At 36.7% G+C, this 142218-nt stretch overlaps 3 protein-coding genes across 7 annotated transcripts; 2 read left to right on the forward strand and 1 right to left on the reverse strand.

Moving 5' to 3' along the window:
* The first annotated feature begins 10411 nt into the window (after window positions 1–10411).
* Window positions 10412–15036, forward strand: RANBP6 (RAN binding protein 6). Of its 3 annotated transcripts, none has more exons than XM_033858113.2 (2): window positions 10412–10578; window positions 11694–11902. In XM_033858113.2, the coding sequence occupies exons 1-2, from the start codon at window positions 10443–10445 to the stop codon at window positions 11762–11764; spliced, it is 207 nt and encodes a 68-aa protein (XP_033714004.1). In that variant the 5' UTR covers window positions 10412–10442; the 3' UTR covers window positions 11765–11902. The 3 variants fall into 3 exon arrangements, with proteins under 3 accessions (XP_033714004.1, XP_004324637.1, XP_004324638.1); XM_004324590.4 differs by having other exon boundaries at window positions 10423–10637; window positions 11694–15036; XM_004324589.4 differs by having other exon boundaries at window positions 10422–15036.
* Window positions 15037–17161: 2125 nt separating this feature from the next.
* Window positions 17162–121382, forward strand: BRD10 (bromodomain containing 10). 3 transcript variants are annotated; one of them, XM_019934818.3, is made up of 8 exons: window positions 17163–18674; window positions 47102–47302; window positions 70728–72145; window positions 81926–82005; window positions 95741–95830; window positions 111430–111545; window positions 115774–115964; window positions 117093–121382. In XM_019934818.3, the coding sequence occupies exons 1-8, from the start codon at window positions 18082–18084 to the stop codon at window positions 120734–120736; spliced, it is 6333 nt and encodes a 2110-aa protein (XP_019790377.1). In that variant the 5' UTR covers window positions 17163–18081; the 3' UTR covers window positions 120737–121382. The 3 variants fall into 3 exon arrangements, with proteins under 3 accessions (XP_033714001.1, XP_019790378.1, XP_019790377.1); XM_033858110.2 differs by lacking the exon at window positions 95741–95830 and having other exon boundaries at window positions 17162–18674; XM_019934819.3 differs by lacking the exon at window positions 47102–47302 and having other exon boundaries at window positions 17162–18674.
* Window positions 121383–129336: 7954 nt separating this feature from the next.
* MLANA (melan-A) lies at window positions 129337–140406 on the reverse strand. Its single transcript, XM_004317893.4, has 5 exons — window positions 140274–140406; window positions 138938–139038; window positions 136083–136179; window positions 131004–131117; window positions 129337–129694 (listed from the first exon to the last, which is right to left on the reverse strand). Exons 2-5 carry the CDS (start codon window positions 139012–139014, stop codon window positions 129626–129628), a joined length of 357 nt encoding a protein of 118 aa, XP_004317941.1. The 5' UTR covers window positions 139015–139038; window positions 140274–140406; the 3' UTR covers window positions 129337–129625.
* Between the last annotated feature and the right edge of the window lie 1812 nt (window positions 140407–142218).

Consider the following 142218-nt stretch of genomic DNA (forward strand, 5'->3'; position numbering starts at 1 on the left):
TTATCATGGTAGGAAGAAAACTCCACATGCAATTCTGTCTAGATGATTCTGTTCTTAAAATAGGATTTAAATTCACTGAGGAAAGCTGTTGTCTTGGGTGCTCCTTTTTCAAAGGAAGATACTTTTTCTTGAGAAGTCTCTGGGAAAATGAACTTTTTTTTTAAACCCTTCTCTTATATTTAGGCTTGTGTTGGCTAATCTCGAGGAGATTGTGTGGTAGGTTTCTGCTATCTGTGAGTTGTGGTAGCTTCATCAGCACTCTTAAGAATTCTCATCCAAGGTGCTGGTATCATTGATAGTAGAGTCCACTGTTTAATGAATGAGTTATCCAGAGATTCACCTGCCATGGGATCTCATGCAAAACTTGCCACCTGCTTTTGTGCATAGCATTCCTTTCACCATGCTGTTTCACCACTTTTCTGACAACCGATGTTATCGCTATTTGCCTTTAGGTTCAAGGTGCTTTCTTTCATGCCACATCTCTCCATAGATTCGGGTAGGAAGTTGTGATGCATGAGTCTGGATGTCCTGGAACCACACCTTAACTAATGTAGAGTAAAATCTGGGAGCAGTTCCCTCACCCCTGTCCAGGGTGTGTGCTGCTGCCATCATGTCCCAGCTGTGTGACCTTGGCCAAGACACAAACCCGTCAAGCTTCAGATGCCATATTTTCATAGCTGCAGCCTGAGGGGCAGGCCTGTAGTTAAACACACATCTACACATCTAAGGGCTGACTGTAATCCTCTCCAGAGACCCCAGAGGGCAGGTGCTATCTTCCTGCTCTCCCTCTGCCATGCTCCAGAGTACAGGACCCCAGATTTTGCAACTCAAGGTACATCTACTGTGAAAAACATGCACCTCATTTGTGTCTTCTTTTGGATAATGGAGGGGAAACTGCACACATGTCTGGCATAAGATTTTTGTGGCTGCCACCCAGGGGACACCTCGAGATTGCTTGGCTCATGGCCAGCAGAGCCTGTACTTTTGGGTCTCCTGGGACTGCAACAAACGGAGAGACAGTTCTTGGCTGGCCACCACCCCGAGGGCACAGAACAGAAAGAGTGGACAGATACACCACTGTCCCTCTGTGACAGAGGCCTACCTGCTTGTCCTGGAGCCTGGCATGAGGGGAAGAACCTCTGGCACACGTCTGGAGGCCCACTGAGATGCCCTCTGGGAAGGAAGTCTCTCCCAGAGTCTCCCTCACTCCAGGCACATAGAGCCATATTTTAATACACAGTATATGTAGTGTGTACATATAATATATCCTCTTTTTCTCACTGAAACATTTCAACACATCTTAAAATATCATGGCTTATTTAACAATTATTCTACCCATTGTTGGGTTATTTTCATTTTTTTAATACTCTTAACATACATCTATTGTGAAAAATATGCACCTCATTTTTGTCTTCTTTTGTATCATCCACTTAGGATCTATTGTTCAAAGTGGAATTTCTGCATCAAAGACTTTTTAACCACCATTCTAGATTCTCAGCTAATAATCAGGGGCCACCAGCAATAGATTTATTTTCCAACAATCCACCAGTGCTGTGTTGTTCCTGTAATTTATCTTAGTTATGTGGAGATGTGGTTGTGCCTTTAGTTTGCTTTGTTTTAATTACTACCCAAATTGAATATTTTTTCTCGTCAAGATTTATAGTCTATATTTCTTTGTTGATAAATCATCTGCTCTGGCCATTTATCAAGTAGGATATAAATCTTTTGTTTTTTGTTTTGCAGTACGTGGGCCTCTCACTGTTGTGGCCTCTCCCGTTGCGGAGCACAGGCTCCGGACGCGCAGGCTCAGCGGCCATGGCTCACGGGCCCAGCCGCTCCGCGGCATGTGGGATCTTCCCGGACCGGGGCACGAACCCGTGTCCCCTGCAGCGGCAGGCGGACTCTCAACCACTGCGCCACCAGGGAAGCCCATCTTTTGTATTTTTTATTCTTTTATTTTTCAAATAATTTCACATTCTATAAATTATTCTAAAAGGATTTTATTGGTTTTGATCTTATATTTTTGTATAAATATATTTGCATGAATTAGCATGTTGAGGATAATAATATTTTCATGTTTTAAAATCTCTTTTTGGGAATTCCCTGGCAGTCCAGTGGTTAGGACGCCACACTTTCACTACCAAGGCCCAGGTTCAATCCCTGATCGGGCAACTAAGATCCCACAAGCTGCATGGCACAGCCAAAATAAAATAAAATTAAATTAAATTTAAAAGTCTCTTTTTTTGTTAAACTACCTTTCTAATCTTTGGTTTTATTAATTTTAGTTTTTTTCTCTTTTAAAATTAATTGAATCTATGAGTTCTTATCAAGATCTTGGCAGGAAACAGAAAACATATTTAGAAAGTGTTACTGAAGAGAGTGTGCTGAAAGGATTGTTTACAAAAATGTGGGCAAGGTTAAGAGAACATAACAAAACACAGGGTCTAGGAACGTTTATACACTTTTACCATATTTAGGCCTAAAGTGGATATGGGAGAGAATGAACCTACAGAGAGTTTGCAGCCTGGAAAAAAGGGCCTCCTTATAAGAATTGTATCAGTAGAATGCAGCCTGTACCAGGACTGCCTCAAGGTGGGGCGAGAACAGGGCAGAGAGATGGGGACTAAATACCCGATGCCACCTCTTCCCAGTCTCTTGCTAATGCCTCTCATCAGCCAATTCAACCAGAAGACAGAGAGCAAGGGAGCCTGAGTGATGCAGTCTGTAGATGTCAGCCTCCTGGGCTACAGAAAAGGGCAGAGAATGTAAGGAGGGAGGGGAGCAATGGAGAACAACCAGCACATAACTATACCCATGGTATCTCATATTTCTGCACATCTTGTGAGCAAAGACATTCTGGACTATATTATTAAGTATGCTTGTGTAGTGAATAGCCTTGGAAGACAGATATAATGTCTCCCTCTGGAGCAAAGGGCAAGCATGATTACTATCCAGAATAAAAAGATAATGTCCCCCCCTGGAAAAAAAGCAGTCAGCTTTACTGTCCGTTATAAAAGATTTGTAATCTAAGCTCAGCGTTTCCCTCCTGTAACACAGTCCTTGATGTGTATAGCTGGCATCTATCCCTCTTTGCATCATGCTGTAGGAATTGCGAGTTGGGAACCAGTGAAAAATGCTGATACTCTGACTGCTGCTGTTGCCATGAGTAACAAATTATTTTTTGTCTCTGATGCAGAGTCTCATATTTTTTACTATCATCCATGAAACTATGGCAGGCTAACTTGTTAGCTTTGAAGTAGCGTAAAATCTCAGATTCTTCACAGCTCTTGACAATTCAAAAAAGAGAAGCCAAACAAAACATAACAAACCAACTGTATTTGTCATGATTGGAGGTGGCTATTACTCACCTCCCTACTCTGAAAATTGATAATTAATGAGAAAGAATTAAGCACTCCTTCACAGTTGCCAAATAGCCTCAGGTCATGAGGGAGAGCTCTTTATTACAGAAAAATGCCAGCTTACAAACATAGAAGAAATGATGGAATTAGAATAGTTTACCTTTTCCCCACTCCTGATGAAATATCTGATTTAGGCAAGGAGAGTTTGAAGGTTGTCAAAGTATTACCCCAAAGATAACTTATTTGTCTCAACGGGAAAAACAAAATGGAGAGATCAGGCAGTCACTACTTAAAGCTTAGTAACAATAACTGTAGGACAACCAAACATTATGTATACTTAATGAAATGCATATGAAGTACATAGCATCACTTATAAAGGATTATTGTCAAAAGTGCTTAACTTGAATCTAATTTAACCTTTATAGTTAATGACTTTTTACAAATGATATTTTTCCAATACTTAAAAAGTGATTGAAAGTTAGGCAAACTGTTCCACTTTGCCTGGGACTGTCCTGGAACTGAAACTCCTCATTCCAAGAAACCCCAGTCTTAGGCAGACCAGGATGATTGGTCACCCTAGCACAAGTTTAACCAATTAGACTCTTCATAATTCTAATATATCAGATTTTCATAAATCTTTTAAAAGTAGACACACAGTGATAAATTAGGCAAAATGTTATAATGGCTACAAAACAGATCAGTACACTAATAACAGTTTTACACTAACAAGAATTCTAATTCAATGGAAAAATAATTTATTCTTTATTATTTCATTATTATTATTACTTCTTCCTGACTGTACAACTCCTGAAACTTACTTAAAAAGTCAGGATTACCTCTCACACCAACTGAAAATGCAGATAATAATGTTTTGTCATCTTTCAAGATGATCTTCCCAAGTATACTACCCAGTGGGACAGGTCCTTTTTATAATTTATATTTTGCCTATTATACAAGAAACTGTACAAAATATTGTCTCTAATTAATCAGATATATTTTCATTCTTATAACCGTAATAGTAGTAGTAGTAGCAGTATAAAAGAGACACTCTTCTGAGTGTTTTATCTTTGTAAGATAATATGTTTAGTTTAATATGTCTGCTTTGTCTTTTTTATTAAAATTACAGCTAATATAGTTTATAATTAATTGTTTGGAGTAGTGGGGCCCAGGCTGATTCCTACTTTGGTTCTTTTCTCATTCTTCACCACTTCTGCCCTGGGCATTGTTTCTGCTGGGTTCTGTCTAACCCTGGGAGTTGGAGCCAAACATTCTAATTTTAGGAGAACAAAATGACATGAAATGTCTGGATGGTTGATATCCTCCATCATTATTATAACTTTCCTCTCAGTTATTTAATCTGTATTTAAAAAAATTTTTTAATCTATCTGTATCCTCATTTATTTGTTATGAAATTAAATCAGTTAATACCTGCAAGTACTAATGTACATATTTTCAACCATCTGGTAAAGAAGCGAGTTCAGTACTCACATAGTGAGTTTTCTGTTCTCTCCAATTCATGATGTTTTTATTCAACTTTTAATATTCTGAATTATTGCCATGCAATTCTTAAAGACAATAACAGTGTTTTACTACTGTGCTTCTCATATACTTGGATGTAAGGGGTAATATGCTGAGAAATCCATAAAACCACAGGTTAAACATGGCTGGTCCTCCTGGCATAAGCTAAGGAGTTCCAAAGTAGATTGTAAACTTCACGAAGGTAGGCATTCTGTTTTATTCACTATTGTATCCCCAGTGTCCCAGCACAGTGCCTGGAACATAGTAGGTACTCATTAAATATTTGTTGAATAAATGAAGGAAATGGAAAGCTTATAGAGAAAACAATTTCATATGAAAAAGCTTGAAAATATTAGCAACTGGAACATCATATTTACATTCAAATTTTAAGTTAAAACATAAGCTGCTTCAGATTACAGCCCAAAGTGTCAGAAATTCCTTTCTCCTCAGCTATTTTTTGGAGGGGAGGGAGATGATCTGTGTGAAAAAGTTGAGGTATTATTCTAAATCAATAAGTTTACATTGAAAACAAATAAAGAAGAAATTTGTTTCTCATTTTTTCTGGTCCATTATTTAATTTTTAAATGCACAATGTGTATAGATTGCAAAAAGTTCCCAATTATACTCAAATTCACAAATATGTATGGACTTTAATTAGGTTAAAAATATCTTAAACTTACTAAAGTCTAGAGAGTACTTTCTAAAAATTACAGTGTTCAGTGATCTTTAGAATCACTGACTATAACTACTTGGGTTCAAGATTTATTGTAAAGCTATAGTAATCAATACAGTCAGTGCGGCATTGGAATAAGGATACACATATAGATTAATAGAACAGAATAGAAGGTTCAGAAATAAGACTACATGTATATGGTCAATTAATATTCAACAAAGATGGCAAATCAGTGGGATAAAAGTGGAACAACTATAAACTCATATGCAAAAAGAAATGAACTTCTGCCCATGCCTCATACCATATACAAAAATCAACTTGAAATAGATCCTAGATCTAAATGTAAAATCTTTAAGCTTAAAACTATAAAACTTATAGAAGAAAACATTAGAGGAAATCTCTGTGAACCTGAGTTGGGTAAAGATTTCTTAAATAGGACATAAAAAGCAGAAACCTTAAAAATTTTTAAATGATAAATTGAACTTCAACAAAATTAATAACTTTTGATTTTTAAAAAGCATGGTTAAGAAAAAGAAAAGGAGAAAATATTTGAAAGCATACATCTGATAAGGGACTAGTATCCAGAATATTTAAAGAACTTTTGAAACTCAATAGCAAGAGGACAAAAAAATTAGATTTTTTGAAAAATGGGCAAAAGATTTGAACAAAGACCTCACCAAAGAAGATACACAAATGGCAAATAAACACATGAAAAGATAATCCACACTGTTAGTATTTAGAGAAATGCAAACTAAAATCACAATCAGATACCAAGACATGCTCACTGGAATGACTAAAACTTAAAAGACAGATAATCCCACATGCTGACAAGGATGTGGAGCTAATGGCACTTTCATATATTTCAGTCAGAATGCAAAATAGTACATCCACTTTGGAAAGCATTTGACAGTTTCTTATAAACGTACACTTACTATTTGACCAAGTCATTTCACTCCTAGTATTTGTCGAGAGACATGAAAACATATTTTCCCACAAAAACTTGTACTCATATATTCATAAGAGCTTTATTCATAATAGCCTAAAACTGGGAACAACCCAAATGTCTGTCGATTGGTGAATGCATAAGCAAATTGTGGTGTATTCATATGATGGAATAAAAAGGAACAAACATGCAACAGAGTGGACAAATGTCAGAAGCATTGTACAAAGTAAAAGCAGCCAGACACAAAAAGCTTCATACTGAATAATTCCATTTATATGAAATTCTAGAAGAGACAAAGCTATAGCAACAGAAATCGGATTAGTAGTTGCTTAGAGCCAGGGGTGCGGAAAGGAGATTGTCTACTGAGGGACCCGAAGGAACTTTTTGGGGTAATGAAAATATTCTATATATGATTGTGGTCATGGTTACTTGACTGTCAAAACTTACCTAATTAAACACTTATAATTGGTGAATTTTATTGCACATGAGTTATACCTTAATAAACCTGATTTAAGATAAAAATACTTTGCAGTTTTTGCATCACATAATGCCTGGTATATGAATGAGTCAAGTTCCAGGTGGGAAAATAGAAACCACACTAAGTACTTCAAGAGGAGATTTAAGAGATTGGTCACACAGGTGTGAGAGACCTGAAGGAGTGAATAAATAGCACTGAGGTAATCAAAAGATGGTAACTGAAGGAACTGCTACCATCCCTAAAGCTGAAGGAACAAAACAGAACTGGTATCTTTGAGTTCAGAGCTATGGCTGAAACCTCTGAGGAAGGAGTGCCCCCAGGCTACTGTGGGTATATCTGCAGAGAGAAGAGATTGGGCTGCAAGAGGGAGGAAATTGATGTCACCAGGAGGAAGGGCCACTGCTAGGGCAATCCAGACAAGAAAAGGAAAAACAAGAAGGATCAATCTCTTTTCTGTCCCTTTTCTATCCTCCAATATCTAGCAGCTCCTATTGGTGGAAATTATCAGGGACCCAGCTGAAAAAGGAGAAATTTTGTTTCCAGAGCCTAACCTCAGAATCAGAGAACAAATTAGAGAAAGTATGAATGTGAAGCCGAAAGACAACATGTAAATGACACTTCTGGTTTATCCCACTTTTAAGAATATTAAGATTAATCAGGAACTTTAGGTGGTTTCATCCTTATCCCTCTATTAGTAAGTTCCCAATCAATGTTTCATTTAATGGTTTTAGCATCCATTGGTTACTGTTACCTACATTCATTATTTCATTTGGGGTTACAACACAGCAATTTTCTGATTTTAGCATTTTTGTGCTCCTTTTATCTGGAATTCTATCAAGAAGAAGTGGATAACTATTTGGTTATCCTGAAATACAGTTTGTACAGAAAAGGCAGGAAAAATCTTGATTATTCCTCTTTATCAATTTTCAGTTGGTGACTTAGCATCCTCCAAAGATGATCAATGCATTGGTGGCTTTTGTTAGTATTAGAAACTCAGAACTTTTGTTGATATATTTAAAGTTTTTTTAATCCATCGAAGGCGTTATTCTTTTTGATATTCATATTGTTCCATATTAGATCGGTAGGAGCCTTCATAGTAGTATTTTTTGTTTTCTGTATTTTTACTTATTCTGGATTATTCTTGAAAAAATGTCAAGTATGTCCAATTTAATTCTACCCCCTATGTCCAATTTAATTCTACCCCCCTCATTTGACTCTAAATCTCTCAGATCTTGGAAGAAATTTGCAACTTATTTTGCACTTTCTTCACTTAGTAAGCTGCTAATAAACACTCGAATTGTCTGCTGTTGAGTCACCTTATGGAAACATTCTTAAATGGCCTCTCAACAGTGCAAAGTATTTTAAAAGCCAATTTTAATTACAAATTTTCATAAAGTTGTTCAACTCTAACCAAGTCTTCAAGTCTAGTCTTGAAATCTTGGTTATTATGTGTGCTTCTTGGTGGGGGGTGGGGGGGAAGGGAAATAACAATGCAAAAGTTAAATGCAAGCTAGAGAGGAAGTACCTTAAGATTTTAAATCTGTGTATGTTTTTCTAAAATAAAAGAACATAAATATTTTTCCTAAAATGGATTCAGTTTAACTCTTACTGTTGTAACAATGACCATCACCATAGAGTGGGAGCAACTAGAGAACAAAAAGGATTTGGGGACTCACCTTCTTAGGGAAGCCTCTTTTTCCTCCAGAAAGAGTTAGCAGTCTTTTGGTCTGCATTAATTCTGTTCTTTATACATGTGTAGGTAAAGAAATAGGTAAATTGCAGCACCTCCAACAAGATGCCCAGGCCATTGGGGAGATTTCCTAGGCTTCTCCTTCCCCTCTATGTTGCTATTGATATGACTTCTTAAGACCTGCAATCCTTCCCCTCTTTTCTTTCCCTCCACCACTGCTGTGATTTAGACTTTCAGTGTAATTGAACTAGGTTATTGTCCTCCTAAATGCCTCCAGTCTTCACACTTCAGTTTTTGCATTGCCATCAAAGTAATCTTTCTTAAAATGGATTATTTCACAGCCTTGAGTAAAATCCTTAAAAGGCTCCTCTTTACCTTTGGGGGAAAAAAAAAGCCAAATCTCTTAACATGGAATATAAGACTCTTCATGATCTGGCCTCTATATAACTCTTGTCTTCTTCTTTACTGCCTCCTATGTCATCCCCAAGACCCTTAAGTCCCATACCCAATGCTCCAGCAAAAAGTACTGACAGAACTCATCACACTAGGCTCTCAGACCTTTCTGCATTTGAACACAGCTCTTCCCTTTACTTAGAAACTTCTTCTATTTCTTCAAATAGTTAATAAAAATCCATCCATCAAAAGTCAGCCCTGAGTTTCCATTTCTCATCTAAAATTAGTATTATACCTATCTTACCAACCTTGCAAACCTGTATAATGGTCAAAATGACAGAATGGCAAGGTGCCAATACAAAAGTAAGATCTAATCATTGTTAGAGGAATGATCATTGTTTTTGATTGACACACTTGCTTGAATTAAAGAAACAATATTTAGCCTCAGGGGCATTTATTTCTTAGAATAATCTCAGCAGCTTCCTACTAAAAGAAAAACTGTAAAGGCATTTTACAGTTTGCAAAGAAAATCTTGAGTGACGTGACCAGGGATACAAAATCAGTTTAGAGACAAGACTAGAATTCTAGTCTCCTGATTACTAGCCCAGGTCACTTTTCATCATACTTTACTCAGTTGTCTTTCTCATTCTTTATTATAATCCACAGGCCAAGTGATTCCGACACACACCTGAGTCTGCACACCTCATAGTGGGGTAGTAATCATTGTCTTTATCTTTTATTGTACTTATTTGATGAACAGCTTTATTGAGGTATTATTCACATGCCATAGAATTCACCAATCTAAATTGTACAATTCAATAGTTTTGAGTATAATCACAGAGTTGTGCAACTATCACCACAATCAATTCTACAATATTTTCATCACCCAGAAAGAACCCCCCTGACAGCCGTCATTCTCTATCTCCCTTCCCCTTAGCCATTGCCAAACACTAATCTATTTTCTGTATGGATTTTCCTATTTAAGCCCTTTCATATAAAGGGAATCATACATGTGGCCTTTTGTGATCGTCTTCTTTCACTTAGCGGCTTTTCAAGGAGTACTCTCTGTTTTAAAATTATCAGTGTAACAATAGAGATAGTTTAGAAATAAAGAAAAGGCGAAAAAAAATCATCCATAATCCCATTCTAATACAATCAATATCATACTTTTCTTTCATTTTCTTTCTCCTCGGTAGGTACATTTTCATCTGATTGGAAAACTGTTGGAGAGCGACCCTCGCTCCCACCTTCCCAGAGCCCAGACCGAGGGCCAGGCAGGGGAGGAAGGAGCGCTCCCGCCCATCCCCGCCGGCGCCTCGTTGACGTCACTGCTTCGAGCCGCAGACCCCCGCCCTCCTGCTCCGTCGCGGTCGCTTTGACAGAACGCGATGGCGGCGTGCGGGTCTGCCGGAGTACCGGCGACCGTGTCGGGAAAGCAAGAGTTTTACCAGCTTCTGAAGAACCTCATCAATCCAAGCTGTATGGTGCGGAGACAAGCAGAGGAAATCTATGAAAATATCCCAGGTCTGTGTAAGACTACATTCCTCTTAGATGCCGTCAGAAATAGAAGAGCAGGTTATGAGGTGAGACAAATGGCTGCCGCCCTGCTACGACGGCTTTTGTCCTCTGGGTTTGAGGAAGTCTATCCAAATCTGCCTTCTGATGTTCAGAGGGACGTCAAGATTGAACTGATACTGGCTGTTAAGTTAGAAACCCATGCTAGTATGAGGAAAAAACTTTGTGATATTTTTGCAGTGCTGGCCAGGAATTTGATAGATGAGGATGGCACTAACCACTGGCCCGAAGGTCTGAAGTTCCTTGTTGATTCAATCTACTCTAAAAATGTGGTTCTGTGGGAAGTTGCACTTCACGTTTTCTGGCACTTTCCTGGGATTTTTGGGACCCAAGATCGGCACGATTTGGATATCATCAAACGGTTGTTGGACCAGTGTATTCAAGATCAAGAACATCCAGCAATCAGGACATTATCTGCTAGAGCTGCAGCTGCATTTGTACTTGCTAATGAGAATAATATTGCTCTTTTCAAAGACTTTGCAGACTTGCTTCCTGGAATCTTACAGGCTGTGAATGATTCATGCTACCAGGATGATGATTCAGTGCTAGAATCCCTTGTTGAGATTGCAGATACTGTACCTAAATATTTGGGTCCTTATTTAGAAGATACTCTGCAATTGAGTCTAAAGTTATGTGGAGACTCTAGACTTAGTAATCTGCAACGCCAGCTGGCTCTTGAAGTAATAGTGACCTTGTCTGAAACTGCAACCCCAATGTTGAAAAAACATACAAATATTATTGCACAGGCAGTTCCTCATATATTGGCAATGATGGTCGATCTACAAGATGATGAGGACTGGGTAAATGCTGATGAAATGGAAGAAGATGATTTTGACAGCAATGCAGTTGCTGCTGAGAGTGCACTAGACAGACTGGCTTGTGGGCTCGGTGGAAAACTTGTTTTACCAATGACTAAGGAGCATATCATGCAGATGCTTCAGAGCCCTGACTGGAAATATCGACATGCTGGATTAATGGCCTTATCTGCTATTGGAGAAGGATGCCATCAGCAAATGGAATCAATTCTAGACGAAACAGTTAACTCTGTTTTGCTTTTTCTTCAGGATCCTCATCCAAGGGTGAGGGCTGCAGCCTGTACTACACTTGGACAGATGGCTACAGATTTTGCACCTAACTTCCAAAAGAAATTCCATGAAACGGTGATTGCAGCTCTGTTGCGTACCATGGAAAATCAAGGTAATCAGCGTGTGCAGTCACATGCAGCTTCTGCGCTTATTATTTTTATTGAAGACTGCCCCAAATCATTGCTAGTTCTATATTTGGATAGTATGGTGAGAAATCTACATTCCATCTTGGTGATTAAACTTCAAGAGTTGATTCGCAATGGAACTAAGTTGGCCTTGGAACAGCTTGTGACAGCCATTGCCTCAGTTGCAGATACAATAGAAGAAAAATTTGTTCCATACTATGATATATTTATGCCCTCACTAAAGCAGATTGTTGAGCTTGCTGTTCAAAAGGAACTCAAACTTCTGAAAGGAAAAACTATTGAATGCATTAGCCATGTTGGTCTTGCTGTTGGGAAGGAAAAATTTATGCAAGATGCATCAAATGTGATGCAACTGTTGTTAAAAACACAATCAGACTTAAATAATATGGAAGATGATGACCCTCAGACCTCTTACATCATTTCAGCGTGGGCCAGAATGTGTAAAATTCTTGGAAATGATTTTCAACAGTACCTTCCACTGGTTATTGAGCCTCTTATTAAGACTGCTTCAGCTAAACCTGACGTTGCTCTCTTAGACACACAAGATGTGGAGAATATGAGTGATGATGATGGATGGCAATTTGTAAATCTTGGAGACCAGCAGAGTTTTGGAATTAAGACTTCAGGGCTTGAAGCAAAAGCAACTGCTTGCCAGATGTTGGTTTATTATGCTAAGGAGTTAAGGGAAGGATTCGTGGAATACACAGAACAAGTTGTAAAACTGATGGTTCCTTTACTGAAATTTTATTTCCATGACAATGTTCGAGTGGCAGCAGCAGAGTCCATGCCTTTTCTCCTGGAATGTGCAAGAATTCATGGCCCAGAGTATCTTGCACAGATGTGGCATTTCATATGTGATCCTTTAATCAAGGCTATTGGGACCGAACCTGATACAGATGTACTCTCAGAAATAATGAATTCTTTTGCAAAGTCCATTGAAGTAATGGGAGATGGGTGCCTCAATGATGAACAGTTGGAAGAACTGGGAGAAATACTGAAAGCAAAACTTGAAGGGCACTTTAAAAACCAAGAACTGAGACAGGTTAAAAGACAGGAAGAAAACTATGACCAACAGGTTGAAATGTCTCTGCAAGATGAGGATGAATGTGATGTTTATATTCTGACCAAAGTATCAGATATTTTGCACTCATTATTTAGTACTTACAAGGAAAAGATTTTACCGTGGTTTGAACAGCTGCTTCCATTAATTGTAAATCTAATTTGTTCTAATAGGCCATGGCCAGACAGACAGTGGGGATTGTGCATATTTGATGATATCATAGAACACTGTAGTCCAACCTCATTTAAATATGTAGAATATTTTCGGTGGCCAATGCTACTAAATATGCGAGACAACAACCCTGAAGTCAGGCAAGCGGCTGCTTATGGCCTGGGTGTTATGGCACAGTTTGGTGGAGATGATTATCGTTCTTTATGTTCAGAAGCTGTTCCGCTGCTGGTAAAAGTTATTAAGTGTGCAAATTCCAAAACCAAAAAAAATGTCATTGCTACAGAGAACTGTATCTCAGCAGTAGGCAAGATTTTGAGGTTTAAGCCTAACTGTGTAAATGTAGATGAAGTTCTTCCACACTGGTTGTCATGGCTTCCATTGCATGAGGATAAAGAGGAAGCTATTCAGACTTTGAATTTTCTCTGTGACTTAATTGAAAGTAACCACCCAGTTGTACTTGGTCCAAATAATTCCAATCTTCCAAAAATAATCAGTGTAATTGCAGAAGGAAAAATGAATGAGACTATTAACTATGAAGATCCTTGTGCCAAACGCCTAGCTAATGTCGTGCGTCAGGTACAGACTTCTGAAGAATTATGGTTGGAATGCATTTCCCAGCTTGATGATGAGCAGCAGGAAGCCTTACAGGAGTTGCTAAATTTTGCCTGAAGCACCTTAATATTACTTGAATATCATCCACCATAAAAGTAACTCTGAACAAGTTTTGTGCGTGGATTCCATTATGATTGAGAGAACTGTTCTCTTCCTGCTAAGCAGTTTATATGCCTTCCCCATGTTTCTCCAGGATTAGTCAGTGTTATAGCCTCTGTTTACCTTGCATGTTTTATCTCTTAAACACAGACCTTGGTGATAACCTGTGCTTCTGTTGTCTTAAAATGTTTGTCACCTTTCCTGTAGTTGATGTGAAGTATATAAATTGTTGCTATTTGTCTGAATTATTGATGCTGGGCAAGCAGTATACTTGGTGTCAAGATGTCATGCTGCCTACCACAAGATGCTAAGAGCTCACAAAGATGGGATAGGAGAACTTCCAGGACAAACATCTTTGGAATTGTGGGTGAAGAATATAGTGGCAGGCTTATTCCTCCTTGATAATACTCCTAGTTATCATAGTAATGGGAGGATGCTGAAATTGGAACAGAGATTTGAGATATTACAATGGATGTGGGAAGCTTTCTCCATAATACATATGAACGTTTTAATAATGTCCTCCTGAGACTGAGATATATCCATATTCTAGTTCCCAAAGTGTCCAGCTGAGAGTTAAAACTTTGAAGTCTTAGACCAGTCTCTTTTTTTTCAAGTTATCCAGGACTCTAAGGACCATGGTTACTGAAAAGCGCATCCTGGTACATCTAACATTGGTAGCATGTAACATACTGTAACACAGTGTTTGACAAATAGTAAATAATATTTGTGGGAGTCAATCAGTGTTATGTATTTGAGCAGAATATTGCATTGTGTATGTATGCCATTTTTTCCTGCAAAGCAGTTCAACAAGAAGAGAAGCCCTGATTCAAAGTGGGGCTTAAATAGATTTCTATTTTGGAGAAGTTCTTAATAGATTATATAGTAGCATTAAAGAGAATTCTATTGTGATCATGAAAGGGAAGCAAAATTAATTTAATCTTTAAACGAGAAAAAGAAAACAGCTTTGAGAAGTTATTTAGCAGTAGGTATACATTGTAAGAAAACAGTTCTGTAAATCTAGGGTTAATTATATTAATTGCAATGTTGGTCTTTAATGTCAGGCTTTTTGTAGGGTAGAAAAAAACCTTTCTACTCAGCAAGATATTAATCCAAAATTTAAGAACAAATACATCTGTCAGGATTTCCTGGGGCTATTATGAGTACTGTCTATGTAACATATTTAGTAAATATTTAAGACTTAGTAAGTGCTTAATAAATGGTAGCTGTTATTGCTGTTGGTGTTTTTACTTCTGCTGTGTTCTTTTTTATGGTTTGGAATTCCTTTTACATTAGAATCTCTGTTTCACCTCCTACAAGTTCATGAGCAGGCCATCTAGGCCATTGTGGACAGATATGAAGTTGAGATTTTAGACATGCAATTCTTGTACATTCCCTACAATTATTTATTGTTAATGAGAGAAAAAAGAAAAGGACATTAGGTACAGTATAGTCACAATTTTAAGTTTATTTAAGATAAAATTTTAAAGTATAGATGAATAAATAGAAAAACCCCACTACAAAGTATTGATATTACTGTAATAGAGGTTTTCTCTGGATGGTGGGATGGAAAGGCAGTTTTTCTTCTTACTTATCTATATTCTAAAAGTTCAAGCACCTGATTCTATTTTCATACTAGCTAAGATCTCAGTCAATTTGGCCTCTCCATGACCTATAGCTGAGGTTTCTTCTACTCACCTGCACCTCTTTATCTTAATTAGTATCCCTTAATTAAGAAGCCCTTGGTAAACATTTCTAGCAATTCCCTACACTCTGGTACATGAGGAACTGGAAAATCTACCATATGACTTGGAATTAGGCACCTGGAGAATTTTGAAGTATGACAGACCTAGATTTGAATTTTGGCAAACTACTTTTTTAACCTAAACAATTCTCCATCTGTGAAATGGCCATAATACGTAGCTCATAGGATTGTGAGAATTAAAGGAGGTAACGAATATAGAGTGCTTAGTGGCACAGTGTTTGATAAATGCAAGCTAATATTATCCGAGAGTCGTGAAATAGGGTTGGTGGCTAAAGAGAAAGAGGTGATATTTGCTGGGGTGAGATGGGTGCAGATTCTTGGGCTTTGTCAAAGGAAATGAGGGACGTTCAGTCAGACAGTTTTGGCTGTCAGTCCCTGAAGTCAGGCTGGTCTCTGCCTTTGTTCCTGAGCTGAGGTACATCTGTGGGCTCTATGGAGAGAGAATGCTGTAAATGCCTAATACACCACAAATGTCTGATGAGGTGAGAGGAGACCGTGAAAACTAGATGATGGGTGTGCTTGTTGGCGGTGGTAGTGTCAATACCCTAAAACCTCAAAAGTGTTCCCACTTAACTTTTACCTAAGGCTGCTGTCTAACTTAACTGGACCAAAAAAAGCTTTTAAGTTTGAATTTTATCAGTGCTTTAAAAGTCCATATTAATGGGAAGTAAACAATCATAATAGTCAGTATATCCCAATCATTTCATTATACAGCTTTCCCTTTTTTTTTGGCCTTCGCCGGGTGGCATGTGGGAATCTCAGTTTCTCGACCGGGGATGAACCCACGCCACCACCCACCCCCACTGCAGCGGAAGTGCGGAGTCTTAACCACTGGACCGCCAGGGAAGTCCCCACTTGCTTTCTAAAATTTTGATTTTTGTATTCAAGTAATTCCAGGTTTAAAGCAAGAGAGTTCTGTGTAAGGAGAAAAAGTAATATGTGCACCTTTAAAATAGAACGTGAGAAGATAGTAATAACTGCTTTAAGGACCCATTAGTTCCTTTCTCCTCACTTTAAGCAATATGACAACTAATGGAATGATAAGTTCACTTTTTAGACATTCCCTAAACAGTAATTTTAAAATGTGTAGTGAGATTGTAAGGTCATGCTGCACAGCTTAGATTTGAAATATCTGAAGACTGTTTTCAGTCCCAAGGATTTTTAAAAATGAGGTCCCATTCCCTTCCTTTACTCTTAGCAGATGTCAAAAATCGAGAGGGTGGAAATGTTTTTCACTAACGGAAAACATGGGATTAATTTCCAAAACAGGAATTGATGTTAAGACCTGGGAACAGGAGTTTGAGAAATTCAAGTTCCACAAATCATCTCCTTTCCTTTTCCATGTGAACATGTTTCAGTTGGTCGAGTCCTTCAACCTCCTTTCTAGACTTCTCAAAATTCTAGTTTTATATTGAAAAACCGGCAGTCACAGGGGGAGGGAGTGTGCAAAGAGAAGTTTTTTACAAAAGGATAGGATTTACATTTTATGCCTTCTTACAATTCACTTTCCATCGACGAAGGTTATCTAGCAAGCTCCTTCAGGATTAATTTTAGCTTTTAGCGCTAATAGGGGTCTCACAAAAGCAATATCCTCTTGCAGCACCTGATTTAAAAACCCTTTCGGCCTCCCTCTCAGGAGGTGGCAAGCAAAGCTGCGCAGGCGCCTTGCTTCCCTCTTCACTCCGCCCCTTACAGTCGTCTACAAGCTGATGACATCATTGGTCTGTGCAACCTACCAGGCCTCAGGGCCTGAAGCTGAGACTAAGTCCTTGCTATCGCTTAGCGGGGCGGGACGTGAAGTCGGGCTGGTGGTGTTGTACTACGCATGCTCACCGTGGACGGCGACGGTGCCTCTTTCTTTGCGTCTTTCCACAGCTCGCCCCAACCTGGAGGGGGGGGGCCTGAGTGCCCTCCCCCTTCTCTTCCCCCCGCCCAGCAGGGCTTCTAACTGACAGTTGTCGCCGGGCCCCGTCCGCGCGCCACCTCCTCCTGCCCGGGTCCCCCGCAGGTAGAGAGGGGCGGGAGGGGGTGTGAGGGAGAGGAGGAGGAGCCCGAGCCGCGGCTGCCCTGTGCTTCGGCCCCCTCCGGGGAGGCTAGAGGAAACCCCCCCTTCCCCCTCGCCCCCTCCCAGCCCTCAAGCCGGCCCGGGAGGGGGTGGGGCGCCGAGGCCGCGGAGGCCAAGCCGGGCCTGGCGGGTGAAGAGTAGCCGGGCGGGGCGCGGAGGGGTGAGGCAGGCAAGGGCCGCGCGCGCGCCGCCGCCGGGGGGAGGGGAGAGGAGGGCACCTAGGCTCTCCTCTTCTCTCCCCCCTCCTCCGCGCGCCATGTAACCCCGCCCCGCTGGCGGCGAGCTCGAGACCCCCGCGCGCACCGAGCCGAGCCGGCGGCAGAGGAGAGCGAGGCCCGATGCGGCTGGGGCTGCGCGGCGCAGCCGAGCCCTGAGGAAGCGGCCCGCGCTCACGCTTGCCCCGGCGCCTCGAGCGTCCGCTCCACACCGCCCAAGCTGGGCCTGCCGGGGGCATGAGCGTGCCCGGGACGCCGGGGGAGATGGAGCCGGCCGGGGAGGAGGAGCGGCCGCCACCGGCGGCCGAGGAAGAGGACGACGACGACGAGTTGGTGGCAGCGGCGGCCCCGGCCTCAGGGCCGGCCCGAGGAAGGAGTGCCTCTTCGAGGGAGGACGCGGACGACCAGGAGGAGGAGGAGGCGATGGTGGTCGGGGGCGGTGTCTGCAAGGAGCAGGAGCTGACCTACGAGCTGCAGCAGGGTTACCGCATCCTGGGCGAGTTTCTGCAGGAGAAGCACCGAGGCCTCACCTCCCCCTTCCTGCAGCCCTTGGGGGGCGTTGCCACTGGGGAGGAGGAGGCGGCCGAGGGGCCGCGCAGCGGGGGCCGGGGCAGTCGCGCCCTCCGGCAGCAGCCCGGGAAGGGCATGTGTCTGCTGAAGATGGAGGAGAAGTTCGCCAGCGGCCGATACGGGGGCATCACCGAGTTCGTGGCGGACTTCAGGTTGATGCTGGAGACGTGCTACCGCCTGCATGGAGTGGACCACTGGATCTCCAAACAGGGCCAGAAGCTGGAGATGATGCTGGAGCAGAAGTTGGCGCTTCTGTCTCGGTGAGTGAGCCCCGTCCCTGGCGGGACTGACGGGCTGACACAAACACACCCTCGCACGTGTCCGAGGATGGGTTGGGCCAGGGGCCGGGGGGCGTCGCTGATAGGTGCTGAGTCGGTGCTGGAGAACCCCGGGAGGAGGAGCAGCGCTGGGCGGGGGCCCGCAGGGGTGTGGTGGGTGTGGGCTGAGAGAACCCTACGCCCAGACGTGAAGAATCTGAGACGGAAGCCGAGTCCCGAGTGCCGAAGAGCAGGTAAAGTTTTTAGAAGTAAAGTGAAATGGTGCCCGTAGGAAGAATTACAGGAGTAGGGAGAGGAAAAGTTTAAGTGGGATGGAAGTTGGACCTGCAACTTTTAGACAGTTTTGGCAAGAAAAATTTAAACGTTTTTGGAATGAAATACCGTTAGAAAATTAATTCTGGCTCGTGTAAAAGGGTGATTTCAGACTGTTAAAATAATAACTTTACTGCTCAAGTCGGCCATCGGAGATTTTATAGCGTGTAATTAAATGGTTAACAATTACTGTGGCGTACTCCTGGTCTTTTTTCTCAGCTTCATCTGAGCAGACTGAATTTTTGCATCAACACAAAATTTTTAATACATTTCGGTATTGGTATCTATTCTACCAGAAGTCACAGGCAGTTCAGATGGCACGATGCTCTTGGTATACTCCACCCATATATCCAGAGTCAATTATTTTTCTTTCTTAAGAGGAAATAATATAGCACAGGAGGCTACTAAAATACACGTATTAATTTATAATTCTGTAATTGATAATGAGCCAAATTAATTTCTCTATCGGAAATTCTTCAGGAATAGAAAAATAATTGAATGTTGTTGGAAATCGTGGTTGAAGTGAACCAGTTGTTTGACTCTTTACTAGTGGAAGTGAACTTGAACAAGTCACTTTACCTTTTTGGCCTCAGTTTCTTCATCTGTAAAATGGGCATAATGACAGTACCTAATTAATAGGTTGCTGTAGGATTAAATGCATTAATAAATGTAAAGTCGAAAGTGCCAGTCCCATATAGTTAGCCCAAGATAAGTTTTAATCATTATAATACTAGTAGTGGTAGCTGAATAAGATGAATATTTTCATATCTGAAACTGAGAAGTGTACTAGTGCTTTTATCTAATAGCTCCTGAAAAGTTGTGTTAATTTTTTGGTCCTTGATTATAACTGTAATTTTAAAATAATCTAATCTGTCACTGGCTTCCCATATGCTGTTTTCGAGACTATCAGTGACTTCTTTCACTGAAAACAATGGTTAACATAGCGCTTGACTCATTAGGGCAGCTGTATTTAAACTAAGGAGCCTCTTCTTGAATCCATTCATAATGTAGGATTATTTGGTAATAGAATAATTCCCAAGTTTGTCTTGTATATTACTTTTAATATTTTATTTAGCGACATTATATTTATGTAGTGTGTTCGTTACCCTTGTCTCCACAGTGTTTTATAGTTATGACTCACATAAGAAACAGTCCTTTCACACGTCATTATTTTTAAGTAGTAAAATATCTTCCAAATTGATGTCACAAGATTTTAGACCTGGAAGAAACCATAGAGTTCTAGTCCAAGCATCTAGTTTTACAGACTGGAAAGGGGTGTTTAGAATGAGGCTGGAGAATGGCTGCATCAAAGTGCTAAGAAGTTACTTATAGGTTTGAATAAATTACAGGTGTTTTCAGAAACATTTTGTATATAGTGTTTCTTAAGCCCTGCAAAAGAGCAGGGAGACTGTTTCTCTTCACATAAAGGTAAATTTCTGAATGCTTTGAATCATTCCTAGTGACTAATGTTCAGAATACTGTATTCCCATATGATCTAATAGAATCCATACTTAGAACTTAAAACATTCTTTTGTTTATAAACATAATAATGTATTTCTGATGTTCTTAGTCCAAGAGAGAGAAAATTCTTGCAGTTTAGTAGCAAAAAGTAATGTGATGGTCTCAAAGAGATAATTAAAAATTTGACTTCCTCAATTTTTTGGTATTTGATGTATACAAACATTTTGTAAATAATAGATTTGACAAACCACACTTGTAGATGCTAGAAAATCATTTCTTTTTCTGTACTAGCCTACAGTCTGAGTCATTACTAAATAAATGCTTTGAGTGGGCACAACTTTCAGAAACCCATAGGTTATAACTGTTTTGTATGCAATTAGTAAATATAGATGCTCCAGAACAATATTCTATAGACTGGGCACATGAGTATGATTTTCAGCAAATAGGTGACTCAGATACCTTATTTATAAATAAGTGGTATATGGTATTTTAGTAATGAAAAACAGTCACTTAGATATTATCATTTGTTCTCTTTTGTCTTCTAGTATATGTTTGTAAGATATTGAATTAACCCTTATTTTGAAATTTACTGTAAGAATTTTACAGCTGCTCCATACACTACTGAGCCTTTTAGTGAGCAAGAAATCACATACATTAGATATAGAGGGTGCCACGTTATCATTACAGAGCAACCCAATGACATTAGTACCTTGAGCACCTTGTATAACTTAAATCTCAGTTTCTTCATCTGTGCTATGAGAGTGTTGATTGTACAAATATGTATCTGCCAGAGCTAGACATTCAGAGCCCTGATATCAAAAGAGAAGTTCCCTACTCTTCAGTGGTGTATAGTTGAGTAGGGAAACAGATGCTTTTCAAAAGATGATGATTCTATAATGGAGTTAAAAGGTATAGAGACGTTTATACTTGAACTGACTCTTAAAGAAGTTGAAGATTGCTTCTGGATTTTTTTTGGAGGGTTTGAGAGGGGCATTCCAGAATGCTGAACTACAGTGAATGCAAGGCATGGAACAGCATAGTGTTTCTGGGTACTACAGGTACTTCGTCTGGCTACAGTATGGTCTCTCCAGGGTAGTGTCTGCTCTGTAGGAGATATGCAGGATGACCAGCTGGGGAGAGGGAAGAAAATATCACAGCTTTAGTATATTCTATTTTTGTTTTATCCTGTTAAAATTCCTAAATTTTTTGGTCTGCTTTTTGTGGTGTTATAATAGGACTACATGTGTATGATCTATAAAAGATTTATAATTTTATCATATTTAATATAAGTAATAGATAGCAATATGTTTTATATATAATATTTGTGATAGAACTAGGACTAAGACTTAGCATACTTCGTCTCAGAGTTGTATTTTAGAAGGGATCTCATTCATGTATTTGGGGCAACTGAGAGAAATAACAATTAGCATTAGAAATAGGGAGAAAATCAGCTACTAAGTGGAAATGAATAGAAAATACTTAATGGTTGGGAAGTTATGTCTAATAAGAATTTTTGCCTCTTCTGAATTTTAAATTATATTTTTGAAAGCTTTTAAATTTTAAAATATTTTTGAAAGCTTTAAGAATATTGCTATGTAGTTTTAAAAGCTTGTAGTTATAGAAGAGGCATCAATGTGCCAGTGACGCCAGCAGTGCTGAACTTGAAATTTTAATTTTGGCCATTTAAAATAATATTTTGGTGAAAATAAGCTTGAATATTATATATCCTTGTTAAAATTATAGTTGATTTCTGAATTAAGTTGTTAAAAAGTGGTACATGTAATGGGCTGTTAAAAAAAAAGGCTTTCTTAAAATACAGCTAAAGATTATTTAGTTTTGTAAGTGCTTTTTAGTTGGGCATGAGCGTACAAAAGCATCATCATGAAGCCTCAAAAATTTAAAAATAGAGGTTTCCAAGTACAAGCAGTAATTGAAATATAAATGGATTTTGTACACTGATTTTAATCTCCTTTTCAGTTAAATTTGAAATTTGTTGACGTGTTTATTCTCAATTAAGATCAAAATCCAGAAAGTAATTGGGAATTTTAACAAGGTGCTTCTTACTCCCTAGTAGTCCAACTCCCCCATCCCCACTGGATTCTGTAATTCTGTCTTTTTAATGTAAATCTAAAAATTGGGGCCCTTTGGTAATAGAATCTGGATTTGCTTCTTGTGCAGAACTATAGAATGTTAGAGCTTGATACTCCACGTAGTTCTATTTATTATAGTTGCCATTCTTCAAAAAGCAAAAAGTGCTATTTAAGAAGGTTCAGAAAATGTTTAAGTGCAGTGATGAAAGGATGAAGGATTTCAACTAACAAGACATTTATTGAGCACCTGCTTTGTTCTATGACTTAAGGGACAATTCCTGGCCCAAGAAGTTTAAAAAAGGGTACATACACAGTTATGGTAAAATGTAAAATGTGTTAAAACTGATTTTCAAACTTGTTCCATTGTCAGAACACCTGGAAGTCATGGGACTGCTTGCAGAATATCCTGAAATATTGATATATTTAGTTGTATGATTTTTTGCTAGGGGATACAAAAGGCTTAAAACAAATTATGGAAGGAAACCCTTAATTGACGAGATTCTATCTAGTACCTAAGGTTTTTCTCCCTACGAACAGGGAGAACATAATCACTTTTGGATTTTTGATGGTATATCTTGGTTTCGATGCAGTCAAAAATCTGTGTCTAACTTGGCCCTCCGTAGGCTGTCTGTATACTTGGTTCCTCCCTATCTGGGGTTCTGCATCCGCGGATTCAACCAGCTGAGGATCCTGTAGTGCTATAGTATTTACTATTGAAAAAGATCCGCGTATAAGTGGACTCACGCAGTTAAAACTCCTGTTGTTCAAGGATCAGCTGTATATTCTAAGTGTGCATAGTCTGAGGACTACTGTGATAAGCTTTATTATAGAGTGTTAGGAGAGTGCAGAGGAAGGATCAACTACTCTGGGGAGGTGGGGAAGTTGGCATTGAAAAATATTTTATTAGATTTTATTCTAGAGGTCATAATTTTGGAAGGTGAGTAGACTATTGATAGGTGACGTTGAGGAGTTCATTAAACAATTATTTGACCTATGCTATGATAAGTAGTATGTAAAGCCCTGTAGTTACAATGATAGACATGACTTTATCCCTTACTTAAAGGCGGTAGGTAAACAATTACATGTATGGAAGCAGGAGAGTACAGTGTATTCCAGAGGAATAGTTTATACCCAGTGGTTGGTTAGAGTGTAGGATGATGAGGTACTGTCATGGCAGATAAGTCTGGAAAGGTAAGCTGGGACTAATTATGGAGGACCTTGTTTGCTTGCTAAGGAATTTAGAATGTAGACAGTGTAGATTCATCACGGGTTTTAGCTAAGGGAGTGACATGATTTTACTAGTATTTTGAGGTTTGAAGGCTGAAATGGAAGGAGAGAGAATGGAGAAAGGAAACCAATTAAAAGGCTCTGGAGTTAATACCATCAAGAGATAATAAGCAGTAGAAACAAATAATAAATAAGGATACAAGAGAAGTAAATTCAGCAAGTAGAAGTGGTATAATGGCAAGCTATTGGATGTGGGTGTGATGGAGAGGATGAGGGCCAAAATTTGAGCCCAGGTGATGGTGATGCCGAGGGAATGTGAGAGGAGCATGCATTTGAAGATGTGCAGCTCAGAATTATTAGAAGGCGGAATATGGAGCTCAGCAGAGTGACTAGAGCTAGATTAGAGGTGTTTAATGAGGAATTAACCTGCAGAAGGATGATGGTTGAAGAAATGGGAGGGAATGAGATTGCCCAGGACAGAGACTAGTAAAAAAAAACAAGGGGACCGGGCTTCCCTGGTGGCGCAGTGGTTGAGAGTCTGCCTGCCGATGCAGGGGACGCGGGTTCGTGCTCCGGTCCGGGAAGATCCCACATGCCGCGGAGCGGCGGGGCCCGTGAGCCATGGCCGCTGGTTCTGCGCGTCCGGAGCCTGTGCTCCGCAACGGGAGAGGCCACGACAGTGAGACGCCTGAGTACCGCCAAAAAAAAAAAAACAAGGGGACCAAAGGCAGAACTTTGTGTAAGGATTGACTTATCTTAAATTTGGAAAGATTAGAAAAATATGATTGAAGTGTGTATAATGTGTATTAAAAACTGAAATACTTAATTGAGAAGAGGCAGTTAAAGAAGCTGAAAAGAGTTTATTCTGGAATAAATAAAAGGTGTTAGTTGGAATATAGTAAACTTACAGACTTAGTATTTTAGGAGATTTTGTTCCATTTGAAAATAATAATTTGGAAATGATTTAGATCTAATACAGTAAAAATGCCCTAATAGATTGTAGTGTGTTTTGCCTTAAAGTTCGTTTCTCATTGTATTTGTGCCCTTGTATTTATTTTTATTTCTAAGAAAAAAATTAGAGCAGGGAAAAGAAATCATGTTTTTGGAGAGAAGATTAGGTCCTTTTCATATTTGTGTTTTAGTTTTTAAATCCTCTCTAGGCTCTCTCCACAGGATTAGAGAACAAATAATAGCTGTTTTCATTTCCAAGGAACTTCCATAATAATATGAATCTTTAAAATATATATTAAATTACTTGAAGTTGTTGTTCTTTTTTTTTTTTTTTTAATGGGAAACACTAATAAACCCCAGTGGTAGTATTATATATAACCAAGCCCTTTGTTATATCATCTTCCACCCGGGACCCGTGAGTGTTCCAAAATTAATCGTGCTTAAAAGTCAGGATACGGGCTTCCCTGGTGGCGCAGTGGTTGAGAGTCCGCCTGCCGATGCAGGGGACATGGGTTCGTGCCCCGGTCCGGGAAGATCCCACATGCCGCGGAGCGGCTGGGCCCGTGAGCCATGGCCGCTGAGCCTGCGCGTTCGGAGCCTGCGCTCCGCAACGGGAGAGGCCACAACAGTGAGACGCCCGAGTACCGCAAAAAAAAAGTCAGGATATTAAGCATATACACTTTGCAAAAAGACTTAGGAAGACCAATGAAGTATTAATAGTGGTTATTGCTAAGTAGAAAGATCCTGGGTATTTTTCATTTTCTTCTTTTAATTTTCTGTATGTCCTAGATTTTCTATAATAAGCATATTACTTTTATAGTTAATAAAAGATTTTATTTAAAGGCAATTAGTATTTATAACTTTGAATAAGAATTGGGTTAAAAATATGTATCATCAAAGTTTTAAGGCAGTACAGTCATGTTAAATGTTGTAACTGGGTGGTACAGCTGTGGATGATTAATTTTCCCTTCCACTTTCTACTTTTTTTCTACAATGACCATGTGTTACTGTTGTTATTTTTTATAATACCATTCAAAACTTAAAATCTACAGATTCTGTAAGTGCAGTTTTAAAGGGTTGGAATAGCTAGTGCTAAGAACTCACCCCAAACTTTCATATTTAAAGCTTTTGAGTAGAGCCATCTGAATGTACCTTCAGACAAAAATAACTCTCTGATAGTTTCTTTTATATCTCTTCAAATGTTAGTACATCTGGGGATTTAGACCTTTTCATTTCTGTCTAGGCATCCCTCTAAAAGATAAAAAAAAAAGATGAGAATACAGATTGAGATAAACCAGTTTAAGGTAAAACTATTTACCTCTTGCTATAATTTGTAAGTACTACTTTACTAATATTGCTCTTTTGTGGGAGTTTAAGCCTTCTAAATTAGAATCAGTGAAAAAACATTGCCAAGATATAATGCAGAAAGTGTTTGAGTTGCTATTTAGCAGACGAAGTGTTCTGTGGATCTTCTATTTCCAAAAGATAGCCCCATTTCTCTTTCAGACACATCTCATCTGCTAGATACCATTTCTTCAAATGGTAACATCCCAGTTTATAATAACTACAGTTTGGGTTTGCAAAAGCTTTAAAGGTAAACAGTTTTGTTCCAGTTTTACAATCTATACTAGCCTAGTACATTGACTTTTATGATAATGGTGTGCATTCTCAGCTTTTTGAAGTTGAGATCAGAAAGAAATTCTCTCTTACAAAATGTGCATGCAGGTAGAATACTGGATTTTCCCCGTGGCATTTCATGCTTTATGTTTTTAAACTGCTTTTCAATTTCGATAGTAGATTGCCTAACAAATACAGTAAAGGATACAGTAAAGGATATAATTGCTAAATATACAATTCCTGGTGAATTCAGGGTCTATTCTCATGTTTGTTCTAAAAATAAGAACAAATCCATTTCATTTTGTGCTGAGAAGAAAAATCATCTCAAAAACTTATTACATAGAAACATTTTCCCTTAGAAATAGTTATAGATTGTTTCCATGTTAGCCCACAAGCCCAATTTTTAACGTACGAATTACTAAAATTGGAAGATAAAAATATTAGAATATAAACAGTAAACAAAATTGAAAACATTTTTTTCTTTTTAATTTTTTTTTTTTTTTGGCTGCGTTGGGTCTTCGTTGCTGTGCGCAGGCTTTCTCTGGTAGGGGCGAGTGGGGGCTACCCTTTGTTGTGGGGCATGCGGGCTTCAGTAGTTGTGGCACACGGGCTCAGTAGTTGTGGCTTGCGGGCTCTAGAGCGCAGGCTCAGTAGTTGTGGTGCACGGGCTTAGTTTCTCTGCGGCATGTGGGATCTTCCTGGGCCAGGGCTTGAACCCGTGTCCCCTGCATTGGCAGGCAGATTCTTAACCACTGTGCCACCGGGAAGCCCCTGAAAACATTTTATATCTCTCTTGAATACTTGTGCTTGAGGAAAAGCAGGTTTAAATTTGGCTCTCTTCTCACAGATAAACTAGTTTCCTGGTTCCCTCCTTTCTTCTGTTGTTGCTGCCTTATCTGCAAGGCTTTCCCTCTGTCTTAACCTTCTTTGTTTTCTTTCATAGCATTTATTTCAACCTCACATACAATATGATTTAATTATATATCTTTTTCTTCTCTTTCACTAGAATATAAAATCTATGAGGGCAGGGACTTTTTCTGCTTGGTTTGTTGCTGTTTGACTTCTATAAATGTTGATTTAGAATTAAGTGGTTATAAGGTCTACAGGTCATTTTCAAAAGCGTTTGGGGCTTGTCTCTCAAAAGGTGTTTCCCAGATCACCAGCGTAAGAATTGTGTTAAAGGCAGATTCCTTGGTCCCAGAATAGCATATTTAAATCTGTTAACTCAGAATCTCAGAGTGGGGATTAGGAAGCTACACTTTTAATAAACTCCATAGATGATTTTTATGTACAATAAAGTTCTAGGAGTGATACTTCAGGATATAGTAACACTGTTTCATGATTGATTTCCCATCAGAATTAAAATTTTTTCTCTCATTGGAGTATTTTTTTTAATCACTGCTTTTATACTTGTCAACCTTTATTAGCATTGTATTTTGGGTTATAGAATGAAGGGAAGGTAGGAGAGAATTAAGAAGCAGATTCATATATTCATGTCTTCGTGTGGAATACAGCTTGAAGAAGTAAGTGGTAACAAGTGAGGGATAGTGTTGGGGGAGGGGTGAGGAGGCATGCTACTAAAGAATGGAAAGACCTTGGAAGTCATGTGTTTGTCATAGACTATTACACGGAGCAATCTCTATTTTGATTTAGAATTATGTTAAAGTATTCTATGAGTAATCCCTGTTACATAGGGCTAATGTGTTAAATAGTACCAAAATTTTAAAAAGCCTTAAGTTAAAGACCTAAGACTCTATTCCCGTCGCTTTTATTCATTTAAACCTATTTGTATGATCTTACATCATATATCAGCTGTGGATAATAATGCTATTCTTTGTGTTTCTCATTTGGGGAGCAATGAAAGGAGATCCAAGGTTAGCTCTCATAGCATTGCTCTGCACTATATCAGGCAGAGTAATGTACTAATTGACCTCATAGTCTTTTGGTTGATTTTTAAATTTTGTGTTTCTCTTTTATAGTTCAGTATGAGTTCAAGCCTTTATAAAGTTTAAAGTTTTTAATTAGAGTTCTAAAACATCCCCTACTCCATACAGTATGCCAAAGTGTGTGTGGGAGTATGCGCAGGTGCCTACATTTTAGTTCTTCTAGGGAGAGGGTGCAGAAGTTTATTAGGTCAGCAGAGGAGCACAGAGCCAAAAAAGCTTAAGAACCATAGTTTTAAACCACAGAATTAACAAACATCCAATAAATTATGATGATGTTTGGTTAGAGAAAATTCCAGTTAATTGAAGGAAAAATTAGGCCTTTAACAGAAATAACAGAATTTGAATAGTACCTGAAGATAAATATTCTTATGTTATGCCTGTGTTTATTCTATTAGGTGTTCAAAGAGACTTTATTAAGTAATAGTTTTGCTCTGCATTAAATTAAGAGGAAAATGTCCTGGAAATAGCCCCCTTGGTATTCTAGAACTCTGAAAGAATTAATATATGGCTTACTGTACTGAAGATGTCTTAACTTTGTGAGTAAAGTGAGTTTAATTCTGGTTTTGCCAGTGACACTTGTGTTGAACTAGACATTGGCTTTCTCTAGAATTTCATTTACAGTCATTGGCTGTTAACTTCATCAAATTCAGAGCAATTTCAAAACATCTGGAGTGCCTTCTTGTCTACTTGTCTGTTTCTTTTTTCTATGTCTAGTGAAATCCTAATTATTTTCTGAGGCTCAGCTTAGATTTTACTTCCTCTATGAAGCCTGATACAGAATTAATTGCTTTTTTCACTGTATTCCATGATTCTTTGTTTTGCATTTGGTTATAGCACTTAAAAAATTTATGGTAGTGATGTGTCTGTCTATATTATGATGGTAGTTGTTTGGTAATTCTTGAACTAATGAAATAAATGAGCTAATAAAAATCAAATAAATATTCAGTTATATCAAGTCAGAATTGCTGCTTGTTTTTAAAAGACTCGGCAGTCATCTCCTCAGGAAAACTTTGCACATTTCTTCCCCCCTCTTCTTTTCAGCTTGGTTATATTCTTCTGTTCTTAACCCACTTTTTGTATTCGTATGATTTGTATTGAAGTTTTTGAATACCATGATATTGAAGTTATCTGTTTGCCTCACCAAAGTTTAAGATTTTCTTACGCATTTCTGTGTTTCTAGAAATAAGCTCTTCAAGTGCAGAGAAACTCAGTATGTATTAATTGGGTTGAATTCAGATACCATATCCTCTCTTAAGGGATGGGTACAGTATTTAAAAGCATAATAGTAGATAGTGTATGGTTAATGTAGTAAGACAGGTACTGTTCCTTATATTAAACATATTTACAGTGCTTATTACTTGATAGGCAGTGTAGAGGTATTCGAGATGAAAACGGAAAGACAGGAGTTGATAAACTAAGTTGATGTAGAGGTCATTCCAGGCAACAAGAATAGCATATTCAAAAGTGCAAAGGCAAAAAAGTCACTGTATATAGCTAGGGAATGGTCAGTAGTTTAGTTTGGCTAGAGTGCTAGTTATATATAGAAAAGTAATGACAGCTGTGACTGGAAGGACCAGCTTATGGAGCCAGGTCATAGAGGGCCTAATATGCTGTGCTAATAAAGAATATGATATTCCATTTTAGTGACTTATTAAATTTCAAGCTTTCAAGCTAGAGAGTTACAAGGGACACATAGATGAGATGAATTAGAAGAGAAAACTAACGTCAGTTTGATTTTTCCCATCCCTTAATTTTCACCTTTCTTAATTTTAATTTTTTATTTTGCTTCTCTTAGCAGATTATATAGAAATGTATCTGAAAAGATATGTTTTTTTTAAATTTGTCATCCATTTTATACACATCAGTGTATACCTGTCAATCCCAATCTCCCAATTCAACACACCCCCACCCCCCGCCACTTTCCCCCCTTGGTGTCAATACGTTTGTTCTCTACTTCTGTGTCTCAATTTCTGCCCTGCAAACCGGTTCATCTGTATCATTTTTCTAGGTTCCACATATATGCGTTAATATATGATATTTAGTTTTCGCTTTCTGACTTACTTCACTCTGTATGACAGTCTCTGGGTCCATCCACATCCCTACAAATGACCCAACTGCGTTCCTTTTTATGGCTGAGTAATATTCCATTGTATATATGTACCACATCTTCTTTATCCATTCGTCTGTCGAAGGGCATTTAGGTTGCTTCTGTGACCTGGCTATTGTAAATAGTGCTGCAATGAACACTGGGGTGCATGTGTCTTTTTGAATTGTGGTTTTCTCTGGGTATATGCCCAGTAGTGGGATTGCTGGGGCATATGGTAATTCTATTTCTGGTTTTTTAAGAAACCTCCATACTGTTTTCCATAGTGGCTGTATCAACTTACATTCCCACCAACAGTGCAGGAGGGTTCCCTTTTCTCCACACCCTCTCCATTATTTGTTGTTTGTAGATTTTCTGATGATGCCCATTCTAACTGGTGTGAGGTGATACCTCACTGTAGTTTTGATTTGCATTTCTCTAATAATTAGTGATGTTGAGCAGCTTTTCATGTGCTTCTTGGCCATCTGTATGTCTTCTTTGGAGAACTGTCTATTTAGATCTTCTGCCCATTTTTGGATCGGTTTGTTTATTTTTTTAATATTGAGCTGCATGAGCTGTTTATATATTTTGGAGATTAATCCTTTGTCCGTTGATTCGTTTGCAAATATTTTCTCCCATTCTGACGGGTGTCTTTTTGTCTTGTTTATGGTTTCCTTTGCTGTGCAAAAGCTTTTAAGTTTCATTAGGTCCCGTTTATTTTTGTTTTTATTTCCGTTGCTCTAGGAGGTGGATTAAAAAAGATCTTGCTGTGGTTTATGTCAAAGAGTGCTCTTCCTATGTTTTCCTCTAAGAGTTTTATAGTGTCCGGTCTTACATTTAGGTCTCTAATCCATTTTGAGTTTATTTTTGTGTATGGTGTTAGGGAGTGTTCTAATTTCATTCTTTTACATGTAGCGGTCCAGTTTTCCCATCACCACTTATTGAAGAGACTGTCTTTTCTCCATTGTATATCCTTGCCTCCTTTGTCATAGATTAGTTGACCATTGGCGCGTGGGTTTATCTCTGGGCTTTCTATCCTGTTCCATTGATCTATATTTCTGTTTTTGTGCCAGTACCATATTGTCTTGATTACTATAGCTTTGTAGTATAGTCTGAAGTCAGGGAGTCTGATTCCTCCAGCTCCGCTTTTTTCCCTCAAGACTGCTTTGGCTATTCGGGGTCTTTTGTGTCTCCATACAAATTTTAAGATTTTTTGTTCTAGTTCTGTGAAAAATGCCATTGGTAATTTGGTAGGGATTACCATGAATCTGTAGATTGCTTTGGGTAGTGTAGTCATTTTCACAATATTGATTCTTCCAATCCAAGAACATGGTATATCTCTCCATCTGTTGGTATCATCTTTAATTTCTTTCATCTGTGTCTTATAGTGTTCTGCATACAGGTCATTTGTCTCCCTAGGTAAGTTTATTCCTAGGTATTTTATTCTTTTTGTTGCAATGGTAAATGGCAGTGTTTCCTTAATTTCTCTTTTATATTTTTCATCATTAGTATATAGGAATGCAAGAGATTTCTGTGCATTAATTTTGTATCCTGCAGCTTTACCACATTCATTGATTAGCCCTAATAGTTTTCTGGTGGCATCTTTAGGATTCTCTGTGTATAGTATCATGTCATCTGCAAACAGTGACAGTTCTACTTCTTCTTTTCCAATTTGTATTCCTTTTATTTCTTTTTCTTCTCTGATTGCCGTGGCTAGGACTTCCAAAGCTATGTTGAATAATAGTGGCGAGAGTGGACATCCTTGTCTTCTTCCTGATCTTAGAGGAAATGCTTTCAGTTTTTCAGCACTGAGAATGATGTTTGCTGTGGGTTTGTCGTAGATGACCTTTATTATGTTGAGGTTGCTTCCCTCTATGCCCACTTTCTGTAGAGTTTTTATCATAAATCGGTGTTGAATTTTGCCAAAAGCTTTGTCTGCATCTATTGAGATGATCATATGTTTTTTTTCTTCAATTTGTTAATATGGTTTATCACATTAATTGTTTTCCATATATTGAAGAATCCTTGCATTCCTGGCATAAATCCCACTTGATCATGGTGTATGATCCTTTTAATGTGTTGCTGGATTCTGTTTGCTAGTATTTTGTTGAGGACTTTTGCATCTATATTCATCAGTGATATTGGTCTGTAATTTTCTTTTTTTGTAGTATCTTTGTCTGGTTTTGGTATCAGGGTGATGGTAGCCTCATAGAATGAGTTTGCGAGTGTTCCTTCCTCTGCAATTTTTGGAAGAGTTTGAGAAAGATGGTTGTTAGCTCTTCTCTAAATGTTTGATAGAATTCACCTGTGAAGCCATCTGGTCCTGGACGCCTGTTTTTTGGAAGATTTTTTAATCACAGTTTCAATTTCATTACTTGTGATTGGTCTGTTCATATTTTCTATTTCTTCCTGGTTCAGTCTTGGAAGGTTATACCTTTCTAAGAATTTGTCCATTTCTTCAAGTTTGTCCATTTTATTGGCATAGAGTTGCTTGTAGTAGTCTCTTAGGATGCTTTGTATTTGCAGTGTCTTTGTAACTTCTCCTTTTTCATTTCTAATTTTATTGATTTGAGTCCTCTCCCTCTTTTTCTTGATGAGTCTGGCTAATGGTTTATCAATTTTGTTTATCTTCTCAAAGAACCAGCTTTTAGTTTTATTGATCTTGAAAAGCTAGAAAGAAGAGACAGACAGTATTTTCTTTTGCCAAATAATTTAGATAATACACTAGATTTAAATATGTAAATAAATAATTTAAGTTGGACTTCGTTTTGTTTCTTTAATTGGATAATTTCAGTCTTCTCACAGTTCTCAGAGGAAAAAAATTACGTTAAATACAGAATTTTACCAATTTAAGTTACTATATCTTCCAAGTTATTTTCTACAACTTTGTTTACCAGTAACCAAAAAAATGAATAGGACAAATATAATTAATAAATTGCAAATACATATTGATAATATCAGCTGGTTGTGTTTAATTTGACAGCTTGGTTTTTATAGACCCAAACCTGTATTTTTAACAGATAGATACTTATAAGAATATCATCTTAAAATAAACATCATAACATGCTAAATAAAAGATGGTAGAAACATTTTAATATATTAAATATGACATTATTTCATGGTGATCCACAGAACCATTTATATTCTCCAGTTTATCTGAATCCCTGATTATGATACAATTGCCAGTACATTAGTAAGTTCCTCTACTTACTAAAACCATGGTAGAGAATTTGGTTGGTAGTGAAATTGAAATCAAGTCTTTTTTTTAAGTTTTATGGCAAGTGTGTAAATGATAAGATAACTGAGATCTATTTTAATTTTTTATTAGCAGTTTAAGTCCTTTTTCACTAAGAGTTAACATTTATTCATTTCTTTCTATATGCTAAATACTCTGCTAAGCATTCTATTCAATACATGCTCTTTGAAGAAGATTTGGAAAAAATAGAAATATGTCAAAAAATAAAAATCACCTTTCCCATCAGATATCACTTGTTAGCCTTCTTTATCTCATCTGTATACATATGTATCATTTACTCTCATATACACACACAAATTCAATACAAAATTCGGATTTTCCACTTATAGTTTATATATTTTGCCATATATTCTGCTTATCACTTACTAGATTTGATTTTACTTGTTACTTGATTGTTGTGTGTGAATATTGTTACATGTAAAACTATACACGAACGGGAAAGCAACGGTAGGACCCTGTAGTGATGGCTTTGTTTTTTTTTGTTTGACCCTGTAGTTTTTTCTTGTAAGAAATTTATTTTTTGCCATGTGGATTAGCTATCTAGTGCTTTGTTTGGCTACCAACAACAACAACAAAAAATGACAAGACTTTTTACAAAAAATTTGCCTAACTCATTAAGAAATAGGTTGAAGCCATCAGTCATGGCATGATGAGTTTGTGAGATTTATAGTAAGAATATACCTTAAAACTATTTTAAAATGTTTCCAGTCACACACGTTAGTTCCTAATGTTTTCGTTACTTTATAACTATCCTTTTCAACAATACTTATGATTAAGTTGCCAATTTAGAGCAGGGAGTAGAGATAGCCTGTTTTGGCTGCCTTATTAAATGCTATTGTATGTTACTCTGTTTGAAAGGCTTTATTTGTATTAACTTATTTAATCCCCACAACTCTTGAAGTAATTAATGATTTACATAACCTGTTTTACAAATGAAGAAATGAGACACAGAAAAATTAATTTGCCCAAACTAATTAGTGGCAGAAGCTGGATTTGAATCCAGACTGTTTGGCTCCAGAGCCCAGGTACTTAATCACAGTGTTTGTTGCTTATGAGCAAGGATTGAGAGAAAGGAGCCTTCTACCTGAAAGAGAGGCTGGGGAGAATAGGATCATTAAAGATTTCAAGGTGGAGGGAGCATTTAGATACTTGTGGTGGTGGGATTGACAGTATGTATTTGCAGTATAAATTATTGAAAATAAGTATGCATATAAAGTATAACAACTGTGAAAATCTGAAGGAAATAGTGTAACTAATGTACATGGACTTTGCTTAGCAATCCAGTGATTAGTATTTGTCTTATTGGTAGTTTATTAATTTACAAAATAATGTGTACACATCTTAGTGGCAAAAAATTAAACAATACAAGAAGTATTACAATAAAATTGTCTGCTCTACATTTTTCTGGTCCCCTAGTAAAATAGGCTACGACTGTCACTAGTTTCTTGTATTCAACTGGGTGTCTCAATTTTTTGTTTCTGGGGTTTTTTTTCTGTTTGTGTGAAGCTTTATTTTTTAATTGAGGTGTAAGTTGGTTTACAATACTAGTTTCAGGTGTACAACATACTGATAAAAAATTTTTATAGATTATATTTCATTTAAAGCTATTATAAAATATTGGCTATATTTCCTGTGTTGTACAATATATCCTTGTAGCTTATTTATTGTATACATAGTAGTTTGTACCTGTTAATCCCCTGTCCCCACTGGTAAACATTAGTTTGTTTTCTATGTCTGTGAGTCTGTTTTTGTTTTGTTATATTCATTCATTTGTTTTATTTTTTAGAGTTCACATATAAGTGATATCATACAGTAATTGTCTTTCTCTGTGTGACTTATTTCACTAAGCATAATACTCTCCAGGTCCCATCTTTGTTGTTGCAGATGATAAAATTTCATTCTTTTTTATGGCTGAGTAAGTATTCTGTTGTGTATATATGTACACCATATCTTTTTTATCCACTCATCTGTTGATGGACACTTAGGTTGCTTCCATATCTTGGTGATTATAAATAATGCTGCTATGAACATTGGGATGCATGTATCTTTCCAAATTAGTGTTTTCAGTTTCTTTGTATATATACCTAGGAGTGAAATTGCTGGATCATATGGTAGTTCTATTTTTAGTTTTTTGAGGAGCCTCCATACTGTATTCCATACTTGCACCAATTTACATTCCCACCAATGATGTACAAGGGTTCCCTTTGCTCCACATCCTCACCAGCATTTGTTATTTGTGGCCTTTTTGATAATAGCCATTCTGACAGGTGTAAGATGATATCTCACTGTGATTTTGATTTCCATTTCTCTGATGATTAGCAATGTTGAGCATCTTTTCATGTGCCTGTTGGCCATCTGTATGTATTATTTAGAAAAAAAGTGTATTCAGGTCTTCTGCCCATTTTTTAATTGGGTTGTTTGTTTTTTTGATATTGAGTTGTATGAGCAATTTACATATTTTGGATATTAACCCCTTATCAGTCATAATATTTATAAATATTTCCTCCCATTTAGTAGGTTGTCTTTTCACTTTATTGGTGGTTTCCTTTGCTGTGCAAAAGCTGTTAAGTTTAGTTAGGTCCCTTTTTTTATGTTTTGCATTTGTTTCCTTTGCTTTAGGAAAGGAAATATTGGAAAGGAACTATTGCTATAGGAAAGGAAATATTAAAAAAATATTGCTATGAATTATGTCAAAGAGTGTTCTGCCCCTGTTTTCTTCTGGTAGTTTTATGGTTTTCCACCTTACATTTAGTTCTTTTATTTATTTATTTATTATTTGGCTGCATTGGGTCTTAGTTGCAGCATGTGGAATCTTTGTTGCCATGTGCAGGATCTTTGTTGTGCCACGTGGGATCTTTAGTTGCAGCATACGGGATCTTTTTTTTTTTTAGTTGCGGCATGTGGGATCTTTAGTTGCAGCAAGTGAACCCTTAGTTGCGGCATGTGGGATTTAGTTCCCTGACCAGGGATCGAACCCAGGCCCCCTGCTTTGGGAGAGCAGAGTCTTAGCCACTGGACCACTAGGGAGGTCCTACATTTAGTTCTTTAATACATTTTGAGTTTATTTTTGTATATGGTATAAGAAAATATTCTAATTTCATTATTTTACATGTAAGCTGTCCATTTTCTTCCAGGACCACTTATTGAAGAGACTGTCTTTTCCCCATTACATATTCTTACCTCCTTTGTCGTAGATTAATTAACCATAAGTGTGTGGGTTTATTTCTGGGCTCTCTGTTCTGTTCCATTGATCTATGTGTCTGTTTTTGTGCTAGTACCATACTGTTTTGATTACTGTAGCTTTGTAATATAGTCTGAAGTCAGGGAGCCTGATACCTCCAGCTCTGTTCTTCTCTCTCAAGATTGCTTTGGCTTTCCAGTGTCTTTGCGTTTCCATACAATTTGTCAAATTATTTGTTCTAGTTCTGTGAAAAATGCCATTGGTATTTTGATAGGGATTGCATTGAATCTGTAGATTGCTTTGGGTAGTATGGTCATTTTAACAATATTAATTCTTCCAGTCCCTGAACATGAAATATCTTTCCATCTTTTTGTGTCATTTTCAGTTTTTTTCATTAGTGTCTTAAAGTTTTCCAAGTACAGGTCTTTTACCTCCTTAGATTTATTCCTAGGTGTTTTATTCTTTTTGATGTGATGCAAAATGGGATTGTTTATTTCTCTTTCCAATAGCTCATTGTTAGTGTATAGAAACTGAACAGATTTCTGTATATTAATTTTGTATTCTGCATCTTTACTTAATTCATTGATGAACTTTAGTAGTTTTTGTTGGTGTCTTTGGGATTTTCTGTGTATAGTAGTATCATGTCATCTGCCACCAGTGACAGTTTTACTTATTTTTTTCCAATTTGGATTCCTTTTATTTCTTTTTATTTTTTGGTTACTGTGACAAGGATTTCCAATACTATGTTGAATAAAAGTTAGCCAATTCAAATTTTAACATGTTCAAAACTGAACTTTAGGTTTGTTGTTTTGTTTTCCTTTTCTAAGCCTGTTCTTACCTTCTGAGCAAATGACTCCACTGTCTGGGAAGTTGCTGTGGCCAAAAAAACATGATTTTTTAATTGATTCTTCCTTTTCACTCATTTCTCTTGTTAAGCATATCAACCATTTCTGAGCTTTCTTCCTCTAAAGTATATTTTAAATTTTGCCCATTTCTTTTCACTGTCACCACTTAAGTACAAACTATTATCATCTCTTGCCTGAAATACTGCTATAGTTTCCTGACTTGTTTTTCCTGCTTCTGCTTTTTCCTCCTTGAGTCCATTTTCTACCTGGCAGCCATGGTGAACTTTAAAAAAAATGTACATTGAGAAGTCAGAACCCTGCATCAAGCACTTCATTGGCACTTAGGCTATAGTAAGGAGTTTGGCTTACTGTTCTTTATATACCTACCAAGCCATTTCTCACCTCAGGACCTTTATACTTCCTTTTTGTTTTATCTAGAACTCTCTTATTCCCAGAGTTTTCTTTGGGTTTCTGTTTGCTTATTTTTGTTTGTTTGTTTTGGTCATGGCTGGCTCCTCCTCTCATTTTCCTCAGAGAAATTATTCTTGACTGTCCTTCACAGAACTTACAGTATATTATAGTTAAGACTTATGTGTATGTATTTCTTTACTCTTTTTTTGTGTGTCTTCTTACTAGCGTGTAAGCTCAGCAAGGAGGAATCTTGCCTGTAAGTGTTGATGCCAACACCTGTCTCAGTATCTATGTGTATTTAATATTGAATAAAGGAATAAATGAATGAATTAACAAATAAATGGATCTGTCTGGAATTTGTATTGGTCAAGGAGTGAGGTTGAAATCCAACTTTATTTTTCTCTCACATCTAGCTGCTTGTCACAGCATCACTTTTTTCCATTGCTTTGGTATACCATTTTTGTAATATATTAAAGTCCTGGTGTATTTGGGTCTACTTTTGAACTGTCTCCACTACTGTTAGTATGTCTAACTATTCAACTTCTGGTATTAAATTTATTACTGTGACTTTAAAATCCACTTTAATATCTGGTAGGATGAGTTCTCTGTCAAATGATTTTTTCTGAATTTTCCAGAAATGAAATTTTCATGTTTTTATTTTTACATAAGGTACTTTTAATACTTTTTAATAGTATAAAATAGTATTGTGGACTCAACATTTGCACCATCCATGTTTTGGTCACTTGGCCATAAGAAATATTTGGGAGATGGAAGAGATCAGCCAAGATGGCAGAGTAGAAAGACCCTAAGCTCACCTCCTCTCATGAGCACACCAAAATCGTAACTATTCGCAGAACAACCATCAGTGAAAAAGACTGGAACCTACCAGAAAAGATCTTCTACTGCTAAAGACATAAAGAAGGAACCACAATGAGATGGAGTTGAATGATTATTGTCAAAGATAGAGATGTCTTCACAGAGGGAGAGATCTGACTTGGATTTTGAAGAAAGGAAGGGAGCTCACCAGATGATAAGGGGAAGAAAGAACAGAGAGACCGATGCAGAGGTGCAATACCAAGCAGCACATGTGGATAAGGAAATCATCTCCATCATTCCAGCATGGCTGGAAAATGCAAGAGAGCAGCAAGTACCTGGAAGACAAAGACCACTGTCTTCTGAATCCCCAGTACCCAAAGCAGAGCCTGGCACCCAGAGGTGCTCAGTAAATGTTTGTGGAGTGAGTGAGTGATGGAATGACAGCAACGGGGCCAGATAGAGAGTCCTGTAACCCATGCTGGACCTTGCAAAACCCAGAGGGCAAGGTGATAATTTAATCAGAAGAAAGATATAATTCAGAAATGACTTCTTAAAATATTTGTTTTTAGTTATGTGACCCAGTGGAGGTGTTAGCTAACCCTGTGGTGGTAATAATGTTGCAAAATATATGTGTATCAAATCAACACATTGTACACATTAAACTTACACAATGGTTTATGTCAATTATATCTCAATAAAGGAGGGGAAAATAAAATATTCATTTTTAAATTAAAAACGTGAGAGAACAGCAGGAATTACTAGTTTGTGTGGAATAAGAATGACATTCTTCCCATTCTTGAAATGCACAATAAAGAAAGAGGTTGGTAGCATTGCTTATTTTCTGTGAACACCATAATGTCCACTTGTCACATCCTCCTCATTTCATTTAAGTCTTCAGCTCTTGTTAGGTGCCTACATCTCTTTTTTATGACCTCTTATTTCAAGTAGGTAGAGGCAAGACTTGCCCCAGCTTTCCCATCTTTCCTCTTTGTGTCTGTGTCACATCTGAAAGTATCTTGAATTTACAGTGTCCTACTTTAAATCCTCATCAGTACTTGGCAGATATTTAGAGGAGTTAGCCAAGAAAAGGAAGCCAAGCTATCTACCTGCCCACTTTGCAGACTTGTCACAGCTTTAGTATCTTCTAGGGAACATGAACATAACCAGACTATATGAAAGATAAGGACCTAGGGAGCCCTCTGTTCTGCCTGTACTGAAAACTCATGACTGCTTCTATATGGTAAGGATTAGCTGTAGTGGTAGTAAAATGTTCAACAGAACAGCACTAACTTACTAAAAATGCTTATCAGAGTTGTTGAGGTTGGTAAGGCACTTCTCAAGTATCCTTCCTATGTAAATAAAAACTTTACATTTACCTTTGTCCCTTCCTTAAATTAGAAAGGCAAAATCAAGAAATGGAAATTTATTCTAAGCAGAATGTTTGGTTTTCAAAAAATTAGTTATGGTGGTCTTTGGTTGTTATTTAGGGGAATTATGTCACTTATTTGGTGCCACTTCAGGTATGAACAAAGACTTTGAAAGATTTTTTAACTGAAAGATTTTTTTAACTTATAATTCTTTGTAATTATTCCCTTATTGTAATTATTCCCTTATTAGTTTTCCATATTAATGAATGCCTTCTTGCTTAATCCTTGGTTTTTACTTAGTACTTTTTCTATCTATCTGGAGAACTAAATAGTTTAGATCACTTGGTACTTAAAACTTTTCTCCTTTGGTTGTTATTGTGATGTTTCTTCTTTTTTTTTTTTTTTTTTTTTGGCCACGCCACGTGGCTTGTGGGATCTTAGTTCCCTGACCAGGGATCGAACCTGGGCCCCTGCAGTGAAAGCGCTGAGTCCTAACCACTGGACCATCAGGGAATTCCCTTATAGTGCTGTTTCTTAACTTAAACTATTGTCTTTTGAGTGTTCCTCTTCTTTTGCTATGTTTTTCTGTATAATTATGGATAATCCCTAAAGTTATGCCTTTAGGTCATATCTCCCTATATTTATTCCTCTGTGGAGAGACTCTGTTTTATGATTTTCTAAGACTCTCAAATCGATATCTTGAGCCTTTCCTTTTGTTTTAGCTTCATATTTCTGTCCATAGAACTTTCCCAGCTGGTTGTGCAAGTGTTATATCAAAATGTTAAAAACTAAGTGTATTTCTAACCCAGGTCTCCTTCCCAATTTTCATATTTTTCTTTTCAACTTTAACATTTTTTTCAGTGGTGTCACCGTTGTTTCAACCCGAATATATGCAAACTGTCAGCATGTTCACTGCTGAATCCCTGTTGCTCAGTAAATATTTTGAATGAATGAATTTGAATAATATGAATGAATTTTCTTCTTAATTAGTATTTCTTTTCCACTCTTTCCTACCTATCTAAAACTGCTCTTTCTGCAAAGTCCAGTTTAAGGTCTTGATAAAAGAGTAATCAGATGGTATACAGAGGTTGAGTGAATAAGAAATGAAAAATATCACTTGAATTTCATAACTAGGAGGTCATTTGGGAAGAGGGATTTCAATAGAGTAGGTACAGGCAAATGACAGTTTGAGGTGTGAATGAAAGGTGAAATGGACCAAGATTTAGATGTGGCTCTTCTCAAGGGGAATGGTTTGTTTTTAATAAAAACTTGGACATGTTTATATGCTAAAGGCAACTAGCAGGTAGAGGCTGAAGATCCAGGAGATAGTTAATGAAGTAAAAATTCTGAAAACCTACTGCAGGATTAGTTTTTGATAAGAGACACTTTTTTCACTGCAATTTAAAGTGCAGATACATTTTGTTTAGCTTCAGATAATTTTGTTTTTTGAGAATCAGGAAGTTAATCGAGCTCTTTCTTTAAAACTACCATTTTCTCTGTGAAATAAGTAATAAGCAAAGTCAACTGCTATATGATGATGGATAGTGAGGTGAAGTTTTTGAATAATGATGGCATTTGAAGTTGCTGTTATGGAGAACCGAAGAGGGAGTTGACTTCCTTCAAAGAAATAATCTTAGGCGAGCCCAGTTTAGGTTACAGTTAGACCATAAACTACAAGGTGGTGATTTTTTTCTCCTACAGTGCTTAGTAGTGGAGGTATAGGTGTGAAGGACCTTTTAGCTGAGATGCAAGAGAGAGATAGGGTGCCTGAGACAGAAAGATAAACTGGTCAAGGGAGATGAGATAGAAGAGGTTAGTCGTATATGATGGTTCCCAACTTAGTTATCTATATGAATAGCTGAAAGAGGCTGAATTATGTGAGAGCAAATAAAGAAACCAAACAAGGGACTGGAGGTCTGGATGAAGATGAGTTTAAAATGCAAGGGGAATAAGAGTAACAATTGGGAGAATAGAAAGTAAAGGAGATCAAGTAGGAAATAAGTTTAACAATCTGTGATAAATGCTTTTTTTTTTTTTTCCTTTGGTGTGGATGAAGACTTCTTTGTTCCAGAACTGTTAAAGGTATCATATATAAGCTGGAGATGAGAGGAGTGGTCTCCAAACTTTTATGATCCGGCTTCTCAAGCAGAAAAGGTTTTGAATATGTACCCCTATTGTATGCATATTTATTTATAAATCATATATAGGTTCTTCTGTACTATTATGCTTTATATATTATAAAACATTATATCACAGTACATTAAACTAGATTCTGGAAATGAGAGATTAAGCATATTTTAAATTTTAAAAAATAATACTAATGTTATTTTTGGTGAGGGCATTTTGTTACTTCATTAGTTTTGAAAATCTTGGTTTAATAATTGGCTGTAGCGTTATCTAAAAGGCTTGTTTTAAGTTGAGTTTATTTTGGTACTTGGTTTTAAAGACTGTTGTAGTTCAGAGCTCATAAAGATACACAAATCCAGATGGAAAAAGTGCATGACAGGCTGGGCTGACTACATAATGATGCTTATCTATCAAACATGCAAAAGTTTTTGTTGAAATCCACCAAAAAAAGTTCTGCCTTTCCTAATTTCAGTTAGTTGCTCTTGAAAACTAGTACTAAGTTCCTGTTGTGCTGGATAATCTTCATTTGCACCTTCAAATCTATTCTCCACCCTTGTGCACTATGCTCTGTGCCCCAGGAAGCTGATCTCTAAGGACTGTTATCAACTGGTCTGCCTTGTTTTCTGGCTTCTGATTGGGTTCAGTCAGTTGGAGGCACTGACAGAGAGGTAGGGATATTTATTCTAACAGCTTCTTCTTTGCTGGGCTTCAGTAACTGCATCATCATAGTGTGGCCCTCTTCTACAATGACAGCTTCTTGGTTCTAGTAACTATTCCCTCCCCTTTCCCTTTTGAGCCTAGAGTGATAATAATGCTCTCTAGCTAGTCCACGAGTGCTTCACCATCCCTTCCTAGTTTCCCTTAACCTTACCTGCACATTTGTAAATGGTGTCTTCGTTAAACATCACCTCCTTTTGAATATTATCTCTTTCTTGTCAGGACCCTGAGGGCTATATTGCATTTTAATATTTTTTTTAAGTAAATGGGTTTAAAAAGTGACTGAAACTCTTCATTTGGAACATTTTAAAGCACATTAGATGATTCTGTTTCCAACTTTTAAGTGGACAGATAAACTTTTTATAGGTGACACTTCTACATTGTTTTGGTAATGTAAAATCATGTAATAGCGGAAACCTTTCCAATCATCTTTTTATAGTAGAGGATCAGTCCAAATATTAACCTTAAGTAAAACTTAATATCAGTTTACTTCCACCTTAATACTTATTTTAATAATTTTAAACAAAATTGCACCTCTGAATTCTGAAACTTGGAATGCATCAACACCACAGAAAAGACCTTTTCATGCTTTCTTTGTGAGGGAAAAAAAAAAGAAAAAGGGTAACTATAAAACTCAATGAATCAACCATAATTATTGCTTAGCTTTTGCTTACAGTTAGCAATCTGTTATTTTCAAACTACTGTCAGACTGATTTCATGGAATAATTTTCCTAATAGGAAGGAAAACTTGAATTTTGGGAAGGGGGAGTTATTTTAGTGTATTATTTGATTGCTGATTATCTGACAATTCTTATCTGGAGGTGAGACTTATTTTCATCTTATTTTATTGCCTTTTATTCTCTGATGTATGAAAACTCAAGTACTAGTTAGTAACAAATGTTTAATCAGTGTTCTTTTACTGTGGACAAAATAGATGAGTAGAATTTTCCAACTTTATGTGTGTAAATTTAAAATGAAAAATAAATGGTTTGGCTTGTATCCTTCCAAATACTATATCTATATACCACAGTTTGAGGCTCTGAAGGAACAAAACAAAGTGCTTATCCTCCTGGAGCTTTCATTCTGGTGAGGATATGGATAATTACCAAATAAATAGATAATTAATGTATGATAAGTAACATGAAGAAAAAGAAACAAGAGTAAAACAATAGAGAATGACAGGGAATCCTTTACAGGTTATGGTGATCAGGGAAGTCCTCTCAAATATGGTGATACTTGAATACAGATTTGAATGAAGTGATAGTGCCTAGCCATACAAATATCTGGGGGGAAAGTGCCTTACAGGAGAGAGATCAAGTGCAAAGCAGATGTTGGTGTGACTGAGAATAACAAGGAGACTTTTGTGGCCAGAACACAAAAAGCTAAGGTCAGAGTAATAGAAAATAGGGTCTGAAGAGGTAGATGAGGGCCATATCATACTAACTCTTGTAAGCCATCAGAACTTTGCATGGTATTTTAAGTATAACTGGAAGGCTTTGGAAGAGACAGAGCAGGGCAATGACATAATCTGATTGGCTTTTTAAAAGGATTACCTGGGTTGCAGCTTGAAGGATAGACTGGAGGGAGATCAGAGTAGAAGTCAGGAGACGTGTCACAAAGAGATTGAAGTAAGCTAGGTGAGAGTTTGAACATGTACACAAGCACACACTACTGGATGCCATATGTATGTTTACATATACTTGTATATAATTCCTTTTGGGGTAAAAAATATATTTTACCCCAAAACAACTTCTTTACATTCAGCAGTGTAATGTGGACATCTTTTATAGTGAGTACATACAGATTTACCTGTTGCTTTTAATGGATGATGATATTGCATGTTGTGATGTACATGACTTTATTTAACCTGTCTCCTATTGAAGGACATTTGTTTCCAGGTTGTTCTTTTTGAATGACAAACAATACTTTGTGTGTGTGTGTGTGTGTGTGTGTGTGTTATTGCTCACAGTTGTGGATATATGTCTATAGGGTAAATTCCTAGAAGCATGATGGGTCAAAGGATATGTGCACATTAAATCTTAATGATTATTACCAAATTGACTTCCAAGAAGGCTGTGCCAATTTTACATACCCGCTAATGTTGCATGAGAATTTTTTTTCCTTAGACCCTTTCATCTTTACGTATTGATACAAGAGAAGCATCATCGTTTTCTTTGTATTTGGATTATGAATGATAAATATCAAAGCTTATAAATTCTTATTTCTGATGAGTAATAAAGGATATTAATTCCTCTTTGTTATGAGAAAATACTGTTTAAAAAAGTAGTTTATAACTTCACCATCTCTACTTATAAGACTGAAGTTAAAGGGTAAAATTTAGTTTCTGACTTGTTTACATGACAGTTTATAAGCCATATGACTTAATATTTCCCTCAACTCTCCTTATCCCCAGTGCTCTACATACCGTGTAACCTCTGACATGTCATCACATTTCAGTGTAATATTGTCCATTAATGTTCTTTTCCATTAGTATCGATGAGGAAATAATTAAAATTACAGAACTAGTTAGTTCGCCAGTGTGAACACTATGCTAAAATGAACCCAGGTATACCCATTCAGTATCTGTTATTGCCAGTTTATTTTCCTTGGGCCCACGTTCCTTACTCCCAGCCAGTTAGCCACTATATAGATGTATGCTGTTGTGCTTAAAAGATCACAGCCTGAAACAGTATGGATAGATTAGCTCAAGTTCTTTAGCATTACTAGAAAACCAGTTTAAAAGTTTATGCCCTGCCTAAAGCTGAATTAGTTAAAATGTTATCTCATAATAAAGAAAACACATAATAGTGCCACAGTTCAGTAGAACCTTGCAGTCATACTATTCACGGGACCTAGATGGCCTGAGAGTAAGAATGTTATAAAGTTACTCTAACTTAGAGTAATAAACCACTGTAAATATAGTCCAAGATGGACAGGAGTTTGATTATATTTCATGTCATAAAGGTTTATGTTTCGGTGAACCTTTAGCTTATTTTATATTACAGAAAACCTGTGCCTATAGGAAAGCAGGAAAATATGACTACAGGGTCAAATTTTAATTTACATAGATTCTTATCCAGCATATTGAATGCTTACTTTAAGATTGACTTGATTTTACCATTGTAGAAACAACATGTACAAAGCCTTCAGAGGCTCTGGGATGTTTTGCAGAGGTAGAACAGCAGATATTTTCCCTGGTGCTTTTCACGATTAACTCATATAGATTTACAATTAACTCATAAATTCAGGATTCAGTTTTTATTCTAGACTTAAAATTTTATAAGATTAATGTTTCTTTCTTCAGTGTAAATAGTTTTAATCCAAATTCGTTAAGACAATTTATGGATAATTAAGCAAACTGCTAAGAAAATTTTTCATCCTTATCTTTAAGCATTAGACTAGTATCTTAGTGTAATAATAAATATCATAGGGTAGGGAGACATTTATGGTGAGGTTGAAGAGGAAATCTAGATTCCTAGGTTCTTTTTATAGTTTAGTCAGAAGGTTTCTAAATTTACAATTATATATTGTAATGCTTACAACTTAAAATTATATATTGTAGTGCTTCATTTGTTTATAATTACTGCAAAGTGTTTATATATCATAAATTTTCTCTCCCAAAATGTTTTTGTGTGATTGTATATTTTTCCATAGTAATGATATAGTAGTATGAAATATATGAAGAGATGTAAAGATAAGCTACATTTAATTTTGCAAACAATAAAATTTTTTCATTGAAGAGATCTTTAATTCTTAATTTTAGTGCTTCAATTTTATATTTTTTTAATGTAGGGAAGAGACTATCACTCAGACTGACTTTATGACATGAGTAAGGAAAATTAGAAATTATGTAGGGAGGATAAAAATCTGAAACATAGCTAAGCAAGGTTTAACTAAATTTTTATGTAGTTAGCAAAAAGGATTCATCTTAAGATGCTGGTTAAGGGGGTTTATTGCTTACCCAGAAGATTTGACCTGTGAATTGACTTATTCTTCTCCAAGGCACTTGAGAGAAAAGACAACGATAGCAGTTACATCTAGAGGCTATTATGGATTGGAGGATGAGAAGGGAACTGCATGTACTTCAACAAGGCGCCGGTCAACACCACGAAGTTTGGCAGGCTTGACAAGTGGAGTTTTTGAATCTGTAATGGTTCAAGTTTTGAGACAGGAAGAACAGCTGAGAGCAAAAGAAGAAAAAAGGTAAATGCTAAAAAAAAAAAAAAGTTGAGTTTCATGTTGTTCAAATTTTCAGGAACTACATTTCAAAGAGTAGTTGTATAACTTTTGTGTGCCCATATCAAATTTCTGGGCCCATTTTAATAGTGTTCCAAAATGCATTCTCACCTACGTATGAGTTAGTACTGAAATATCACAATGATATTTGTTTCAAAATAGAGTTTTAAAATTTAAACCAAATTACTTTGAAGCTATACAAAAATAATTTGTATGAAAGATTTCAGGGTGCTTTCTAGATTTCTGGAAGTAGTCTTAAATGAATTATAAATTTTAAATGAGAGGAATTTTATGTAGATTCATAGAGCTTTAGAATAGAATCACAGACCTTTAAAGTTTAAAATTAGGAGAAACTCCAGAGACTGTGTAGTTCAAAATGACATATAGGTTCACTTCTGCCAGTCCTCCATTGGTATTAATTTCCTGGATAACTATGCTTACTCTGGATTCATCAGGAAAGAATGTTGTGCTCAATTAGTGTTACCTTCTAGGGTCTGGGAGCATAGAGATGGATGACACATCTGTAATTTTTTTTTAATAGCAAGAGACTAGGGCCCAGAGAGGTAAGTGATTACTGAAAAAAGACTGGTGATTTTTTTTTTTTTTTTTTTTTTTTTGCTGTACGCGGGCCTCTCACTGTTGTGGCCTCTCCCGTTGCGGAGCACAGGCTCCGGACGCGCAGGCTCAGTGGCCATGGCTCACGGGCCTAGCCGCTCCGTGGCATGTGGGATCTTCCCAGACCGGGACACGAACCCGTGTCCCCTGCATCGGCAGGCGGACTCTCAACCACTGCGCCACCAGGGAAGCCCCAGACTGGTGATTTTTATACTAAATCATATCTCAAACTATGTTAGGAGTGATTGCTGACCTAATAGGGAACTACTAATGCTACTCAAAGGCAATTTATAATATATTGTTGCTCCTCTTATAGTAATAAATTTAGCTTGCTTTGATATTTGTAGGATTAAAATTCAACCTTGAGACTTTCTACCACCATACTTTTTAATAGTAGTGGTTAATTGGGAACTCACTGTGAAATACTTTTTTTTTTCTATAGAGCCTCATAGAACTACTTATGCTATAGGAAAGAGGGTTTTATGGAAGGGGATAAGGATTAATCTGACAGTAGTATGTAATACATTGGAATAGAGAGGAATTGAAGAAAAGCAAAGCTTGTAGGAAGAAGGCTGTAGTAGTCTAGACCTCCACTACTGGTAACCAGAAATAGGGAGAAGGTCAGATTGTTCTGGGAACAATCAACAGTACTTAGTACCTTCCTTGACATAGGGGGAACAAAGGAAGAGACAAAGAGGAGTCAGGAGGTAGTTGTAATAATAGCAATAAGAAGAAAATTAAAAAGAATGGTTAACATTTATTGAGCAGGACTATTTGCCAGGTTTAGCTCTGAGCACCTTCTATGTATGTATTCAGCATTTGTCCGGAGGCACAGAGACATTAAGTAACTTGCCCAAAGCCAGGCAATTTTTGAGTGGTAAATTTAAGATTGGAACCCAGGCAGTTTGGTTATAAAGCTTGTGCTCCTAAGCAGCATGCTGTCCCTGTGACTTAAATATGATGGAATCAGCAAAGAAAATAAAAAAGCTTTGAGTCCATGGTGTGGAGAAAGATCAGTGAACTGCAGTTTTTAATAAGTTGTTTGAAGTGATGAGGGAAGCATTTAAGCAATTAAGTAGAAATGGCTAGTAAGAAACTAGAGATATGACTGAATCTTTTTCTTTTCTCCAATTTTACATATATTTATCTGTGTCCTGTGCTTAACATCAAATAAACATAGGTGAATAAGACATAGGAAAAAATCCTTCATTAAATGTCTAGTGGCTATGATAATTTACTATGAATTAAACTTTCTCTTTGAGTACAGTGTTAACCTTTTCTTTTTTAATTAGAAATATTTTAAGCACGGAGCAACGAATAAATACAATTGTAATAAAGGCCTAGATGCCCACTACCCAGCAATTTTTAAACAAAATAAGCATAGTTTTAATCAAGATTTTCTGTATTTTTCTTCTGTCCTCAGGAGAAACCACTTTCCAGACTTTATCATTCCCATGTATTTTATTATTAAATTTAAAGAATTCTCTTATATATTCTGGATACAAGTCCTTTGCTAGCTATGTATATGCGTTGTGGATATTTTCTCCCAGTCTGTGGCCTGCCTTTTCATTTTCAGTGTTTTTTGAAGAAGAGAAAATTTCATGCTTTTGATGCAATTGTAAATCATTTTAAAATTCAGTTATATTTTGTTGCTAACATACAGAAATACATTTGATTTTTTTAAATGGATTTACAATGTTGTGATAGTTTCAGGTGTATACAGGTCTGTTTCTTAACATTCTTTTTTTTTAACATCTTTATTGGAGTATAATTGGTAACAATGGTGTGTTAGTTTCTGCTTTATAACAAAGTGAATCAGCCATACATATACATATATCCCCATATCTCTTGCATCTCCCTCCCTCCCACCCTCCCTATCCCACCTCTCTAAGTGGTCACAAGCACTGAGCTGATCTCCCTGTGCTATGCGGCTGCTTCCCACTAGCTAGCTGTTTTACATTTGGTAGTGTATATATGTCCATGCCACTCTTTCACTTTGTCTCAGCTTACCCTTCCCCCTCCCCATGTCCTCAAGTCCATTCTCTAGTAGGTCTGCGTCTTTATTCCCGTCCTGCCCCTAGGTTCTTCAGGACCATTTTTGTTTTTTAGATTCCATATATATGTGTTAGCATATGGTATTTGTTTTTCTCGTTCTGACTTACTTCACTCTGTATGACAGACTCTAAGTCCATCCACCTCACTACAAATAACTCAATTTCGTTTCTTTTTTATGGCTGAGTAACATTCCATTGTATATATGTGCCACATTTTATTTATCTGTTCATTTGTCGATGGACACTTAGGTTGCTTCCATGTCCTGGCTATTGTAAATACTGCTGCAATGAACATTGTGGTACATGACTCTTTTTGAATTATGGTTTTCTCAGGGTATATGCCCAGTAGTGGGATTGCTGGGTCGTATGGTAGTTCTAGTTTTAGTTTTTTAAGGAACCTCCATACTGTTTTCCATAGTGGCTGTATCAGTTTCCATTCCCACCAACAGTGCAAGAGGGTTCCCTTTTCTCCACACCCTCTCCAGCATTTATTGTTTGTAGAATTTTTGATGATGGCCATTCTGACTGGTGTGAGGTGATACCTCATTGTAGTTTTGATTTGCATTTCTCTAATGATTAATGATGTTGAGCATTCTTTCATGTGTTTGTTGGCAATCTGTATATCTTCTTTGGAGAAATGTCTATTTAGGTCTTCTGCCCATTTTTGGATTGGGTTCTTTGTTTTTTTGATACTGAGCTGCATGAGCTGCTTGTAAGTTTTGGAGATTAATACTTTGTCAGTTGCTTCATTTGCAAATATTTTCTCCCATTCTGAGGGTTCTCTTTTGGTCTTGTTTATGGTTTCCTTTGCTGTGCAAAAGCTTTTAAGTTTCATTAGGTCCCATTTGTTTCTTGTTTTTATTTCCATTTCTCTAGGAGGTGGGTCAGAAAGGATCTTGCTGTGATTGATGTCATAGAGTGTTCTGCCTATGTTTTCCTCTAAGACTTTGATAGTGTCTGGCCTTACATTTAGGTCTTTAATCCATTTTGAGTTTATTTTTGTGTAGGGTGTTAGCAAGTGTTCTAATTTTATTCTTTTACATGTAGTTGCCCAGTTTTCCCAGCACCACTTATTGAAGAGGCTATTCTCCATTGTATATTCTTGCCTCCTTTATCAAAAATAAGGTGACTGTATGTGTGTGGGTTTATCTCTGGGCTTTCTATCCTGTTCCTTTGATCTATATTTCTGTTTTTGTGCCAGTACCATACTGTCTTGATTACTGTAGCTTTGTCGAATAGTCAGAAGTCAGGGAGCCTGATTCCTCCAGCTCTGTTTTTCTTTCTCAAGATTGCTTTGGCTATTCGGTATCTTTTGTGTTTCCATACAAATTGTGCAATTTTTTGTTCTAGTTCTGTGAAAAATGCCATTGGTAGTTTGATAGGGATTGCATTTAATCTGTAGATTGCTTTGGGTAATATAGTCATTTTCACAATGTTGATTCTTCCAGTCCAAGAACATGGTATATCTCTCCATTTATTTGTATCATCTTTACTTTCTTTCATCAGTGTCTTATAGTTTTCTGCATACAGGTCTTTTGCCTCCTTAGGTAGGTTTTTTCCTAGGTATTTTATTCTTTTTGTTGCAGTGGTAAATGAGAGTGTGCCCTTAATTTCACTTTTGGATTTTTCATCATTAGTGTATAGGAATGCCAGAGATTTCTGTGCATTAATTTTGTATCCTGGTACTTTACCAAATTCTTTGATTAGCTCTAGTAGTTTTCTGGTAGCATCTTTAGGATTCTCTATGTATAGTATCATGTCATCTGCAGACAGTGACAGCTTTACTTCTTCTTTTCCGATTTGGATTCCTTTTATTTCTTTTTCTTCTCTGATTGCTGTAGCTAAAGCTTCCAAAACAATGTTGAATAATAGTGGTGAGAGTGGGCAGCCTTGTCTTGTTCCTGATCCTAGTAGAAATGGTTTCAGTTTTTCACCATTGAGGACTATGTTGGCTGTGGGTTTGTCATATATGACCTTTATTATGTTGAGGTAAGTTCCTTCTGTGCCTACTTTCTGGAGGGTTTTTATCATAAATGGGTGTTGAATTTTGTCAAAAGCTTTTTCTGCATCTATTGAGATGATCATATGTTTTTCTTCTTCAGTTTGTTAATATGGTGTATCACATTGATTGATTTTTGCATGTTGAAGAATCCTTTATATAAATGTCAACTTTCTGTTTTCACTCAACATTATGTATCTGAGATTTAACTGTGTTGAATTATTTCATTCTAGTTTATTTCACGTGCTAGTATATAATATTACATTATCTGACTGTGTTACAGTTTATCCATTTACCTGATAAGATGCACATTTTGGATTATTTCTAGTGTTTTGTTATTATGGAATGCTGCAGTAAACATTGATGTATGTGTCTTCTTTAAGGATGGAGATACAGATAGATGTGTGTGTATGTGTTCATTCTACTTTGTTTTTAATTTTATTTTTCTTCTTTATGTTTTGACTCACTCAACCCATTTTTCCCACTTCCCACCCTCCTCCTCTGGCAACCACCCATCTGTTCTTTTTTTTAAGATTCCACATATAAGAGAGATCATACAGTTTTATCATTCTGTGTCTGACTTTTTTCACGTCGTGTAATGGCCTCAAGGTCCATCCACATTGTCACAAATGGCAATATTTCCTTCTATTTTGTGGCTGACTAATACTCCATTGTGTATATATACCTCATTTTCTTTATCCATTCATCCATTAGATTGTTTTTATATCTTGGCTGTTGTATATAAGGTTGCAGTAAACATGGGGGTACATATTTTCAAGTTAGTATTTTTATTTTCTTCAGATAAATGCCCGGAAGTGGAATTGCTGGATTATATTGTAGTTCTATTTTTAATTTTTTGAGGAGCTGTCATACGGTTTTCCATAGTGGCTGCACCAGTTTACATTCCCAACAGTGCTCAAGGGTTCCCTTTTCTCCACATCCTCACCAGTACTTCTTATTTTTTGTCTTTCTGATAATGATCATTCTGAAGGTGTGAGGTGGTATCTCATTGTGGTTCTAATTTGCATTTCCCTGATGATTAGTGATGTTGAGCATCTTTTCATATACCTGTAGGCCATCTGTGTGTCTTTGGAAAAATGTATATTCAGATCTGTCCATTTTTTAATCAAATTGTTGGTTTTTTGCTATTGGATTGTATCAGTTTTTTTATATATTTTGGATTTTAGCCTCTTACCAGATACATGATTTGCAAATATTTTCTCCCATTCAGTAGGTTGCCTTTTCATTTTGTTGATGGCTTCCTTTGCTGTACAGAGCTTTTAAGTATGATGCAGTCACACGAAGTTATTTTAGCTTTTGTTGCTTTTGCTTTTGTTGTCAGATTCCAAAAATCTTTACCAAGACCTATGTCAAGGAGTTTACTGCTTATCTTTTTCTTCTAGGAGCTTTATGGTATAAGGTCTTATGTTCAAGTCTTTGATCCATTTAAGTTAATTAATTGTTGTATATATTGTAGGAGAGCCATCAAATTTCATTCTTTTGCATGTAGCTGTCCAGTTTTCCCAACACCATTTATTGAAGAGATTGTCCTTTCCCCATTGTATATTCTTGGCTCCTTTGTCATAAATTAATTGACTGTATATGCATGGGTTTAGTTGTGGGCTCTCTGTTCCTTTCCATCGATCTGTGTGTCTGTTTTTATGCCAGTACGCTACTGTTTTGATTACTGTGGATTTGTAGCATCATTTGAAGTCAGGGAGCAGGGTCCTTCCAGCTTTCTTTGGTCTTTCACCTCCTGGGTACTTCATTCTTTTTGATTCAATTGTATATTCGTTCTGCTTTTAATCTTATGGTCATGGCAGATTCTTCAACGTTTTTTGGAGTGTTGCTACACTAATATATTCTTCTTAAAGTTGTTGTGAGGAGGTTATATTGATAAAGTAGTTACCATCATTACTGATAAAGTAGTTACCATCATCATCGGTTTTGTTTTTAAAAATTAATTATTTTTTAGGTGTGTTGGGTCTTTGTTGCTGTGCACGGGCTTTCTCTAGTTGCAGCGAGTGGGGGCTGCTCTTCATTGCCATGCGGGCTTCTCATTGCGGTGGCTTCTCTTGTTGCAGAGCACAGGCTCTAGGTGCGCGGGCTTCAGTAGTTGTAGCATGTGGGCTCAGTAGTTGTGGCTCGTGGGCTTTAGAGCACAGGCTCAGTTGCTCTGTGGCACGTGGGATCTTCCCGGACTAGGGCTTGAGCCCATGTCCCCTGCGTTGGCAGGCAGATTCTTAACCACTGTACCATCAGGGAAGCCCTCCCTCAGTCTTAAGTGCCATCATTGTCCAATATTTTAGTTCTTTCTGTTTCTTAACTGTCCAGCTGTTGCCACAGTTCAAGTTTTTATCCAAGAGTCTATCCTTTTCTCATGTTATACTTTCTTCATAAGTCATCTCATCCATTCCCATACCACCTATATACAGAAGACTCAGATATATGTCTCTTGCCCAAACTTCTCTAAGTTTGAGACCTAATTGCATATTTAACATGTCTCTGGATGTAGTATCTATCACTGACAGTATCGTTGTCTCTCATCTATCAGGAAACAGGTGGCACATTCAAAATGAGAAAATTCAAGGAGGGTTTATTTCAAAAGAGATTGGATTATAGCTGAACATTAAGACATGAGGCTGTTAACCAGGGTGAGCAAGAGGGTGTAGTTACTGGTACCCATGAGAGGATTACAAACAAGAGGCTATTGAGATGATACCTTGTGTTGAAGGACACAACTCCCCCCCTTTTATTTAAGTCCATTTATAAAACTTTTATTCCACTTATATGAACTTAATACATGTGTTCTTAACAATTATGCTTGTATTGTTCATGAAAATTTAGCAAGACATTAAACAAGACAGCCATCAGCTCAGGTTATTTCCCTATTAACTATTTTTACAGCACATGCATGTTAGGTAAATACCAAAAACCTCACAGAGAGGAAGCCAAGGGAATAAAGTACTTTACCCTACTTTTCCCTACTTTCCTGTCTTTATCTGGTCCTTGCCAGGGCTCCCTCAACTAAACCTAAGGAAAGCTAGTTTATGACGTTGCCTGCTGATACAGTTAAACTACACAGTGAAGGGTAGAGAATAGATCTGCAGGCAAACAAAAGATATTTGCTATAGATATCTTCTTCAAATTGATTACATCAAAAATTAATTATGAAAGCATAATGCTTACACCTAAAATTTGATCTCACTGTAGTGCTCCCTATCTTTATGAATGGCACCAGTATCTATTAGATTATTTAAATTAGAAACCTAGGATTCATCCAGGACATCTTCCTTTCCCTTATACACAAATCAAATTCATCCCCAAATGTTGACAGTTTTATTTCCTAATCTCTCTTGAATTTGCTACCCTCTATCTTCTCTGCCTTCATCCAGTTCCTTAAGCTCTCACTTAGGCTACTATAATCTTTTCTTAATTGGTGAAACAGTTGTCCTCCTTCCATTCTGTTTTTCACATTAAAGCTAGAATGAACTTTTCCAAATGCAAATTTGATCATGCCACTTACCTTTTCCCATTACTTACACCTCCCCAAAACAAAGCAAGTCAAGTACACACACGAACTTTAATGGCTTAATATAGTTTATAAGACCCTGCTTTTACCTTTTGGCCTCACCCTATCTCTCTAATCTCATCATATGCCTTTTTTCCCCACATTTCTTGCTATCCTTGCCACACCTACCTTCTTTTTCTGTCTTCAGTACCAAGAGAGCGTTAACTTTATGTGCATCCGAATTTAGAGTTTACATAAAAACACATGTAAAATGTATCAGGAATAGTGAGACTTTTTCTTTTAACCTTCGTTTTCTAAATTTTCTAAAATAAGCATGCTTTTCTTTTATAATTGAAAATATGACAAGTATTAAAATTTATAAAGTGCCCCATAACTAGTGAGATAGGCTGAGTCTTTTAAATGTCTTTTGAGCCTCTCACAAGATTTGTTTTAAGTCCTTAGAAGGAAAATGTGACATTTAGTCATCAACATGTGGTATGATACATGGGAGTGCTAAACAAAGCCTCCCTCTCTATGTACAATTAATTTATCATAATCTATCATGATAATTTTATCAATCTATCAATTCTATCGATCTAATATCCTCTCGAGAGCTAGTCAGAGACTAGCTGAGAATATAGCTACTGTAAAATTTGGTCTGGAAGGGGCTTTGAAAACATCATAAAGAAAGGTCAGATTGGAAGACAGGGAAGATTGCAAGGATCATATGATTACAGTAGTTGTGCTTAAGACCTGGGCGTAAGCTTCTCTCTTTTTTTGTTTTGTTTTTTGATTAAAACTTTTGGCATAAGAAGTGAGAAAGTAAAGTTTTCCTCCTGCTAATTAGCTTTAAACAACTTTTTATATCAGAAATTCAAGTTGGCAGCAAGCTGAATAATTCTAGTCCATAGTATAATATGGTAATACTTCAGTTAACTGGTGGGCATCTGATAATTTTTAGGTGACCATCTGGACAGACATAAACCTAAGAGTAAACTATTTTAAAAAATCTTTTAAGTCCAACAGTTAGGTCTCTGATTTGTGATCTATTCCAATTAAAGGAAGGGAATCCCTACTCTATATTTTAATTTTTATACAGTAGGTAGTCTCCCTTTTTTGTACAGTATATGCCGTACAAACCATGGTTTCTTAAATCAGATTGCAAAAATCCAAAATCCTGGCATTCCTATACTACTATCTTTATTTACCTGGATGCATTGGAAACCAGTGCAAAGGAGATGGCAGATGATATGTGTTGAACAGAAAGGAATAAACATTGAGTAAGGCTTGGTAGTCTGGCTGTCTTCAGGTAAATGCTGTTAGGGCAGCAGCCTATCTTGGGGCCGATTAGTGTACAGAGGCACTGTTGATTTAGAAGACAGCAACAGTACAAGTCAAAGTTCTGGGAAAATTGAGTGAAAGGGCTGGTTAATGTGTAGCTGCTGGAGGGAACTCCCTGGCGGTCCGGTGGTTAGGACTCCACACTTCCACTGCAGGGGTTCCGGGTTCAATCCCTGATCAGGGAACTAAGATCATGCAATCTGCGTGGTGCAGCCAAAAAAAAAAAAAAAAAAAAAGTGTAGTTGCTGGAATAGTCTTTAAGCTACTCATGACCACTGCATTTTGTTTATAATGGTGACATTGAGCCATTAAGGAAAGATTAAATTATATTTTATATACTTTATTTATTAAGCAGGAACATATATAATACATTTTAGATAATATTTTAAAAATAAAATTGTTAAAATTGGAAGTTAGCTCTCCTTAAGTAAATTTCAGTTAATCTGGAATATGACATCATTAGGTAGCAGTTTCGATCATTAATGTCTACTCTAGCCATATTAAAAATATTGGACCTCTTCACCATTCTTTTTTTGCAAAACTATTTGGATTACTAGAAATAGTGTGCATGCTTTTGTACTCATTTCACATGTTTGTCTAAACTTACTGGTATTTTATTGATTTGGAAATCATTGGAGTTAAAGTAAAAATGTTTTCTACATTTTTGTGAATTAAAAGCTGGGCCTTCCCTGGTGGCGCAGTGGTTGAGAGTCCACCTGCCGATGCAGGGGACACGGATTCATGGCCCGGTCCGGGAAGATCCCACATGCCGCGGAGTGGCTAGGCCCGTGTGCCATGGCCGCTGAGCCTGCGGGTCCGGAGCCTGTGCTCCGCAATGGGAGAGGCCACAACAGTGAGAGGCCCGCATACCGAAAAAAGAAGGAAAAAAAAAAAAAAGCTATGACTTATGATTAAGTGATTTATTTTCAAATTCTCTATAACACAAAATAACAATGACTTAATGAAGTAGACATTTGTCATTTGTGACCACCCAGCATTTTTGAAGAGCTGCCCAACATTTTGGTAATTTCCCATGTTGTAAGTCCTGACTTCCCAAAGCAGATGCCAGAAAATTTATATTCTCATACCCACTCATAGCTAAGGTAGAGGCCTGTGACCAGTCACGCTCTTCTCACTTGAAATTGCTTGGGACCAACATGAGGTGGCAGTCTTGGGCAGGGAAGTTAATCTTTTGGCAAAGGTGGTGGTAGGAGCTTCTAGTTGTTCTAGCTTCCTAGTATCAGAAATGCTAAGTAGTAGTGGAAGTCTAGTTTTTTCTGGAGAAGCTCTCAAAGTGTGGTTGGGATTCATATCTTCATATCTATTAAGTTTGGCTCTGTTACCCTTAACAGAGCTTAATTCCTTCTCTACTTTAGCTAGAAGAGATTCTGTTGTTGGTAGCTAAGTAAGAAGCTTGACTGAACACTTAATATGAATGGTTGGTTTTCCTAAAATATAATATTGTATATTGCTCATTTTAGAAAATGTAAATAAATGTCATGCTTTCCTTTTTCATGCTACCACTTTACATACTGTGTTGTATTGTTTTTTCAGTTAATGGATTATTTTGGATTACAACTTCTGTATATGTTTCTTACTAGATTGTAAACTCTTATTTAAGAGTGTGGTCCATGCTTTCACCTCTTTGTATTCTCACACATGGTAAGCATTCGATAAACTTTATAAAACTAGTAAAGTTAGGATACTTTAAAACATAATTTTCTTTTGTAAAGCTGTTCACTTGTTAGTGATGTTCTTACCAAGTTATACCTGACCAAAATAACCTTAGGCACAGCTTCTGTTCATATTTTACACAGTAACAGGTAAACATTCTTGAAGCCAGTAAGGAACAACCTCAAAAATGAGAACTTGTCCAGGAAAAAAAAAAATTGGGGAAAACTTTTTTGTTGTTCATTTGGTGATGTTTACTTTTACTTCCAGTTTTATTGAGAAATGATTGATATACATCACTGTATAAGTTTAAGATGTACAGCATGATGGTTTGACTTACATATATTGTGAAAAGATTACCACAGTAGATTTAATTATACTGACCATCTCATATAGATGTAATAAAAAGAAAAGAGGGACTTCCCTGGTGGCTCAGTGGTTAAGAATCCACTTGCCAATGCAGGGGACACGGGTTCGATCCCCGGTCCAGGAAGATCCCACATGCCGAGAAGCAACTAAGCCTGTGCGCCACAACTACTGAGCCCGCATGCCTAGAGCCCCTGATCCACAACCAGAGAAGCCACTGCAATGAGAAGCAAACACACCACAACGAAGAGTAGCCCCTGCTCGCTGCAACTAGAGAAAGCCCGTGCGCAGCAACGGAGACCCAATGCAGCCAAAAATAAATAAATAAAATAAATTTATTAAAAAAAAATTTCTCCTTGCAATGAGAACTATTAGGATCTACTTTCTTACTTTCCTATAACCGTTTTTTTTCATTAGTGAATGTGGTTTTTATAACTATCCTCAGGCATTCATATAGCATTGCCCCAATACTGAAGGCTTAATTTTTCAAGCTAACATTTTAGAAACATGTAGCACTCTATCTGATTTTAGTACAGCACTTCAGAACAAATTTTTAAATTGAGAATAATTTTGAAAGCTCTTTTTTATTTGTCCTTGTGAGCAGAGTGTGGTTTTCTTCAGCATTTTGTAATACAGTGTTTTTTTTAATGTTTTAATTATATTTTAAGTGTTTGACTAAGTTTTTTTAAATTGGCAGATTATAGACGTTAACTCTAGAGCTCTTTGGCAAGCTCCCATTCTGTATATACCATACTGCTGAGGATTGGGACAGAGACTCACAGCTCTACGTCTAAAGGATTATTCTGTGTTACGCTGGCCTACACCAGACCAATCTTTGTTTCTCTTTCTCCTGCCTCTTCAGTACTCATGGTCTAAGGCTAGAATCCATCATTCTCCCTTGAAGGGTTTAGTTTATAGGGAACAGAAGAGTGAGTAGCAGCCCTTGAGTAACTCAGGCAATGTCCACATTTGGCAGCATCATACCCCAACTAAGTCATGGCCTTTCCAGGCACCTGAGCCAACACAATTTGTGAATTACTGCCTAGTCTTCCAAGAGTAAGCCAGTTGGTGCTAACTTTGGCCCACCAATGACAAACTGTTTGTATTGCTGGCTCTTACGCTAATCACTGTGTAAGCCTAAGAAAGTTACCTTATCGCCCTTCTATGTCCTTAGTGTCCCCGTCTATAAATTGAATAAATAGTGTCTGAAATTGCCGTATCTCTAGCCTTTATTGGCCAAAGGTTGCTAGCACTGTTTTAGTCAAAACCAAGTCCATAAAAGTGTCTTGGTCTGCTCCAACTTCTCCTTTCATTTTCTTCCCTGAGCACTAGTTGTTACTCTTTCACCTCTACAGAAACAGAGCATGATTGATTGTGACAGGGTTGACCAAAATCAGTTTCTGTGCCAAGCATACTAAATGAATGCACTTTTTGTTGGTTGGTATTCTAACAGATAGTTTTCTATACCAAACTTTTAAACAAGCTCTGAGTTACATTTCATGAGAAATAACTTGAAAACCTTTTCTTTAGTTAACAACAGAATATTGAAGAAATGATTACCCTTCTCAGTATATATAAAGTGCAGAGAAACTCAATTTCATGGTAAACAATATCCATAAATCTAACAGGTAAGAAATATAATATCCATAAATCTTTTTGGTATTGGCTCTTTAATATCTCCTGGCTAATATTCTTTTTGAAAAGTTGATTGAAGAATTTTTTTTTATTTCATTGGCTGTATAGTTTAAAAGTTACATAGTACTATTAAGGCTTCTAATTAAAGACAACAGCCTTACTTCAACTCATCTTCTATTTCATGACTCAGAAACATCTACCTTTAACTTTTTAGCCATTTTTTCTAGTAATTATTTACACATTTCTAAATACATGCTGATTGCTAGTTCCTGATTTTTCAGTTTGGCATTATCTGTTGACATCCGTCTTTGGAAGATGAGATTTATTTCACTTACAACTGTTTCCACTCACTTGGAAGTTATATGCTCTATTTCTCTTATTAATTTTGATCTTTTCTGCCTCATCTGTCTTATATATGATTGATGAATAATTTAGCTCTATCTCATTTTTTACTCGCCGAACTAAACATTATTGTTACTGTTTTTTGTAGTATAATGTTTATTTACCCACATGATTCACAGTTGATTTGTTCTTCAATTCTTTCATCTTAGAACTTCTTTCTGTGATCATTGTTTTCCTGAAGTATATACTACAGAAGTATTTTCTCTGTATCTTGAAATTTGGATAGTTTCTATTACTGTCTCCAAGTTCACCAATCTTTTCTTCTGCTATGTCTAATTTGCCATTAGTCCCATTCAGTATATTTTCATCTCAGACATTGTAGTTTTCATCTCTAAAAGTTCAATTTGGGTCTATTTTATATCTCCCATGTCTCTACTTAACTTTTTGACCATATATATTACAGTTTCAATAACTACTCTAATGGCCTTATTTGCTAATCCTAACATTTGTTTCATTTCTGGGTCAGTTTTGAGTGATTGATTTTTATCTTCTCATTATGGACCATGTGTTTCTGCTTTGTTGTATGCCTAGTATTTTGGTTTGGATGCCAAACATTGTGAGTTTTATCTTGGTGGGTGCCGGATATTTTTATATTTCTGTGAATCTCCTAGAGCTTTTTTTCTGGAATGCAGTTAATTACTTGGAAACAGTTTGGTCATTTTGGGTCTTTTATGATTTGTTACTTGGGTCCAGAACAGTGCTCAGTCTAGAGCTAATTATTCTCTACTACCAATGCAAGACCTTTCTGAGTATTCTATCCAACATCCCATGAATTATGAGTTTTTCCAGTGTGGCTTGTGGGAATAGACATTATATTTTCTAATCTTTTGGATGTTTTCCCCCACCTAGTTTTGGGTTGTTTCCTTACATGCATACACTAGTCAGTGCTCTGAATATTTGAGGGGGACTCTGTACATCTTTGCTGTTCTCACTTTATGCAGCTCTCTCTTCTTTAGTATTATGTCCTATAGACTTCAGCTGCCTTGGTGTCTCTGGATTCTTGACTTCTTCTCAACTCAGGGAGTCTGCTAGGCTCTACCTGGGTTCCCCCTCCTGCATCATGGCCTGAAAATTCTCTCAAAGCAGTAACTGCAACAGTTGTTGGGCTCATCTTCTCTGTTTCCCGTCTCTCTGAGATCACTGTCCTTTGCTTGATGTTTAGATTCTTACAGACCATTGTTTTATCTATTTTGTCAGGATTTTTATGGTTGGTTCAGGTAGGAGAGTAAATGTGATTCCTTGTTACTTCAGGTGGAAGCAGAAGACACTTTAGAAGTTTTTACTTTACTTAGAATGAGTTCTGCTTTTTGTCTAAATGAAAATGACTTTAATTTATCCTCATCCGTGAATGATAGTTGTTTCTGGTTTATTTTGTTGCTATTGAGAAATCTCTCAATCTTTTTGTGATTGTTGTATATGTAAGCTGTCATTTTCCCCCCTGACTGCTTGTAAGATTTTTTTTTTGTCTTTGATGTTTTATTATTTTATTATGATATGCCCAAGTGTGGTTCTCTTAATTTACTTTCTTGGGCTTTTTGAATTGGGGATTTGTGTCCTTTATCATTTCTAGGAAATTCTCAGCCATTATCTCTTCAAATATTGCCATCATCACCACTCCCCTACCCCTCTTTTGTATTCTTATTTCTGGAGCTCCAACTGGGTGTTTGTTAGACTTTAATCTGTCCTCCCTCTTTTACTTCTTTAACATGCCTGTTTTATACTTTGTTTCATTAACTGAAATTTTCGAGATGAATTCTTGTGAAGGCTTTAGGACCCCGATTTTTCTATGTAGGGAAGTTTTTTTTCTTTTGGTTATTTTGGGGGTTTTTTTGGGCGGGGGGTTGCCACACTGCATGGCATGCGGAATCTTAGTTCTCTGCCCAGGAATCAAACCCGTGCCCCCTGCAGTGGAAGCTCAGAGTCTTAACCACTGGACCACCAGGGAAGTCCCATATGTGGGAAGGATTTTGAAGTGTGTAGTTTCTTTAATAGATAACAGGATTATTCAGATCTTTGTTCTTCTTGTGTCACTTTTGTTAGTTTGTGTTTTTCAAAAAACTTACCTGTTTCATTTAAATTGTCTCTTGGCATAAAGTTTCTTATAATATCTTTATATCATCTGTATCTGTAGAATCTACAGGATGTGCCCATTTTCATTTCTGGTATTGGTTTTGTGTATGTGTATGTTTGTTTTCTTCATCAGTATTGCCAAGGGTTTATTAATTTTAATAATGTTTCCAAAGAACCAACTTTCGAATTTAATGATTTTTCTATTGTATATTTGTTTTATATTTCATTGATTTCTGCTCTTTATTTCCTTCTTTCAGCTTTGGGGCTTTGATTTGCTGTTCTTTTCTAGTTTTTTTTCTTTTAATGAACACGTATGTTTGATTTTCAACTTTCCTTCTTTTCTAAATATACATTCTTAACTATAAATGTCCCTCAAAGTACTGCTTTAGTTACATACACCCCACCACTTTTAATTATTATATATTTTCCTTCCATATTTCCATCTCTACTCATTTGCATGTTTAAAGTCTGTTATTTTAGTACCTACCCTAGAAACTTTCATATGCATAATTAACTTATTAAAGCCTAATCAATATTTTTACCATTTTCCTGATTAATACAAGGACCTTGGAACACTTTTAACTGTAATCATTTCTCACCCAGCTTATTTGTTACTGTTGTAATGTATTTTAATTCTATCTTGTCTTCTTTTTAAACTCCACAAAACATTTTTATCATTATTTTATGCCCTGTCTATATAGATACAGCTATATATTACCACTTTTTTGCTCTTTTCCCATCTCTGATCATCAGTTAAGGATCATTGACCTTTATTCCATTTGAAGTAAATCCTTTAGCATTTCCTTTGGATGAGGTTCTGTTCATCACAAATATGGAGTTTTTGTTTGAAAATATCTTTATGTTTGTCTTCATTTTTGAAAGATATTTTTGCTGCGAATGGATATTTACATTGATAGTATTTTTAATATTAATTAATTAATTAATTAATATTTGGCTGCATTGAGTATTCATTTCTGCAGATGGGCTTTCTCTAGTTGTGGCAAGAGGAGGCTACTCTTCGTTGTGGTGTGTGGGCTTCTCACTACAGTAGCTTGTCTTTGTTGTGGAGAACGGGCTCTAGGCACGCGGGCTTTAGTAGTTGTGGCATGCGGGCTCAGTAGTTGTGGTGCACAGGCTTAGTTGATCCGCGACATGTGTGATCTTCCCGGAACAGGACTCGAACCCACGTCCCCTGCATTGGCAGGCAGATTCCTAACCACTGCACCACCAGGGAAGTCCCGATAGTTTTTTTTTTTTTAAGTACATTAAAGATATTCCATTGTCTGCTGGCTTCCATTATTTCTGTTGAGATAACTGTAAATCTTTTTTTTCTTTTAATTTCTGTATTTTTCATATTTAGAAGTTTTCTTTAATTCTTTTTCAAAACTGCTTTGCATTTTAAAATAATCTTTTTCTTTGCCCTTGTTTTCAGTTTCTTTTCACTAGACGTATTTTGCACCTCCTAAATTACCTATGTCTATAGATTTTGGGGGGGTCGTACTTTTTTTCCTATCCCTCAACAGTAACTTATTTCCTTTTATATTTTGGGGTTTTTTGACTGTGGACTCATTTCTTGTTACTGAATCAGTGTGGGAGTTCCTTAAGATCTAGTTATAAGGTTCATTGCCTCAGAGAATTGATTTTTTTCTGTTCAAGTACCTGACAACAATTTTGACATGAGACCATGTTAAACTTTTTGAGCGCCCAGGAAATGTGAATGTGGTCAGTAAATCCACATGAGTCAGCTTACAGTTACAAATTCTTTAAAGAGATTTTATTTTTTCTCCATCCAACACTCCTATTGTGAAGACAGTTTTCCTTTCAGTCCCTTAGTTGGGGCCAGGAGAAGGGACTGTTGTTGCTAGTATACCCTTCTGCTAATTTTGTGGGCTTTTGGAGTCCCAGCTTTGTGCTGGGGAAGCCAGATTCTATCATCCCACAACCACCCCCATTCAGCAAAAAGCTAAAACTCCCCAAAACTATAAGCACTTCTGAAAAAAAAATGAATTTTACCAAAAATCTCTAGTACTGTTTAGATATTTAAATGTAATTAATATACATAAATGCCAAATCACAAATGATAGTTTCTTCATTAGCTTTTTTAATGAACCAGAACTACTTGATTAATTTGTTGTATCTGTAATAATAAGGTAGTTATAGTGTGACCTCTTAGCCAGAAATATAAAAGTAAGTTTCTTCTATAAAATGAAAGTCCTGATATTGCTAAAATAGTATTCTTACTATGTATTTAACAGATTACAATATGATAGTACAGAAAAATAGCCAGTGTCAGACACTGTGCCTCGACTTTCATTCAGAGTCCATGAATTAGTCACATCTTTATGTTTTTATACATCTTTTCTAGAGTAAGAGCTCTCACTCTTGAAAATTCAAGAGAAAGAAGTTATTATATTTTCTTCCCCTTGTTGGTGCATTTTAATTTCTCTCCCCAAACCTTATATGCTTTTATTTCTTTAAATACAGCTTTATTGAAATATAATTCACATACCATAGAGTTTACCTATTTAAATATAAAATCCAGCTGTTTTTAGTACATTCACAGAGTTGTGCAACCATCACTGCAGTCAATTTTAGAACGTTTCATCACACCAAAAATAAAGACTAATGGGACTTGCCTGGTGGTCCAGTGATTAAGACTCCATGCTCCCAAAGCAGAGGGCCTGGGTTTGATCCCTGGTCAGGGAACTAGATTCCACGTGCTGCAACTAAGAGTTCATATGCCAAAACTAAGATCCAGCGCAGCCTTAAAAAAAAAAAAAAAAGACTGTGAAGTCACTTCCCATTTCCCCCACCTCCCCAGTCCTTGGAAACCTCTAATCTACTTTCCATCTCTATTCATTTCTGGACATTTTATGTAAATGGTATTATATAATATGTGGTCTTATGGGTGACTTTTTTTACTTAGTATCATGTTTCAAGGTTCATCCATGTTGTAACATGTATAAGCACTTCATTTTTTTTAATTGCCAAATAATATTCCATTGTACAGATATACCACTTTCTTTTTTTTTTTTTTTTTGGTAGTTTGTCAAATGCTTTTTTTTCTTTAAACATCTTTATTGGAGTATAATTGCTTTACAATGGTGTGTTAGTTTCTGCTGTATAACAAAGTGAATCATTTATACATATCCATATGTCCCCATATCTCTTCCCTCTTGCATCTCCCTCCCTATCCCACCCCTCCAGGTGGTCACAGAGCACCGAGCTGATCTCCCTGTGCTTATGCAGCTGCTTCCCACTAGCTATCTATTTTACATTTGGTAGTGTATATATGTCCATGCCACTCTCTCACTTCGTCCCAGCTTACCCTTCCCGCTCCCCGTATCCTCAAGTGCATTCTCTAGTAAGTCTGTGTCTTTATTCCCGTCTTGCCCTTAGGTTCTTCATGACCTTTTTTATTTTTTCAGATTCCATATGTATGTGTTAGCATGCAGTAGTTGTTTTTCTCTTTCTGACTTACTTCACTCTGTATGACAGACTCTAGGTCCAACCACCTCACTACAAATAACTCAATTTCGTTTTTTTTTATGGCTGAGTAATATTCCATTGTATATATGTGCCACATCTTCTTATCCATTCATCTGTGGATGGACACTTAGGTTGCTTCCATGTCCTGGCTATTGTAAATAGAGCTGCAATGAACATTGTGATACATGACTCTTTTTGAATTCTGGTTTTCTTAGGGTATATGCCCAGTAGTGGGATTGCTGAGTCATATGGTAGTTCTATTTTTAGTTTCTTAAGGAACCTCCATATTGTTCTCCATAGTGGCTGTATCAATTTCCATTCCCACCAACAGTGCAAGAGGGTTCCCTTTTCTCCACACCCTCTCCAGCATTTATTGTTTGTAGAATTTTTGATGATGGCCATTCTGACTGGTGTGAGATGATACCTCATTGTAGTTTTGATTTGCATTACTCTAATGATTAATGATGTTGAGCATGCTTTCATGTGTTTGTTGGCAATCTGTATATCTTCTTTGGAGAAATGTCTATTTAGGTTTTCTGCCCATTATTAGATTGGGTTGTTTGTTTTTTTGATATTGAGCTGCATGAGCTGCTTGTAAGTTTGGGAGATTAATACTTTGTCAGTTGCTTCATTGGCAAATATTTTCTCCCATTCTGAGGGTTGTCTTTTGGTCTTGTTTATGGTTTCCTTTGCTGTGCAAAAGCTTTTAAGTTTCATTAGGTCCCATTTGTTTCTTGTTTTTATTTCCATTTCTCTAGGAGGTGGGTCAGAAAGGATCTTGCTGTGATTTATGTCATAGAGTGTTCTGCCTATGTTTTCCTCTAAGACTTTGATAGTGTCTGGCCTTACATTTAGGTCTTTAATCCATTTTGAGCTTATTTTTGTGTATGGTGTTAGGGAGTGTTCTAATTTTATTCTTTTACATGTAGCTGTCCAGTTTCCCCAGCACTACTTATTGAAGAGGCTGTCTTTTCTCCATTGTATATTCTTGCCTCCTTTATCAAAGATGAGGTGACCATATATGCATGGGTTTCTCTCTGGGCTTTCTATCCTGTTCCTTTGATCTATATTTCTGTTTTTGTGCCAGTACCATACTGTCTTGATTACTGTAGCTTTGTAGTATAGCCTGAAGTCAGGGAGCCTGATTCCTCCAGGCCCATTTTTCTTTCTCAAGATTGCTTTGGCTATTTGGGGTCTTTTGTGTTTCCATACAAATTGTGAAATTTTTTGTTCTAGTTCTGTGAAAAATGCCATTGGTAGTTTGATAGGGATTGCATTGAATCTGTAGATTGCTTTGGGTAGTATAGTCATTTTCACAATGTTGATTCTTCCAATCCAAGAACATGGTATATCTCTCCATCTGTTTGTATCATCTTTAATTTCTTTCATCAGTGTCTTATAATTTTCTGCATACAGGTCTTTTGTCTCCTTAGGTAGGTTTATTCCTAGGTATTTTATTCTTTTTGTTGCACTGGTAAATGGGAGTGTTTTCTTAATTACACTTTCAGATTTTTCATCATTAGTGTATAGGAATGCCAGAGATGTCTGTGCATTAATTTTGTATCCTGCTACTTTACCAAATTCATTGATTAGCTCTAGTAGTTTTCTGGTAGCATCTTTAGGATTCTCTATGTATAGTATCATGTCATCTGCAAGCAGTGACAGCTTTACTTCTTCTTTTCCGATTTGGATTCCTTTTATTTCTTTTTCTTCTTTAGCTGTGGCTAAAACTTCCAAAACTATGTTGAATAAGAGTGGTGAGAGTGGGCAACCTTGTCTTGTTCCTGATCTTAGTAGAAATGGTTTCAGTTTTTTACCATTGAGGACGATGTTGGCTGTGGGTTTGTCATATATGGCCTTTATTATGTTGAGGAAAGTTCCTTCTGTGCCTACTTTCTGGAGGGTTTTTATCATAAATGGGTGTTGAATTTTGTTGAAAGCTTTCTCTGCATCTATTGAGATGATCATATGGTTTTTCTTCTTCAATTTGTTAATATGGTGTATCACATTGATTGATTTGCATATATTGAAGAATCTTTGCATTCCTGGGATAAACCCCACTTGATCATGGTGTATGATCCTTTTAATGTGCTGTTGGATTCTGTTTGCTAATATTTTGTTGAGGATTTTTGCATCTGTTCATCAGTGATATTGGCCTATCGTTTTCTTCCTTTGTGACATCTTTGTCTGGTTTTGGTATCATGGTGATGGTGGCCTCGTAGAATGAGTTTGGGAGTGTTCCCCTCTCTGCTATATTTTGGAAGAGTTTGAGAAGGATAGGTGTTAGCTCTTCTCGAAATGTTTGATAGAATTCACCTGTGAAGCCATCTGGTCCTGGGCTTTTGTTTGTTGGAAGATTTTTAATCACAGTTTCAATTTCAGTGCTTGTGATTGGTCTGTTCATATTTTCTTTTCTTCCTGGTTCTGTCTCTGAAGGTTGTGCATTTCTAAGAATTTGTCCATTTTTTCCAGGTTGTCCATTTTATTGGCATATGGTTGCTTGTAATAATCTCTCATGATCCTTTATATTTCTGCAGTGTCAGTTGTTACTTCTCCTTTTTCATTTCTAATTTTATTGATTTGAGTCTTTTCCCTTTTGGTTTCTCCCAAAACTAATTGATAAATTGGTTTATCAATTTTGTTTATCTTCTCAAAGAACCAGCTTTTAGTTTTATTGATCTTTGCTATCATTTCCTTAATTTCCTTTTCATTTATTTCTGATCTGATCTTTATGATTTCTTTCTATTTATCCATTCAGCAGTTGATGGATATACAAATACCAAATACATTTGGTAGTTTTACTCTTTGACTATTATGAGTAATGCTACTATGAACATTAATATACAAGTTTTTGTGTGGACATATATTTTCATTTCTCTTGGACATATACCTAGGAGTAGGTTTGCTGGGTCATATGTTTAACCTTCTGAGGACCTGCTAGACTGCCTTTGAAAGTAGCTATATCCTTTATAGTGTATGAAGTTTCCAGTTTCTCCATAGTTTTACCAATAGCTGTTAGTATCTCTCTTACAATAATCATCTCAAGATCATTATCTTAAGAGAGATACCAATTCATGTATTGGTATCGTACTGTGGTTATGATTTACATGTCTCTAACGGATAATGATGTTGAGCATCTTTTCATCGGCTTATTATTCATTTGTACGTCTTCTTTGGAGAAATATTTACTTTGTCGATTTTTAGTTCGGTTATTTTATCCTTTTATTATTGAGTTATAAGTGTACTTTTATTTTCTAGATACAGATCTCTCATTAGATACGTGATTTGCAAAAATGTTCTCCCATTCCATGGTTGTCTTTTCACTTGATGATGTCCTTTAAAAGCACAAACGTTTTTAGTTTTGATGGTGACCACTTTATTTTTTCTTTTGTTGCTGTGCTTTTGGTGCCATATATAAAAACACTTTGCCTAATGCAAGATCACGGAGACTTCTTTTTATCTAATTTAATTTTTTTAATTAAGAAAATTTAAAGCAGTGCCCGTAAAGAACTTTTTAAGGGGAAGAAAGCACTTATAATCTCATCAACATAGGATTCACGTATTTTTGGAATACTGTCATCTCCTTGTTCAGTATTTGCATATTTTCATTATTGCTATTGTTTGTTAAGTACCATATTGTGTTCTGATGTTTTTGGTGTTTATGCATAATATTCATAATTTTAAGGCTATATAATATATCCAGCTTATTTCCCAGTTATGTAATACAACTTCTTTATATTTTTATTTTCCTTATACAGAACTCCAGTTAACACTGACAAACACGTAACTTTTTGCTTCTATTGAATTATCTTCTTAGAATAACTTTTTAGGAATGGAATTATCAGGTCAAAGGATGTAAACATGTTTACAGCTCTTACATGACATCATATTACTTCTAGAAAGCACTAAACTGTGCTTTTGTGTAGTAAACATTTTAAAAATGTTTTTCATTTATTTTGAAGTTGATACACATTGTGAGTTGAACAGTTTTGCCTTGAGTAGCAATGTTAGTGATAATCCTCCATCAGTAAAACTCAGGATCAAGTTATATGTGTATTTCTTCATCTGAAAAAAAAAATCACAATAGTACATCTAATGGGACACTTTGTACTGATAGTGAAAACTAGAACAGCCAATTGCCTTGTTGACTGAAGATAAATATGACATACTTAAAATTTAGTATTTTATGGTATTCTCTACTTTAAGTAATAATAATATAATTTGTTAAATTTTCTTTAGGCTTCGGGAGCAGGAAAGAAAAGAAGCAGAAGAAGCTAGTCAAAAGGAAGTAGAAGAATGGGAAAGAAAACTTCTAGCTCAAGCAGCTCCAACTTGTATGGAGACCATGTGGGAAATTCCAGCAATCGGGCATTTCCTTTGTTTAGCCCAGCAAATTCTAAATTTGCCAGAAATAGTCTTTTACGAATTGGAACGCTGTCTTCTGATGCCTCAGTGTAACGCTTTTCTATCTAAAATAATGACTTCTCTATTAAGTCCTCCCCATCGCAGACCTACCTTACATCGAAGACCTACTTTGCCTTATAGAACCTGGGAAGCAGCACTGAGACAGAAAGTACAGCAGTGGTACACGGCTGTAGGGCAGACTGAAAATCCCAATAACTGTGCTGAAAAACTTGGGTTGTGTCCTCAGTTTTTTAAAGTTCTTGGAGAAGTTAATCCATTGGAAGAAAAACTTTTTCATGAACTACCTTTCTACCAAAAAGTGTGGTTACTTAAGGGTCTTTGTGACTTTGTGTATGAAACACAGAAGGAAGTTCAAGATGCTGTACTTGGACAGCCTATTCATGAATGCAGGGAAGTTATCCTTGGTTACGATTATTTGGAGAATGCTTATGTACATTTCCCACAGTTCTGTGGTGCAGATGTACGGATTTATAAACAGAGACCTTTTCAAGCCCCAGAATTTCCAGTTCCACCCATTAAAATACAAAGAGTACCTCGGATTAAACTGGAGAAATTGAAGTGTGACTATGTTAGTGCAAGTAATGGAGAACATAGGTGTAGTAGAGAAGGCCTGCCCTCTGCCTTCAGGAAAGAGCAGGAAATTAGTTTTGATCCAACTTGCTGCCCTGCTAAAATGAACTTGGATAATCATGACATTTCTGTTGAAATGGAAGTGAAATCCAACTGTGAAATTAGAATTCGTAGGCCCTGTGAAATGAAAATAACTGATTGCTGTAAAGAAAATTTAGAGAAACCAGGGAGCCCAGGGGAAGTTACTGGCTTTGGAGAGCCTCTCAGTCCAGGTGAAATAAGGTTTATAGAAAATCAGGAAAAATATGGTGAAGCTTCCAGAGTAAAGCCTGAACCCAGTCCATTAAAAGAAAATGCTCTGAAATCTTGCCAAATACATGTAAATGGAAGTCACAGTGATCATCCAGAAATTAACTGCCACAAAGTTGTAAGGGATATTCTATTAGAACAGTCACTGCAGAGCCACAAGAAACTCAAAGTAACTAAAATGAGGGCAAAAAAGAAGAAAAAGAAAAAAAAGAAATTGAAAGATGTTTTGAATGAAAACTTACAAAGAAAGCGCGAAGGTCTTCATTCCCTTGCATTCAAGTCTTACAAACCTGAGATCCAGAATAAGTTATTGATCATCAAAAAGAAAGCAAAACACAAGAAGCACAAATCTGGTAAGCTAACACAAAATGGGTGAGAATTACATTTTAGCATATATCAAGTAGTGCTTTCAATTAGGCATCATGGAAGGCTCTGACTGACAAAATGAAATAACGTGTGTGTGTGTGTGTGTGTGTGTGTGTGTGTGTGTTTAAAGGTCAAGTTTTATATTAGTCCCCATAATTAAAACCCAGAGCAGAAGAGGTTTTATATATAATACTAACAACAACAAAATACTGATGTAATACATTTGAATTTAATTCTCAGTTGAGAATCTTTGGGCATTATGTTTTTACATTCTCTGGACCAATTTCTCCATAAGTGATGCTTCCCATCATTTTTAAGAAGTGTTTTTTTCCCCAGGCTAAGGGCAGTACAGTGCAATGGAAGAAGCACTGATATCAAGAGGTATCATTCCCAGAGCTAAAGTGTGTAGCAACTAGCTTCTTAAACCAAGGCAAGTTAGATTATTTTTCTGGGTCTTAGTTTTTTCCCACATTATATATTTTTCAACTTCCTGAAAAATTATTTTAGTATATATTTTCATATCCAGAAAAAAATGTGAACTATAAGGGAAAAATTACATCAACTAATAAGATATGAAGCTTTTTTTTTTTACAGGATTTGTAAGTTTGTCTTACACCAGATTTAAGTACTCACTATATTTGCCACAAGCCTGTTTGAACAATAACAACAAAAATTCCGATGAATAAATTCTTCAGTGGTTGTTTGCTCTCTTTTTATAATTACTCAAGTGCTTTTGCTTTTCCTGTTGTTTGCCATTTAATCAATTTATGTCTCAGTTACTAAGAGCATAGATGAGATAAAAGCACATGATCAACTTCATTTATTAACACTAATAAAAAGTTGTTGGATTGGGAAAAACTTGAATAGTTTACTAAAATGAGTTGTGATTTATTGTCATTATTTATGGATTTCAGTTTTTTATTCCTTCCCTCAGTAACAAAGGTAATGAAGATTAGACAGTAATTTGATGAGTTGGCAGATGAGGGAGTGAACTTTGTTTAGCTGATATAGTTGCTTTTATACTTTAGTTATTTAAATCATTAAATACAGTTAAATGTATTTTAAAATGCATATGTAATATATAATTGATAAAGAAGTAGTACAAATTTTACCATCAAGAACAGGCTTGGGCTTCCCTGGTGGCGCAGTGGTTGAGAGTCCACCTGCTGATGCAGGGGACACGGGTCCGTGTGCCGGTCTGGGAAGATCCCACATGCCGCAGATCGACTAGGCCCATGAGCCATGGCCGCTGAGCCTGCGCGTCCGGAGCCTGTGCTCCGCAACAGGAGAGGCCACAACAGTGAGCGGCCCGCATACTGCAAAAAAAAAAAAACAAAAAAAAAACTTAATTTGTTGAACTAAAAATTGCAAAGTGGTCCACATTGACCCAGATGATAAAAAGCTACAGTTTTTTTAAAGTGACTCTCAACAATAAATCCTTTAAATTTTATAAGCAATCCATTAGGCTATATAAATTTAGTTTTACTGATTTGGCAAGTTCTCTTTGAAATGTTAGCCTCTAATATATTAAATAATATTTTAAAATTTAAAAACTGTTTTCAATTCCAAAGCATGTAGTATTGTTTTATTAATACCATTATCACCTAAAAGCTTTTAAGTGTTCATTTATGACCTACTATTGATGTGTTGAAAAGTAATTATGGCTTATGATGATTTATAAAATAAAATAGATATTGATGTAGCTCCTATACAGATTATACCAGTAGCAGAATAAAAATATTAACTCCTAAGGATTGAATTAAAAGGAGTTTGTATTGTAAGCAAATGAAGTGTTGCTTCATTTTTAAAATGGAAGTTCAGAGTGTTTGTAGATCAGAGAAAAAATTTGTGGGAGTTGCATGTCTAGTTCTAGACAAGTGGGTGAATAAAACTCAGAAGCAAAATCAGTGAGTACGGTTCACGCTCTCTGAGGCTGTTTGTTGGGAAGAGAAGGCTTATAGGAATGAAGTAGAAGAAAATAATGGCACTCGCCTATACACTTTCTCATTTTATCTTCAGGGCAAATTTTGGAAAGTCAGTTTTCAGTGGCACAAATACTAGGATCTGGCTAATACAGTTTCCTTCTCCCTTGTTAGTACTGAGTAAGCATAGGCCAATTCTTTAGTTTCTTCACTAAACTTCTTACTGGCATAACAGTACTACGTAAAATGATATAACAACAACAAAACATCTGTTTTACGTCTTTCTGTACACTTGTCTATCTGAGGCTTTGCCCTGAGGTTTTTTTATTAGGTATATGACATTGTGGCCTTTTATAGTTAGGGGCATACCCTAATCCAGTGTTTCCTTTCTTACTCCTTTTAAAAGTGAGCTTCATGGTCACAGGTTTGGGAAATATTCCTCTTACAGATTCACATTGTGCATTAGTACAGGTCCACAGTGCATCTTACAAAACTCTTGTACCAGATGTGTTTTGGAATTCAGAAATCTTCAGATTTTAGAAGGGTATTATGATATATATAATGTTTATTAAATAACATCCCCAGTGGAGCTTAGGGCAGCCCGTGTAATCAAATGTATAATTTCTACAGAAAAATATGAAATAGACAAACTAAATGAGATGAAGACTACAAAGAACCTCATAACAGTTTATGTCACGTTTTGCTATCATATAAATTATTTTTAAAACTTCAGTTTTCAGAACCTTTTGGACTGTAGAATTGTACATAAGTGATTCTGGGCCAGTATATTAAGGACTTCAGAAAATCTTGAAGAAAACTTTAGTTTTGTTTAACCCAGTATTTTTCAAGTTTACTTGAATACAGAGCTTTTTTCAAGGAATAGTATTCTGTAGAATGTGCTTTGGGATAAAGCTGTGTCACCCATGGCTGATTTATGAACCTTTACTTAGGGTGGACTAAATGTAGTTAATCGAGATTTACGTAGTTAACCTGGTCCAATTTATGTTGATTACACAGGCCCTAAATTTTGGTGGAATCTCCAGATTTAGTAAAGCTTATTGTGATGGCAGATGATTTTTAGTAGAAGGCACAAAGATAAATTGGTTGAAAATGATTTGATAATTTTAGTGTGCTGTGAGGCACTTTTGCAATCCATAAGCATTTTAATCTGTTTTTCAGAATTGGACTCTTCTTCCTGCTTTGTAAATTTTGAATTTATTTTCATTTATTTAAGCCTGCTCCTTACTCTTGGAAGCATTGTAGAATAGAAAAACATTGGCATTTTCCCAAATATGCATACTTATAGCACTAGATACTTCTCCTTCATAATATTTATAAAATTTATTCTTAATAGTTGAATTTCTAGGTTGTTTTGATGATTGTCTCCCTCTGTTCTATAACATTCTTGAGGACAGAAGGATTATTTCTGGTTTTGCATCCCTAGCACTTAGCACAGTGACTAACTCATTGTGTAAGAATCTATTGAATGAATAAATGAACACACATAATGCGGTTCTCCCAGGTATAACTAAGATTTATCCCTTAATATGTATCTTTCACATTCTTTTAATGCATTTATATTTTTTAATAGGATTATACTATACATACCATTTTACAATCTGCTTTTTTCCCACATGACAGTATACCATGAACATCTTTGTGCAATAAATAGATCTCTATAGCATCATTTTAAATGGCTGTGTAGGATTCTGTTATGTGTATTGTGTAGTCCATTTAACCAACCTCCTTACTGGACATTTTGGTTGTTTTTGGTAATGCACTATTATAGATTGTGTAGAGCAGGTAGAGTTGAGTGAAATGAGTGAGAAATCTTAAAATGAGAGGACTTTTTATAAAACCTGAAAAAAACAAACAAAAATGATTCAAGATACATTAATTATTACAAAAAAGCTTGTGGTATTTTAAGTTATTTATTTCAACCAGTTTGGTTTGGAGGGGTTTTCCCTCCTTACATGGTCGTTATTTTCAACCAAATCATTTTGTGTGAGCTCCTCTAAACCAATTAAAATAAATAAGACAAGTGGTGTTAGTTTCTTATAGGTGAAGAAACTAAGGTTCAAAAATAGTAAATAGCCTCATTTAATAATTGTTAAGTATATGGTAAAGACCATACAAAGGTCAAAGAGAGGCTAAATCCATGTGTGCTATAGTAAGATTTAATAGAAGATGAAGGACTTTGAAGAATAATGGGGATTGGGTAGATGAAAAATGGTTAATAATGTGAGCACAGCCATGGAGGCGTAATTAAGCCAAGTGTCAGTGAAAAAATAAGCATAATTAGAGAAAAACTTAAGGAAAAAGTTGAAAAGTTGAGGGTTTGAAAGGTGTTTGAATGATGGAAATATGCCATTTTGAGGTGATATCTTTCTGGATACGTGGTGCTATTTTAGATAATTGAATCAGGAATACAGTGCAGGGAAATGAGCTTGAAATAAAATATATCAAATGTGTGAAAGTAATGAGCTGCTTTATAGGGAATGACTGAGAAAGTAATGTAATCTACAATATTTGATTATATCCAGGCCCTTATCTGTGAAACAGTTGTGTAATTCTGTGTTAATATTACTATAGAACCTAACTATGTTTGTCTTTATGGGAAAAATTCTTAGAGGACCAACTCAAGATGCCAAGGTACAAGACTGAAAGAATCGACTATACTCCATGTTCTTTTATTTTAATGCCTTCTACTTCCCCCACCCCTCCAAAAACCTAATACTCGTATGATGATTACTGCATGCCAGGCACTATTCTAAGCCTTTATATATATTGTCTCATTTAATCCTCATAAAAACTCATAAGTAGATGCTACTATTCCCCCCATTATATAGATTTTATAGATTTTTAAAAACTGAGGCACAGAGAGGTTTATTAACGTATCCAAGGTCACACAGCTAGTAAGTGAATGGCAGGATTAGGAGAAGGAATGTTGCAGGGTAATTAGGATGCCATTTAAGAGCTATAAAAAGAAACTGGCAGTGTTTATAAAAATGAAGGGATAGAAGATAACTCCAGGAGGAGGAAATTCTAAATCCAGATAAGGAATGATTATATAACTGTTCTATCACACTGACAGAAGAAAATAACATTTTGAGAGAGATGTTGCAGTAAATAGCAGAATTTGACAACTAATTCAGTATTCTGAGTTAAAGGGGAAAAAAAGAAATAGGTATTCAGGAGTTATCGAATTATTTTATAGTGTTAAAAAAATGCCAGTATGATGAGAAATTTGCTCATAGGCAAGGAGAATAGAAGGAAAATCAGCTGTTTTATTAAAGTCAATGGCTTACTTAGAACATTCCAGAAACTTATATTAGCCAAGATATGGACACTTAGTAAATTAAAGCCATATTTAGACTGTTTCTGTGACTTCACCGTCTAGCTAGGCACTTGCCAGAATCACTTATAATACAAATGCTCTTGGGTTTTTACTTTTAACAGTGATTAATGTCTTAGTATCCATTCACATTAATATTCCTAAAATGAAAGTACTGAGAGAGTAGTGTATGTGTTAGAATAATTTTTAAACATGGGAAGGCCGAATCTAGGAGTATTGAAGTGGAAGCCTGAATAGTCCAAGGAGCCAAGGAGTGAATACAGGCAGGAAAACCAGGTGAAGGTAAAGATGAAGAATAAGAGACTAAGGAAAGAGTTGGATTGGGAATGATAGTCACCTTAATTTTTCTGGTAAGTGTATCTCCATGTTCTAGAATACTGCAATTTTATGCCTAAGTTATAGTGTGAAATATATTTTTAGTTATATTTTTCTCTCAAGTTGGGCTTCCTTCTAGAGCTGATCTAAGCGTAATTTTAAAAAGCTTCATTAGGCTGTGCTTGTATCAATTACTAGGCCATATTTAGTTTCCTTATCCATTTCTAGGTACATGTTGACACTCACTTTTTGCCCATGTTTGTGTTTTAGGCTCAGGAATTGTGTTGAAATTCTTTGTATGTTTTAAATTGACTTCTGACAGTTATATTTTATGGGACTAGGTGACTTAGGGCAGTGGAGGTAAAAGCCGTGGGTATGATCAAGTAAGTGGTAGAGGAATGGAAGCCCACTAGGGGGCAGTATGTAACTTGCCCTCTGTATTATCTGGCCCTGGAGCAAAAGCAGGTTATAAAACAAAGGCTGTGTGGTTTTACAGTATCCCATGCTCCATTTTAAAAGTAATATTTAATAAAAAGTAACAGTTGATTTTTATTGAAGAATACAGGAAAATTTGTATTCAAATTGTTTTGTGGAGGACATAGTCTCAAGGTATTAAGTAATAGTGACTATGCAAATCTTATAACCCTAATCAAAAGGAATGCTCTGAAATCAATCAGATGCAGATTACATCCCTGTAGAATGTCTGAAAACAATGCAGTATTTTACCATAAAAAGAGCACAGCTTTGAAGTGAGACCCATCTAGTACAAATATATGCTCCAGTGCATATTAGCTGTAAGTTCTCCATCAATTTATTTACCTGTTTATAGCCTGTTTCTTTCTCTGTGAAAAATGAGGTAATACCTACCTTGCTGTATTTTTTCAAGGTTTAATGGAATAGCAAGCAAATGCATAGCACCTAGCATGGTGCCTGGCACACGGTAGGAATCGATAGATGGTAACTATGATTTTTGAGAGGTTAGAATTACATAATGGAAAGAGCTTGGACTTTGGTGTTAGAGTCCCTGGCTCTGGGGCTTACTTATTACAGTGTAACACTTAAGTAAGTTAAGTAACTTTTTTGATCTTCATTTATCCCTTATTAAAATGGGGATGTTGCCTACCTTGGAGGGTGGTTTTCAGAATTAACTGAGGTAATTTATATATCACCTTACTAAGTGTCTGACACATAGTAGGCTATCAATAAATGTTATTTTCCTTACTACCGTTCCTAGGTCATGTTGTGAAACTCTTTGGTAAATTGTGTAAATTATTTAAATTGTCTGTCAGCGTTTTCCTCATTATAAAATGGACTCAGATTGACCCTAAGAATTGTAAACAATTACCTGCCTCCCTTTTTCTATCCCCAAACTGATAAAATTTCTGATGAAGTATAGGATTCTTATATTTAAGGATCATTTCTCTTGTGTGCTAAATGCTGTACATGCAAAATGAATAATAGGATTTCTGTTGTCAGTAATTTCCAATCTAGTAAGGAAGAGAAATATATAAACAGATAATTATAATACTGTATGATAAGTGTTACATTAATTGATATGTGTACGAAGTCGAGTGGTAGCACATAGGACATAAGAGCAAGAAGAACTAAAATGAAGGACTAAGTTAATAAAAGAATTTGAAGAAGGTTAAAAGATAATAAACATTTTGTTTAAACCTTTACCACAACTTAGCTAAGGCACGTGAGAACAACAGCTAACATTTATTGGTGATTTACCATGTGCCTAGCAGTAGTCTAAGCTCTTAACATGTTTTAACTTGTTTAATTCTCACAACATAGGTGATATTGTTATCCCTATTTTAGAGATGATGAAACTTCACAAGGAAATAAAATAATTTGCTCAAGGTCTTGCAGCTAGTAGGTGGTTAGAACTGATATTCCAACCCAGGTAGTTTAGTTCCAAAACTCAAGCTTAAAACTACTGCACAGTACTACTTCTAGTTACTTAATAACATTTAAGTATCTTAATGACATGATGAAAGGAGATGCCTAGTAACCACCTCAGCTGCTTAATTTACTTAATTTACAGTCAAACAGAGTGACTGTTAGAGTTAACTGAGAATTTAGTACCTTAGTGCCTCTGTGGCAACAATGTGAAATTAATTGGGAATATCAAGAGTGACCTCTGTTGTGCTTATAAAGAAATAAATACAAAATCAAATTATTTTTTAAAAAGCTAGTTAGAGGAGTGCTGAGGGGGTGGGGAATAGGAATGAGGAAGGATTTCATTTCCTTCAAATTGCTGTCTTAGGTCAGCAAGCAGTTAAATCTTTTCCCATGAACTTTCAAGAATAGTAAAGGTAGCATATAGAGGAAAGGCATTTTGGTGTTCAGATTTATCAGTCCCCTTGAGAGGTACCTATTGCATCCAGTTTAGAAATCAGTAACTAGCTGTATTATAGAGATACCAAGAATTCAATCACTTCTCCTTGAATATTGCTAAAGCAGCCACCCACCCACTTGTTTTTGTATGAGTTTAGTTCTAGTGTAGGTACTGTGTGAGCACATAAGCAAATAACAGTGATAAGAAATATACATTAGTTTTTTTTTAATTAATTTATTTTTGGCTGTGTTGTGTCTTTATTGCTGCACGTGGGCTTTTTCTAGTTGCGGCAAGCAGGCGCTACTCTTCATTGTGGTGCGCGGGCTTCTCATTGCAATGGCTTCTCTTCTTGCAGAGCACGGGCTATAGGTGCGTGGGCTTCAGTAGTTGTGGCTCGCAGGCTTAGTTGCTCCTCAGCATGGGGGATCTTCGTGGACCAGGGCTCGAACCCATGTCCCCTGCATTGGCAGGTGTATTCTTAACCACTGCACCACCAGGGAAGTCCCTACATTAGGTTTTTAAATTTAATTGTTACCTAGTGGAACAAAACACTAAAACCCATGTGAATCTCAGCCACTGAAAATTTGCAGTAGTTCAAGTATGGTATACTTGCATTTTATTGAGTCAAAGTTAGAAATGACCCAAATTACAATTCTGTGATATGATTGAAAGAGGAATACAGAAGAAAATACCATTACATTGTAAACTGGAATTGCGCTTATGAGTTGAATGAAATGTTGCAATAAAAACTGTTTTCATGCAAGATCACATCTATGCAGGAAAACATTTAGAAAAGAACAATAGGGGTTATGTAGTATAGCAAAGTTGCTTTCGGTACTTAGTCATTTTCTCTTTTAAAAAAAAGTAATTTTTAAGATGATTTTAGCCTACAAATGATTGTGAACTAAAATTAACTTTTAAGTATTTCTAATTAATTTTTTATTCCCTACATAGATTGTAAACTCTTGGAGGACAGGGTTTCCATTTTATAATTTTTTGTTGTCCCCATAAAGTGTACTGTATCTCATGTTTGTTGATTAAGTAACAATTTATTAATTGATTTTGCTGATTGCAAATGGGGGGAAAAGCATTTACTTGACTATGTTCCTTACTAGAAAATAGAGGCTATATGTATGTACATATTTCTTTTGTCTGGTTAAATACATATTTTAGATTATATGTACTTTATGCTATGAAATAGATTTCTTTAAGAATGTGGATTTATTTTTCCTAGTGATTTCTGATTGCACAAATGACTAGGTGCACTTTAAAGGGAGATGTTTACCTTGTTTTAAAACTGGTTATTGAATACTGCCAACGGCAGTCCACTAGGTGAGTGCAGAACTAAAGGGATAGAAGGAAAACCCTGTTTCTTAAGCTACTGAGAGGATTTTCACATTAGGTTGAATAAAGACCATAGTCTTCAGAGTATAGTTGTATGCAAGTTCCTGACTACAGAAGTCATTGTTAAAGGTAAGGTTTTTTCTTATGTAACCTCATTTTAAGTTGTGAATTAGATTTTAACTAAGCAATAGTAATGTGACTTTTTTGCCAAATCTTATTGTAATAAATTCTGGTACTGTGCAACACATTGGAGATTATAGTAGTTTGGTTCTTATAGAAAGAAAACACCATTTGTTAATATGTCTGTTACAGGTAGTTATAGTTTAATGTTTGCTTTTGCTGGGGCTTGTTTTGATTCATCATTTTTATTTGACTCACTAGAAGCCATCTGTTAGTTATAATTTAACTTTCAAGGTTCTATGTAATTTGGGTTTTGTTAATGAAGTGCTATAAACAGCATTATGAAGCTTTTCTCTTTTAATCTTGAAAGGAAAAAAATCCATATCTAAAAAAGCAATCACAAAGAAGAGGAAAACTGTCACAAAGTCACCTACTGTACCAGAATTTCAGGTAAATGTTTCAATTTTGTCTCAATACTTATTAGTTTAATTTTTTGTTTCAGTGTTTATATTGTTCCTCAAGAGATTGGCTAAATTCCGCCATAACACACAATACTTTTAATGAGATGTTTCCAACTATGACTTTTTCCCTGCAAGTGTAGATATAGCTAAAATTTAATCTGCTAGTATTTCAAAAATTTTTACCTCTCTTTTTGTCTCTTGATAGTCAAAAATCTCTGTGGTTTTCTGTACGCTATACTGTTTTGTAGAAGTAATTTAATAGAAATATATATATATATATATATATATGTATCAAGTAAATGTGTAGATGAAAGTCTTCCAAGAACTAACTATAATTTGTACATGGTAGCATTGTGTAGGTAATCCATTTTATTTTCATTTATTTGGGCACTATAGAAATAGCAGACTTATTAACTTAAAAAACAAAACTTTTAACACAGCTATATATGAACTTCAGAGAGAATATTAAGTAAACGTTAATTGAATGGTTTTTTAAACATTTCTGCAAAAAGAAAAAAGTACTTGTATGTACTGCTATCTGATTATGTGAAGAGTTTTCTGTTTGTAGTTGATACTAGAATAAGCAGAGAAGTTCACCCTAGTTAAATAATACTTTTATTTTCTACTTTATGAAAGATGAGTTTCTACAACAAATGACTATTTCTTTAAAATTTTTCTTTGTATTAGCGTGTCCAATCTATTTCTGGTTTAGATTATAAAATTAACACTTAATTGCCAAAAAAAAAAGTGATGTTAAAATGAATTTCTGTGAGTCTCAAAACTAAAGAAGAAAGTAAAGGAGTAATAACTATGAAAATATTGATAATATGTAATGTGAGTTTTACAGTTACCTGTATCCAAAAATGTAGACACATCTTTTTTTCAGTAAAAATTCTATTTTGGAAGTGTTTTTTATGGAAGCTACTAATTGGTAAAATTTAATACTTTTAAATGAACAGTAAAAGAAAATAGACATATTTTTCTTTTAGTATTTTAGAGTATTTTTAATGACATCCTTAGGATGAATTACAACCATTTCTACAAAATCCTTTTATATAAAGTAACCTTGGTTCCAGCATATTCAGTTAAAAACAAAAAAGTGTATTTACTGTTTACTTAGAGGCTTTTCTACCATTGCTTGTGTGTGTTATTTAATGCTATAATAGTATATTGTCATTCATTCTTCCACTGATTTCATGCTAGCCTTTGCTATTTCTCCCACTCATTTTTTCCTTAATCCCTCAAAGTATTCATCCTGGCAGTATGGATCTCAGAACAGATCTGGTCCACTGTTGATATTCCCCTTCATTCCTGTATTAATGGATGGATTTTTATATGTAATAAGTGGCACAGACAGCATAGACAGCATAGACAGTTTTTGATTTGTTTTTTTTTAATTGCAGGTGGTATTCATTAGTGAGGCATGAAATCAGCTTAGTGGATTGCATGACCAGCATTTCTTTTTTAAGCTAACAAAATTAAAATAGAAATTTTAAGAGTTTCAAATATAATAAGGGTAATATTGTTTCATAAAACTTTGGTTTCCATTGTGTGTGTTTACTGACATGCAGTGTAAATGTATTTTTGACCATGGGTTGGGGGCAAAAAAGTATGAAAAACACTGTCGTAAATGATGTTTTTAGTTAGTTACCGACCATTTGCTTACCACTCAGAAACTTAAGGTCAAAAGTACATGTTTTGCTAGATTGAACTGTTTAAAATAAAGTGCTCTTCCTGGTTCTTAAGGTGTCCTAGAAAGAAGGCGGGGTTGGGGGTGAGAGAGGGGTGTGTTTGTGTGTGTGTGTGTGTGTGTGTGTGTGTGGCTAGGGTTGGGAAATAGACTTATGAGAACAGTTGTTCTTATGCCTGGTTTACAATTTAAATACCATGGTATTACTGAGAAAGAAAATTGACAGCTATTTCCCAGGAAATAGGTCATTTGCTTCAACCAAGCAAAGAATAGGACATAGTATTAGTCACTAGTAAACTTTATTGTTACATGCAAAACTTATAGTTTTGCCTCTCATAATAATTCTATGTAGTTTGTTTCTTTAATTATTTGAAAGACTCCTACATATAAGAAGACTGGTTATTATATAACAAAGAACTGAATTTATTTCCTTCTCAAAAGCTCTAGCAGTATGACATTTAGCACCTCAGAAACATATCCAGGAATTAAATTCTGTGAAATTTTGATTTTTGTAGTTGTTGTATTTAAGTTCTGGTGAATTAAAAAAGTGAATCCTGTTTTGACCTCAGCTACTTTTTAATTTGATAGTGGTTGTTGACTTTTTTAAAACTAGATCAAACCTATAAGCCTGTTTGCTTCAGGAAGAATCCGTGTTTATTTATATACACAACTAAAATATCTGTACCTCAGTGTGAAAAAATAATCATCCCACCCCTATTTAAAGTATACACTGTAAGCAGTCAAAGACCTATTGTATTTATATTTGTGTATATATTATAATGGGACTACCCATATCTGTACCAGTTTTTCCTAGCAGTTATATCAGTGGTTCTCAAACTTTAAATAGTATAAAAATAATCTGATACTTTTATTAAAAATGAAAAATCCTGGGTTTCATCCTCTAAGGGTCCATCCTTGATTCAGTGGGTCTAGGTGGATGTCAGTAATCTGGATAGTGCTTAAGCATATGGATTCTGGAACCAGGCTACTTAGGTTCGAATGCCATCTTAGCCCTAACTTGATAACCTTAGGTAAGTTACTTAACTGCTCAAAGCTTCCAATTCCTCATCTGTACAATGGAATAATAATAGTTCCCACTCCTAGGATTGTTGTGAGGATTAAACGATAGAACTTACTGTTTTATTATCTTATTTATTTTTTCAAATAAGCATGCCAGATGCTTTAGACGAAAAGTACTGTGTTTATGAGCAGGAAAATCAATCAATTAAGAGCATCTATTACTGACCTTTACCACTTTTTCCAGGAACTTAAGACCTTGAAATAAATCTCAGATTTGGTCATATTTTATAAATCATGAAATTTCATCATTAAGCATAAAAGTATTTCAAAAGTGAAAAACTGGGTAATATTATTTGCATCATTATATTAGAGGGAAAACTTATGCTGAGCCCTCCCTACTCTAGTGTTATGTCGGGTTATACATTTGGCATATAGGGGAACTTGTCATGTTTTTCTACTTAGCAATAATTGTAAAAAGTTAGGAAATATTTTTATTTTTAGTCTTTAGCATGTTGGTGATAAAAGCTTTTATGTCAAATTTAACAGTTACTGATTACTCTGTTAAACTGACTAAATTATTTTTTGTTTTTCTGTGTTATTTTTTTTTTTTTTTTTTTTTTTTTTTGCGGTACGCGGGCCTCTCACTGTTGTGGCCTCTCCCGTTGCGGAGCACAGGCTCCGGACGCGCAGGCTCAGCGGCCATGGCTCACGGGCCCAGCCGCTCCGCGGCATGTGGGATCTTCCTGGACCGGGGCACGAACTCACGTCCCCTGCATCGGCAGGCGGACTCTCAACCACTGCGCCACCAGGGAAGCCCTCTGTGTTAGTTTTATAATGTAAGACTTTTATATTGAAAAGTGAATATTGATTTTCTTAATAAAGTTCATTTTTACCCAGGAGCCTTTTAATTTGTTTAATATTTGAGAGAGAAATTTAATATGTGAATTCTCTTTTTGTACACAGTTATAACAGTCATACAAAGTGTTCTTTATATATATATATATATTTTTTTTAGCATCTTTATTGGAGTATAATTGCTTTATAATGGTGTGTTAGTTTTTGCTTTATATCAAAGTGAATCAGCTATACATACACATATATCCCCATATCTCCTCCCTCTTGCGTCTCCCTCCCACCCTCCCTATCCCACCCCTGGAGGTGGTCACAAAACACCGAGCTGATCTCCCTGTGCTATGTGGCTGCTTCCCACTAGCTATCTATTTTACATTTGATAGTGTGTATATGTCCATGCCACTCTCTCACTTCTTCCCAGCTTACCCTTCCCACTCCCCATGTCCTCAAGTCCATTCTCTACTTCTGTGACTTTATTCCTGTCCTGGCCCTAGGTTCTTCAGAACCATTTTTTTTTTTTTTTTTTTTTTTTTTTTTTGTTGCAGTATGCGGGCCTCTCACTGTTGTGGCCTCTCCCGTTGCGGAGCACAGGCTCCGGACGCGCAGGCTCAGCGGCCATGGCTCACGGGCCCAACCGCTCCGCAGCATGTGGAATCCTACCGGACGGGACACGAACCCGCGTCCCCTACATCAGCAAGCGGACTCCCAACCACTGTGCCACCAGGGAAGCCCAGAACCATTTTTTTCTTTCAGATTCCATATATATGTGTTAGCATACAGTATTTGTTTTTCTCTTTCTGCCTTAGTTCACTCTGTATGACAGACTCTAGGTCCATCCACCTCATTACAAATAACTCAATTTCGTTTCCTTTTATGGCTGAGTAGTATTCCATTGTATGTATGTGCCACATCTTCTTTATCCATTCATCTGTGGATGGACACTTAGGTTGCTTTCGTGTCCTGGCTGTTGTAAATAGAGCTTCAGTGAACATTGGGGTACATGAATGACTCTTTTTGAATTATGGTTTCCAGGGTATATGCCCAGTAGTGGGATTGCTGGGTCATATGGTAATTCTATTTTTAGATTTTTTAAGGAACCTCCATACTGTTCTCCGTAGTGACTGTATCAATTTACATCCCCACCAACAGTGCAAGACAGTTCCCTTTACTCCAGACCCTCTCCAGCAGTTGTTTGTAGATTTTTTGGTGATGGCCATTCTGATTGGTGTGAGGTGATACCTCATTGTAGTTTTGATTTGCACTTCTCTAATGATTTAGTGATGTTGAGCATCCTTTCATATGTTTGTTGGCAATCTGTATATCTTCTTTGGAGAAATGTCTGTTTAGGTCTTCTGCCCATTTTTGGATTGGGTTGTTTGTTTTTTGATATTAAGCTGCATGAGCTGCTTGTATATTTTGGAGATTAATCCTTTGTCAGTTGCATCATTTGCAAATATTTTCAACCATTCTCCGGGTTGTCTTTTTGTCTTGACATGTTTCCCTTTGCTGTGCAAAAGCTTTTAATTTTCATTAGGTCCCATTTGTTTCTTGTTTTTATTTCTATTTCCCTAGGAGGTGGGTCAGAAAGGATCTTGCTGTGATTTATGTCATAGAGTGTTCTGCCTATGTTTTCCTCTAAGAGTTTTATAATGTCTGGCCTTCCCTTTGGGTCTTAAATCCATTTTGAGTTCATTTTTGTGTATGGTGTTAGGGTGTGTTCTAATTTCATTCTTTTACATATAGCTGTCTGGTTTTCCCAGCACCACTTATTGAGGAGGCTGTCTTTTCTCCATTGTATATTCTTGCCTCCTTTATCAAAAATAAGGTGACCATATGGGTGTGGGTTTGTCATATATGGCCTTTATTATGTTGAGATAGGTTCCCTCTTTGCCTACTTTCTGGAGGGTTTTTATCATAAATGGGTGTAGAATTTTGTCGAAAGCTTTCTCTGCATCTATTGAGATGATCATGTGGTTTTTCTCCTTCAGTTTGTTAATATGGTTTATCACATTGATTTGCGTATATTGAAGAATCCTTGCATTCCTGGGATAAACCCCACTTGATCATGGTGTATGATCCTTTTAATGTGCTGTTGGATTCTGTTTGCTAGTATTTTGTTGAGGATTTTTGCATCTGTGTTCATCAGTGATATTGGCCTGTAGTTTTCTGTCTTTGTGACATCTTTGTCTGGTTTTGGTATCAGGGTGATGGTGGCCTTGTAGAATGAGTTTGGGAGTGTTCCTCCCTCTGCTATATTTTGGAAGAATTTGAGAAGGATAGGTGTTAGCTCTTCACTAAATGTTTGATAGAATTCGCCTGTGAAGCCATCTGGTCCTGGGCTTTTGTTTGTTGGAAGACTTTTAATCACAGTCTCAATTTCAGTGCTTGTGACTGGTCTGTTTATATTTTCCGTTTCTTCCTGGTTCAGTCTCAGAAGGTTGTGCTTTTCTAAGAATTTGTCCATTTCTTCCAGGTTGTCCATTTTATTGGCATAGAGTTGCTTGTAGTAATCTCTCATGATCCTCTGTATTTCTTCAGTGTCAGTTGTTACTTCTCCTTTTTCATTTCTAATCCTATTCACTTGAGTCTTCTCCCTTTTTTTCTTGATGAGTCTGGCTAATGGTTTATCAATTTTGTTTATCTTCTCAAAGAACCAGGTTTTAGTTTTATTGATCTTTGCTATCATTTCCTTCATTTCTTTTTCATTTATTTCTGATCTGATCTTTACGGTTTCTTTCCTTCTGCTAACTTCAGGGTTTTTTTGTTCTTCTTTCTCTAATTGCTTTAGGTGGAAGGTTAGGTTGTTTATTTGAGATTTTTCTTGTTTCTTGAGGTAGGATTGTATTGCTATAAACTTCCCTCTTAGGACTGCTTTTGCTGCATCCCATAGGTTTTGGGTCGTCGTGTTTTCATTGTCATTTGTTTCTAGGTATTTTATGATTTCCTCAGTGATCTCTTGGTTATTTAGTAGTGTATTTAGCCTCCATGTGTTTGTATTTTTTACAGATTTTTACCTGTAATTGATATCTAGTCTCATAGCGTTGTGGTCAGAAAAGATACTCGATACGATTTCAATTTTCTTAAAATTAGCAAGGCTTGATTTGTGACCCAAGATATGATCTATCCTGGAGAATGTTCCATGAGCAGTTGAAAAGAAAGTGTAATCTGCTCTTTTTGGATGGAATGTCCTATAGATATCAATTAAGTCCATCTTGTTTAATGTATTGTTAAAGCTTGTGATTTCCTTATTTATTTTCATTTTGGATGATCTGTCCATTGGTGAAAGTGGGGTGTTAAAGTCCCCTGCTATGATTGTGTTACTGTCAGTTTCCTCGTTTATGGCTGTTAGCATTTGCCTTATGTTTTGAGGTGCGCCTATGTTGGGTGCATAAATATTTACAATTATTATATCTTCTTCTTGGATTGATCCCTTGATCATTCTGTAATGTCCTTCTTTGTCTCTTGTAATAGTCTTTATTTTACAGTCTATTTTGTTTGATATGAGGCTTGCTACTCCAGCTTTCTTTTGATTTCCATTTGCATGGAATATCTTTTACATCCCCTCACTTTTAGTCTGTATGTGTCCCTAGGTCTGAAGTGGGTCTCTTGTAGACAGCATATATATGGGTCTTGTTTTTGTATCCATTCAGCCAGTCTATGTCTGTTGGTGGGAGATTAATCTATTTACATTTAAAGTAGTTATCAATATGTTTGTTCCTATTACCATTTTCTTAATTGTTTTGGGTTTGTTATCATAGGTCTCTTCCTTCTCTTGTGTTTCCTGCCTAGAGAAGTTCCTTTAGCATTTGTTGTAAAGCTGATTTGGTGACACTGAATTCTGTTAGCTTTTGCTTGTCTGTAAAAGTTTTAATTTCTCCATCAAATCTGAATGAGATCCTTGCTGGGTAGAGTAATCTTAGTTGTAGGTTTTTCCCTTTCATCACTTTAAATATGTCCTGCCGCTTGCTCTGGCTTGCAGAGTTTCTGCTGGAAGATCTGCTGGTAACCTCATGGGGATTCCCTTGTATACTAATCATTGCTTTTCCCTTGCTGCTTTTAATATTTTTTCTTTGTATTTAATTTTTGATAGTTTGATTCATACGTGTCTTGGTGTGTTTCTCCTTTCATTCATCCTGTATGTGACTCTCTGCGCTTCATGGACTTTATTGACTCCTTCCTTTCCCATACTGGGGGACTTTTCCACTATAATCTCTTCAAATATTTTCTCAGTCCCTTTCTTTTTCTCTTCTTCTGGGACCCCTATCATTCGAATATTTGTGCGTTTAATGTTGTCCCAGAGGTCTCTGAGACTGTCCTCAGTTGTTTCATTCTTTTTTCTTTATTCTGCTCTGTGGTAGTTATTTCCACTATTTTATCTTCCAGTCACTTATCTGTTCTTCTGCCTCAGTTATTCTGCTATTGATTACTTCTAGAGAATTCTTAATTTCATTTATTGTGTTGTTCATCATTATTTGTTTGCTCTTTAGTTCTTCTGGGTCCTTGTTAAATGTTTCTTGTATTTTCTCCATTCTATTTCCTAGATTTTGGATCATCTTTACTCTCATTATTCTGAATTCTTTTTCAGGTAGACTGCCTATTTCTTCTTCATTTGTTTGGTCAGGTGGGTTTTTACCTTGATGCTTCATCTGCTGTGTGTTTCTCTGTCTTCTCATTTTGCTTATCTTACTGTGTTTGGGGTCTCCTTTTCGCAGGCTGCAGCTTCGTGGTTCCCGTTGTTTTTGGTGTCTGCCCCCTGTGGCTAAGGTTGGTTCAGTGGGTTATGTCGGCTTTGTGGTGGAGGGGACTAGTGCCTGTGTTCTGGTGGATGAAGCTGGATCTTGTCTTTCTGGTGGGCAGGACCACATCTGGTGGTGTGTTTTGGGGTGTCTGTGACCTTATTATGATTTTAGGCAGCCTCTCTGCTAATGGGTGGGGTTGTGTTCCTGTCTTGCTAGTTGTTTGGCATAGGGTGTCCAGCACTGTAGCTTGCTGGTTGTTGAGTGGAGGTAGGTCTTATCATTGAGATGGAGATCTCTGGAAGCACTTTTGCCATTTGATATTACGTGGAGCTGGGAGGTCTCTGGTGGACCACTGTCCTGAACTCGGCCCTCCCACCTCAGAGGCACAGGCCTGACACCTGGCTGGAGCACCAAGACCCTGTCAGCCACACGGCTCAGAAGAAAAAGGAGAAAAAGGAAAAGAAAGAAAGAAAAATAATAATAAAGTAAAGTTATTAAAATTTTAAAAAATTATTAAAAATTAAAAAGTCATAGAAAAAAGAGAGAGCAACCAAACCAATAAACAAATCCACCAATGATAACAAGTGCTAAAAACTATACTAAAAAAAAAAAAGGACAGAGAGAACCCTAGGACAAATGGTAAAAGCAAAGCTATACAGAGAAAATCACACAAAAGCATACACATACACACTCACAAAAAGAGACAAAGGATAAAAAATATATATATCTTTTGGGAAGTCTGAGGTCTTCTGCCAGCGTTTAGTAGGTGTTCTATAGGATTTGTTCCATATGTAGATGTATTTCTGATGTATCTAGGGGGAGGAAGGTGATCTCCACGTCTTACTCCTCTGCCATCTTGAAGGTCCCAGAAAGTATTCTTAAAGCTTAGTTTGTCAAGTCTCAATAAGATAAGTCTTTAAAATAATTTAAAAGCCTTAGTTACCGTGACTCTGCTTTTTGTTGGTAATCAAAATCTTTCATGTCATGTGTACTTGTTCCTATTCCATATATGTGACTTATTCGAAAGGCTCCTTTGCAAAGGAAATCCAGAATCCAGCTGTTGACTAAGACTTACATAGTAGTATTATTTTTAAACATAAGCATAAACTCACTGATCCAACATACCTCTGAAAAAACTCTATTTTTCCGTTTAACCAATGGAGAAACTAAGGGATATGAAATAAAGTACTATCTTCAATGTGACAAATTGGGACCAAAAGTAAAATTAGAGTTTAACTGCTTCACTGAGTTAAGGACCTTTTGATTGTATTGTTATTTTGAATTGCTACCTTTTTTCTTTAAAACTATTTTTCTTTACACATCCTTATCCTTCTCATTTGTTCTTCATTCATGTGAAATGTATCCTAATAAAATGAGTATTTTCAACTTCAGCTTTTTGTTTCACTTTTAACATCATGGGGTTTTACTTTCCCCTTAAAATTTTTTCCATTTTCATATATAGTACATTGAGAGAAACATCAGGTTTTAATCACATAGTGGTATAAAATGTTTTAACTTGTTAATCAGACTTACTTGTCATGTCACACATGATATCTTCATTTGCAAGTTTTGAAGTAGTCAGTATTGCTGATATGATGATCATAGAAGTGAGAAGGAATTTTCCTGTCATCATAGTCTTAACAGATGTCAATATAATTTTATTTTAAATATAATATAGATTTTGAATTTACACCATGCATTTATTCTTTTACTTATAATTTTTTAAATAAATTATTGGAGTGTTTCATTAGAGTGGTAGTAAATGTGATCCATTTTATTTGGACCTATTCATTTTGACTGCATTGTTTTCCTTTTGCTTTTTAATGTAATTTACTATATTCTTTTACTTTTGTATGCTACCTTATTTGTGTCCTTTTTGGAATCAATAAAGTAAATACCTGTCAAACCTATTGAGTTTATACCCAAAGGGCATAATATCTAGCTTGAAGTAGTGATAAAATAAGAAATAATTTACTTTGTAATTTTTCTGAGATGTGGTCATGCAGTTCTTTCAATCTCTATAGGACCTCCCCTCCCTCACTGTATACACACACTTCTGCTTCTTGAGTTGGAGAGAGGGCCTTTTAATATTTACCATTTAATAGAAGTGAAAGCTTAGGTATAAATTAATTCTTAAAACTATAATACATGTTCAATTATTGTTAGTTTTTTTGTTTTATTTTGTTTAGAGGGAACCCTTAAAGAATATGATCTAGTAGGAGGAGGAGTCCTAGGTTCCATGGTTTTCTCTCTGAGTGTGTCATCTTAGGTTACTTTATCTCTGTTAATTTTAACTAGCTTGTGTATGAATTGGAGATACACCTTTTTAGCCTTTGCCAGGGTTTGGACCAAATCACATTTTGGGGGCGGTTCCTTTCAGCTCTAATAAGATTTATGATTTTGTGACTCTCTCATGGGTTGCATCAAGTGAAAGGTTTATTTGAGGGAGAGTGTGACATCCTTGAAAAGGTTCTTCCTGGGGGATAAAGCTCTTCGTCTAACCTCTGCAGTATGACTGAAAACCTTCTCCTATGAGTGTTGGCAGTGTGACCCAGCTGTAATCCAAGCTGCTATGGAGCTTTCCTTTTTACCCCTGGAGGCACCGAGCCTTAGATATTTTTTTCAAATGTAAGGTAATGAGAAGGAGGTCTTAATAAGCTGTTTTGCTTTGTTCAAATAATGCATCTGTTCTCCTTATTGAGGCGAACATTTCTTATTGGATTGACTCTATTTTTAAAAGCACCATTTGAAAATGAATTGAGTTTAAAGGCCACACATATGCCTTACTTTGTAGAGAGAAGGAATAGAGTGTATATATGACAGAATTGGTATAAATCAAATTATTTTTCCCTTGATATCAGTAATAAAATTAGAATTATGTTCCCATACAAGAATTTTCTAATATCTTGACTGTATATTTTGGGTATATATATTAGGTATTATGTATATATGTAAAGAGAGGTATATATTAGTATATAAAGAGTATAAATTGTCATGTAGATATTAAGTTATTTTAAGATAACTTCAAAGTAAATGTTGCTAAAAATATTTTGACCCTCAAATTCAGCAAAAGTTATGTTTGAGTCATGTCATTTAAGAAACATTTGTCTTACCATTGTGCATTTAATTCACTATTCCATCCCCTATTTGGAAATTAATCTTTTTGAATTTTCATACTCATTTAGCTCCATACTACTAGCATGTTTCCATAGCCATGCAGATTTGTAATTCATAATCATTTAATACATTATTGCTTAAAAATGTGATCTTCAGACCATACCTGGGAACTTGTTAGAAATGCAGAATCCTGTGTCCTGCTTCAGACCTACTAAATCAAAAACCTCCTTTTAACAAGATTCCCAGATGATCCTTATGCACGTTAAAGTTTGAGAAGCACTGATGTAGTACAGCTTACTTATAGCTCTTAGGCTGTGGAAATCATTCCTGATTTGACTTCACAACTGTGGTATCTGTTCCCTTAAACAGAATGTAAATATTTGCTTGCTAATTAAAAGATCTTAAATTTTTTAGGATGTGGTCAGGTGTAGGGGTATATGTTTTCATTGTTACCGTAAGTTTCTACAACGTACATGCAAAATGTACCCTTACTCCATGTGTAATGAGACAGCTGAGATGCAAGTGAAAACTCCTCTGAGCTTTGCCATATGTGCAAATGAGAAATCCATGGTGTGCTATTGACTAATACATCAAGTTCAGTGAAAAGGGTGTAACCATCTACAAGCTCTGTGGCAAATTTGACATGGTAGTCATAATAGCAGATTATACAATGGAAAGTTTAGTTCCCATTGAGTACTTTCTAGAAACCTGGTGTAGGGCCAGCATGGTTCTGAGGTTTTAGTGATATAACAGAAATTGAAGACATTATCTAGTTCTAGAGGCACTTAGCTAATTAGCTAGTGCACTGCTTAACCATCAGCATTTCTTCCATAATTCTAGATTTGGCAGATGGAAATGTGTAGTGTGTAATAAATATCAGCTGCACTGTCCTACTACATCATCTCATACTGTTTTCTATTCTGAAATTATTTAATTTGGGTTACTTAAATACATATTTTACCTGCTTTGTCAGTTCTGTGAGTTTGAAATTATGTAGATGTTTCTAATAATTGTTAATACTAAGTATAATTTATATTATCTGTGATAACTTTTTCTTTGTCTATTACGTTGAACCATGTTGCCATTTTTGTAGATCAAAGGCATATCAGCGATTTCATATGGTTCAACTTAATGATAAAGAAAGTGTCGGTGCTCCTAGTCTCTCATTTTTGTCACACAGTCATGAGGAATGATCTTGTTGTAACCTACTTTTGCTTTTGTTGTTTTTGTTTGTTTTCTTTTAAAAGAAAATATACCTTTTAGGAAAACAACACCCTTACAAGAAATTAATGAATGTAAGAAACATGGGACTGATAAAAATTTAATGATGAATTAGTAGCTTTATAAGTATAGTGGGTTTATTTTTCATTATCACACAGTATAAACATTACAAGATTTTCATTAAAACTTTTCCTCTATATGTGGTTGCAGTTATCTTTTAGAAATCTTCTATTTCTTTTTCACAACAGATTTTTTAAAATATAAGCTTAAATTATTTTAGAAAAAAAAGTAAAATGTATCAAATTGGAAAAATTCAGTATAATTATACAAGAACTAAAATGTAGTTACTAATATTTTTGTTATTGCTGCTGACACTTCACTGTTTAAATCTTTAGTAATTAAGCCAAACTAGTTTGATTATTAATTAATAACTAAAGACCAAGTGTTTTGGCCATTTGCCAGCATTACCAAGGTGAAATTAAATGAGCCACATAATTATGAAAGGAAATAGATGCTATCTCTGGAGATGGTCTTATTAAGGACTACTAAGAAGATCATATTAAGAATGTATACATAATTTCATTAACTTCTTTGAATATATTCATATAGTTGAAGTCCCTCTTTATTAGCAATCCCAACAGCAGTAATGCAATTTGTTAAATTGTATAGTTAGCAACCAAAGCAAAGGTAAAATGATAGTTCTCCAGGGGTGCATTTATTCACCTGCTAGGAGACTGCTTGATGAAGCATTTCTTAAAGGTGATTCAGTAACCTGTGAAATCTAGGGTGAGTTTCCAGATCTTTGTCATTCTGGGCTGAAAGTTAAGAATGTTAAAAAAAAAAAAAAAAAAGTATCTGGATTATAAAGCAAACTGAAAGGTGGGGATGTGGGGTGAAAGCCTGAAGTTCATACATCATAACAAGTAAATACCTTTTAAAATATAAACTGCGGAGCTTTCTTTGCATTTTGCTGTTACAAAGACAAATAATTGTGAATTCAGTGTGTGTTAAAACAAATTCTGTTACCACATTTTGGGTGTTTTATATTATGTGTTATCAAGCTGTGTTTTTGTGTTTTATTTTAGCTTATTTGCACTAATCTTGATGAACTCAGGGAATTAATCACAAAAATCGAGAATGAACTCAAAGATCTGGAAAACAGTAGAAAAAAATCGGTAGGTGTTGATCCAAAAGTTCTATCTATTATTGTCAGCATTAAAATTTATTCCTGCTTCTTCCTAAAGCCTTTTTAAATCTTGTTGTCCTGAGTTACATAAAAATTTGCAATGAAAAATAGAAACATTGTTTCCTTTATTTCTCCTATGTGGTCTAGTTTTCATTTTTAATACACAAAAATGGTGCTGGGGCAAGTAAATTAATTTTGTTTGCCTGGTTTATATCAGGTATAGTTTTAGATATTTCCCAGTATACTGGTTGGTTGTTTTCTGACTGGTAGTTTTTTGGGTAGTGCTTACCTTATTATATATTATAATAATATAATTATTCTTAATTATAATTATATGTTTTTAATGGAAGTTTATTGCTTAGTAACATAAAATTTCAATTAGCTCTGACATAAATAACATATGTAAATTGTTTAATCTTGCCCCAGATGTTTTTGATACATGCTTAACAATATGTCTTTTTTAAGAACCTTTATCAGCTGAAGGTCTTTTTTTAACTTTCACTATACTAAATTCACAATTAATCTTTACCTTCACTTTTTATTGTTCTTGAGAGACTAGAGTATAAGGGGCATTATTTTTATTCACTCAACACTTGGTAAAACAATTATTTATGAAATCAGTAATACCCATTTAACTGACATTTATAATTGTGTTATAGATTTGAAACACAATTACATACCAATAAATAAATGGAGAAGGCTTTAAGCATTGAAAAAAATCAATCACCATTAAAAAAAAATCCCTTTGTTTTATGCCTTAGGAACATCATGAAACCACTTTTAGGTCTTTGCTCAGAACCTGTTAATCTAGAATGATGTATGATAATAAGGTTAGTGATACAGCAAGCTTCATTCATATCAGCAGATTTGTTAAAGTCATTTTATATGCTGTTCAGAAGGAACATATTGGTAGCATTCTGAAGGAAGGAAATTAAAGTACCATAAAAGTACAACCTTCTGAGGTCGTTTAATACAGAAGTAAAACAGCCTTAAGCATTTTGGAAGTCACTCATATGATACCCCTGAGAGTATAGCTATAATCTAAGAGATGGGATAATGTTCATACTGATAGCCATCAATTAAGAAGAAAACATGTTCAATACACATTGTGTACAATATATAATCTGAGAATGCAGAAAACTGTATATTTTACAATTATTTCCATTAAAAATGGTTTGAATCCTTATTAGACTGTGAGGGGTTTTTTGTTTTGTTTTGAGTATATCAGCAATCTCTTCATATGGAATGAACCCCAAGTGTTATTTTAAAACTTATCTCTGTGATGTATTTCTCAAACTATATTAAAATATTTTTTCATCAGCCAAAAGTGTTTTTTTAATATATTTTATATGTATGCTTATAAAGGACTGATTCTGTTCTTTAATAGGAAAGAATAGTCTTAATCAGGGTTTTATTTATAGTTTTTTTGCAGAAGCCATTTAGTCCATACTTCATGACTCTAAACAGAATTCTGTTAATTAAATTTGCTAATTGGTTTTTATTAGCTGCAGTTAGACAATAACATATGCATTTTAATTTGTTCCCATATTATGAATTAGGGTTTTCTTCTTAATGGATAGTTTTAAGCATAATTGGCTTATATACTTATTTATAGTATGTATTGTAAGAGAAAAAGACTTTTGCAGGCATCCTTGAGTTTTCCTGTAAAGCCATCCACCCCCCTTCCATTGGTGGTATGAGGTATAAACATATTGCCTTCCTTCACAGGAACAAGTACAAGAGTAAAAGAAAACATAAATTACAAATATTTGATTCTATAGTCCTTGGGGACATGTTTATCAGAAAATTTTAGGTTATGTATGGGTTTTAACTGATTAGATTTTATGTCTCTAAATTTTTAACTTGTCCGTGACCCTTGATATTTGCATATTAGTTTTAAAATATGTTTTCTGCTCTTCAAGAAATAGAAATTCTTGGAACTGAACTTAGTGGGGATAATGTTATTGAGATTACCAGTATACAGGCTACTTTCCCCTTAAATTACCTGACTAAACAACTGTTTTCATGAACAACTTATCTCAATCAATGAAATGGCCACACAGCATAAAGGAAATAATAGTAGAAGTTTGCATCTCAGTGCCATTCCTTATTTTTTTTTACAAAAGCTGATACTGAGTGTGATAAATGTTATTGTAATAGTTCACTTTATTGAATTTTTATGTTAGTATTGGAGAATACCAGTTTATTTGTCTGTCATCACTTGGGAATAAGGGGTTCCACTTAATTGCATTTTCTAGGAAGCTGAAACCTAAACCTTCAGTTCTAAAATTCTTCCTTTAATCATTTAATGAAAAAATTTCCCTGCCTCCTTTATACTGAACATAATTTAACACTTTTTTGATGACTCAGGGATCATTATGAATATCCATAATTGTACTGATACCCTAAAAATCTATTGATCTCAGTTACTCTAAACATTCACCAATAGGCCTTTAGATTATGTATTTTGAAGGTTTTTGTCTGCTTGTTTTTTTGCTTTTGTTCTGTCTCTTCATTGTCAGCCTGTCATTTCTTATGTGTGTCCATGTACTCGCCCTAGCTGATATACTGTCGGTTACAAAGCAAGTATCCGCATTATTAGAATTGGGCTCATAGTAAGGACCTGAGGAATTTTATTAATGAAATATATGAACTTGGCCACAGTGATAGCCATTTTGCTTATTCCTTGCTTGGTGAGCTTCCTTCACTATTGCCAGACAAATGAAATATTAATATTGATCTTCATGAGAGGATATCACTGTAAAAAATAGTGTTTAGAGTCAAAACAATTCTTTTGGGTGGGCCAAAAAGTGCCTTCTGTTTTTTAAGTAAAAATAAAAGACACATTTTTCATTTTCACCAAGAACTTTATTGAACAGTGTATTCACCCTTTTGTTCCACTACCTTCTGCCATTTTTTAGGCAAGTTCATAGTTCCTGAAATACTTTTTATCTTTTTGAGCAAAGAACTGTTCCAGGTGCCTTTTATAGTCTTCCGGGGAATTGAAATTTTTTCCATTAATAGAATTTCTTAAAGACCGAAATAAATGGAAATCTAAAGGTGCAATATCTGGTGAATACGGCAGATGAATTAGAACTTCCCAGCCAAGCTGTAACAGTTTTGCCTGGTCATCAAAGAAACATGCAGTGCTGCGTTATCCTGATGGAAGATTATGCGTTTTCTGTTGACTAATTCTGGATGCTTTTCAGCGAGTGCTGCTTTCACTTGGTGTAATTGGGAGCAGTACTTGTTGGAGTTAATTGTTTGGCTTTCCAGAATGAGTTCATAATAGAGGACTCCCTTCCAGTCCCACTTATATACACAACATCACCTTCTTTGGATGACGACCGGCCTTTGGTGTGGTTGGCGGTCGTTCATTTTGCTTGCCCCACGATCTCTTCCATTCCACTTTATTGTACAGTATCCACTTTTCATCGCAGGTCACAATTTGTTTTAAAAACAGAACGTTTTCTTTACATTTCAGTAGAGAATCGCATGTAGAAATATGGTCAAGAAGGTTTTTTGCTTAACTTATGTGGAACCCAAACATCAAAACAATTCGCATAACCAAGCTGATGCAAATGATTTTCAACGCTTGATTTGGATATTTTAAGTATGTCAGCAATTTCCTGCGTGGTATAATGTTGATTGTTCTCAATTATTGTTTCAATTTGATCACTATCAGCTTCAACTGGTCTACCTTACTATGGAGCATCGTCCAGTGAGAAATCTCCAGCACGAAACTTTGCAAACCACTTTTGACACGTTTGATCAGTCAGAGCACCTTCTCCATACGCTGCACAAATCTTTTTGTGCGTTTCAGTTGCATTTTTACCTTTCTCGAAATAATAAAGCATAATATGCTGAAAATGTTGCTTTTTTCTCCCGTCTTCAATAGTAAAATGGCTGTCTTGGGCTTCCCTGGTGGCGCAGTGGTTGGGAGTCCGCCTGCCGATGCAGGGGACACGGGTTCATGACCCGGTCCGGGAAGATCCCACATGCCGCGGAGCGGCTGGGCCCGTGAGCCATGGCCGCTGAGCCTGCGCATCCGGAGCCTGTGCTCCTCAACGGGAGAGGCCACAACAGAGGCCCGCGTGCCGGAAAAAAAAAAAAAAAAGTCTGTCTTTTTTAAATCCACACTGATATGACAGCTGTCACATATAATCTAACAAAATTGTTTCAAATGAAGTTAAAGACAGCTAAGTGCCACTAGAGCCATATTACGGAAAAAATCAAAGGAACCTTTTGGCCCACCCAATATTATTCAGCAGCAGCTTTCAGATCTACGATGGCTTCAGTAACAAGGAAGACATATTCCATATAAACATTTGGTTGTCACAAATGCTCTTACTAAAGATAGAAATTACATATGTGATAGAGGATTTAATGTGGATTCGTTTAAAAACCTGGCTGCTTTTGGGAGCTCCTCTGCAGGGCCTTTCTAGATAGTTTTTCCTACCAAAGCAACAAGGAAGAATTACTCCATTTCCTCATCCAGGTCAACATTCCATTAAAAAAGCTTTCTTAATCTCTTAGAGGTTTTGCCATTGAGCTACTCATTGTACTGGAAGATTTACAATCTTTTAAAATCTAGATTGTTTACTTATTCTTGCAAGACAACTAATTCTACTTATGATTTATAATGTGAGGAGAGAAAAAATGATTTAATTTTCTGAGTTTGCTTTAGTTCACTTGATCCCATTACTTCATTTAAAGGCTTATTCAAAGAGAACTCAGCGTCCTTTACGTCCTCCAGTGCTATACCAGACATCTGACTGATATAAATAGAAGTATGTAGTTTGACAAAATCCTTTCATTTTGTCTATCTCATTATTATTTAGATCATAGGATTTTTTTAGTGCCCTAAAGGAGAAATCATGACATTTTATTGGTTCTTTTTTTTGGGGGGTTTTAGTCAAGAGAGAAAAATTGCATTTTGCTTAATTATTTGGAAAGTAGTCTTTTTAATTTAGGAAATTTATTAGTTTTCCAGAGAGAGCTAAGATATTGATAAATTTGCCTGATCCTATTGTATTTGAAATTTATTAGACATTTTTGCTGTGTAAATAATCAAACTTGGTAGATTTTTGTCAGGCTAATACAGAACTGGTTATATTTCTGAATTTCTCATGTGACCCTTTTTTTCTTACATTTCCTTAATTTCCATATGTTTTATATCATAATTTAGATCTTCAAAGAGGTTTCAGTCTTTTTGATAATGAAAAATCAGTATAGAGATAAGGAAAAGGGAACATTTAGCAAAAAAAAAAGTTATAAGAAAAGAAAGCTTTTCTGGATTATGAAATGATAAATGATAGTCTTATCAATATAGATAAACTAAAATTTTAAATATAATACCCTGTCTTTCTAATACACCTTTTAGCAGTTAAGCACCTCCACACTGAGCAAGTTTTAAGACAGACTTCAAATATTTCTGTATTTCATATTCAGTATGTAAGAAAAGCTATAAAATTGCCTGGACTCTTTGATCCTATTATCCTAATTGATATTTAACTTTCATTTTCCCTCATTTTTCACCCTACTCCCCTACCCCTCAAAAAAGTAATTTACACAATAGTGTGTTCAGCAGACTGTCTCTAATAGTAGAAATTTGGGAAAAGCCCATATGTCCAACAGTAGGGAGATGACTAACCAAGCAATAATATTAACACAGTGGAATATCATATGGCTAGTAAAATAAAATATTTGTAGATCATTGTTACTACATGGAAGTATTCATGAAATGTTAAATTTTTTAAACATCCAAAAAATATATGCATAATTATTATAGTATGTCAAAAGGCATGTTTTTAAGGCATGCTTAAGAGAATTAGAAAGGAATTTCAAGTCATGAATAAAATTAATCTCTATTGTGTTCTTAAAATAATTTAAATTCATAATACAATAATAGCATTTAATCATGCCTAACCAAAGGCTGTGCATTAGCTAGATCAAACATTAGAGAAATCAGAAGCTTAGATCAGAGGTAGTGACACCCTAGTTTTTGGTCACAGAGTTTTGTAAAAGCCGGTGCTTATCAGTGAGTAATGATTCTGCCCACCCCACCCCTGCCTATCGCTGCTATGAGACTTTGGGAATGTCTGAAGACATTTTTGATTCACATAGTTGAAGAGGTGGTACTGGCACTTAATGGATAGAGGCCAGCCGTGCTGCTAAAAATATTCTACATTGTAATGATCCTACGGTGCACCTGACAGCCCCGCACAGCAAATAGTTATTGCCCTCAGATGTCAGTTGTGCAGAGATTGCAGAACCCTGGCATATGCCTGTTTTTGCTCAGGGCCCTAGTGTCTCATAAGTTGCTGCTGCCAGCTTATTATGGGGAGAAAACAAGTTGATGTTTTGACACTTAGGTAGAAATCAATGAAATCATATGCCAGATTCCATGATTGAGACCATTTTATCATATCGTATATTTCTAATTAAGACTTATATTTGATGGAACTTGTGAATGTCAGTATTAACCTTTACCCTTTATGATTCTCAGATAGTTAAAAGAATTCTTGACCTTAGCTTCAGATCCATCTCAGCTGTCTGCAATCCATTATGATTTATGGCCTCTTTTCAGTATGGTCACCCTTTACCTTTTACCTTCATTATAGGAAATGAAGTTATAACTTGGTTGTATATGTATTTTCTTTGTTCATTTTTAAAAATATGATGGAAAACATTCTTAAAAAGTGAAGATATAGTAAGAAATAATACACAGGTAAATGGTAAAATATAGTCAAATTATGTATAAAACTTCACTTATGAATTTATATGAACCCCTAAATCATAGTTGCATATAGTAAAAGCTTGATATAAGGCAAAGAAATTATTGTACATTAATCTTATTTTCTAACACCTGTAACAAAGAAATTTTACTCTATTATAGTGTAGGATTTTGGGATTTTTCCCTCTTCTCTCCATATCCCATTTGCTCAGTGAGGCATCAAATCAAAATTATTTTATAGCCATCTATTTAGAGTAAAAAGTCTATTTTACTACAGTATAAGGAACTTTAGATACATTCAGAATCCTGAATATGCCCTTATTAACTTAATAACTTTAGTTGTAGATATGGTTGCATCAATATCTAAACTGTCCTTAAATTAGTTTTGTTTAAGTTTTTGGCAATTACATCATTGTGTATCTTGTTTTCTTATTCTAGATCTTTTGATATGGTTAACAAAACTGAAAACTAGCTCATCTGTGGGGGGAAAAACACTCTGTCTTTAAATTGTCATAGTTAAAGCTTTCAAAAAATTAAAATAACCTTTCGGAAACCTTGTACAACAAATAAAATAAATAAGTTTCTTTACCTGTCATATTCTAGTCTTATTCATTAGGCAAATACTTCCTCACTGTTTTCTGTGTACTATTCATAATACCAAGGAACTTGGTTGAAATTCAGAGACTAAAACAAAGTCCTCATCCTCAAGGAATTCACTTTAGAGCTTAAGCTTTTTATCGCCAATCCTGGGGATAAATTTTTAATTTTAATCAGGATTGGTTGCGCTAACTCCTGTCCTTTTATAAAAGACTTAATCTTTTATTTTCAAGCCATTTTTTTAATTCAGAGATCACCAGACACTCTAGACACTTGCTTTACTTCCCTTATTGACATGTTAATATATTATCTGGGAGTGGGACTTTATGGATTTTACGAAGAATCAAATATTAACTGACTGTTCAAAATAATAGTAAGAAAAGAGAACTAGATGACAGGAAACGTGAACCAGAACAATAGCTGTCTGGTAAGACAAAACTTCAATTGACTGTAGTCACTGAATTATCTGAAAATGCATTATCCTAATTTATTTACGGTAAGTCTTGCTTTGGGGCATTCTTTTTGACATTTAATAACTACTCTGCTCAACTAAGAACTGGATTTTAACTCTTGTTAATAGTGCTCACTGTTTCAACTTACTGCAATGTGGCATAGTCTGTATCCCATCAGGGAAACTTTCTTAAAAACAATATTTGAACACCTCTTTTCTTCTAATAAAAGTTCCAATTAAAAGGGAAAACTGTTGTTTCGTATTTTTACGTCAGCCAGAGAATTCATATTGCGTGTTCCCAGCATGGAGTGAGCTTCAAGGAAGAATTGAACTAGGTGACAGCTCCTTCTATAATTAGAACTTCATAGTGTGGCTTTTATTATTTGCCTTAAACTCTTTTGAATTAAATATCACACACACTTATTCAAATGTAAGTAACAATCTAAATGCCAAATATTTTTCAAAGCCCCAAGTAAATTTGTATTATTTTCTATTTAATACTCTACTGCCTTTCAGTGGTAAGAGTTCTGGAAAATTGAATTTAAATCCGTGAGGTGCTTAAGACCAGAAAATGAGCTTCACATCATTCTCTTTTTTATATTACAGAAGATATCAAAATCTTTGGAAAGCCCCTAAAATTTAAAGATAGGGTAGTGTAACCTTTTGTGAACTAGGGAAAAATACCATCCAAAAAATAGAGAAGATTGAACAGTAATAGAACTTTCCTACCATCTTACCAGACTCTGTAAAAAAGGTAAAAATGGGGCTTCCCTGGTGGCTCAGTGGTTGAGAGTCCGCCTGCCGATGCAGGGCACATGGGTTCGTGTCCCGGTCTGGGAGGATCCCACGTGCCGCGGAGCTGCAGGGCCCGTGAGCCATGGCCACTGAGCCTGCGCGTCTGGAGCCTGTGCTCCGCAGCGGGAGAGGCCACAACAGTGAGAGGCCCGCGTACCGCAAAAAAAAAAAAAAAGGTAAAAATGGAAGGAAAATTAATCCCAAATCTACCAGAGAATAAAAAGGAATCTAAATAGAAGGCCCAGAGTCCACATCTGGATCTCTAGCACTTTAAAGTAGAAAAAAATCCTTGCATGGAACTAGTTTCTTTTAATGAAGATATGATGCTAACTAGTTGTAGCAGGTGCTTTTAATTAGGACAAGGCCATTTAAGGCAGATTTAGTGGCAGTAGCATGAAATGCTAATAGACAATTGAGAAAAAAACCTACAAAAGCAGATTTTAGGAGTCCAAAACTATTAGTAATCAATAACCACTTAATATAGGAACATAGGTTATAGCCCTGTAAACCCTGCAGTCACTGCCTTAAAATATGAAACAATAACTTGTTCAAAATGATGATCCAAGTCATCAAGAGTTAAATTATATTCATTGTATACTCAGAAAATCTGGAAGACATATTTTAGGAACGTTTCTATCAATTTTTTAAAATCTTTTGCAGCTAAGTAGAAAATCTCTGTAAGCTAAGAAATTTACTTCTATAGTTTGAATACTTATTGTGGGCCTGCTCTCTGCTAGGCATTGTGATGGAGCCTGAGAAAGTAAAAATAAGTAGGATACTGACTCTGCTTTTAAGATACTCCCAGTCTTAATTTCACTTACATGGACCTTTTTATGCTCTGATGATACCATATGTAACATTACTTAGTGATTTAGATTTTGCAGTGAATTGCTTGAGAACCCACCTTTCTGATATCAGGTATAGATTTGATAAAATTTTATTAACTTCTTTGTTACCACCTATTTACTAAAAAGAATCAAATTCAGATACTTACCCAATAGTTAATTTCTAGTTCAGGATTTTTTCTTCTTTGTGAATGAAAATGGTTACATACCATCAGTTACATACATATTGTTAGATTTTCTTCCCCAGTAATAGTAACTATCTCACTGGGAATGTGATCTGTCCATCCTCTCTACAAAGTCAAATGACCCTGAAACTTCCAACATTATCACTTGTAGTGATATGCAGTTGTTTGCAGTTGTTTGTCTTCATGCTTTCTAGTTAAATGCTAATTTAGAAATATAATGGAAATTATAGTTAGAACTATAGTTCTAATTAGCATTAGAAATGCTAATTTAGAAATATAATGGAATATAATGGAAATGTTGTACATGCTGTGCAATGTAGGATATCTTTAGAATAAAGTACAAATGCTTTCCTTTTCTATTGAATTAGTCTTAAGAGAAAATGGGTGAGAGTACCTAAAGAGAAAATACTAGTATATGATAGGATAGTTCATATTAGAGCCTCTGGCAGTGTGAAAATACTCTTTAACTTTTTCCATATTAATATGCAAACATTTCACTATACTGTCTAACTAGTACTTTTTCAAGGGACTGTATACCAACAAGGTGAATGCAGTGTTTTACCCCCAAAACTGTGAATATGCAGGAATATACTTATATAGTAGTAATTTCTTTAGGTGAGCAGTAAGAAAAAAAAAAGTAAATACTTACTACCTTTTCACTTAATATTACTTAGACTAAGGAGAATGCCAAATAATTAGATTATTAACATGCTTAAGTATAGTTAATTTGATTTGTGCTGTGTTTTTATACATTTGCATTTAAATTATTTGTAACCTACCTTTGGATATTGCTAGTGATTTTAAATGAGACATCTTTGCAGACAAATCGATTTGGCTTTTCTAAAAGTTATTTGAATTTTATTTGAAAAGCATGATGTATTATTATCTAATCCCTTTCCACCATGTGATTTATGTCTGTGACAAGAACCAAGCCTATAACAAAAAATATTTTGTCATATGATCCCTGTTTCTGTGCTGTAACAACATATTTGTAAGTAAAAGCATGTAGAAAAAGAGCATTGATGCCTTTTTCATATATATTATATTTTGTACATAAAAATTATCTTTTTTATCATCTTCACAATAATACCCTTTCAATTTAAAAAAGAATTCTTTGTATATTTATATGTGATGTTAATCTTTTCTTCAAATAACTGTTGATACCTATTTTGTTTAGATATAATGTTATAAGAAAATCTATATAAGTAACAGAATGATTTGTGTAAACAAACTACTTTCACCTAAGTTTAATATTCAAAGCATCTGAACTTATTAAAATGTGCAAAAGATCCATGGTAATGAGACATTTAATAAACCTGGAATTTATTTGTTTTCCTCTTTTCTTCCTTCTAGATGTTCAGTGTCCCCAGCATCAGTAGATTGCCAACTCCCTCTCCTTGCAGCACCCCAGCCAGCACTATGCTGGTGCTGTCATACCCGATTACTGCAGCAGAATGGAGTTTTTCTTTAGTTGTAAGGTAAGTTTCCCTCCCCACTCATTTCACACACATAGACTCAGCTTTTCATTTTACAATATTGTGTAGTTTTGTAAGTTTTTTAGAAGTTTCTTTTCTCTTATGGTTCCTTAGGTTATTAACCTGTCACATTCAAAAACTTATAAAACTGCATAATATAATAAAGGACTTACCTTGTGGCCATAGACAAGCTCCTTATTGTAGTAATCCCTATGAGGTTATAAAACCTTAGTGATTGACAGTGGGGCATCTCATGGAAAGGGAGCTGGCAATCTGCAGCTGCTGTGGACATTGGCTGAGAAAGTATTGAAAGGTAAGCCTCAAATTTAGACCATATTGTATACCTTTGGTTCCGTGGTGTATGTTTGAATTCATACTTTATATTATGTTACATTTCATAGTAAATTTATAAAAGAAAAATACATTACTCTCTTCAAAGTGACCTTCAGTAAATGTTTGAATTACTAAGTTCACATAACACATTGGGATTATTTTAGAAAAAAATTTTTGTCTGTGAAAATAGTGAGAATTCTAATACTAAAAATTGTGAGAATTCTAATACTAAAAAATGTTCATTTATCCCCATATTCACATACCTGTTTATAAAGAAAAGTCAGCACTAAATTTATATATGTAAAGCGTATTAAATGTATTTTTTATTAGAGAAACAATTAGAACACTGTTCTATAAATAACCATTTACTTAATCTTTCTATCTACTTTCTTTGATTCTGTATTGATCAGTGCAGATAAAAACTGTAAGAGCCTTTCTGATTTTCATTATATCCATATTCTCTCTTATGTGTTTGAAGATGGGGAACTTGCTGTTTTCCTTGTTTTTTTAATTCACTTTTAAACTTAAGGTCACCATAGTTTTAAGTACTACTGTAATTAAACAAATGAAACAAAGTAAATTTTAGAGATTTTAATGTTTGCATTACAGAGATACCTACATGTAAATATAGGAACTTACACAGTACAGTCTCTTTCTTCTTTAGGAATTGTCTGTGTGTAGCCCATGAGAGATGGCATTGTGTAGTGGAAGGAAAGTGGATTTTAGCATTCAGGAGATCTAGAATTCTAAAGTCTTCTTCCACCTACAAGTAGTTCTCTGTTTACTTTAGACACTTTCCTTCTGTAAAATTATGTCCTCTGAGTTCCCTTTTAGCTTTAATAATTTCATCCTAGAAGAAACATGATAGTTTTTCCTTTATCTGTGTATATAAATAAAGTTGATCAGTCAGGAAGGCTATTGCTAATGATCTGATTTAAAGTTCAGGAAATATTTTGTTTGATTTTAAATAGATTTTTATATTAGATCCAAGTTAAGGCAAATTATTACCATTTGACTAACTTCATTTAAAAATTCATAACTTCTCTACATTAGTTCCATTGTATACTGTGACACTCTGAGACCAGCACTAGGTAGAAAGGGACGTATTATTTTCTTTCCATTTGGATTGTATTGACCAAAGAAATAATAAATGAGAGAACCAGTATGAGTTTCTCTTTTACTGTCAAGTAATTAAAGTACCTTACTACCTCAAACACCAGTCCTGGAGCAGTGATTCTGAACTTTTTTAAACCTATGCCCCCTTTTGATAGATGACACACATACCCCATAGCAAGTACAGGGATGCCCTTTGTTGAGGTCATCGTATCCTTTATATGTATCTTCTAGTCAAAACATTTTATCAGCCTTTACTTTATATAATTTGTGTTATGAAAATAATAAAATTTTTGTTTGTTTTTCAAATACAGAATGATTAGATAGGCATTTTCAAATATAAATGAGATACCATACCATCACTACCCCAAGTTGAGAATATGCAGTATAAAGAAGGGGAAGAAGGCCAAAAAACATACATAAAGTTGAAGGCCTTAGACATTTACAAACAGGTCAGTGGGTAAAACAGAGTTATATGGAAGTTAGGACTCTATTCTCTGATTGATTTATATGACCCCTCCTGTTCAGTAGTATATTTTCTGGGCATTGGATTAAGTAAAATTTAGTAACCAAAATAAAATCAAAAGGTAAAATTTTCCTAATATTTTTAAAACTCTTTCCTATAAAAATTAATGTTGTAATTTAGTAGAGACACAAACAGAGTTGATAAATGGCTTTAAGTAGTATCCAGTTACACAGTCTCCCCTTCCCGTGCTTCATCTACCTAGTCCTAAAAGTCCCATAACACTGACAGTTCTGTAATCCCTACCCCATCACCACCACACTAATCCACACAGCCACCGTACTGCCCAGGTTAACTCTGCATCTGTAATTCTTCCCCATATATCTCCCAGTTAATAAGGAATTCAGCATGCCTGGCGCCCCCTAATCCTTTAATGCTTTTCCAGTCAGTTATACCATGAAGAGAATACTCTCCCCACCTTCATTCCTTACCTCTTTCTGCTCTCTTTAGCTTAGGAAAAGTTTATTTCCACTGTCACCATTTCATTTTTGAGCCAAATAAAAGTTTATATGTAGAAAAAAATAATGTTGTTGATATGCCTTGTTAAAGGGAAAAATCTCCATCTACTATTTTCTATTTTTTATTGAAACAAAATCTTACCTCATTCTGAAAAGGATTTAGGGTAGCTGTTACCTGCCTTTTCATCTTCCTCAAATAGCTTTCCATAGATGGAAGTTATTTCTTGCTCAGTTTTATTATTTATAATCTAATAGTTTTGTTTTCATGGGTTAGAATATGCACTTTATACTATCTCATAACATTTCTTTGAGAAAAATAAACTTTTGAGGTATAACCCATTGTTAGTTGGGTCCTTTTAGAATGCCTTTGACAAGATGGAAAGTCTCTTCAGGTTAGTATATTATATGAAATAAAAGTTACTTTTCTTGAAATTTTTTCACAATACTATAATTTGTTATGCCACTGAGAAGACACAAAAATTAGTCAGTGAGCCTAGGTTCCATATTCATTATGAGCACATGCACATATAATCTCACCTTTTCCTACTCTTCTAATGAACAATTTCCCTTCTGAAGTATAAAAACCTCAGTTAGAAATGTTTATTTTTATGTGCATAAACGTTGTGTTGGTTTAAAGCACAAAATTTTCAGGAGTAGGAAATGCACTGTTATTGATCACTTAGTTTTGTATGTGTCTAAAATTTGCATGACAAAAGGAAAAGTTTTAGATATATGTAAAGTTGGGGAATTTATGCACAGATTTTAGAATATGCTTTGCTCTAGGGAGTAGTTATTTTTCTGCCTTAATGTTTTACCTATATGCAAATTGACTCAGAGTTCCTGTGGGGTGAAATCTAATTTTATGCAGGTTAAATATGATCTGTAACATATATAGTTGTGTGCCTTTTGTTATAAAAGAAATAAAATGAGTGGACTAAATGGTATGTAAATTATATCTCAAAGCTGTTACCAAGTAAAAAAGAAATACACCTTGGTTATATAACAGTAAGGGACTATAGTGATGGTGGTGGTGGTGATGTGGATAGCTGGTGTTCACTAACATTGTGGAGAAGGGGAGGTTGGCTACCTAAAGTTATACCTTCTGTAATCTTACTGTCCCTATGGTATTCAAATAATTTTATGGGTGCTGATGAAATGTATCTTTACTAGAGGTTTTATAACCTGTGTCAGATTGAATTTATGTAATACAGTTTTTAAGAGGCAGTGATGTAATTAGTTCTAAAGAACTTGGACTTCACCAACAGGCAGATCTGGGTTCAAGTCAGAGAACCTTAAACAAGTCATTTAATCTCTCTGAGCCTTAGTTTCATCATTTGTTAAGTAAGACTAAAAATGCACACACTTTAGAGGGCTTTTATAACTGCTAGTACACGTGAACTCTCATGTTCACTCGATCTCTCTCTCCCTCCCTTCCTCCCTCCTTCTCTGTCTGTCTCTCTGTCTCTTTCTCTCCAAGTATGAATGAAATACTTAGGATAATACTTAGCAAATGGAGGGCATGTCAGAAATTAACCGTTAGTATAGCATGATAGTACTGAAAATGGTGACCAGTTGTTTACTTTTCTGTGCTGGAAACATTTTTAAATAAAATAATTGTAAAATTTCCTAAGGAAGTTTGTTAGGATGGCTTTTGAATAGGATAACAATTCAGGCTTTCTCTCTTTTTTCCCCCACTGTTTTGGAAAAATTACAGAAACTTTACAGAAGTGAGCAATGTCATTTACATAGTTATATAAATGTTTGTATCTTTACATGTGTTTTAGTGATTTATAAAAGTGTTTATAATTGACCCAATTAAAAACTTAAAAAAAATTTTTATCTCTTGGTTTAATTAAATGGGTTTTAGATTTCTCCTGTAGAATTGAGAATCTTTAAAGTATATCGAAGAAGATTTATTATAGGATATTTTCCTCCTTGCTGCAACCTTCTGAAGAAGAGATATGTACTTATTTGATGGGTATTGGCATTTTGTTTTGTATTTTACTCAGAAAATAAGTCTTGGCGTTTACTTTTGGATTCAGTCTAAGGAATTTACTTTTAAAATTGTGTTTTTTAGGGCAAATGGTATCATCGGAGGCAAGCTGTAAAAGAATTGCATAGTACATTGATACGTCTTTTAAATGAATTGCTGCCATGGGAACCAAAGTTAATGAAAGCTTTTCAAAGGAACAGGTAAATCAAGCTTTATTATCTTTTTTAAGACTCTTACTTTATGATTATGGAAGGTATCCTGGTATCATTTAGTATAGTCTTCCACTGATTTGTAATTCAGATAGTTTTGAGTACCTACTGTGTACAAGGTACCTCCTAAGCCCTGACAAAGTACTATTACCTTTTTTTTTTTTTTTTTTTTGCGGTACACGGGCCTCTCACTGTTGTGGCCTCTCCCATTGCGGAGCACAGGCTCCAGACGCGCAGGCTCAGCAGCCATGGCTCACGGGCCCAGCTGCTCCGTGGCATGTGGGATCTTCCCAGACCGGGGCACGAACCCGTGTCCCCTGCATCGGCAGGCAGACTCTCAACCACTGCACCACCAGGGAACCCCGACAAAGTACTATTGATTAAACAAAACTCTATACTGTGTGGTTTTTTCTCCCCCAGTTTTTTTTTTCATTGTGGTAAAATGCACAAATAAAATTTACCATCTTCACTAGTTTTAAGTGTACTGTTCAGTAATATTAAATACATTCATGATGTTGTGTCACTGTTACCCCATCCATCTCCAGAACTTCATCTTGTGAAACTGAAACGCTATACCTGTTAAACGATAACTCCCTATTCCCCCCTTCCCCCCATCCCGTGGCAACCACCATTCTACTTTCTGTATCTATGATTTTGACTAAGTACCTCATATAGTACAAAATATTTGTCTTTTTGTGACTGGCTTTATTTCACTTAGCATAATGTTCACAGGGTTCATCCATATTGCAGCATATGTCAGAAGTTACTTCCTTTTAAAGGCTGAATAATATTGCATTTTACGCATATACCACATTGTGCTTATCCATTCATCTGTAATGGGCATTTGAGAGGCTTTTCATGTTTTAGCTATTATGAATAATGCTGCTATGAACATGGGTGTACAAATATCCAAGACCCTGCTTTCAAATTTTGGGGTGTATACCTAGAAGAGGAATATGGTAATTCTATTTTTAATTTTTTGAGGAACTACTATACTGTTTTCTACAGTGACCGTATAATGTTACATTCCCACCAACAGTTACAAGAGTTCCAGCTTCTCCACATCCTCACCAACATTTGCTATTTTATTTTTTTAATTGCCATCCTAATGAATATGAGGTGGTATATCATTGTAGTTTGGATTTGCATTTCCCTAATGATTAGTGAGATTGAGTGTTTTTTCATGTGCTTATGGCAATTTATATATCTTTGGAGAAATGTTTAGAGATTTTTTTGATTATTGATTCAATTTCCTTACTAGTTATAAATCTATTCAGACAGACAAACTCAAATGTCAGATGGTGATAAGTGCTGGGAAGAAAAATGAAGCAGGTTAAGGGGAACAAATGCTTAGTTTGGATGGGATAATAATGATTGGTCATTTACCAGGGTGTTGGAGAATGCTTCCCTGATGAGTTGATGTTTGAAAAGAGACCAGAAGGAAATAGGGGAGAGAGCCAAGTGGATATCTAAGAGAAAAGAAGATGCAGAAGCCTTAAGGTTAAAAGCATGATTGACATTTATAGGAAATGCAAAGGGGCAAGAATAACCAGGGCCGAGTGAGTGAGGAGGAAAGTGGTAAGAGTCAAGAGTCAGAGAAGTATAGGGAAAGGTAGCCTACGTGTTTAAGGATTTTGGCTTTTACTCTGAGATGAGAAGCCATTGAAGAGCTTTAAACAGAGGAAGTACATGATCTGACTTATGTTTTAAAGCACTCGCTCTGCCTGTTCTGTTGAGATAGTGTAGTGTGGGATGATGATAAAGGCAGGGAAGTCAGTTACACCATAGTAGCGGTCCAGGCAAAAAATGATAGTGGCTTGGACCATGATAGTAGCAATGCACACGGCAGGGAGTGCTTGGATTCTGGATAGATCTTGAAAGTAGGACTGGTGGAATTTCCTTAAGGCTTGCATATGGAGTGTCAGAAAAAATGAGGAGAAAAAGATGGTGCCTAGTATTTTTTATCTAAACAACTGGAATAATGCAATTGCCATTAGCTGAGATAGGGGAAACAAAGAAGTAGTTTTGGGGAGGGGGCGGATTCAGGAGTTTGGATTTCAACATGTTAAGTTTGATATGCCTTTCAGATGTCTAATTGGAGTTACTGAGTAGGCAGTTTAGCATATTAGTCCCAGTTAAAGGGAGTAAGCCAGGCTGGAGGTATAAATTTGGGGGTTGTCAGGATATAGATTATATTTAAGCTGTGAGATGGTAGAAATCACCTAGTATATGAGCATAGATAAGAGAGACTGAACCCTGGGACATTCCAACAGTTAGAGGTGATGGAGATGGCAGGACTCAGCAGAAATGACTGAGAAGCAGTATTCAGCAAGGCAGGAGCATAACCAAGAGTGGTGTCTTAGAAACCAGGTAAAGAAGATGTTTTAAAAAGGAGGCTGCTCATGATGGATTGAGGAAGATGAGGACGAGAATTCATTGTTAAATTTGGCAATATCATTGATGACCTTGAGGAGCTGTGTTGATAGAGATGTGGGTAAAAGTCTAAGGAGTCTGTTCAAGAGAATTAGGGGTGAGGAACTGGAGTTTTTCTATAAAAGTAGAGCAGAGAAATAGGGCAGCACCTGGAAGGACAAGTTGGAGTCAAGTTGGGTCATTTGTTTTTATTAATGGGAGAAATAACATGTTTGTATACTGGTGGAAATGATTGAATAGAGAGGCAAAAATGAACTCAGACAATGGAAGGGATGTTTGGTTGAGTGAGATTCTTGACTAGGTGAGAGAAGATGCATAAGTTGGAAGGGTTAGCTTAGACAGGAAGATGGAGAATATGAGTACAGATGCAGGTCTTAAGTTGCAGACAGAGTGTGAGCATATGAGAGTTCTTGTCTGATTGCTTCCATTTTCCCTGAAATAAGGAGCAAAGTCATTAGCTGAGTTGAGAAGAAGACTGAGAAGGGAGGAACTTTATACTACCCCCATATAGATATTACTAAAATGAAATTAATTTTACAGTTATCCTTTGGTAACCCACTCTAGTATCTTACAGCCCTCATCTGCTCTATAAAACCCTTAAGCAATAATTGAAAGATAAATAAATTGAGAGTAATTATTAACTAACATTTGTTGAATATTTGTATGCCACACAAACTACGAAGTAAGTGCTATTATTATCCTCATTGTACAAATAAGTAAACTGATGCTTAGAAAGTTTAAGGAACTTGCCCAAAGTCTTACAACTGTTGAGTGACAGAGGTGAGATTTAAACTCCAATATGCACACATAGGAATTTTTTTTTTTTGATGTGGACCATTTTCAAAGTCTTTATTGAATTTGTTACAACATTGCTTCTGTTTTATGTTTTGACCTTTTGGCCACGAGGCCTGTGGGATCCTAGCTCCCTGACCAGGGGTCGAACCCACACCCCCTGCATTGGAAGGCGAAGTCCTAACCACTGGACCGCCAGGGAAGTCCCACACAGATAGGAATTTGTAGCAAAAGTAAATTGGAGAATGTATGTTCAGATTTTTTTAAAAAAAACAAAAATAAACAAAGGGTAAAAGTAAAATAGAGAAACTCAGTTGAAAGCAAATGAATAATAAAGGATCTCTAAAATATCATGTAATCATTTGGAAATGTTTCTATCTCTCTTAGTGTTATAGAAACATAGGTATTATGTTTTTATGTGAAAAGGATCTCTGAAAGATCACTTTTCAGCTTTGTTTCCCTATGCTTAATTTAAAAAAATAATTTCTAGTGAGACCCAAAGGTTTAGGTATGATCGCTCTCAGGATTAAGTGATGGATTGTTTTTGTTTGTTACTCTTTGTATAACAGTCAAAAATAATACACACTGTTTCTTAGAACTTTTTGATTAACTCTTTTAAATGACCTTTTAAACTATATTATAATCAGCAGTTTTAAGACTATCTCAAATCTATTTCTATCAGTGCAGCTAGAAAAAAAATTACCTTTTTCTCATTTAATAGGTCTAACAGCAGCCTTTAGAAAGACAAATAGGTATATGTTCGAACACTTTATTCTGAAATTGCACATATATTTTTTTAAGTTTCTTATGCCTACACCCTGTGTTTTGTCTTCTTGAACAATAGTCATTGGCATCTTAGACACACTTGGTTAAAACATAGGTTTAGTGACTTAATTGAAAATACTAAAATATAGCTTAAAATGTTAGAAGGTACTTTAGCTTCCAAGAGTTCAATACGTATGTATTGTTTGTTGTGTCGAATATTTTTCTTCAGGAGTCGCCTAAAAAAAGACTATGATGATTTCAGAAGACAGCCTGATCACGATAAATTTACTGGAGAACTGTGGACTGCTGAAGAAGGTGAAGGAGATCCTGGAAAAGAATCTCCAAAAGTAGAACTCAGTAGCAAGTCTATAGACACCACAGAACCTCTAGATATCCTGGAGAAGGATCATTTTGATTCAGGTAGGCATTAAAACTTTCTTTAAAACAACACTAAAAGCACAAAGAGAAATTTTAGTATCTTTTGTGGAGATAAAGGATAATCTGGTTAATGAAGTTCATTGATTGGGAAAATCTGTTATGTTTGAAGGTGTACTAATGTCTTATTAAAGGTTCTTTGGAGTCATTATTACTGTTCTAGGAGTTTCTGGAGTCAGTGCCTGACTCCAAACTGTAGGCATGTTATTGCTCATTACAGACCACACATCATTGATATGCGTCCCTTTGAAATAGGTTTAGCCTCTTCTTTTTATTATTATTAATTTTGAAGCACTATTTCTGATGTTTGCTTTAAATGGAACTTGTCAAGTCCCTGATAATTGTGAAGATTTTTTTTTTTTTATGAGGAATGATCAAGGTTGATGGCCTAATAAGACCAGAGTGGACACCTCATTCTTATAAGGAGGCTGGATTAGATGATCTGTAATTCATTTCAACTTATCAGATTATTTTATTGTATAAATCTAGTTAAATAACTTTCTTTAGTTATCTAAGAGGTATAAAAATTTTTGGTTAGAAATGTATTAACCTATTGTTTTCCATGTCTGGTGAATTGAAAAAGAGTAACTTCTCATCAACCCAGTTTGATCAGATATGAACATAAATTTTTTACTGTAGGAATAATTAAACACCAGAAAAAGCTGGACATTTTTTATTCCGTAGAGTCTCTCTCTAAAAATAGAAAATATGGAGAACCATCTCTCTTTGATACGAAGGTTTCCCTATCTAGAAGGAGAGCACTAGACTAGATTCCTTTCCAAATCTAAATCCTGAGTCCTAATTGCTGGCTTGAGTATCTCTTTAAAAGATGTAAACTTTCCTTTTACACTTGTATTGGCAGCAGAATTTGATCAAAAATAATTTCCTTATTAATAATACGTTGTTCTTCGGAATGGTTACAATGTCAGGATTACCATGTTAAAGCTCACCTTACCTTAATTTCCATCAGTGGTACTGAGACTTTTGAATCGCCCTGCAGGTTTCTTAATAAATTGCTTGTTCAAAGATTGACTTTCTTTTTTATAATTGGTGTTACCATTGCTATTCAGTTGCTGTTTTATATAAACAAAATGCTTGTTTTATAATTTTCAGATGATATGAAATTGTCAGAAATAGATTTACCTATGGCCAGAAGCAAGTTGCTGAAAAAAGAATTGCCTTCTAAAGATGTACCTAAGACACTGCCTAAAACACTTAAACGGCAGTCCAAACAAACTAATTATCTGGATGATAGCACAAAAGAGCTTTCCCCAAGGAAGAAAACAAAGTTAAGCACAAATGAGACAACAGTTGAGACTGTAGAAGGTGATATGCAAATTGACTGTTTGAATGAATCAAAGCATACAGAGCCACTGTTTCCAGAGTCATTTGCCTCATTGGATTCAACACCAGTGTCTACTCTCCAGAAAGGGACCAAACCTATTCAGGCCTTGCTTGCAAAGAATATTGGGAACAAAGTGACCTTAACAAATCAACTGCCCCCTTCCACAGGTAGAAGTGCTCCTGCTGTGGAAAAGCCAGTTATATCTCCTCCAGAAGCAAGCCCCATAAAGCCAGCATTGACCTGCCATACCAGTACAAAAGGTCCTTTACAGATGGTGTACAAAATGCCCTGTGGCCAGTGGTTGCCCATAGATCTTCATAACAGCTCTGTAAAGATTCAGATGCAACCTATGCTGGATCCTAAAACAGGAGAAAAAATCATGCAGCAGGTTCTCATTCTGCCTAAGAATTTTGTAATTCAGCACAAGGAAGGGAAAGCAGTTGCAAAAGAAATACCACCACTTCAACAAAAAGGTACAGAACGACATGGTTCATCTTTCCCACAGACAGCAAATGTAAACTCTTCTTTAGCATCAGTTCTTGTCAACCCAACAGGAACTGTTTCTACCCAACTACCTAATACAGCTTTCAACAAGACAGTTACACCTTTGTCAAATGTGAGTAATGCTAGACCACAGCCTTTGACACCTGTAACCTCCATAAGTAATTTATTAACACCACCAGTTAAGACTAGCCAGAGTGAGGCAGGAAAAGTCAAGAATGCAGTTTCAGCAGCCGCATTCCCCCAGCCCATTGCTTCACCCACCATTTCCTCAACAGTTCAGCCTCAGTTATCAGCAACAACACTAAATGGATCTACAAATCCCAGTAGTTCCCTCAACTGTTTTGCACAACAAACTGCTGATTCTTCTGAAGCAAAGCAAGAACTGAAAACTGTATGCATAAGAGATTCACAGTCAATTCTTGTTAGGACACGAGGTGGGAACACTGGAGTTGTAAAAGTACAGACCAATCCAGATCAAAATTCATCCAATAGTTTATCTTCAAGTTCAGTTTTTACTTTTGCTCCTCAGCTTCAGGCATTTCTAGTGCCAAAATCAGCAACTTCATCATCCTCTGCTTTTTCGCCAGTAGCTGGAACAACTGCTACATCTAGTCTCCCACCTTTTGGCCAAGCACCTACTTCTGTTTCCATTCCAGCTGGCTTTAATCCATCCACGGGGAAAAATCTTAAATTTACATTAAGCCAACCTTCCTGCAGTAGTAATTTGGGGCACATGATAGATAAAACTTCACACATGCCCTCCTCTCCCTTAAAGTCTTCTGTTTCTTCTAGCACTCTCCTACCATCAACAGCAAATAGTTCAGTAAGCGTAATTAGCATATCAACAGGAAATTTTGGACAAACCAGTGCAAATGTTATTCATACACCAGCTAAACAGCAACAAGTAGATTATGTCACAAAAAGTTACCCTGTTACAAGATCAGAAGCAACAGCAGCAACAAATGAAGATATGGTCAGTGGGACTCCAGTTCAGAAACTTATGCTGGTGTCAGCCCCATCTATTCTTTCTTCTGGCAGTGGAACTGCAATTAATGTGGCACCTGCACCGACATCTGCAAGTGTTCCTGCCCAGAAATTAGTTTTTATTAATGCTGCAATTCCCAGTGGCACTTCAACCCCAACTATTGTGGCAGAACCATTAAAACAAACTCTTCCTCCTCCCTTGAGTAAAACATATGTTAAGGCTCCAGAGCAGCCCCAGATAGTACTAATTCCATCTACAGTGGGAGCACCAATAAAAATAAATTCGTCACCAACTGTGTCTCAGATAAAAGATGTGAAAATTGGGCTAAACATAGGCCAAGCAATTGTAAATACTTCAGGCAGTGTGCCAGCTATACCATCAATTAACCTATTGCAAAATGTAACCCCAAAAGGAGAAGAAAAAAGTACCAAGGGCTATGTTTTGCCGCTGTCAACAATTGGTAATTCAATTCCAGTAAGCTCAAATTTTGTGAGTCAAAATATTACTCCTGTTAATGAATCAGTGGTTTCTGCTTCAAGAACAGTAAACATGTTTTCAGTAACAGGAGCAAATGTATCTTTGGGTTCTCTTTCAGTGACCTCAACCTCTGCCTCAGTTGGGACACGACCTCCTGTTTTAGTCAGTGGAAATGATACCTCTTCAAGAATTATGCCTATTTTGTCAAATAGACTTTGCACGTCAAATCTCGGAAACACTGTGGCTATATCAACTGTGAAAACAGGACATCTTGCATCATCTGTTCTGATTTCAAATACACAACCAACAGTGTCTCCTAAATGTCTGACATCAGCTTTGCAAATCCCTGTTACAGTTGCCTTGCCTACATCTGTGACTGTATCCCCTAAAATAATCAACACAGTTCCACAAGCCGCAACAGTACCAGGAGCCACACGTTCTGTATCTCTTTCTAAAAGACAATCTCGGACTTCCGTCCAGTTTCAGTCACCAGGGGTTTCAACTACAGTGCCAACAAGTATAAACACAAATAAACCTCAAACTGAATTTCCATCCCTTTCACCGAATCCAGGTAAAATAATTAACATTTCCAATTTTGCTTCTCTGCCAAACCAGCAACTGTCCCCTGCTTTCGTAAAATCAACCCCCAGTTACAGTTCTGCTCCAGTTGGCACTGCCGTTCACACTGGTGCAGCACCATCAAATGTAACTAGTGTGGCAGGGGGCCAGTTCAGTGAGCCTTGTATTCAGCAAAAAATAGTCATCAATACCAGTACGCCTTTGGCACCTGGCACACAAATCATGATTAACGGAACCCGCTTTATTGTTCCACCACAAGGTCTTGGAGCTGGCAGCCATGTTCTCCTTATATCCACTAATCCAAAATACGGACCTCCCTTAGTTCTTAACAGTGGCCAAGGCATTCAGCCTACACCGGTAGATAACCTGGCCCAGAAGATCACGCTAGCATCAAATAATTCTTTAAGTGGGCAACCTGTGAAACATTCTCTAAGAAGCTCTACAAAAATTGTAAACTCTCTTGGGAATGCAAGTTCTCTACCCACAGTACATGCAGCACCACAGATCATAAACCCAGCTGCTGAAGTTTCTGTACCACCTCCTGCACCAACAGTGTCATTGACTTCAGTAATTAAGTCTCCTCCAGCTACTCTTTTGGCTAAGACATCTTTGGTTTCTGCCATTTGCTCTAGTAATCCTTCACTGCCGAGTAGCACTTCAGTATTTCATTTGGATACAGCAGTCAAAAAATTGTTGGTCAGCCCAGAAGGAGCCATTTTGAATACCATAAATACTCCATCATCTAAGGTTTCTTCACTCTCTTCATCATTCTCTCAAATTGTTGTATCTGCCAGTCGAAATCCTGCCTCTGTCTTCCCTGCTTTTCAGTCATCTGGCTTAGAGAAGCCTGACACAGCTGCATCTTGAATTTAGACTAAACGAGCCAGTTTTTAAATAATGGGGCATTGTTTTGACTCCCATAAAAATTTTAACTTTATTATACTGTTGAAAACATACATAGTTTGTGTGTGTGTGTATGTGTGTTTTAATGTATCTTTTCATTAGCTTGCAACAAGGCTTTGTTTTTCTTGGGGAGGGAAAAATCTGTTCCATTTCACTCATTGATATATGTTTTCAAAGGTTATTTGTTTAAAATAGACAGGACTTACCTGTCTATATAACATGAATTGAACAAAGTCAAATTTGACTAGTTTGGAGTAAGCTAGGCTTTTGCACACTTGCATTGACATGTTTCTTCTTGAATTTGGACTGTTGCGGCGTGGCTCTACAATGTGGTATTCTGTGTCTTTAGTGGAATCTTATTTTTGTTTCTGTAAGAAAAAAATATATATATATATTTATGCATTGTGAAAATGCAGTCCATTGTGTAAAATTGTACATATTCCTAAATCCTTAACAACCTCTACTAAACTATATGTACAAAGAACTATGCTGTCTTATTTATGTTTTGTTTACATAATGTATAGTTTTTTAAGTATTTTAGTAATTTTGGACCAGTGAACTGTTAGCATCAATGCAGAAGAATCTGCATGTAATAAACTGAGTTGCTGTATTTCCTTGTTTGAATACCATTTTTAAAGTGCGTTCTTGTTCCATTGAAAGACTACATGATAGAAGATGAGGACAGATCTTTACAAAAAGGAATTTAGGCTAGGAAATTTGAATTAATAATAGCATTTGTACAAGGCTTTAGAATTTATAAACTTTACTTCCACATATCTCATTTGACTTTCACAGTACTCTTGAGAGCTTAAATGATGTGCCCTAGGTCACTCAGCTAGTTGGTGGTATAGCCAGTATTTGAACCTAATGCTTAAAATCATTTCTGCATAACTTTACATTACTTCTGCTTTAAAATTTCACTCTAGATTTCATTGTTTTAACTTTTTTCTCTTAATCCACCACCAGATTCTACATTGATCAAAATAAGTAATCTTAAAGGCCAGTGTGTTTGGTCTGTGTTTATACATCCCAAATATGTTTTTTTAACTTTTTATTTTTAAATAATTTTAGATTTACAGGAAGTTGCAATGATAGTACAGAGAGGCTTGGGGTACCCTTCACCTAGTTTCCCCCAATACATTTATTTTTACATTGAGGGGTTGGTTCATAGTTGACTGATTTTCCAAAATGATATTTAAAAACGTGAATTTTTTTTGTTTGTTTAGAATGACAAATGAATGTGAACACTTTCAATTATTTATAAGTACTCTCTTTTTGTGTGTATTTTTCAATTACAGAGCAGTTACTTAAATTCCATTGTAAAGCAATGTTTATATGGACCAGCTTATTCTTGGGGTTCAACTTTATGGTATTTCAGAATTTGCCTCATTTTAAATAAAAGGTAGATTTTATACTTACTTGATGTTTATATCCATTATCTTTTTTGGGATACTGATTGTAAACTCATCCACATCCCATTTATAATGATACTATTAAACCTGATCACATGGAGTTGTAGTCTAGGGTTGAAGAGTAGGCCTAAAGACTTCTTTTGAAACTACATTGAAGTTTATTAGTTGAAGAGGGCAGTGAGGGTATTCCTGGAAAGTTGCTAAAGGCTCTCAAAAGCCTAGATTTATACTCTAAGACAGTACCTTTGCTGATCATGTCTATGCTTCACTCTGTAGTCACCTTCCCCCTTTCCTTGTCAGTTTAGAAACCTTGGATTTCAGGGGGAAGTGGGTGATGTTTGAAGTACATTGCATTGTACATACACGGTGCACAATAAATGAATGTATTTACCTACTCAATTTTTTAAAACAAAACAACCTAAAACTATTCATCTTTTGTCTGAAAACAGTTCTCTACACCACTTCCAGAAACGAATTTACCGAATTACTTATGACACACTTTATTCCCAGTGAAGGCCCCTCACTTATTAACCACTAATTCTTTTCTGACTCCTAAATCAGAATCCTAATATGACTTTCAAAGCTCTGTGTGATCTGGTGAACCTTAAAGTCCCTGCTCCCCGTTTAGGCTTTTAGAGCCTAAAAGGCTCTTCAGTCTGTTCCTGCTTACCTCTCCAGCTTCATTTCAATTGACTCTCCCCTTTGCTTTCTGTACTCTAGCTTTCTTTTAGTTCCTAGAAAGTTCAAGACCTCAAGATCTTCCCAGATGTTCCCTTTAACTTAATGTTTCATTTCAGGTTCTCATTACATATTACATAACTCCCGCTCCTTACCCCAGCCAGCATCATGCTATTGCAGTCACTCAGAGATTGAGGTCATAGTGTGAGAAATGCATAGTACTCCTTCACAACTGTAATAAAATGATCTGTATGCAATTATTTAATGCCTGTCATTTTTTAAAAGAGAGAGACCTTGTCAGTCATCTTCATCATTGTCACCCTAGCAACTGGCACATAGTAGATATTCAATATGTATTTGTTGAATGAGTGAGGAATCTAGTTAGCTTCTTATATTATTTAAGGTCTAGTTTACTTTAAAAAAAAATAATGCCCCATTTTTACTAGAAGTTTGACTAAATTAATGGATTATATAATCAAAAAGTCAAATTCCTTTTCCTTTGCCTCCAGTTTGGAAGGTCATGTGGATTTCTGGGATCTTGGCCAGAGAGTACAAAGTCAAATTCCTCAGTTCTTTGTGTTCAGTGTTTTTAAGTATTCTTAAAGGTCATCTATTAAAGCATTCATGTAAAGGAAGAAAAGTCACCACAATGCTACCTGAAAGACTTCATGGTCCTGGAAGGGTGTTTCTACCCTTAGTATAGAATTAGTAGGCCATTTGGATGTCAGTATTCAATATCATTTTAAATGCTAAGATAAAACATGCTGAAATAACATACCTCCTTCTCATGTGTTAGCTCTTTTCTCTCATTCCCTATGATTTTTCCTACCAAAAAAACTTTCCTTTGTGATTTTATATATATATATATATATATATATATATATATATATATAAAATACTAAGTGGCTGCTTAGATTCCTGCTTTCATTCCAAGATTCCAATTTTATTGATATATTTAATAAGTATTTGACATCAATAGTTTTATGATCAAAGCAGCGATGGCTATAATATACACTAAGATAAATGGAAATGTTTGTTTGATCTACTATATCATTGACTTAGAATGAATTTAGAAATACTTAATATTAAAAGCTTGAGAAGATGGCAGGATCTGAAAGTGATCTAAGAAATTTGATGGGGAGTTTAGTTATTCAAAGTTATACTGTACTGTAACATAGAGATGATACATAACTCACTTTAAGTTCTTTCCAGAGGTTGTATTGCCAACACCTGAACCTGGAGCCTCATTGTCACTATAATGCTGTCATCTGCCCCAGGTATTTTTCTTCATTTGTTCAAAAACCACTTACTATGCACACCATGGTGCTTGATGCTTGCTTGTTTATTAACAAGAAAGCTGAAGGGCATGGCATGGTTCAGGTTCTTATAGTTTAACTTGGAGACAAACTGTGAAAAAAATCTACAGTGTTTTGGTTCTGCAGAACCAAAACTGTGTGTTCTTCTGTATGTAATCTTTAATATCATTCTTAATGCAGTTATCAACATGAACTCAAAAGCATAATTATCAACATAAAATCAGAGAGTTGTATAAATTCATTCTACACATTTATTGAGAACCATATAGTACAAAAGATGTTGTAGGAACAGCATAGATAAGTAAGATCCCTTCCCGGTCCTCAACAAAAAATCAAAAGAATATAACAAGCTAAAAGTAAATGTCAGAGGAATAAAGAACTAAGAGTTTAGTAGGGAGGTGCCAGAGGTTTCAAACACAAGGTGGCGTTTGTGACGGGACAAAGTATGTTTAGAACCAAGCCTGCAGAGACTCAGTCTCACAATATCACAAGGAAGTTAACAATACTCTATTGTATATTTGAAAGTTGCTAAGAGAGTAGATCTTAAAAGTTCTCATCACAAGAAGAAAAAATTGTAACTCTGTGTGGTGAATGTTAACTTATTGTGGTTATATGTCAATTGTACCTCAAGTTCTTAAAAAAGAGAAGCACAAGGAACATATAAGGAACAGAGCAACTGGGTTTGAATAGAATATTACGGGTTAAGAGGACTGGAAGCAAAAGTGACATTCACATGTAAGGTGAAGATTATTAAAGTACCACCTAGGACTACCATTCAGGATTGCTATGAGAATTAGATAAGATAATGCCTGCCACATAGTAAATGTTAATAAATAGTAGCTGCGATCATTCACCTGACTAGAGACAGGGAGGCCAATTGATTACTCGTTGAGTTGAGCAGGTGGTGTGAAGACCTGTCACCTGGCAGTAATGGTAGCAACAGAGAGGTTAAGGGGGGAAAAAAGATGGACACTATTTAGATTGGAAAGTATAGAGAAAGGGGATTTTTAAAGGAAAAGCTTTTTGACTATAAAATTTAGAAACATTTAAGCAACAAAATATCATGAACAAAGTGTTATCTCCCCTAAATTAATCTATGAGTTTAGTGCTAAACTAATGAAAATACTAATAGGTTCATTTGGGGGTGATGTTTTTTTCAATTTTGTTTGGGGTTTTGTTTTTGGTGGGGTTCTTGTTTTGGGGTTTTTTTGTTTTGTTTTTTAAAAAAAGAATTTATTTGCAACTGCAAAGGGGAAAGATGGTTCTCATAGCAATCTTTTAGCACCTGGAATGTTGGAACATTCTGTTGGTTCATCCACTATGAGCATATCGGTGGAAAACCATATGAAAATACAAACTTCTGAAGAAGTATCAGTTTTTTTTTAATTTTACTTTATTTTTTTGTACAGCAGTTTCTTACTAGTCATCCATTTTATACATATTAGTGTATACATGTCTATCCCAATCTCCCAATTCATCCCACCCCCCTCCCCCCACCCCGCTTTACCCCCTTGGTGTCCATACATTTGTTCTCTACATCTGTGTCTCTATTTCTGCCCTGCAAACCAGTTCATCTGTACCATTTTTCTAGGTTCCACGTATATGCGTTAATATATGATATTTGTTTTTCTCTTTCTGACCGACTTCACTCTGTATGACAGTCTTTGGGTCCATCCACATCTCTACAAATGACCCAATTGCGTTCTTTTTTATGGCTGAGTAATATTCCATTGTATATATGTACCACATCTTTATCCATTCGTCTGTCAATGGGCATTTAGGTGGCTTCCATGACCTGACTATTGTAAATAGTGCTGCAATGAACATTGGGGTGCATGTGTCTTTTTGAATTATGGTTTTCTCTGGGTGTATGCCCAGTAGTGGGATTGCTGGGGCATATAGTAATTCTATTTAGGTTTTTTAAGGAACATCCATAGTGTTGTCCACAGTGGCTGTATCAATTTACATTCGGTGGGGTTCTTGTTTTATATCACTTTTTAAATCAAAATTTATTGAGATAAGTAGTTTTTTTTTTTACAGATTTCTTCTGACAGTTCATAGCGTATATAAATGGTCTTTATTGATTTAAATGTCTCTCCCTGATCATATAAAAATTCAATTGTGGGTTAAATAATAGTGGACCATTTAGTTCAACCTAAATACAGTACATATATGGATCTAATTCTAGAGTCTAATGGTCTGATATCCGTAAGAATTTTATTATAACCATCTAGATTTGCAAAACACTATCTTAGGAATTACAGTTCTATCAGACTTCAATTTGAGCAAATGTAGCATCAATTAAGTAAAAGCAGTTAATCTGAAAAGAGATTTATTTAAATTATTTTTAAAGAGAGAAAACACAGATGTCCTGCTATGGATGTTTAGGAGTTGGCTGCTGTAAACCTGAATCAGACCTGCAGGTGATGCTCATGCCTGAGCCCTCACAGCTGAAACCTCTCCCTTCCTTTGGGACCTGATGATTCAGGGAGTCTCCTGATACTCTCCCACCTCTGACCAGGGCTGCATGTGGAACAGTGGGGGCAACTTGGGAAAAGCTGGAATTTAAACTGCTTCAGCCAATTTTTGTCTGTTTTGATTATTTTCTTAGCTCAGTGAACTTGCACTCAGCCAAGCTGCCGAACAACTTTCTTGAGTTTTTTTCTCATGGGAGACAATCCAGCTTTGATAAAAGGAAGTGCTTCTTTCCAACTCTTTCTCAAGGCCATCCCTTCTAGGGGTCATGTTTCTGATGTATATGACTAATATTTTTGTGCACTTTGGGACATTTCTTCTCGATTTATATGCAGTAAATTCTCTCCTTGATTGATTTTGATTTTATGCAAATTTGCATCACACTTTTTTTGTTTTTTGGGTTTTTTTTAAGAATACCTTTTCTCTCTCCTAATTTTATTTATTTATTTATTTGTTGGCCACATGAGGCCAATATCTGGATGTTTGAACGGGGGGTACCATAGCAGGTCTATGTCAGGGGGAGGCAGCCATAGTTAGAAGCTTGGGCACGGGGTATTGGCGCCTGAGCAGGGAAAGGTGTGTTCCGGTTAGGGAGCTGGTGGTGGTCCACAGCAAGACTTCGAGGTCTGAATAAGGACTGGAGGGCATCTGTTGAGGGGGGTGGGACGGCATGAAACATAGATGGTGAAATGCTTACATACAAAGGTGATTCATGCAGTAAATTGGTAATCTGAGATTAACAGAAGCCACTTTCTCACTATGGGGAGAAATTGATTTAAAAATATGAAAAGAGATCAGAATGAAAAAAGTTAGAATGAACCCTTTGTAGTTGATTTAAGATTGGAGTTATCAGTGTGAACTCACGATTTTCAATATATAGAGAAATAAGTAATGAGGTAAATGTGCTCACTTTGTAATTGGGTTTTCTTTTTATTGTTGAGTTGTAAGAGTTACTTATATATACCACATACAATTCCCTTATCAGCTATATCACTTGCAGATATTTTCTCCCAGTGCTGTGTGTCTTCTCCTTCTTGATTTGTCCTTCATTTGAAGCACAGCGCTTTTAATTTTGATGAATTCCAATTTACCAACATTACTTGTGGTTTTGCATCATAACTAAGAAACCATTACCAAATCTAACGTTGCAAAGATTTACTCTTTTGTTTTCTCCTAAGAGAAACAAGGAGAAATCTTAACTAAGGAGTAGTCTTAACTCCTATACTTAGCTCTATGATTTTTTTTTTGAGCTAATTTTTGTAATGGTGTGAGATAGGGATCCAACTTTATTCTTTTGTCAAAAAAATTTTTTTTACATTCCCACTAACACTTTTATTACAGGAGGATTGGTTATAGCAGGGTGAAGGGGTGATTTAGTGACACACAATAGTAAATAAATAAGCAGCTGTGGTTGGTCTTGGGGGGGCACAGGTTCTTCTATAAGAAGGGGAGGATTGAGGCTCAGACAGGGCCCTGTCATGAGGACAGATGCTGGCCAAATCCTAATGAACTTTTCTTTTTCAGAATTTATTTGTTTGAAAACGGGAGGGAGAGGGCTTATTTTAAGTGTTAAGACTGGACAGAATCAGGAAGGGCAGTGGGGGAGGGTCTTTTAGTATTTTGTGGAATGACATTTTTTTTCAGTGTGTGTAATGTCTCTTTATTCAGTGTTTTTTCTCCTCTGTGCAATCTTGTCTTTTGGTGAAAATGATGCAGTTATGCCACACTGGCGTTTCCAATGACACAAGGTGATTTTAGGTGGTTTACTGACTTGGCATTAAACAACAGTGAGTCACAGAGTGAGCAAGTCATTTCTTTCTCTTGCAAGCCTTCTAATTAGGTCAAAAGATTTTCTCTGATTCTTGCTAATCTCCCTCTTTAATAACGAGGGCACGTTTCAAGTTGACAGCATTCTGTGACCATCAGTATCTTCCTAGGTTTCAATAAAAGTAATTTGCTTTCATTATCTTAATTTTTTATAATCATCCTCTACTTACGAAAAATGATACTGATTTTCCATTTAGGATGGCGATATAAGTTAAGCCAAAAAAATTTTTCAGTGAAAAGAAAAACAGACAGATGTTATGTAGATGTCACACAGATAAATTGCAATATTTTTATACAAATAATGACACCATTCCAGAATTTCTGGTCCCTTATGATTTCTTCTGCATGTGCTTTTGAGAGGGATTTGGGAGCTCAAAGGAGCTAAATTGCCTTTGGAATATTTAAGACAAGACATCAACCAAACTACAGTAGCTTTTACTTGTTTCCAAGTCCTTACACCACCTTCTGGCTTAACAGAAAGTTCTTGTCATTAATTATCATAGCATTGATCCTTGAAGTGAAATGTGATTAGAACTGCACGATATGTATTGCTGAAGATACAGGATCTCTGCAGTATATTATTGTAGCATCATGGAATTTTAGAAGACAAAGAGACATTACTGACACTTTCCTGATCAGGTGAATCTGACTATAATTTGGTAGGTCATTTAGCTCTTGGTCTTAAACCTGTAAAGGTATCCTTTGTGAGTGCTCTGCAGCACAGACTCACCTGCAACAGTCCTGTTAGAGTTCATGTAGGTCAAGAGGCTGCGTCTTCAAAAATCAGAATAGCAGTTTGTTAGTTACTAGCCATATTTCAACTTAAAAAGAAATCAGGTGATCCCAGAACACACACTTGAAAGATCTCCCTCAGAAAATAATACTGTAGATTTATTATTACTGGCACAGAGAGTATCATCCATTACCATGTTTATTGACGAAGCTTTTCCCATTTTAATATTTCTCATCATTTCCTCAATCAGTATTGCTAGTTGCCCTATAAGGAATTTAACAGCCAACTTAATAGTAGAGATGATGTACACTGTTTCTACAGCATTCTGAAGCAGAACATTACATGTCCACATCAAATTCAACAAAAAGTGTGAGGGAAATCATTTCAGCATCTCTCAGGGGCCTCCTGGCTCTCACGGAGAGTAAGGTGGTGGTGACTGTTCTGTGGAGAGTTTCTCATAGGCAGATGGAGCATTGGGAACCTGTAAGGGTGAGAAAGGAGAGCATGGGCTTGGCAGCAGTACATATGGTTCTGGAAGAGGGATTAAGTCAAAATAGTTAGCATGATGTTTATACTTTTGCTCTGGATTGAAACTTGTTTAACTGTCCACAGCTAATTTCCACCCAATGAGGTAATCGTTATTAGGTTACACAAGTATATATGTTGAAGCATTGTTGGGGGAAACAATGGCAGAGAAGAAAAAGGGCTAAGTGGCTTCCCAAAAATTTCAGAAACTTATTTATACCTGGATTATCCTTGTCAGTAGAAGCCCCAAACCTAACTAATGAATTCTTGAATCCTGTTAAACAGACACTGATCACACTGCATCTTTACCACAAGCATAAATCCCTATAGTCGTGTCTAAAGGCCACTGCTACTATCAACAGAGCACAAATGTGTCAGCCTTCATTTAATGCTCACAACAACCCTGGGAGTATTTTCAAGGTTTTCATGTTACAGGTCGGGAAACTGAGGCACAAGGAGGTTAAGTCACTTGCCGAAGATCACACAACTGGTAAGTCATGGAGTAACTTGGCTCTGGAGTCAGTGCTCTCAAAAACTATGACGTACTACATCTATACCAGCACTGTCCAATAGAAATAGAGTGCACCACATATGTGATTTTAAAATTTCTAGTAGCTACAATTTAAAAAATTAAGAGAAACAGGTAAAATTGATCTCACTAATATATTTTATTTAACCCCACCTACCAAAATATCACTTTGACATGTAGTCAATAAAAAATCATTAATGAATTATACTCTTTTCCTCATACTAAGTTTTTGAAATCTGGTATGTATTCCAGCACATCTTAATTCAAACAACTCTGTTTCAAGTGTTCAATAGCCACATGTGACTAGTGGTTACCCTATTGGACAGTGCAACTCTATACAGTTAATAGTGGGTACTTTTTTTTCTCCGTTAGATAATATCTATGTTCAGGACAAAGGCAATTATACTAAAAACATAAGACAAAAGGATATTGTAACCAGAACCAAATTCTTCCTGTAGATCTTACATGTGGGGTCTCATTATTGACCCTGGAAAATCTGGGTATGAGAGGACACAATTTAAGAAAATCTCTATGATTCCCTTGTTTTTAATCTTACTATTTATTTTTTATTATGGTAAAATATACATAACAAAAATTTACCATTTTAACCACTTTTTAAAGTCCGTAGCATTAAGCACATTCACATTGCCCTTGCTTTCTAAATGGGAATCATTTTATTCATTTAAGTTGAAACCAGCCATACACAAAAACATCAAGATGCAGGATCTCAACCTACCACAGGTTCACAATTGTTCTCTTGAAAAGGCAGTTTGGCGTCCTGGTGACCAAGCCCCTCACATGAACATCTTCCTGTTAAGGTACTTTGAGTACCAGCATGAATGCTTTTGTCCTGAAATGTGAATTCATGAAGGTAAGTGGGTGAGGAAAAAATAATTGAGTCCATTAAAGAAAAGAGGAAGAAGCCAAAGTTTTAAGAAAGGGTTTTAATCTTGGTTCTGCCACTTACTCGCTGTGTATCCTCAGGCTAGTCACTTTATCTCTCTGAATTCCAGTGTTTTCATCTGTAATATGAAGATAATATCGCCTACATCTCAAAATTGTTGTGGGAATTAACTAAAGGTGAAGCACCTAGTACAGTGCCTGACACCCACTAGTTAGTCAATGAATATTTTTGAAGGGAAGGAAAAAAAGAGTGAATCTAAAAAATGGCTCTCAGAGAATGGTTACAAGTGGAAGAGATCAGAGCTAGTGAAGCAGGAGCTGGTATCACAGTAAGGACAAGCATATGAGCAACTTGATAGCAGGGACACTGTCTATTTCTGCCTTCCCCATAATGACAGCAAAATATCTGAAACAGTACGAATGCCTATGTTGTGATAGAAATGCTGTAGCTGTAGCACTGAGCTTCCAAGTCACATCACAACAATGATGGCAAGTCAGTCAAAGGCTGTTGTGCACCTTGAGTTATTGGGGGAGGGGTGGTTAAAAGCTTAGTTCGGTGGTTTGCATAGGTTCAGGGGGTAATGCCTTCCCTCCCTAGAATAGAATGACAACCATTTATGCAAGGCAGAGACACATACCAAAATGGGGACTGCAGGAGCGGTCCATCCTAGTGAGGGGGAGTATTTCATTACTGACATTGTTTAAAATTGCTAGCACATTGTGATTATAAAAAGCAGACTAACTTTTAGTTGCTTTTACTGTTAAATTCTCCACAGCAGTGGTTCTCAAACTTTAGAATGCATCAGCGTCACCTGGAGGGTTTGTTAAATACAGATTCCTGGGCTCACACCCAGAATTTCTTACATAGTATGTCTAGGGTGAAGGCCCATGAATTTGTATTTCTGACAAGTTCCCTGGGTGATGTGGATCCTGCTGGTCCAGGGCCACACAGAGAACCACTGCTCTCCAGACAATGCAATTTCTTATCGCCTGTGCCTGGGGTGACTCAGCTATGCTCAGACACTTAGAGGGAGGAGGAGGTCAAGTGGGGACCATAGGAAAGGAGGGAGTGTATATCCCATCTAAAGGGACAGACCACTGCATAGCTGCCAGTTTTGCCAGATCTTTTGATTTTTAAAAAAAAAAGAAACTAGAAATTAAGATTTTTATGTAAACTGTTACTTTTAAATGCTCGCACCTAATTCACCTTTTGAAGATACAGACCCAAACATATCTGAACCCAGTCCACCAGTAGGGCATGAGCAGCTCTCTGTGGTCCTGGCTGAGGGGGGCTGGAACAGGGAGGCTGTGCAGGTGTTCAGTGCCTCTGCAGGCTTGTCTTCAGACCATGGCTGATTATTGGGGTTACTGGGTTGGAAGAGAAGGGCATCAAGGCAGGTCTCCCAGGGAGGAGAAGTGTTTGGAACATCAATTGGATGAGGCCACACATGGTTGGAGGTGATACCTACACAGTGTGCAGACTGTAAAGAAGTAATTTTCCTAAACTCTAGTCTGAAATCATTATTGACACTACCCCTTGGAAAGATATAAGCACAAGAACCCCAAGTTTGACATGAGGGCCCAGGGAGGTTCTGCTCCCCTCCACCACTCCCAGCAATATATCTCAGGTAAGGTGTTTAATGCATTCTCTCCCTTTGCCTCAATTATTGCTTTTATTCTTCTTCTTTTTTTTTTTTAATCCTCACCTGCCATAGGATAGGAGCGTGGGCCACTTCCCCAGTTCACTGCCAATTCTCCGTATTTGATCAAACTTCAGTGTGTGTGTTAAAACATAGGTTCCCGGGTCCCACCACCAGAGATGATCCCAGAATCTGCGTTTTAGCAAGAACCCTAGGTGATTCAAGTGCAAAGGCCCCTGACCATACATTGAGAGACATGGCACCGCAAGACATGAGTGTAAACTGAGCTATCAGCAGAGCCTTTAAATTCTTCCCCAAGAATTAAAAGTATTATGTCCTAAACTTCCCAAGTGAAAGAGTAAAACTGATAAATATGAAAGCCAACTTCCACTCCCTTACAAATCGTTTTCCTCTGAGACACATTGCTGCAAAAAGCAGTCTTTCTTTTCAGAAGGTGTTTTTCAGATCTAAGGGGAATTGTTAGCCAAAGGGGAAATTTTAGGAGACCTTAATTCCAACCAACCTTTCTACTATTCTGTGGTCAGTGTAAGTGGGAGAATAAACATATTTCAAAGCCTAATGAAGGTTGCTACATGTGGAGTGATTCAGGTACCCAAAACTTGCGTTTTTCATCACTTATGTTCTTCTGCTTTATAATGAAAATAGAATCACCAAGGAGAGACAGGGAGATGAGTATGTAATTAAATGCAGTACTTAATGCACTATTTTACATAATTTTGCCTAAACTTCTTAGACTGCTGGTCCCCGACATGGCTTTTCAGGAGATATGAAAGTCTCAAAACAATATTTTAATATTAATTTAAAAAATAAATGACAGCATTTTTAAACATTAGGGAACAAGGGAATTTAAACACAGTTCTATCTCATAAAAATTCCAAAAACTCTGCAAATCACTGGTCTAGGCCTGGAGGAATGGAAGGTGGCAGGTTGAACTTGAACTACACCAGGCAAAATGCTCAGTGTCTGAGCTCACGACACTAAGACTGTTACTCTTCAAGTGAACACATTTAAGATGAGAGTGTTGAAGCAGAAAGGAAAAAGAAAAACAAAACACATTGCCTTTTTGTCCGGGTAGCATCAAGCTAGCAATCATGGACAGTTAGGAAATGGGTACCAACATACTGAGTTTGTAGAGGTTTTACTCCTTGAAAGACTAAATCATTTTTCTTTTACTATGCAGACATAGGGCTTCCCTGGTGCCACAGTGGTTAAGAGTCTGCCTGCCAATACAGGGGACACAGGTTCGAGCCCTGGTCCGGGAAGATCCCACATGCCACGGAGCAGCTAAGCCTGTGCGCCACAGCTACTGAGCCTGCTCTCTAGAGCCTGCCAGCCACAATTACTGAGCTCGCGAGACACAACTACTGAAGCCTGCGCTCCTAGAGCCTGTGTTCCGCAACAAGAGAGGCCACCACAATGAGAAGCCCGCTCACCGCAACAAGAGTAGCCCCCGCTCGCCGCAACTGGAGAAAGCTCACGCGCAAGCAACGAAGACCCAACGCAGCCAAAAGTAAATAAATAAAATAAATAATAAATTTATTTTAAAAAACTTTTTAAATATGCAAACATAGAATGAAATTTTTTAAATTATAGAAGAAAACATATTAAATAAAAACTGATACACATCATGTTATATCATCTGTGTCTAGGTGTATAATAGAGTAAATGAGGCTCAGAGAAATGAAAATCTAACACCACCAAGCAAGTCAATGGCAGACAATGAGACCAACTCCTTATGCCATACGATTGGGTGAGTGCTGTGTGCCAGGCACCGTGCTAGGCACTGGAGTTACAAAGATGAATAAGAAATATTCTCTGTCCCAGCTCATAACCGAGAGAAAGAGAAGGGGTGAAGAAGCAAAAAGTAAATAACAAATTACAAGGCAATGTCATAACACAGTGCTAGAGGTACACATGGAGTGTGTGGCAGAGAGCAAAGAGTTTTATCCCTAACCTCCTAACCCAAGGTTTTGCTACAGAACTTGGTCTGGAGTCTTATTCAGGCTCAGAAACTTCTCCTTCCCATAACTGTCACCACACTGGAGGGCTGCTGCTTGGTGGCTGTATCCCCCCAAGGTCACCCTGTCTTCCATGGTTGGTATCTGGGACGCTATGGCAAGATGGGCATTAGGGAAAGGGACACATGGGACTGCCCAGGCTTCCTGGCAAGGAGGAGAAGAACTTGAAGCTACAGCTCTCCCCTTTCCTTTCTTCTCCTCAGACTGCCGCAGGCTCCAACCCTCCACCCAGGCCGGTCCTCCCCTCCATCACAGAACCTCTTTCTCTGCATGAAGTGCTTGCTGAATGAGGACTGGAACTTTCCAACATCTTTTGTAAATATAAATTTTTTTCCATTACTTATCAACCTCAGAAGCTTTCAGATCTGCAATAACAAGGCAGAGAGGGAGAGAGAGAGAAAGAAAGAGAGAGAGCAAGTTGCAACTCTCCTTCCATCCCATTTCTCACAGTGGAGAATGCTTAAGTTCCAAAGTGCTACCTGCCTTTGAAGCAAGGTTTCTGAAACCTGTCGTCTTTGCAGTTTAGAGACTCTGTTGATGTTTCTCATGTGTGGAAGATCCTGCTACCCCAAGGCTGGACCGTGTCATTTGTTAACTTCCTGCTCGTATGGGTAAAGGAGCAAAAATCCTATTAAAACCACATTGGCCATCAGTGGAGGAAGGAATCTATTAAAAACCAGGTGGTCTTTTGTGCTGCTGAGGGGTGGATGGTTTCCTCACTGCACTGATGGCTGGACAGGTCCTGGGTATGATGGGTTGCTTGCTAACAGAGTTAGAAGAACTTGGAATTCCCAGGCAACCTGGGAGGAAAGGGGTGAAGAGGCAAGGTGAGAGGAGCGGGCCTCTAAGTGGAGTAACAGAGCCAGTGGGAATCCCCAGAAGGATTGGTAACATCTGGAGTGTCTCAAATGCTGCTGTTCACTGTGCAAGAGAACCACGAACCCTTCTCCTGTGCCCCACAAACCATTAGTGTTTAGCTACACACACAGATAGGCACTCGAGTTTCCTGTGAGTGGAACCAAAAATATGGACCAAGTTCCTGATTGGTGTTCACACGTGGGCAGAGGCAAAGGAAGAGTTACAAGAAGTACAATGTAGAGGAAGACTCATTGGAACCAGGAATCAGAGCTAGAGGTGATCATGAGAATGTCCCCCCACTCCCCAGAAATTCAGAGAAAGAAGGAGAAAGGAGGTCCTTGATCTGGAAGGACACAGCAGTGGGAACTTTACCACCTTCAAGCTTCTGTATCCACTTCGTCTTCTACAGTACCAGCAGGTGATGAGCAGTAAAATTCCCAGGATCACTGTCAGGATGCCAATCCCTGCAGCCCTAGCCCGAGAGATAGAGAAATACATCTTGGTACAGAAACCTTGTTCCAGATTATAATGAAATGTACATCAATGTGTTCTCTTCACAGGGGCTTTGCAGTCAGAGCAGTCCCCAAGGAGTGTCCCACTCCACACCGCACCAAGCACCCACCAGGCCTCCAGCACTCGTACCCAGGGACCGGACCATCTCTGGAAACCTCTCAGGTGTGTGCCCACAGCAGCAGTGCTAACTGGCCTGGGCCCCAGCACCCAAGTTCCAGGTGCAACAGGTACAGTAGCAACTGACCCTTATGTGGACAACATATTTAATGAGACAACATATTTATCTTTTCTTTTCATTAGCGCTAGTTTAAAACATTCTCCCCAACTCTTAGTCCACAAAAAAGAAGTGGAAAGGAACATTGACTTAATGTCTGCTGTAAGCTGGGCACCATGATAACCATTCTACATGCATTAGATTATCGAATTCTCACAACTACCCTGCCAAGCACTGGGGCAAGCACCCCACTATAGGCCCGCAACAATCCACTGGGGTGGGTAGGATGTTCATTTCACATCTGACATCCTCAAGATTTTAGGCTGGTAAAATGCCCAAGGTTGTACCACCAGAGAGCGGCAGAACCAGCATTCCCAGCAACTGGCCCGAGGTACCCAGCCAGTGCCCTTCCTGCTGCATTGCCCTTTCCTGAAATGAAGCTGTCACGGGGACATTCAGTGGGCTCTCGTGACTGGAGGCAGCTGATTCAACTCCCAGCATGCCTGTGCTCTAATTCCACCCCCTAGGTCTGTGGTCACCCCCTTGAATATCTTGACACACATAGAGCTCTGTTCCAGCTCTTTTATTTTTTTTTTCAATTTATTTATTTTTGGCTGCGTCAGGTCTTCATTTTGGTGCGCGGGCTTCTCACTGTGGTGGCCTCTTTTGTTGCGGAGCACGGGCTCTAGGCACGCAAGCTTCAGTAGTTGTGGCTCGTGGACTCTAGAGCACAGGCTCAGTAGTTGTGGCGCATGGGCTTAGTTGCTCCACATCATGTGGGATCTTCCCAGACCAGGGCTCGAACCTATGTCCCCTGCACCGGCAGGCGGACTCTTAACCACTGCGCCACCAGGGAAGCCTTCTGTTCCAGCTCTTCGTGCACAGTTACATTGCACTCACACATGCCTAGTGAGAGCCGAGAACACTGGGATGTGCCAGACACAACACAAGAACCCACTGCCTAGCCAGGCAGGGCTCCTGAGATGTCACCCAGATACCTTCTGCAGTGGAGTTGCCTGAGATGCATGTTAAAGTGCAGATCCTGGGGCTTCCCTGGTGGCGCAGTGGTTGGGAGTCTGCCTGCCGATGCAAGGGGCGTGGGTTTGTGCCCCGGTCCGGCAAGATCCCGCGTGCCGCGGAGCGGCTGGGCCCGCGGGCGGCGGCCGCTGGGCCTGCGCGTCTGGAGCCTGTGCTCCGCGGCGGGAGGGGCCACAGTGGTGAGAGGCCCGCGTACCGCAAAAAATAAAATAAAATAAAGTGCAGATCCTGGGCCCCCCACCCCCAGACCTACTGAGTCAGCCTCTTGGGTAGCAGTGCCTAGGAAGCTGCATTTTCACAAGCTCTATAGGCGGCTTATGCCCCCTCAACTGAGAACCTCTCTTGACGGTGGTTTCACAGAGTCTGTTGAGTCATCATACAAGAGCTGAAAGATATCCTACCTAATACCATGTGCAAGAGTATATTTTTGCTCTTGGGACATTTTTTCAGAAGATCTCCCCACCTCCACTCCCAGTTGACCATGCAGGGATGTTAGAGAATCCCACTAGGGTCTTCTGAGGAAATGCTCCAGGCTGAACTCCTCCTCGGTGCCTTTGATGGGTTTTTCATGTCTCTTGCCCCTGCTAGGTCATTCTGGTAAAGCTATTCAACAGTTCTTTCCCGAGAGAGCAGGTTTGCAGAAAGTTCTGAGCAGACCACTTAAGAGATGGTCCACATAAAAACCAGGTTCCTCGTTTGTCCTGTTGGAGTCTCCACTCGGGGTTGGGGGGGGCCCTGCCACTATCCCCCGACCTTGCCCACTCTCATCCATGCAGACTGTGTCCTACAGCCTGTGTTCCCATCACAGCACATACACTTGCCGAAATTACTCCCATGCCTAACTCTCCCACTAGGTTGTAAGATTTTTTCAAAGGCAAGAATAGCATCTTGGGCTGGTATACAATGCTTAGCACTTAGAAATGTCTAATCATGTAAATACTTAGTTTAAGTTAATTCATAATACGAAACACCTTTCTTTAGGATAAAGTATTGATGCAAAGGTTATGACCCTGAATCACCTTGGAGTCAGTCAGCAGGTGGAGTCACACACATCTACCCTTCATCCTCACTTGCCCTTTGGCAACTTGCCTTTGTTCTGTCTGCAAACCACATCCGGAAGCCTGAGTGGAGTAGACAGGCAAGGCTTGAGGAAAGAGGCATCTTGCTCCCAGACAGATGTTTTTCAGCCTGAGAACCTACAATGAATGCCTCATAGCCAAGAATGCAGACAAAAATGGCAAGATCCAGCTTTTTACCTTTCCTACCTCCTTGCCTCCTTGGCCTCAGAGAAGCTTGAGGTCCCTTGTAGGATCACAGGGTCTCCTCACCTCATTGCCAGGGTCTTTACTTTCTGGAGGAATAGACACTAGAGAGTTTTACAGACAGGCATGTGCTGGGGGAAGCCAGCAGGCTGTGTAAGCAAAAGACAAACTGGAAACCCCGCTGCGTCTGGTTTTGAACTTACTCTTCAGCTGTGATGTAGGAATGGCCGTGCCCCTTCTTGGGGGAACCATAGATGTAGTGAGCCTCTTTTCTTGGCATCTTGTGGGGTCAGACCTCGGGTACCTAACAGCAGGGGCACACAAGTGTCATTTCACGCATCCAGCATGTTCTTACATCTCATAAACACCCACAAAGACATTCTTGCTAGGTGACCAGGAATGACAGCCGAACCCTCTGGTTTCTCCCTGTGAGAGGATTTGCACCTCCTTCTTTCACTAATATCAAGTGGAAATCGCTCAGGTTCAAAGAAAGAACCACAAACAAAAGGAAAATACTTTCAAACTGAGTTATAATTTGGGGGGGGAAAAAAGTAACCTTTAATTTGACTCTATACCATAAACTTGTAGGGAAACAAACAAGAAGCATTTTTATTCCTTACTTTCCCTGGTCCAAGACTGTGGTTAATAAGAGGAGTTATTTCTCTCCAAAGGTATTATTTTATATTGATCATTGGACAAATAGAAGGCTATGATGACATAATGTGTGTGTGGCCTAGCACAGCATCCTCCAAGCCCATTTTCCAAAAAATGAAACTGCCCCAAAATACAAAATTTTAAACTATGATACAAACAAATAGAAAAAAAGCTCATGAACTTCAGTGGTCATGATTAGAGCGTGCTTGCTAAAAATCAACAATGGTTTCTCTTCTCTCCTTGCTAGTGTGCTTTTTTCTTCCCTCTTATTGTTCTCATGAATCCCAAAGGTCTGGTCCCCATAGAGTTGTATTAATGAGCCTGTTTAAAACAGCTGAAGAGAAGTGGGAGCGAGGAGCAGAGAGTTTACCCCACGAACCCATTCCTTGGGGCATTTCATGTGTAATTTTCCCTTCCCAGTTGTAAAGAAGAAATCACACTTGAACTCACTGATCATCTCAGGTGAATAATGTAGGGGTGAACTCTGTGCTCAAAATGATAGACACAAAACTTAATTAATTTTGCATTAAGTTGTTTTTGTAAATCTATACCTCCAGCTTTGGGCCTTGGCAAACAGTGTGGGCTCGTCAAATGCACCTCATCCCACCTGAGCCAAGAAAATTGGTTCTTCAAGGGAGCAGACACAGCTGTTCATGAGCCAGCTGCAGCCTGAACAACTGCTTCTCCTGCTTCTCTGCTTTGCTTCCTGGCAGCCTAGAGGGAGGACCTAGGAGGAGACTCTGTGAACCTTCAGAAGTCGGAGAATTATAAATGTTGAGGAGGAATTCTGCCGACAGCCGGGAGTCATGGAGGCTGGAGGATCACACCAGAATCTCCCAACCGTGTTCTGTTCTGAAAGAATGGGTGAGATGGCAATGCTCTTACCTGCCTGGATGGGATCCACTCCGTCTGCTGGCTGGCCCTGTGTGTGAAGATTGCTTCTCTGGCTCTTAATCTTTTTAATTTTTTTTCCTGGTCTTGAGTCCCATGTTAGTCACGAGTTTGGATTTCTGATGGAGTCATTTGTGATTGCTTAATTGGCGTGAAGGAAACCGATTTCATTCCTCTCCTCAAAAAGTCACAGCTCACTGTGGCCTCTGTTTTCCCCAATCCTAGGGTTTCATCTTAGGGAAGCCATTAATTTTAAATGCCAATCCCTTCTCTGTAGGGTTGCCAGATAAAATATAGGATTCCTAGTTACATTTGAATTTCAGATAAACAATGAATAATTTTTTAGTATAACTGTGTCCGGGCAATATTTTTTAATGTAAATATGTCCCACTTATTGCATGGGATGTATTTTTACTAAAAAAAAAAATTTGTTATTTATCTGAAATTCAAGTATAACTGGGGGGCTTCCCTGGTGGCGCAGTGGTTGAGAGTCCGCCTGCCGATGCAGGGGACACGGGTTCATGCCCCGGTCCAGGAAGATCCCACATGCCGTTGAGCGGCTGGGCCCGTGAGCCATGGCCCCTGGGCCTGCGCGTCTGGAGCCTGTGCTCCGCAAGGGGAGAGGCCACAACAGTGAGAGGCCCACGTACCGCAAAAAAATAAAAAATAAAAAAATATATAAATATATATAAATATAAATATATATATATAAAAAAAAAAAATATATATATATATATATATATATATATATATATATATATATATATATATAAAACTGGGCACCCTATACCTTCCCTCATCTCTACCTCAAAGGATTGGTGAGACTTTGGGCTCAGACCTGGAGGTCATCTAGGACCATGACCTCCTGATCAAGAAGAGGAAATAGAGGATCCCTAAATCTTCCTGAGCTGAGCTCCCAGATTTTTTGTGATGCCCTCAGAGATGACTGTCCCCTGGGAAGTGTGGGTTTCTTGCATTTGCAAGGAGCAGACAAAATTTCCTCTTTGAAGGTAGTATATGACCTACCTAGAATTTTATTAAAACCAGGGCAGATTCAACCTGACATTATAGCCTACTCCAAGAGTCAAATGGTTACAGCCCAGAAGCATTTCAGTGGGACAGAATTATCTTTGCTCACCAGCTCTCTGTAACCATTGTGGAAAAGCAAAAACCAAACAAAACACCCACCAGAATAAAGGAATGTGAGAGTTCTCACCAGCTGAGGACTTAGATTAAATGACCACTAAAGTCCCCTTCCCCATAATATTCAAGAGCCCCCTCCTTCCTGATCCTCTGGCTTTCCAGTTTCCACTGGACTGTTCTGTGTGAGGGCATTATCAACCTACTGGATAATCATCAGTGGAAATGGCAAGGGGGAAATAAAACAGGGTGGGGGAGGTTGATGTTTATTAGGTGAGATCCTTATCCTCTTCTTTCTGAAAAGGAGAGAGAAAATGCAAACAGATCTGAATGACAAGAAGGAGTCCTTCATAAAAAGATAGGGGGACAGCATTTCAAATAGAGGGAAGAACCAGTGCAAAGGCCCTGGGGCAGAGTAATGGGGCATGACTTGGTCTGGATTCCCAGAACTGAGGCTGATTCAGGAGATCTTGTAAGAAAATCAGGAAGGATACAAATCTTTGGTGTTGAGGGATTTGGGGAGAGTAACTTCAACCTGAACCTCAGGATTACACCTGATAACTCCCAGGAAGGCCTAGCGGTGGGTGCTAGTCTAGAAAGAAGGATGCAGTTCTGATCCAAGAGGCCGAAGGTTTGTGCTAAGCTGGACTCTACTAACTAACATGGTCCCCTGGATGATTGGCAGCAGGACCAGAGAAGAGGGAGGTACTGACCTGGATCTCAGGGCAAGGGGAAGCTCCCAGGTCTCGCTCAAGTCCCCTGGTGATGTGAGCTAGTTCCAGGTCCCTGAGTGTGCCTG

Source organism: Tursiops truncatus, chromosome 6 (assembly GCF_011762595.2).
Source record: "Tursiops truncatus isolate mTurTru1 chromosome 6, mTurTru1.mat.Y, whole genome shotgun sequence".
Taxonomy (NCBI): Eukaryota; Metazoa; Chordata; class Mammalia; order Artiodactyla; family Delphinidae; genus Tursiops; species Tursiops truncatus.

Coding starts and splice junctions, on each gene's coding strand:
- RANBP6 (XM_004324589.4), top strand. CDS start 10,443: ATGGCGGCGTGCGGGTCTGCCGGAGTACCGGCGACCGTGTCGGGAAAG.
- MLANA (XM_004317893.4), bottom strand. CDS start 139,014: ATGCCAAGAAAAGAGGCTCACTACATCTATGGTTCCCCCAAGAAGGGG. Junction 131,118..136,082: donor GTGGATACAGAAGCTTGAAG/GTGGTAAAGTTC, acceptor TTCACATTTCAG/GACAAAAGCATTCATGCTGG. Junction 129,695..131,003: donor AGAACAATTGTGAACCTGTG/GTAGGTTGAGAT, acceptor TCACCCTTACAG/GTTCCCAATGCTCCATCTGC.
- BRD10 (XM_019934818.3), top strand. CDS start 18,082: ATGAGCGTGCCCGGGACGCCGGGGGAGATGGAGCCGGCCGGGGAGGAG. Junction 72,146..81,925: donor ACACAAGAAGCACAAATCTG/GTAAGCTAACAC, acceptor TAATCTTGAAAG/GAAAAAAATCCATATCTAAA. Junction 115,965..117,092: donor GAAGGATCATTTTGATTCAG/GTAGGCATTAAA, acceptor TATAATTTTCAG/ATGATATGAAATTGTCAGAA.